Here is a 144,179-nt window from a genome sequence, read left to right on the forward strand (position 1 = left end):
CGTTCTGCTCCATTCAGTGTCCGACTGGCGAACGCTAGCACTTCTTCAGTGCCAAGTCCAGTCTGCTGGACTAGGACAGCACCAAGTCCAACATCACTTGCATCAGTGTAAACAACAAAAGGGCAATCAAAGTTGGGATGACCCAAAATGGGAGGTGTGACGAGGTGTCATTCATTTCAGGGTTTCAAAGGAGGTCTGGCACTCTGCCGTCCATTGGAATTTTGCTCCTTTTCGCTTCAACGCGTTGAGGAGTTCTGCCACCTGGGAGAAGTTTCACACAAACCGATGGTACCATCCAACCATCCGATGGAACCGTTGAAAGGCCTTGAGTGTGGTTGGCACAGGGAAGTCTTGTACAGCCTTGGTCTTTTCAGGATCCACATGAATGCCGTCAAAAGACACAATATGGCCCAGGAACTTCAGGGAGGTTTGGCAGAAGTTGCTCTTCTTCATATTCAATGTCAGACCAGCTTCTCTTAGCTTGAATATCTTGAAAGTGTTGTTCTCTGTTCTGGGAGTAGATAATTATATCGTCCAGGTAGACGAAACAGATCTTCCCTTGAGCTCACCTAATGCAATCTCCATGAGTCTTTGGAAAGTGGCAGGTGCATTCTTTAATCCAAAAGGCATCACCTTAAAGGAAAACAAGCCCTCAGCACAGACAAAATCAGTCTTGTCCTTGCTTTCCTGGTCCATCTCAACCTGCCAATAGCCACTATTGAGGTCAAGGGTAGTGAACACAACAGCGCCAGACAATGACTCCAGGATCTCGTGGATCGGCATCAGTCTGGGAAACATAGTCCACACAAAATCTAAGACCACCAGTCTTTTTTAGGATGAGGACAACAGGAGCAGCCCAGGGAGAGGAGGAATGTTCAATTATATCTTGTGTCAACATATCATTAATTAGTCCCTTTTGGATGATTAGCTTCGCAAGGGGACAAACTATATGGCTTTTGCTTGATCGGCATTTCTTGTGTAAGGAATATTTTGTACTTCAGGAGCCCAGTGGTTCCTAGCTTTGAAGTACATACATCAGCATTATTCTGCAGCTGTTCCAACAGCCTTAACTCCTCTGGCTGTTCCAGCTGAGCTCTTCTCACAGCCTGTAAAAGGAGATCATCAGAAGGATTACCCAGGGTTAGTGGTAGCAATGGTAGAGAAGACTGCCACATTTGAACCCCAATCATGTAATTTCGTAGCTTCTGATTAGAAGAAATGCTTCTCGCTCGGATTGTATGGAAACCAGTAGCAATTGTGTGCAATATCAATCTGAACACCACTGAAGTACATGAAATCAATTCCCAACATGACAGGAAAAGCAAGGTTCTTGGTTTGTAGGATAACATCTATCCATCATATAGGAGCGGTTACACAGGCGGAACTCTACCTCACTCCATCCAAGTGGTCGTTTGGCCTCACCATCAGCCAGGTAGAGTGGACCTTCTGTCCATGGCTTCAAGTTATTTTGTGGACCTTTAACCTCCTTCCACAGTTTCTCATTGAGCAGTGAAGGATGAATCCAGGATGGTTCTTCCTGTCCACGGGCCTATGGACAGGGGTAACACCAGTTGGTGCGGTATTAACTGAAAGGAAGGAAATGTCGATGGGGGGGGCGTAGGCAGTGACTCTTGGGTTTCAGCTCTGGTTAACCTCTCTAGGATAGGGGGACAGTCGCGTCTCACTTGGCCAAAAGCCAGGGAAAATGCAGAGCGCCAGATTCAAATAAAATTACATAAAAATCAAACTTTCATTAAATCACACATGTAAGATACTAAATTTAAAGCTACACTCATTGTGAATCCAGCCAACATGTCAGATTTTAAAAAGGCTTTTCGGCGAAAGCATAAGATGCTACTATCTGATGATAGCACAACAGTAAACAGAGTAGCATATTTCAACCCTGCAGGCGCTACACAAAATGCAGAAATAAAATATAATTCATGCCTTACCTTTGACAAGCTTCTTTTGTTGGCACTCTAATATGTCCCATAAACATCACAAATGGTCCTTTTGTTCGATTAATTCCATCCATATATATCCAAAATGTCCATTTATTTGGCGTGTTTGATCCAGAAAAAAACAGCTTCCAATTTGCACAAAGTTACTACAAAATATCTCAAAAGTTACCTGAAAACTTTGCCAAAACATTTCAAAATACTTTTGTAATACAACTTTAGGTATTTTTAAACGTTAATAATCGATCAAATTGAAGACGGGTCTATATGTTTTCAATAGAGGACGAGAGGAAACTAACCCTACTTTTCAAGTCTTGCACAACTCTCAACAGCGTTACCCTTTTGCAAGATGGCCATACTCTTCATTGCACAAAGGAATAACCTCAACCAAATTCCAAAGACTGGTGACATCCAGTGGAAGCGGTAGGCACCTGCAAACAAGTGCCTAAGAAATATCGTTTCCCCATGAGAACCCAATGAACAGACAGTGACCTCAAAAATAAATTATTCTGAATGGTTAGTCCTCTGGGTTTTGCCTGCTACATAAGTTCTGTTATACTCACAGACATGATTGAAACAGTTTTAGAAACTTCACTGTTTTCTATCCATATCTACTAATAATATGCATATCTTATATTCTTGGCATGAGTAGCAGGAAGTTGAAATTGGGCACGCTATTTATCCAAAAGTGAAGATACTGCCCCTATCCCAATTAAAGCACCCAGAGTAGGATGGTCAATCCTGCGAAGAGGGTTAGGTGTGTCGGCCTGTTGTGATTTGTGGTATCTGGAAGGGTTTACTTGATACGGTCTTGGCCATGTGGCTGAAGAATGTCCCTTTTGGCTACATCTCCAACAGAACATGGGAGGGTTCTGGGCTGGAGGCTCTGGCTGTTGTTGATGGTCTGGCTTGGGTAACTGTTTGGGTGTCTGTTTCTTTCTCTGTTCATATTGCTGTTGGCATTCTCTGTTCTTTTCAAACTGCTGTCCCAGGCGAACCAGTCCATCGACAATGGTGACTTTCACTGAGTTGATTGGCTAGTAGAGGGTTGATGTTCGTCAAGATCAACTTAATGACCTCTTCATCCTCAATGCCAGGCTTCCACCTTCTGCACAAGGAGTGGTAACTGTATGCAAAGTCACAGATACTCTCGTTCTCTCTTTGTACTCGATTCCTGACTCTTTCTGCCAGCTCATCTGTGTAGTCCTCAGAGGAAACTTGGCCTCAAAGTCAGCCCAGGAGGTAGTGGTGAGACGTGCCACATCCCACCAGTCTTGAGCTGTCCCATGCAACACATTCCTCAATGTGGTAAGGAGTTATTTGTCAGCCAGGGGATTGAGGGCAAGAAAGTCACAACATATTTCCAGATACATTAGCGGATCAGGACTGTCATCTTTTTTTCCCAAAGGTGGGAAATTACAATTTAATGGGCATCGCCCCCACATACTCAAATCACCATGAACAAAATAGCTAGGAGGAAGTAGAGGGTGAGGGCCTTATCGGACCATAAAAATGAACACCAGGATGCATGGTGGATTGCATCATGCAAGTGGTGGCTGCAGCATTGCCTCATCTTGGCGGGTCTGAGGTGCCAGCTTGGCCCTCACTGGTCTGAACAGAAGTGGACACCGGAGAAGCTCTGTGCAAGGAGTTGTGCCTAATGGAGGCCATGTCAGGCACATCATCCAACATTTTAACACAATTAAAGAGCTCTGTCTGCAAGTGGTCTACAGTGTTAACCAGGGGAGAAAAACAGAATTAACATCCTAGTCTATTGCATAGCTACAATGTGTAATCATTGATGTCCCAGGTGCAGGAGTTTGTATAGTGTATAATTGTAATACATACATGCAGACACAGCATCATTAAAATAATGGAGTTTGATACACCTGGTATTGGATATGACTGAGAAAAAAAAACGTTGCTAAATAGCGATTTTTGTGAATTAACTTGATAACGAAAAAAATATTCACAATTGTTTGTACCTACATTAACTAGCATATTCCTCTCAATTGTCATTTTTTTTGCTTGACTCGTTATAACGTTATAACTACATACATTTGATTCCCCCGGAGTGTTTTGTCAGCCATCTTTGCTGAAGAAAGTCACCAGTGGCTCCCGTCAAATTCGTCATTGAAACCACTTGATAGGATTAGTCATAGAAAAACCTTGGGACCCAAATGCATAATGAGTGCTCTAACTCCCCCTTGTGGTGGTCTGGAGCAATGAAGTCGTGAAGCTGGGTGCCTCTAAGTCCTGCGGTGTAAACTCACAAATTTTAAAGGAGGAACAACTGTAGCTACAACATATGCTCTCTTGTGTAAATAAATTAAACAAGCTCCAGTAGGCTAATCTTTTTGAGGGTGAACTATATTACAATACTGTATTATATGGAGTGGTCTTCACGCATATCATTCAAACGATAATGAAGTAGGGAGAGAAGATGTGATTCTGGTGAAGCACATGCAGCCTACAAATTGACAAGAATAGGCTAGCGAACTAGATTTTAAATTTTGAAATATATTAGGGCCTATTTGTATAATTAGTAGGCTGACGCATATATGCCTTTCATAATAGGTCCCCTAATATTATTAGCCTACCTCCTCTTTATCTCTCTATTGTTGCTTCATTCTTTCTCGATTTCAACAATTTAAATTCAATAAGTTATCCTTATCTTCATCTTTGAAATGATATCCTTGAATAATATAGGACTAGAATTGATGCAGAAGGCTTAAACTTCTCTTCATGAACAGTTATGGGTCTGAATAAATAACTGCTAGCCTCGCACATTCGCTCTTCTTTCAAACTACCCTTGAGGCGATTGGCTGCTGTATTTAACATTCAGCCCCTCCTCGAATAGTCTATTGGTATAAGAATTTGTAAAAATAATTATGTCATGCAATCTATTCTAGTCTAGCTTTTCCTGCATGGGACGCGTGTGTATTGCACAAGAATCAGAGGCTATAAATTAGCAGATTATTATGCATAACCCATCATTAATTCGCTAAATATAAGGCTAATACTGCATTGACTGCATTACCTGAAAGAGGTAAGGTAGGACATCTATATATAGGGCTATATATCAATCTAGAACAGGATTATACTGTATATTTTGTACTGTACTCTACTCTACTGTACTGTAATCTACAGTGCTCTACTGTGATGTCCAAACTTTTGAAACAGATGTCTATGACTGGTTCAGATTTGGTCCGGACCAACTAAATGTGGTCTTGTTTGGTGGCGGAGCTCATTAGAATAATAGCCAGTGTGTAGAATAATACGCAAATATGCAAAGGAGGATATTGCATATTTTTACCTTTGTGTACCTTTTCAGGATACATCATCATGAAGATATTGTATTCATATCGATAATTATGCATTTCTGTAAAGTACAGATCAGGGACCCATGAGGTAAATCCGTTACCATAATTCTGTTACCGGATGTAACTCCACTACACTTACTGTAGTTCAATAACCAAAATAGATGTTTTCAAAGTCAAGGTCTCATGTCATAGATGACACCCCATTCTATCTGCAGACATCTTTAAATCTTAATCAGAGCAGATTTTTAAGAGTTTTTGAAAAATGTGGTCACTTAAAAAATAACATCTGCACAGTTCTTCCAATAAATGTGTTTTTGTACCCTGTTCGGTAACACTTTACTCTAAGGGAACGTACTAAACCATTTATAAATGGTGTAGTTTACCATTTATTAATCATTACTCCCACATTTATAAACTATTTACTAATTATTAGTCAAATAGTTTTACAGTCCCTTATCTAAAGTGACCGCTACTTATATTTCTCACAAAAAGATGGGTATGCCATTGGTAGTCATTCCTGCAGTACCTGGTAAAAGAATAAGCACACAACACAGGATGTTTAAGGATATATCTCTAAGTAACCCCTAACTTTTGAACGGTAGTGGGTGTATATATGCACACATACCGTTCAAAAGTTTGGATTCGCTTAGAGATGTCCTTGTTTTTGAAAGAAAAGCTAATTTTGTCCATTAAATTACATAAAATTGATCAGAAATACAGTGTAAACATTGTTCATGTTGAAAATGAATATTGTAGCTGGAAACGTTTCTTTATGGAATATCTACATAGGCATACAGAGGCCCATTATCAGCAACCATCACTCCTGTGTTCCAATGGCACGTTTTGTTAGCTAATCCAAGTTCATCATTTTAAAAGGCCAATTGATCATTATAAATCCATGTTGCAGTTATGTTAGCACAGTGGAAAACTGTTGTTCTGATTAAAGAAGTAATAAAACTGTTTCACGCCCTGACCTTAGAGAGCCTTTTAATGTCTCTATTTGGTTTGGTCAGGGTGTGATTTGGGGTGGGCATTCCATGTTTTTTTTCTATGATTTTGTATTTCTGTGTTTTGGCCCGGGTATGGTTCTCAATCAGGGACAGCTGTCTATCGTTGTCTCTGATTGGGAACCATACTTAGTTAGCCCTTTTTCTTCATTTCAGTGTGGGAAGTTGCCTTTGTTTGTGGCACTATAGTCCTTAAGCTTCACTGTCGTTTTGTATGGTTTATTGTTTTGTTAGCGTCATTTTTAAATAAAGGAAAAATGTACGCTCACCACGCTGTGCTTGGTCCAGTTCTTTCGACGGCCGTGACAAACTCGCATTTTCTAGACTAGTTCAGTATCTGGAGCATCAGCATTTGTGGGTTTGATTACAGACTCAAAAAGGCCAGAAACAAATCACTTTCTTCTGAAACTCCTCAGGCTATTCCATGCGAGAAACTGCCAAGAAACTGAAGATCTCGTACAACAATGTGTACTACTACCTTCACAGAACAGTGCAAACTAGCTATAACCAGAATAGAAAGAGAAGTGGGAGGCCCCGGTGCAACACTGAGCAAGAGGACAAGTACATTAGTGTCTAGTTTGAGAAACAGATGCCTCACAAGTCCTCAACTGGAAGCTTCCTAGAAAAACACCAGTCACAACGTCAGCGGGGAAGAGGCGACTCCGGGATGCTGGCCTTCTAGGCAGAGTTTCTCTGTCCAGAGTCTGTGTTCTTTTTCTCATCTTAAAAGCATATTTTTATTGGCCAGTCTGAGATATGGCTTTTTCTTTGCAACTCTGCCTAGAAGGCCAGCATACCGGAGTCACCTCTTCACTGTTGACGTTGAGACTGCTGTTTTGCGGGTACTGTTTAATGAAGCTTCCAGTTGAGGACTTGTGAGGTGTCTGTTTTCCTCTTGCTCAGTTGTGCACCGGAGCCACCCGGCCCACTTGAAGGGGCGGGACTGAGACAAGTAATGGCGGACTGAACGTAGTTATGTAGAGCACCTCAAGATAAAAACGTAATATTCAATATCAGCAAGTTAGACTAAATATTAGCACTACACAATCTGGTGGGTGATAACCTTCAATCTGGATAATAACACAACAAATCTTAAGACTAGAGAAATTTATCAACAAATATTACGAGAACAAGCAACACCCAAACATGACGGAGAGTAAGACAGGGTAACTGATTTCTAAACAAAAATGTGACTCTTCTACAGACACAGACGATTTAATATTTTCACCACCGGGAATGGTAAAGGTCGAAACCGATCTGTTAAAATCAATAAATGACAAACTAGGTATACTTGAATTAGTCAGTAATAATATAAAAGATTTGAAGGCAAGCCTCGAGATGAGTGATGAAAAAGCTGCGACATTGGAGAAGGAAACAAGCAAGCTAAAAGTGACAGTCAATTAGATTGAAACCGAAGTGAACACCGTTCTGAGAGAATCCTTACTTGACATACAGACTAGATCCATGAGAGAGAATCTGGTACTTGCAGGTATCCAAAAGAAAGAAGGAAAAGTTCCTCAGTCCGTAGTTAGAGAGTTCCTTCTTACAACGCAGCAGCTTCCACTCGAAGCTGTCGACAAAATCCAACTCAAACGTGTACACCGCTTCGGACAGAGAGGGCAGAGGTATGAACGCCCAATCATTGCCAAATGTGCTACATTAAAATATAAAATAATGGTTAAAAGCCTGGGTAAAGGACTTGCTGGGACCAAAATTGGCATGAATGACCAGTTCCCGCAGGGAATTGCAGAACAGCGTAAAGTTCTGTATCCAATTGTCAAGGAAAATAGATTAAAAGGGAAACAAGTAGCTCTCGTTGTCGTTAAACTATATATTGATAACCAGTTGTTCAGAGACAAAGACTTCTCCATGGCTATTTAAAAAATTACAATGTTCTTATAGACGAGGAAAATAATTAAACACAATTCTAGCCCAGTTATGGATTATAATAATACAATACAAAATATAGTTTTTCTATATATCTTCAAATATAACTAATTGGAACACAAAAGCACTAATTCAACATGGTGAAGATAAAAACTCAGTAAACAGAAGGCACAGAATATGTGGATGGTGTGGTTTGTTTTTTTTATGTTTTGGAAAGTGTGTTGTTGAGTGAGAAAGGAAATGGTTGCATATCCCAGAACCAATGTATTGCTGTGAGCGGGGGTGTGAGAGAGCTTTCAATGTTGTTCAGATGATGGATTTCCTTTTTATAATGAATTATACATCTTATTTATTTATTGTCCTATCATGGTGGAACAGTATTTTAAAATAAATTATACATTTGATTTATTTATTGTCCTATCATGGGAAACTGCATTTTTAAAATAAATTAAATATCCAATGTATTTATTTATGATCCTCTATTGATGGAACAGTCCACAACCCTATACCCTAGACACCCACCTGAATAAGCCAAATACAAAGGAGAAGTCCCTAACTGTTTAATGGGCTTGCTGTAAGCGATCTGTATGCAGCCAAAAAGCAGTCAGAGACCTAGAGCAGCACTGTCCACTCAAGATTCTGAGCCTGCTTGGCAGGGTTGGTCGTGCAAAGCCAAAGCCCCATAAAGGGAGTGCATACTATGCAAGGACATTCTCAAAGCTGCTAATGAGAACCTTGTACCTAGCCGATGGGGTGCCCCCACCCAGGCAGTGGCAGTGCTGGCAACACTACCTGCAGTAACCCATGGGGAGTGGGGTCACACTCAGACTTTCAGAGAGGGGGTATATTATTGTGGCCCTGGTGGAACAAAATCAAAATTCTGGCTGCATGGAGATGCTTGGGCATATGGTCAATAAGGGGGACAGTGTTGTGGGTGTTTCAGGGAAAAGGTGTACATTTGACCTCCATCTAGGACGTGACAATGGTTAATAAAATCTCTCCATTTATACCCTATTTTTCTTTGCACAGTCTTGCAGGCCTTCTCATATAGCTGCAACTGTATATGCATTTGGAAATCAAGACCTTTCTTGAGTTGGGCTCTGGGATGGTGCAACTGTTGGGAATGTGAGCCTATGGTTGTGTGGGGGAAAGGGTTGAGTGTGTTGGTGTATGTGCGTATCTCACAACTGTTGCGAAGGAGTAAAAGATGTCAGGGACAATATAGGATGATTCACAAGAATTGTTTGCTAATATAATAATTGCTTGCAATAATGTCATTTTGGTAATGGCGAGACTGGTGATAGGTAAAATCCTTTGCATAAATTGCCTACATTACCAAAAATATTAATAGCTAATTATGGAAATTATGAAACAGGATTTAAAAAATATGTATACAGTGCTGTGAAAAAGTTTTTGCCCCCTTCCTGTTTTCTTATTTTTTTGAACATTTGTCACACTTAAATGTTTCAGATCGTCTAACAAATTGAAATATTACACAAAGATAACCCAAGTAAACACAAAATGCAGTTAAGTGATGCTTTTATTTATTAAGGGAAAAAAAGCTATCCGAACCTTTGTGGCCCTATGTAAAAAAGTAATTGCCCCCTAAACCGAATAACTGGTTGTGCTACCTTCAGCAGCAACAACTGCAATCAAGCATTTGCGAAAACTGGCAATGAGTCTTTCATGTCGCTGTGGAGGAATTTTGGCCCACTCTTCTTTGCAGAATTGTTTTAATTCAGCCACATTGGAGGGTTGTTGAGCATGAACCGCCTTTTTAAGGTCACACCACAGCATCTCAATCGGATTCAAGTCCGGACTTTGACTAGGCCACTCCAAAACATTCTTTTTTTTTTGGCCATTCAGCGGTGGACTTGCTGGTGTGTTTTGGATCATTGTCCTACTGCAGAACCCAAGTGCGCTTCAGCTTGAGGTCACGAACTCATGGCCGGACATTCTCCTTCAGGATCTTTTGGTACTGAGCAGAATTCATGGTTCCATCAATCACAGCAAGTGGTCCAGGTCCTGAAGCAGCAAAGCAGCCCCAGACCATCACACTACCACCACCATATTTGACTGTTGGTATGATGTTCTTTTTCTGAAATGCTGTGTTACTTTTATGCCAGATGTAACGGGACGCACACCTTCCAAAAGTTCAACTTTGTCTCGTCAGTCAACAGAATATTTTCCCAATATTTTATTTTTGGTCAGCACTGGTTTCGCCTTGGAACTCTGCCATAGATGCCATTTTTGCCCAGTCTCTTTCTTATGGTTGAGTCATGAACACTGACCTTAATAACTGAGGCAAGTGAGGCCTGCAGTTCTTTAGATGTTGTTGTGTGTTCTTTTGTGTCCTCTTGGATGAGTCGTCACTGCGCTCTTGGGGTAATTTTGGTAGAGCGGCCACTCCTGGGAAGGTTCAGTACAGTTAGATAGCAATAAAAACTGTACCATAGAGGCACAGAATAAGTTAGAGGAAAAACAAAAAGAAATGGAGGAACTTGTTCAAGAAAGATCCAGTGTAATATATTATAAAAATAAAGTGAATAGGATGGATTATGGGGAAAAAGTCACCAAAATCTTTTTCAATCTTCAATATAGATTTAAAAAAAAATTGAAACTTGTTACAAATGATAGAGTCACGCATGATTCACCGATTTTCTTCCTAATAATAACGTAAAAATAACATCTGTACAGAAAGACTCATGTGAAGGCCAAATTACAGAGGAGGAACTTCTTGATGCAATTAAAGCCTTTAAGGCTGGGAAAACTCCAGGGCTGGATGGCATACCAGTAGAAGTTTACAAAACTTTTTTTGATATACTCAGACGACCATTATTAGCATGTTTTAACCACTCCTATATAAATGATAGATTATCGGACACGCAGTCTGATATCATTATTATTGAAACAGGACCCAAGTGGTGTATATAAAGATCCAGTCCATTTAAAAAAATTGGACACCTTTTACACATCACTGTTGTGATGCAAAAATCCTAGCAAAATGCTTGGCGCATAGAATTTTAAAAGTATTGGCAGATATTATTCATCCTAATCAGACAGGTGTTTTACATGGATGATACATTGGAGATAATATAAGACAAGTACTGGAAACAATGGAATACTATGAAATATCGGGGACATCAGGCCTGGTTTTCATAGCTGATTTTGAAAAGGCTTTTGATAAAGTACGACTGGAGTTTATATATAAATGCCTAGAATATTTCAATTTTGGGGAATCTCTTAATGAATGGGTTAAAGTTATGTATGGTAACACTATGAGTAAAATAGTAAATAATGGCTACATCTCAGAAAGTTTTAAACTATGTAGATGTGTAAAACAAGGTTGTCCACTATCGTCATATCAATTTATTATTGCCATCGAAATGTTAGCTGTTAAAATTAGATCAAACAATAAAATGAAGGGAGTAGAAATCCATGGTTTAAAAACTAAGGTGTCATTGTACGCTGATGATTCATGTTTTCTTTTAAAACCACAGTTAGAATCTCCCCATGGCCCCAGAGGTTATAGATACTTTTGCTATCCTCTCTGGATTAAAACCAAATTATGATACGTATTGGATCACAAAAATATGTACATTTTACATTACCAATTAGTTAGTAGTTTACCAATTAAATGGCCTGACGGAGATGTGGACATACTCGGTATACAAATCCCAAAAGAAAGAAATGATCTCACTCCAATACATTTTTACAGAAAGTTAGCAAAAATAGATAAGATCTTGCAACCATGGATAGGAAAATACCTGTCTATTTGTTGAAAAATCACCCTGATTAACACCTTAGTCATATCGCAGTTTACCTATTTTCTTATGGTTTTGCCTAAACCTAGTGACCTGCTTTTGAAATTATATGAACAATTTTTTGGAATGGCAAGCCACACCAAATTAAAAGGACCTTTTTATATAATTAATATGAATTCGGAGGGCAGAAATTATTAAATATTAAGGCATTAGACCTCTCAATAAAGGCATCAGTCATGCAAAAGTTATGCTTAAATCCAAACTGGTTTTCTAGTAAATTGGTAGGAATGTCTCATTCTATGTTCAAGAATGGCTTTAATGATACATGCATTTGATTTGCTTGTGTCGAAACAGACTGCACACAAGTGCATGTGTTTCATTAGCATGCAATATAACCTACTTATATTATATTTTATATTATATAGCGATATAACAAAACTTTCCCATGGAGTAAAATTGAAGGTCGACCATATCCCGAGTAGCTTAGATATAGGGTTTAACAATCATCCAAAGATACCTGCAATTTAACACATAGTCAGAGCGCCTCGTTCATTCTTAGCCAGACATAATGTTTGGGAGGATTTCAGAAATAACATGGGGGGGATATATGTAGCACGCTTGTGTTGTAAACCGACACCTGTTTGGAAAAGTGCAATAACATAGGTCTGTCTAAGATACTATAAGCCTGTCAGACGTTGCACAAGTGAATAGCATCACAAGAATGAGACAATTTGGTGCATTTTAATGTTTGGAAAATACACAGCAGAAGCCAATACAGTGTTTGTGAACACTGTAAATTGACAAAGAGTTGCATCAGTTCTCATACTCAAGTGAATGGCATCACATGAAGAGATTTGGTGCATTTTAATGTTTGGAAAACAACAAGGAAAATGAACATTGGATACATTGGGAGCCAACAGCGTGTTGCTGTAGTCCAGATGGGAGATGCCTGGATTAGGACCTGAGCTACTTCCTGAGCTACATCTACGGATGTTGTAGAGCATGAACCTGCAGGAGCGAGTCACTGCTTTGATGTTTGCAGAGAACAATAGGGTGTAGTCCAGGGTCACGCCAAGGTTCTTTGCACTCTGGGAGTGCAACACTGTGGAGTTGTCAACTGTGATGGAGAGGTATTTGAGCTTGCAGGCCTTCCCCGGGAGGAAGAGCAGCTCCGTCTTGTTGAGCTTGAGGTGGTGGGTTGACATCCAAGCTGAGATATCTGCCAGGAACTCTGAGATGCGTGTCACCACCTCGGTGTCAGAAGGCATAGCAATGATAAGAGAGACCATGTGAGGATATGATGAACCCAAGTGACTTGATGTATAGAGAGAAGAGGATAGGGCCTAAATGCAATCCAAGAGTGTGCAGAGCCTGAGACGGCCAGCCCTGAGAGCCTAGAGAGGAGGATGTGATGGTTCACAGTGTTGAAGGCAGTGGATAGATGTAGGAGGATGAGAACAGAGGAGAGAGAGAGTCAGCTTTGGCAGTGCGGAGAGCCTCTGTGACACAGATAAGAGCATTCTCAGTTGAGTGACCCTTCTTGAAGCCTGACTGGTTAGGGTCAACATTATTGTTTTGAGAGATAACAAGAGAGTTTATCAGAAACAGCACACTCAATTGTTTTGGATAGAAAAGAAAGAAAGATCATGCAGGTCTATAGTTTTGGATGTCAGATGAGGTGTGTTGGTTTCTTGAGGAGGGGACTGACTCGGGCCATTTTGAAGTAAGAGGGGACGCAGCCGGTGGTCAGGGATGAGTTGATGAGGGAAGCGAGACATGGGAGGTCTCCAGAGATGGTCTCGAAAAAGGAGGAGAGGATGGGATCAAGCGGGCTGGTTGTCGGGCGGCCAGACATCACTAGTGGCATGATTTCTTCTGGAGAGAGAGGGGAGAAAGAGGTCAAGGCGTAGGTCAGTTCTTTAACAATCTGATATTTTGTTTATTAGGTTTATAATACTTTGCTGTTGTGTCGGTATTCTAAGCCAAACTGCTATTCAGTATTTTTTGTTGCATGCATGAATAACTAAGCTACGCCTTTCAGCATTTAGTCTGCATTATTTTGATAAGATAGCTGTGTGTATGGCGGGATTCACATAGGCTGTTTGTAATAGGTGAATTGGCCTATCTATATTGTAGTTTTTTTCATCACTGTCCATTGTGCTGATACAGAGCAGCAGAGATCAAAATCTCTCAATGATGTCAGATTCTCTGCATTTAACCGTTATGTTTATTGTAGTTTACCTTGATTATACAGTGGGGCAAAAAATATTTAGTCAGCCACCAATTGTGCAAGTTCTCCCACTTCAAAAAGATGAGAGAGGCCTGTAATTTTCAACATAGGTACACTTCAACTATGACAGACAAAATGAAAAAAAAGGAAATCACATTGTAGGATTTTTAATGAATTTATTTGCAAATTATGGTGGAAAATAAGTATTTGGTCAATAACAAAGTTTATCTCAATACTTTGTTATATACCCTTTGTTGGCAATGACAGAGGTCAAACGTTTTCTGTAAGTCTTCACAAGGTTTTCACACACTGTTGCTGGTATTTGGGCCCATTCCTCCATGCAGATCTCCTCTAGAGCAGTGATGTTTTGGGGCTGTTGCTGGGCAACATGGACTTTCAACTTCCTCCAAAGATTTTCTATGGGGTTGAGATCTGGAGACTGGCTAGGCCACTCCAGGACCTTGAAATGCTTCTTACGAAGCCACTCCTTCGTTGCCTGGGCGATGTGTTTGGGATCATTGTCATGCTGAAAGACCCAGCCACGTTTCATCTTCAATGCCCTGGCTGATGGAAGGAGGTTTTCACTCAAAATCTCACGATACATGGCCCCATTCATTCTTTCCTTTACACAGATCAGTCGTCCTGGTCCCATTGCAGAAAAACAGGCCCAAAGCATGATGTTTCCACCCCCATGCTTCACAGTAGGTATGGTGTTCTGTTAATGTAATTTAATCTAATTATGTCAATGTGTTTTCATTAATTGAAAAGCCTTAATCTATTTTATGAGAATTTGTAAGATTCTTGTTTGCATAAAATAGATGGAGACCAGCCATTTCAATAATAGGTAACATAATTTATTCTCGGAGCGCACTGCCACTTCACCATGAGCAACAGTTTATATACAAAACATGACGTCATTTCATTGTTTAGCAGAAACCCCTCCTCTCGACAGGGACAAAGTGAGGTGAAAAGTTCCTTCTAACTTACTAACACACTCCCAGGTAACTTTTAACCCCTCAACATTATCGATCACCCCTTAGCTGACAGTTCTAATTAACAAAAAACCTAGGAATGCACTCACTGTCTTATCTTAAACACCCCAGAGCTAAGTTGCGTCAGTTCAACCATAGGTTAACGACCTTATCTGTTTACACAGTCCACTTCTTTCTTCCCAGTTGGAATGGTGTTCATTAACTTTAATTACTCCTTGTCTGTGTCTCACAATCACATCTTATGAACTCATATTGTTAATCAGATATACTAAAACAGAGTATAAGTTTACTTAGTTACAGTTCCATTTAAAATGATTTGTTCAGTCATTTAATCATAATTTTACCAACATGTTCTTTGGATGCAACTCAGCATTCTTTGTCCTCCAAACACGACGAGTTGAGTTTTTACCAAAACGTTCTATTTTGGTTTCATCTGACCATTCTCCCAATCTTCTTCTGGATCATCCAAATGCTCTCTAGCAAACTTCAGACGGGCCTGGACATGTACTGGCTTAAGCAGGGGGACACGTCTGGCACTGCAGGATTTGAGTCCCTGGCGGCGTAGTGTGTTACTGATGGTAGGCTTTGTTACTTTGGTCCCAGCTCTCTGCAGGTCATTCACTAGGTCCCCCCGTGTGGTTCTGGGATTTTTGCTCACCGCTCTTGTGATCATTTTGAAACCACGGGGTGAGATCTTGCATGGAGCCCCAGATCGAGGGAGATTATCAGTGGTCTTGTATGTCTTCCATTTCCTAATAATTGCTCCCACAGTTGATTTCTTCAAACCAAGCTGCTTACCTATTGCAGATTCAGTCTTCCCAGCCTCGTGCAGGTCTACAATTTTTTTTCTGGTGTCTTTTGACAGCTCTTTGGTCTTGGCCATAGTGGAGTGTGACTGTTCGAGGTTGTGGACAGGTGTCTTTTATACTGATAACAAGTTCAAACAGGTGCCATTAATATAGGTAACGAGTGGAGGACAGAGGAGCCTTTTAAAGAAGAAGTTACAGGTCTGTGAGAGCCAGAAATCATACTTGTTTGTAGGTGACGAAAATACTTATTTTCCACCATAATTTGCAAATAAATTCATTACATATGGAAGGACCCCAGAAAATGTTGCACCCTGACAATTTCAACTGCCCCCTTCGTTAATTTATCCTGGTGCCGGTGTGGTGATATAACTCGATCCCTTGGAATTAGGCCATAGGAGCACTTATTTCAAAGAGTGCTCCGTAAGCCACGCCCCAGTGGGCAGAGCTTGGCATAATGGACTGGGACACGTTTTAATATGAAGAAAAGCCTCTAATTGTACAATGGGTCCGCCGTGGTTCAGTGTATACTAATTATGCCAATATATTGGAATAGATTGAGTGAGTTGACAAAACAGACCACTGGATGCCTTTTCACACATATATTTATTTGTTAAAGGTCCACAGTGGATCTGTGTAAACTATGCGATTATATTGGAGACGGGTTTATAGCAGTGAATGTCATCTATTAATTTACTGTTATAATATTTCTAAGTAGCAGCATACCAGCAAGGGAAACTAATTGTTCTCACTTTATGATAGAACATTAAGATTTTTCTGCCTGATTGTGGCGCTCTTTACCAGAATTGGTAGGATTTCCTTGTGACCATAACAAAACTACTTATTTTGTTCAAATAAACCAGGTTTCCATTCATTGTTTTTATGCGAATAAGGGACAGATCATGGTTTACTGGGTGGAGGGGTTGTCCAAAATAGGGGAGGTTTGTCAAAACCTTTTTTTGCTTTGTGGAGGTTTGTGTGTTTTTTTACCCCCTGGTTTACATGTTTTACTGTATAATTTCTTCCATCCTAGCCAAATTTCCTCATCTGCTTGCACGCACTTCCCCTATATCAAGGTGTTTTTGTACCTCCATTATGCACTGCACTTTTCCGTGTTCTTACTTTTACTATAACGGTCCCTCCTGCTAACGGTCCCTCCTGCCCTCTTTGCACTATTCATAGTGACAATAGTGCTAGGTGGATAATTTTTCTAGATCTGCAATAGGCTAACTAGCAATCATACCACACATAAAAGCATTCAAAGCTTCATCAATTTTAAATATGAATCCACAAGAACAAATAGGAAAAGCTGATAGGCAGTGGTGAGGCCAGGTGCATCATTTCGCATTAAATAAAAGTGAAGACATGACACACAGCTCAAAAAATCTCCCCTATTGATCTTGTTTAGGGACAATAAAATGATCCTACCTAGACTAGACTAGCCTAATTAATGCATAATATCAGTGTTGTTTTCAAGCAAGTACAAAATTATATTCTAGTCTGCAGTGAAAATGTCATTTCAATAACGACAAAATCCCTGTGATTTGAAGGTTTCGTTCAATTTGGATCAGTTGTGGATCTACTCTCGACAGTTGATAAGGTCTAGAAAGCCACAAAAGCAAGCCAGTCTGGCTGTATTCTTACTTCTGATACTGAATGCGATGTCGGTTGCAGATCATCACCCTCGCAAGTTGTTCCATGATAATGTGGCCACATACAGTGCATTCGGAAAGTATTCAGACCCGTTGATCTTTTCCACATTTTGTTACATTACAGCCTTATTCAAAAATGTATTCAAGATTCCCCCCCCCCATCAATCTACACACAATAACCCATAATGAAAAAGCAAAAACTATTTTTTAGAAATGTTTGCACATTTATAAACAATAAAAAGTGGAAACATTACATTTACATAAGTATTCAGACCCTTTATTTAGTACTTTGTTGAAGTACCTTTCGCAGCAATTACAGCCTCGAGTTTTCTTGGAAAGGTATTGAGCGATACCTAGTGGGTATGACGCTACAAGCTTGGCACACCTGTACTTGGGCAGTTTCTCCCATTCTTCTCTGCAGGTCCTCTCAAGCTCTGTCAGGTTGGATGGGGAGCGATACTAAATCGCTATTTTCAGGTCTCTCCAGAGATTTTCGATCGGGTTCAGGTCCGGGCTCTGGCTGGGCCATTCAAGGACATTCAGAGACTTTTCCCAAAGACACTCCTGCGTTGTCTTGGCTGTGTGCTTAGGGTCATTGTCCTGTTTGAAGGTGAACTTTCTCCCCCAGTCTGAGGTTCTGAGCGCACCGGAGCAGGTTTTCATCAAGGGTCTCTCTGTACTTTGGTCAGTTCATCTTTACCTCGATCCTGACTAGTCTCCCAGAGCATAATGCTGCCACCACCATGTTTCACCATAGGGATGGTGCCAGGTTTCCTCCAGACGTGACGCTTGGCATTTAGGCCAAAGAGTTCAATCTTGGTTTCATCAGACCAGAGAATCTTGTTTCTCATGGTCTGAGAGTCTTTGATGCCTTTTGACAAACTCCAAGTGTGCTGTCATGTGCCTTTTTACTGAGGAGTGGCTTCCACCTGGTCATTCTACCATAAAGGCCTGATTCTCCTATCTCTCATCTCCACAGAGGAACCATCTGGTTCTAGGTCACCTCCCTGACCAAGGCCCTTCTCCGATTGCTCAGTTTGGCCGGGCGGCCAGCTCTAGGAGAGTCTTGGTGGTTCCAAACATCTTCCATTCAAAAATGGAGGCCACTGTGTTCTTGGGGACATTCAATGCGGCAGACATTTTTTGTTACCCTTCCCCAGATCTGCGCCTTAACACAATCCTGTCTCGGAGCTCTAGGGACAATTCCTTCAACCTTATGGCTTGATTTTTGCTCTGACTTGCACTGTCAACTGTGGGACCTTATGTGTAGATTGCTGAGGGGAAAAATATATTTAATATTACATTTTAGAATAAGGCTGTAACGTAACAAAGTGGAAAAAGTCCAAGTGTCTGAATACTTTCCGAAAGCACTGTATATCATAAAGTGGACACCTAAGCCTTTAGCCTATTCATGCAATGCCCTGATGCATTTAGTGCTCAAATCTCCGACAGCTGAACCGTAAGATGGACAATTATTGTTTTAGGAAAGTAGCCTAACCCCCCCCCCCAAAAAAGGCTATTAAAAAATTGCACATGCTACACATCGAAACCCAATGAATAATGTTTTTGTAAGTTGTTATAGGCTGTTTGGAAATGTAAATATGGCTCATTTGGCCAATATCCCTCATTTATTGATGGCGCTTGCTGCACCAGGTCGGATCTGAATGCATATAGATGTCTGGTAAATTTCTCAAATGTCCAGTTATTTAAAATCTTTATCTTTACATTGTCCAGCGGAAAATGCTCCTGAAGGAAACTCTAAAGTGCACATATTGTTTTTATGCAGATATTAGAATGTTCACATGAAAATCTGTCACCAATTTGATGGAAAACTAGCTATAGCCACCCTTTGGGAGAAGGACAATGGATATGCAGCCAAAGTTAATGGTCACACACCTTTGAGTCATTAGTAATAAAGGGTATTCTATAAAAGATAAAATAATTGACCCAAGTTGTTGTAGTAGTAAAGTTAGGTAAGACGATGGATCCAGAGCTGTATAGGTTAACTATGGACTTTAAAGTAGCAGACAGGTAGCAGTTAGAGGGGGCCCAGGTGGGCTTGGGCCAGGTACGTCCAGGTGTCAGGCCAGGGTGTCCTCAGTCGTGGTCCAAGAGCCTCAGGCCCCCGGAAAGAGAGACAGCGAAAGATAAAACAAATAATGGTTAGTGAGAGCATGGCTAAGACCAAAGTACACCACATGCACTGGGAGTAGAGAGTAATCAATAGTGTTGTTGTGGACATTGGATAATCTGACTAACACACACACACACACTTGTTTGACCTGGCTGTGATACTGTAGGCCTACCTATTTAACTTTTCTGAGTCAATTCAGGTAGCATTCAATATCCTACTTTTCAAAGAAATACCATTTATTATTTCAAGGATTTTGTTTTCCTTTCTTGTTACCTGTTAAATAACAAACAACCATGGATAACCACAAGGAAAGTAAGGTGGAGAAACACCCATGTCAGGCAGGCCCATCTTTTAAATAAAGAAACACCATTTTTTTCAATCTCTAGTTTATTGACATAAATCGTTTTGTTCTGGTCATAAGATCATTCAGAAAATTACGGTAAATAGCGCCACACTCAGGCAGAAAACTGAATGTTCTATTCTCAGCCAGGCCCGTGTTTTAAAAGAAAACACAATCAAATTATATATCTATTTGAGGAAAAATAAGTTGTTTTGTTTGATCATAAGAAAATCCTAACAATTCAGTTAAAAGACCAACAAAGTCAGGCAGAAAAATCTGAATGGTCTATCAAAGTGAGAACAAATAGTTTCCCTGGCTGATATGTGATAGGAGAATTATGTTCTCCTGTTCATTAACCACTTCAATTGTAATTACTCAGTCTGCTATATCAGGATTTGTAAGACACTGATAGAAATGAAAACAGACAGAGGCCCAGTCTACCACAGTCAAATGTTTATTCACGGGAACGTTCTGACTTGCACAGTACAAAGACCTTCATTTTATAGCGACACACATACTTCCACACAAAACATCAGGTATCTACCCAGCCGACAGAGATTGGGGTCCGTGAGAATAGCTTCTCCCCTCCTTCCTCCAAGATAGGGAGAGACATGGGAAGTTCTCAGTGTCCCAGTCAAGGTCGGCACAGAATCTGACTCAGATAGTCTGTTATCCCCAAAACATTAATTCTGACTAAGAACTACACTACAGGGTATAATATTATTCTACTGACTATAACCACACACAGGAATATAATAACCTAACGATTCAAATCACTTTCATACATGCATTATAATAATCTAAAGATTCGAATCAGTTTTGATTCAAATCAATTTCATAAAATCATACGGTTTCGAAGTTATGGTTTCAGAGTGTAATATTCAAATCATTTATTAAACACAAGTAAAACATATTCCCTTAACAATATGGCTGCTACTTTGAAATACTATAACAGTAGATGACATTCACTGCTATAAACCTGCCTCCAATATAATTGCATAGTTTACACAGACCCACTGTGGACTTTGACAAATAAATCTCTGTGTGAAAAGGGGTCCCTGGACAGTTTTGTCACCTCAATCAATATATTCCAAACACTGGTGGTAACCAGATGATCCCAATAATTGATTTAGCCTGGTAAACGATGCCCCCCTTTGGTATGTTCTATTGCGAACTGTCTGGGACTCGTTGTTGTTTCCATTTTTACTACCCAAAGATATTTTACTTATTAAGTCAAAGAAGAAATGAACACAGCAATACAATGGTCTCAAATATATTAGCATAATTAGGCTACACAGAATCACGGCGGACCCATTGTAAAATAAGAGTTTTTTTCTTTGTATGAAAACGTGCCCCAGTCCAACATGCCTAGCTCTGCCCACTGGTCTGTGGATTATGGAGTGCTCTTTGAAATAAATGCTTAAATCTCCTTATTCCAACTGATCGAGTTCTCACCACACCGGGTCTGCCTGTGATACGTAGCCTACATAAATAAAGTGTATGTGCCCGTGTGTGATAAACGTTTTTATCATAAAACCTCCATCATCATGTGACTGTACAGCTCTGTTTTCCTACATACAAACTTTCACATTGCTATTAACTATTAAAGTGTGTAGGCTACACGTTATGCCCCACACTGAAAACAATGTGTTGGTTGTTTTGCAACGTGTGTATAAACTAATGTTTGGTTGATTACATATTGCTCAGTTCTCTACTCTCTACTCGTTTGAGCAGATTGTGATTTGGCAACATCATGTCTCAGCCATATCCTTTCTAGCCAGTTGCTACCCGTCATTCAAGGCAGGTGGGGCTTTGAGGCCCACATGTTTGGGGGGCTTTCCTGTTTTGCATGCTATTTTGGTAATAATACATGTCACATATCAGTTTGCAAACAATGTCAAAAATATATAATTGAGTTAATAAAGCTACATACAAACATGGTCTCTTTTTTTGTTTTCTTCAGTAAGACAGCTCCAAAATGCAGCTGTTTCAGCCTAGCTCTGGCTTTCTGTGGTGGTGGTGGTGGGGCAAGTCAGCAGAAAATACTGAGCGTTGCACTGTGATTGGCTCAATGTTCTGTCACTCATGGGGACACTACGTCAAATCACATTATATCTACAGTAGCTTTGATTGGACTGATCATGTCAACATCATACTTTCAAAATCTTAGTTCGCAGTCATAATCATGAATCGAGTCGACAATCTACTGGCAAATCCTTTTTAATCCTTGTCATATGAAGATAAATACTAAGTATAAATTATAGATAAAACGTATTGGTGCTCATCGTCCCCATTGGACATAAACATTACATTACATTACATTAAATGTACAAACAAATTGTCAATAATGTATGTAAATACTTTTTGTATCATTTTATCCAAACTCTGTCAACCACACCTACCATAAATGTCGTTCTTGATAGCATGTTTCATGTAGGACTTCAACCGCTGTCACGACTTCCACCGAAGTTGGTCACCCTCCTTGCTCGGGTGGCGTTCGGCGGTCGAAGTCACCGACATTCTAGCCATCACTAATCCACTTTTCATTTTCCATTGGTTTTGTTTTGTCTTCCATCACACCTGGTTCCAATTCCATCAATTACATGTTGTGTATTTGTCCTCAAAGCGAGCAAAAAAGTTGCTTAGTCTGTCTGGGAGCAAGACATCGTGGTCCGCGACGGGGCTGGTTTTTCTTTTGTAGTCCGTGATTGACTGTAGACCCTGCCACATACCTCTCATGTCTGAGCCGTTGAATTGCGACTCTACTTTGTCTCTATACTGACGTTTAGCTTGTTTGATTGCCTTGCGGAGGGAATAGCTACACTGTTTTTATTCGGTCATGTTTCCAGTAAGCTTGCCCTGATTAAAAGCAATGGTTCGGGCTTTCAGTTTTGCGCGAATGCTGCCATCAAGCCACGGATTCTGGTTGGGGAATGTTTTAATAGACGCTGTGGGTACAACATCACCGATGCACTTGCTAATAAACTTGCTCACTGAATCAGCATATTCGTCAATGTTGTTGTTCGCCACAATGCGGAACATATCCCAGTCCACGTGATCGAAGCAATCTTGAAGCGTGGAACCCGATTGGTCGGACCAGCGTTGAACAGACCTGAGCACGGGAGCTTCCTGTTTTAGTTTCTGTCTATCGGCTGGGAGCAACAAAATGGAGTTGTGATCAGCTTTTCCAAAGGGAGGGTAGCGAGGGCCGTATATGCATCACTGAAGTTAGAATAACAATGGTCTAGGATTTTGCCAGCCCTGGTAGCACAATCGATATGCTGATAGAATTTGGGGAGCCTTGTTTTCAGATTAGCCTTGTTAAAATCCCCAGCTACAATAAATGCAGCCTCAGGATATGTGGTTTCCAGTTTACATAGAGTCGAATCAAGTTCTTTCAGGGCCATCGATGTGTCTGCTTGGGGGGGAATATACATGACTGTGATTATGATCGAAGAGAATTCTCTTGGTAGATAATGCAGTCGGCATTTGATTGTGAGGAATTCTAAGTCAGTTGAACAAAAGGACTTGAGTTCCTGTATGTTGTTATGATCACACCACGTCTCGTTAACCATAAGGCATACACTCCGCCCTTCTTCTTACCAGAGAGATGCTTGATTCTGTCGGCGCGATGTGTGAAGAAACCAGGTGGCTGTACCAACTCCGATAGCGTGTCTCGAGTGAGCCATGTTTCCGTGAAGCAAAGAACGTTACAGTCTCTGATATCTCATTGGAATGCTACCCTTGCTCGGATTTCATCTACCTTGTTGTCAAGAGACTAGACATTGGCGAGTAGTATGCTCAGGAGCGGTGCGCATGTGCCCGTCTACGGAGCCTGACCAGAAGACCGCTCCGTCTGCCCCTTCTACGGCGCCGTTGTTTTGGGTCGCCAGCTGGGATCTGATCCATTGTGCTGGGTGGTAGGCCAAACAGAGAATCTACTTCGGGAAAGTCGTATTCCTGGTCGTAATGTTGGTGAGTTGACGTTGCTCTTATATCCAATAGTTCCTCCCGACTGTATGTAATAAAACCTAAGATTTTCTGGGGTAACATTATAAGAAATAATATATAAAAAAACTAAATACTGCATAGTTTCCTAGGAACGAGAAGCGAGGTGGCCATCTCTGTCTGCGTCGAAACACTGGACTGAAAATGACCATAGACCCCACCAACCAGGGATTCTGTGAGTTGAGAGAGCTGATGCTGCTTCAATGTACGTAGCGTGCCAAGTGTAGGCCCAGGTCCCTTGACATGGTCAAGAAAGTAAAGCGGCACCAGAAACTCAAAGAGGGCCTTACATATGGGGCAGGAATTGCTGATTAATATTCTGCACATTTCAACAGCCATACAAAGTCCTTGTATGTGACAAATTGAGCAAAGTGATATGATAATTTGCCCAAAACTGCATATTTGTCCAACAGACCAGTCCTCAAAGCATATGCTTTAAGGCTTGAAACAAATGCATTACATGTGAAAATGTATTTGTAAAATGTATATTTTATGTTTATTTGTCAGTTTAGAAGTGATATATGAATAAGAGTTGAATTAATGTGACATAAATTGTCATATTTATGGAAAGTACACTTGCATTAGCTTATCTTTATCTGCTATTTTCTCAAAATTGACATGTTCCCCGTGCGCCAATGTATTTTTCTCAGTCTTCAAAGGACGTAGACGTACATTCATATTTTTCCACACACAGGTTCTTAGGTATAATTGTCAGACTTTACAGAGGCTTTTGCAGTCCGCGACAGGATGTTTTTGTGCTGGTCGAGGGCAGTCAGGTCTGGAGTGAACCAAGGGCTATATCTGTTCTTAGTTCTGCATTTTTTGAACGGAGCATGCTTATCTAAGATGGTGAGGAAGTTACTTTTAAAGAATGACCAGGCATCCTCAACTGACGGGATGAGGTCAATTTCCTTCCAGGATACCCAGGCCAGGTCGATTAGAAAGGCCTTCTCGCAGAAGTGTTTTAGGGAGCGTTTGATAGTGATGAGGGGTGGTCGTTTGACCGCGGACCTGTAGCGGATACAGGCAATGAGGCAGTGATCGCTGAGATCCTGATTGAAGACAGCAGAGGTGTATTTGGAGGGCAAGTTGGTCAGGATAATGTCAATTAGGGTGCCCATGTTTACGAATTTAGGGTTGTACCTGGTGGGTTCCTTGATGATTTGTGTGAGATTGAGGGCATCTAGCTTAGATTGTAGGACTGCCGGGGTGTTAAGCATATCCCAGTTTAGGTCACCTAACAGAACAAACTCTGAAGCTAGATGGAGGGCGATCAATTCACAGATGGTGTCCAGGGCACAGCTGGGAGCTGAGGGGGGTCGGTAGCAGGCGGCAACAGTGAGAGACTTATTTCTGGAGAGATACATTTTTTTTAATTAGAAGTTCGAACTGTTTGGGCATAGACCTGGAAAGTATGACAGAACTTTGCAGGCTATCTCTGCAGTAGATTGCAACTCCTCCCCCTTTGGCAGTTCTATATTGACGGAAAGTGTTATAGTTGGGTATGGAAATCTCAGAATTTTTGGTGGCCTTCCTAAGCCAGGATTCAGACACGGCAAGAACATCAGGGTTGGCAGAGCGTGCTAAAGCAGTGAGTAAAACAAACTTAGGGAGGAGGCTTCTGATGTTGACATGCATGAAACCAAGGCTTTTTCGATCACAGAAGTCAACAAATGAGGGTGCCTGGGGACATGCAGGGCCTGGGTTTACCTCCACATGACCCAAGGAACAGAGGAGGAGTAGGATGAGGGTCCGGCTAAAGACTATCAAAACTGGTCGCCTAGAGCGTTGGGGACAAGGAATAAAAGGAGCAGATTTATGGGCGTGTTAGAATATATTCAGGGCATAATGTGCAGATTGGAGTATGGTGGGGTGCGGGTACAGCGGAGGTAAGCCCAGGTACTGGGTGATGATAAGAGAGGTTGTATATCTGGACATGCTGGTTATAATGGGTGAGGTCACCGCATGTGTGGGAGGTGGGACAAAGGAGGTATCAGAGGTGTGGAACTAGGGGCTCCATTGTAAACTAAAACAATGATAACTAACCTGAAAAACAGTATACAAGGCATATTGATATTTGAGAGAGACATACAGCAAGGCATAAATTAATTGCAGATCTTGAATGGGAGAGTTTGCTAAAACAACAGGTGAAACAACAAAAGCTAGTCAGCTAACACAACAACAGCAGGTAAAATGGCGATGACTAGGCAGAGAGGGTCGGATTAACTACACACATAGCCTGAGTTCGCGGCTGGGGCCGTCAGATAAAACATAAATAAACAGAATGGAGTACCGTGATTAATGGACAGTCCAGCAGGCATCAGCTATGTAGCCAAGTGATCATAGTGTCCAGGGGACAGCAGTAGATGGAACAGGAAAGCCACCACGATGCTAGCACGCGGGCGGCACAGCGTTTAAAGTTAGTAGCCCGGGGGTGGTAGGGGGGATCTGCTCAGACGGAGGCCGGTTGCAGGCACAGCGGATGGAGTATTCGTTGGCAGACCAGTCGTGCAGGTGCGGCGGGGGGCCGTGTCGACAGAGACGTTGTTCGAACTGGCGCGAGCTATTCGAGCTGAAGGTTAGCTGATGACCGCTGGCAATGGTTTGCTGGCTGATAGCTGGTAGTTAGCTGGCTAGATTCAGTTGAGGGATTCCAGATCCGAAGTAAATATAGATAATTTAGAAAAAAAAGCAGATCCACGCTACATTGGGTGAGGTGGGTTGCAGGAGAGTATTTAGATGTTGAGGTTTAGCGAATTATTTTAAAAGATATGCGAAGAAAATTCATTCTGACTGTCTGCTCAGACTAACACAGCCTCACCTGTTGTTCCTGTCAATCAGACACGCAGTGTCAACCAATGAACCAAAGATGCGTGAGGGAGGGTCGAGCCAACTCACTCACAGTCACACACTTAGCAGCCGAGGAGAGAGGAAGGACAGCTGTGAAAACAACAGCTGGAAAATGAGTCGGATGCACAGTAGCATTTGGATACATTTTCATAATGTAGACAATATTAGAGCACAGTGTAGAATTTGCCAAAACAAAATCTCATATAAAGCCAGTTCTATGCACAACCTACACCGGTATATGCAAACTGTGCACCCAACTATGAAGCTAGCTGTAGCTTCGATAAACTAGTGGGCCTGCTAGTGATAGTGGTGGAGCTAGCATATCCACTCGGTCAGGTAGACCTACTCCGCGACCCACAGCAACGCAGCCTTCTACGGACGAGTGTATGCCAAAGTCTATATCTGTAGCAAAACAAGGCCAAATTGATATTGCATTGGCTAAAACGATTGCCACCATTTTCCAGCCATTTTCGATCGTGGAGGACAGAGGTTTTAGAAATTATGGCAATAGTCTAAATCCAATGTACACAATTCCAAGCAGGAATAACCTTTCAAAATCACTTATTCCACAACTGTATCAGACCACAAAGGCTTCAGTGCGGGAAAGAGTCCAAAACGCTACTGCAGTTTTCCTTACCACTGACTGCTGGTCATCAAGAGTAACCACTTCTTACATGTCGGTTACATGTCACTTCATTGAAGATTTTTCGATGTCTAACTGTCTTCTAGACTGCTTTGAGTTTAGTGACAAACACACCTCAGAGAACATGGCAGAGGAACTGTTGAGAGTGGCCAGAGAATGGCAAGTAGATGGAAAAGTGGTCTGTTGTGTTAGCGACAATGCAGCTAACATAACCAAAGCCATACATGTTTAAATGGACCTATCATCCATGTCTTGCCCACACAATCAACCTGATTGTATGAGATGCTCTGAAGGTGATGAAGCCCACTGTGGACAAAGTGAAAGCAGCTGTGGAAAACTTCCACAGGAGCACAGAAGGTGCTGAAAAACTAAAGTCTACACAATGCCAGACGGGGATGCCTGAGCTGAGGCCTAAACAAGACTGCACTACAAGGTGGAATTCAACATGTTATATGTTGAAGCGGTTTCTTGAGTCAAAGGATGCCATCATCTCTACCCTGGCCATTGTCAATGCACCTGATGATGCTCTGACCCAAGAGCAATGGGAGGTGGTGGAGGAGGTATGCAGAGTTATGGAACCCTTTGAGCAGGTCACTGTGTAGATCAGTGGAGAGAAGTACAGTAAGCAGTTATTACTACATCACTATTTAATCCAGTATTATATATGTATATGAGCAGTAGATGAGAATGTAGTATCAGTAGACAAGAACTAACCTGAACTAATAAGTTACTGTTCTCTATTTTCAGCTATGTGACAGACTCAAAAATGGTACTCCTGGAAGGGACTGCAGCAAATCACAGCTAGCCACCAGAGAGAAGCAAATGTAACCACAGGACATGTGACAGAGTTGATGGAGACCCTATGTTCATCAATAGACAGAAAGTTCCACAGAATGGAACATAATCACGTGCTATCAGAAACCGCTGCACTTGACCCCAGGTTTAAGAAGTTAGCCTTCAGTGTTGCCAGAGCGATTGATGAGGCTCTTCAAAGAATAACCTCAGCAGCAGGCAGCAGGGAGGGACAGCCCCAGCGGTCAGCTGGCTCAGGCACCAGGAAGAAGAGAGATCAGATGGAGCAGATGCTGTTTGACGAGAGAGTAACTGGGGATGCAGCACGAAGGAATCCCTCAGCAGGATCTGAGCTAGTGGAAGAACAAGGCCTCTGTCTACCCACGGCTTACTAAAGTCATGACAGGGAGACTCTGCATAGTGGCCACATCTGTTCCCTCTGAGAGGGTCTTCTCAAAAATGGAATAAATAATTACTGGGAGAAGAAACCGCATCAGCCCCTCGAAAGTGAGGCAGCTTGCATTTCTGAATGCAAATCTCTCATAAAAGCTCAATCTGGTCAGCATTGCTGTGTGCTGCTGGTTATAACATGGCAATAAAGAAGAGAGAGAAAAGAGGGACCAGTTTAATGGGGATGCTGCAGTTTTGCAACTTGTTTTCTTTTTCTATTATGCTGTTCAGATTGTATTCGTTTTGAATGGTTAGATTTATATGCACTTTGTTTATATACATTCAAAAGTTATACTCTAAATGCAAATGTTTAATAGCATTCTTTTTCATAACAAACCAATGCATTTTTAAATACATTGTGGTTAAGTATGATTTAATATAATAATTGAATTAGAATTGTTTTAACACCAATCATAGTCAAACTATCGCAAACTGACTTGAAACAATACAAAACATATTTTATTTTATAGAGCCGTTTTGGAGCCAAAAGAGCCGGAATACCCATCACTATTCACCTCCCTAGGCCCGAGACACTGTTGGATATCCATTGTTTGTGTGTGTTGTAGGCTGTTTGCTCTCTCTTACCAACAGATGGCTCTGTTGATAGCCTACCGTAATTATTGTGTGAATCTCGAACAAAACGTGAATCAACCTTTCAATAAAACGGTGTAGACTAATAATTAAGTGGGTAGCCTATGTTCAGGAATTAGTCGTTGTAGGCTAAACACCTTAGAAAGGCCTAAACATAAAACAAAAACGACATATTTAGGCTACCGGGAAATCATCTGACTTTAATTCTCTTCACTTTATGTGCCAAGTGCCTGTTTATTATATACATATTAGGCCTATTACACTTATGCTAGTATCCTACTTGTGCGATGTCACTTTAATTTCAATACGTAGGCGTGTTTACAGGAAAAACAGAGGATCATAGAGACAATTATTATCATGGAACGTCCAGCAGCTATCATCATTACGAATTGAGGGGTGTAGATGATGCGCCGCTCTCCAGTGATGCTCACTCCTACCTGCCTGATGTAGATTCATGTAGACTATGCGCCCCTTGGGACGGACCAGGCCTACTTCGCTCATAGCGACTTTTGTACAACGGCATCATTGGCAGGGCAGCAAGATTAATATTTTCGTAAGAGGTTTGCGGCATGGAAGATAGTCTTCGTTTTCATATCCACTTCTCATTAACACCAGCGAATAAAAAAACACTGAGCTTTTTTTCTCAGCCAATAAACCATATCATTCATCAAGACGCTGCGAGATCACATTTCCTACATCTCTACGGTAAGAATGTATCTGCTTTGATGATGCCACTTCTATTCAAATGGTAGCCTGAGCCTAGTGAACAAACAAAAAATCAGTTCTGAGATAGCTCTCTAATGTAGACCGAACCGATATAGCCTACCCAACCAATCATGTTTTACAATTCAATCCGTGTCAACGAGACCTGTGAATAGGCCGAGCGCATTTCTATATGGCAGATATCAAAACATCTATTCTCATATTGTCCATGCAGCAGGCATATTGTGTGCTAGCTTTGAATGCAAGATGAATAATTCGAGTTCCTTAAATTGGCATGATACGAGGTTGGCGACGTCTACACTACAGTACGTAGAGCAAACCCGTTCCTCTTGCGACCGACCACCAAGAATGTTCACGAATGCATTCATTGATAACGTTTGATCACCGTGGATCTAAACCTGTTTAAATGGCACTTTTCTGAGCCTTCAGAAGCTCATATTCACCCGCAGTATCTTACACCGTCACGAAGGACAGGGTGTTGAGGTTAGCCCACCCGGTTTAGACGGAATTAGGCAGGGGCGAGGAGCAGATACACATTGGATATTTATTTGTAGGCTCCCCAATACAGCAGCAGGTTGCCTAATGTCACAACTGTGGTTCACCCTTGACCACCTTCAATGATAGATGCTGTATGAGACATGTGCATCTTTTAAAAGTAGATATTCTAGCTGTGTATCTAAGAAATTGCTCGATATTGTAATTGGTAGGGATGCAGTAGATATGTTATCTATTGACATGGGTTTCTACAAGGGCTGGCAAACCATGCCAATATATCCTCCAAACACCACCTTCGAGACCATTATCACTTTTATACAACGGGTTATATTAACATAATGATTGACATATTTTCATTAAAAAACGTTATTTTGATGAATTTATTCATGCCATTTCATCCTTCCACAAGATATATCCCCGACACAAATCTAGGGTTGCTACCCAAGCCAGGCTGGTCGTTAAGTATTTTTGTTCTATAGCTATGGACGTGACCCAAACGTTTCGTAATAAATGTTATATTGCAATGGTTATTTGGAGACATTTATTTCTAGTGACATTTATTTGGAGACATTCATAATTAGCTAATGATGCGATATTTCACCTGGCATAGAAAATGTGCTCTCATCAGGATACTGTTCTTCAGAGGAGCTAGCCAACAACACAGCTAATTTACTCACGTCAAACCGAAGCTGGGTAGACTGCAAACTAGCTGCATTTCGTTTCGTTTTACCTGTTTTCTATTGACATTTATTTGTATATAGCCATAAAAACTATGCTGATTCGTGATTTCGACTGGCTGATAAAAGCTGCCTGCCTGTATTTCTCGTGCCGACTCCCAACCCCTACATCTTCTTTACTATGGGACAGCTGGAGGTTGAATTTCAATATTGAAACAATGTTGCAAATGTCAGAGCAACAGACAGCAAGGTTTATACAAATCTCTGCTATTGAAAACAAATGGCTAGTCTAAAAGAAATGGGAGATAATGGATAGATGCTTTTTACAGTGGAGCTCAACTTTATAAATTGTCTTGCTGGATTGATAGACAGTGGATTTCGCAGTCAGATGGAACAGAGTAAATAGGCATTTCAGTAATAGCTTTAGCCAGTGGAAATTTGTGGAATAGGCACCGGCTAGAATGTGGTTTTAACCAATTAACGTTCAGGATTAGACCCACCCATTGTATACATAAGTGATAACGCCTGAGAAGCCAGTGTTTGGAAGATATATTGGCATGGGTGTTCATCTCAGGCCTGCAAACCAGTGCCAATATATCCTCCAAACATCGGCCTCTCGGGAATTATCACTTTTATATAATGGGTTACCAACATGTTAAAATAATGATTGACATATTTTAATTAAAAACTTTATTTTGCTGAATTTATTCATACTATTTCATCCTTCACACAAGATATAGTCCCGACACAAATGTAGGGTTGCTACCCAATCCGTCTGGTCGTTCATTCCATTGGTTCGGTTGCCAGAAACCGACCCAGTCGTTCAGTCTTTTTGTTCTGTGTATATGAACATGACTCAGTCGTTCATTCTAAATGTTCCATTGCCATACTGGCTGGCAACGTTCTTATCCCTTGCTTGCTATTGCTATAGTGCCTTGCAAAAGTATTCATCCCCCTTGGCGTTTTTCCTACTTTGTTCTATTACAACCTGTAATTTAAATTGATTTTTATTTGGATTTCAAGTAATGGACATACACAAAATAGTCCAAATTGGTGATGTGAAATGGGGAAAAAATAACTTGTTTAAAATATTATTTTTCTAACAGAAAAGTGGTGCGTGCATATGTATTCACCCCCTTTGTAATGAAGCTCCCAAATAAGATCTGGTGCAACCAATTTCCTTCAGAAGTCACATAATTAGTTCAATAAAGTCCACCTGTGTCCAATCTAAGTGTCACATGATCTGTCACATGATCTCAGTATATATACACCTGTTCTGAAAGGCCCCAGAGTCTGCAACACCACTAAGCAAGAGGAACCACCAAGCATGTGGCACCATGAAGACCAAGAAGCCCTCCAAACAGGTCAGGGACAAACTTGTGGAGAAGCACAGATAAGGGTTGAGTTATAAAAAAAATAAGAGAAATTTTGAACATCCCATGGAGCACCATTAAATCCATTATTAAGAAAAGGAAAGAATATGGCACCACAACAAACCTACCAAGAGAGGGCCAGGCAAAGAGGGCATTAATCAGAGAGGCAACAAAGAGACCAAAGATAACCCTGAGGGAGCTGCAAAGCTCCACAGCGGAGATTGGAGTATCTATCCATAGGACCACTTTAAGCCGTACACTCCACAGAGCTGGGCTTTAGGATTCTGGGGGACTGGATTGATTGAATGTGTGCTGTGATTTGTTTACATACCTTTCTAAAATCAGATAATCTTAACAAAGGCACACCATTGAATGGATACAGTGGCTCAAAAAAGTATTTAGTCAGCCACCAATTGTGCAAGTTCTCCCACTTAAAAAAGATGAGAGAGGCCTGTAATTTATCATAGGTACACTTCAACTATGACAGACAAAATTAGAAATAAAATCCAGAAAATCTCATTATAGGATTTTTAATGAATTTATTTCCAAATTATGGTGGAAAATAAGTATTTGGTCAATAACAAAAGTTTCTCAATACTTTGTTATATACCCTTTGTTGGCAATGACAGAGGTCAAACGTTTTCTGTAATTCTTCACAAGGTTTTCACACACTGTTGCTGTTATTTTGGCCCATTCCTCCATGCAGATCTCCTCTAGAGCAGTGATGTTTTGGGGCTGATACTAGGCAACACGGACTTTCAACTCCCTCCAAATATTTTCTATGGGGTTGAGATCTGGAGACTGGCTAAGCCACTCCAGGACCTTGAAATGCTTCTTACGAAGCCACTCCTTCGTTGCCCGGGCAGTGTGTTTGGGATCATTGTCATGCTGAAAGACCCAGACACGTTTCATCTTCAATGCCCTTATGGATGGAAGGAGGTTTTCACTCAAAATCTCACGATACATGGCCCCATTCATTCTTTCCTTTACACGGATCAGTCGTCCTGGTCCCTTTGCAGAAAAACAGCCCCAAAGCATGATGTTTCCACCCCCATGCTTCACAGTAGGTATGGTGTTCTTTGGATGCAACTCAGCAATCTTTGTCCTCCAAACACGACGAGTTGAGTTCTTACCAAAACATTCTATTTTGGTTTCATCTGACTATATGACATTCTCCCAATCTTCTTCTGGATCATCCAAATGCTTTCTAGCAAACTTCAGACGGGCCTGGACATGTACTGGCTTAAGCAGAGGGACACGTCTGGCACCACAGGTTCTGAGCCGTTGGCGGTGTAGTGTGTTACTGATGGTAGGCTTTGTTGCTTTGGGCCCAGCTCTCTGCAGGTCATTCACTAGATCCCCCCCGTGTGGTTTTGGGATTTTTGCTCACCGTTCTTGTGATAATTTTGACCCCACAGGGTGAGATCTTGCGTGGAGCCCCAGATCGAGGGAGATTATCAGTGGTCTTGTATGTCTTCTATTTCCTAATAATTGCTCCCACAGTTGATTTCTTCAAACCGAGCTGCTTACCTATTGCAGATTCAGTCTTCCCAGCCTGGTGCAGGTCTACAATTGTGTTTCTGGTGTCCTTTGACAGCTCTTTGGTCTTGGCCATAGTGGAGTTTGGAGTGTGACTGTTTGAGGTTGTGGACAGGTGTCTTTTATACTGATAACAAGTTCAAACAGGTGCCATTAATAGAGGTAACGAGTGGAGGACAGAGGAGCCTCTTAAAGAAGCAGTTGCAGGTCTGTGAGAGCCAGAAATCTTGCTTGTTTGTAGGTGACCAAATACTTATTTTCCACCATAATTTGCAAATAAATTCATAAAAAAATCCTACAATGTGATTTTCTGGATTTTTTTCCTCATTTTGTCTGTCATAGTTGAAGTGTACGTCTGATGAATATTACAGGCCTCTCTTATCTTTTTAAGTGGGAGAACTTGCAACAATTGGTGGCTGACAAAATTATTTTTTCCCCCACTTTCTCTGTTTAATGTGACAACCCTATTAGCCTGTATAACAGCAAATAGACTCTGAGGTACATTTGGCAGTAATTGGTGAAATATGTGACATAGGGCGAGCATTGCAATTAATCAGTATTCTCACGCATTAATTATAGATGTTATTCATTCACAATATTAGTGCTGTAATGTCCTTCAGTTCTATCCCTGATCAAATGACGAAAATAAAGCTAGATCATTTTAGACTGATAAACAGATGCTTCATCCAGAAGTCGATGAATAATATATTGGGTTTTTTCCACACCTGGAGGTATGTGGGATGGGATTAGATACGTGTTGCTCAAATGTAGATGATTAATTTCATGATTACTTTTTTCCATGTTCTGATTCACATTCCGGGTAGTAGGTAATCACTTCAATAACAGTGTTTTGCAGGTTTGGCTTTTGCTTAATTGCAATTTAGTTAAAGACAGACATTTCAAAGAAATGGCATAGTTTATACTGTATGTGTATTTTGTGTGTAACGTGGACCTTTACAAATGTGTACTATTCCCCTGGAGTAACAACATTACTCTTTATGCTTTTGATTGGACAAAACATTTTACCAAACGGTTTGGTATCTCCACAGCAGTCAATATACTGTGTCTACTCTTACAAGGAAGAGGAAGGAAGGGCTAATTTAAATAATTTAGCAGAAGTCCTAGTTTAGATTATTAGAATCTTGAGTTACTATTGGTTTAAGTTCACTCAAAATGGTTTAGCATTGACTGAACCTATGTACTAAGCTTATGTACTTCCTCATCTTGACTCAAGTAACCAGTGACCACATTCAGTAAGGCTGACCCATTGGCTAAATCCATGCATGAGTATCTCTTCATCTCCTTTTCTTTATCAGCACCAATTTGACACCACAGAGTATGTTAAATAAATGTGTAGTTGAATGAATCACTTGTTTTTATTATCTTGAGAGTAATGGTATCACTGCTGTTTCTGTTCACTAGGTTCATACACTTGAACACATACAGAACACGCCCATGGTTGCCCAGGGTTGTTATATGAATGATCCACTTCCGTGCTCTGACATTGTTTGCTGAAAAGATTCAGATTGCCATCTGCCTGAGGAATAATTCAATGGTTGCCATAGAAGCACAATTATATTACAGCTGTGAAATCTAATCCTGCAGCCTTTACAGTCCCATCAGGTATGCAGTTGGACATGGGATGGATGAAAAGGGGAGGGAGGAGAATGAGTCTAGATAGAGGTCAATTTAGCCATTTTCCTGCTAATCTGAAGTGGGAATTGGCTGTGAACTATTTACCATTCCATCAATAGGGAGGACACTGGGAAGCCGTGTTCACTTCACTTTGTTTGCAAATCGTAAGAAATAAACACAAAGGCTACATTGTCCATCTTTCATTATTCCTATTCTGCTTGGAGTATGCTGCAAGATTTTGGGTTTCGTTCATTAAATCTAAAAGGATTGAGTTGCATAGTGTCCACCCTGTCTGGACAAGAGGAATACCTATGTGAGAGTGCTGTTCATCGACTAGAGCTCAGCATTTAACACCATAGTACCCTCCAAACTCGTCATCAAGCTCGAGACCCTGGGTCTCGACCCCGCCCTGTGCAACTGGGTACTGGACTTCCTGACGGGCCGCCCCCAGGTGGTGAGGGTAGGTAACAACATCTCCACCCCGCTGATCCTCAACACTGGGGCCCCACAAGGGTGTGTTCTGAGCCCTCTCCTGTACTCCCTGTTCACCCACGACTGCGTGGCCACGCACGCCTCCAACTCAATCATCAAGTTTGCGGACGACACAACAGTGGTAGGCTTTGATTACCAACTACGACGAGACGGCCTACAGGGAGGAGGTGAGGGCCCTCGGAGTGTGGTGTCAGGAAAGTAACTTCACACTCAATGTCAACAAAACTAAGGAGATGATTGTGGACTTCAGGAAACAGCAGAGGGAACACCCCTCTATCCACATCGATGGAACAGTAGTGGAGAGGGTAGTAAGTTTTAAGTTCCTCGGCGTACACATCACAGACAAACTGAATTGGTCCACCCACACAGACAGCATCGTGAAGAAGGCGCAGCAGCAAATTCGGCTTGTCACCAAAAGCACTCACAAACTTCTACAGATGCACAATCGAGAGCATCCTGTCGGGCTGTATCACCGCCTGGTACGGCAACTGCTCCGCCCACAACCGTAAGGCTCTCCAGAGGGTAGTGAGGTCTGCACAACGCATCACCGGGGGCAAACTACCTGCCCTCCAGGACACCTACACCACCCAATGTCACAGGAAGGCCATAAAGATCATCAAGGACAACAACCACCCGAGCCGCTGCCTGTTCACCCCGCTATCATCCAGAAGGCGAGGTAAGTACAGGTGCATCAAAGCTGGGACCGAGAGACTGAAAAACAGCTTCTATCTCAAGGCCATCAGACTGTTAAACAGCCACCACTAACATTGAGTGGCTGCTGCCAACACACTGACTCAACTCCAGCCACTTTAATAATGGGAATTGATGGGAATTGATGTAAAATATATCACTAGCCACTTTAAACAATGCTACTTAATATAATGTTTACATACCCTACATTATTAATCTCATATGTATACGTATATACTGTACTCTATATCATCTACTGCATCTTTATGTAATACATGTATCACTAGCCACTTTAAACTATGCCACTTTGTTTACATACTAATCTCATATGTATATACTGTACTCGATACCATCTACTGCATATATCTTTATGTACATATTCTTTATCCCTTTACACTTATGTGTATAAGGTAGTAGTTTTGGAATTGTTAGCTAGATTACTCGTTGGTTATTACTGCATTGTCGGAACTAGAAGCACAAGCATTTCGCTACACTCGCATTAACATCTGCTAACCATGTTTATGTGACAAATAAAATTTGATTTGATTTATTGTGTTAAAGTGTCTGGCTTATATAAAAATATATGAAATCTCATAGAAAATGTAGACTTTATTTTGAACTGCCCTGTATACCCATATGTGCTGATACAATCCACATGGTTTATGTTTCATCCCCTGGTAGCATGCTCCTACTTGGCTCATTTGGCATATATTGCAGACCATAATTGCAAACCACCCTGACTGACAATTGCAAACCACCCTGGTGTGTGTTCTACTAAAGCTAAGATTGAAGGGTGCATCTGAGCTTATTGCTACTAAACATCTGTTTGTGAGCAGCTGGGTAATTACAATTGGGATGAAGTTAAGAGGCTCTAGAATGCTGTTACATATTTTATTTAGTCTGCCTTGTGTCCTTGAAGTAGGATGCTTAAGAAGTCTTCTGTTGCTAAGAGGCCTGTTGGGGTGAGAGAAAGTAAAATGGAGAGAGAGAAGAGGCAGAGAGACCTTGTATGCACTTGTGTGCATGTGCATAGGCTAAATCTGTCCCTGGAGGAGAGGAAACATGACACATTGAAGTATCAACCTGAGTTTGCATGTTACAATGCATTAGTCACACTGGAGCAAACCAAGTTGATGAGTTATGCCTGGTCTTTCACATCCCTGTAGGGAAAGCTGTGGGAGGAGGTTGGCTTTCCAAAAAAATACACAACAATGTTTCCGTGTAATCATAATGATGAACTGTGTGGGAATGGAATTGCCCATGCTCCTTATATGGATTGTGGGATGTGGGACTGGGATGTGTCAGTTAGTGCACTGCCTTGCAAAACCTCTGTCTCTGTTATCATCATTGGGGCTTGCCATAAGATTACTGTAATAGACCGTTTATAGCAGCATCACAAAGCGCAAGGTCATCAAAAGGATGACCACATCGACAAGTTGTGATTGACTGTTGTGTGTCGTACATCAGATATCATTAAAGAACTTGATGTGTCCTGATCTGACTCAGTGGAGAGGATGTTCATTTATAGGGAATACCAGTGGTTACAGTGAGTAAATGTTGAGGGAGAAGAAGGAAGTGTCTTTTCACTTTACTGTGCCCGTCTGCAAGCTAACACAAAGAGCTGTTTCTTTAAAACTTAACTTAAGCAGTTCATGAAACCCAGCTGTGAGAAGCTAATTTGAAACATTTGAAAAGATGACGGTGCTGCGTAGTTCTTGAATGGCATCCTAGAAACTGATACTGTAAAGTACAGTATGTTTTATGATTCCTGTGTGGCCCAGTTGGTAGAGCATGGCACTTACAATGCCAGAGTTGTTTGAATCGCACGCGGGGCCAGTACGAGAAATGTATGCACTCACTACTGTCGCTCTGGGTAAATGCGTATGCAAAATTACTAAATTGTAAAATAATTATGACACTAGTTACCATGTATTTCCCATCATTGTGGAATAACTGTAATGTTTATTTTTCAGCATGATGAACACGTGAAGAGTTCTGATAAAGTTGGACCCCACGTTGTAGGAGGATACATTGAGTTGTAATTGTAATGATTATGTTTGCCGGTTCATGGTCCTGCCTTGGCTGTGGCCTAGAAGTGTAATTTTTGGTCCCCTAAAACTCAAGGGTGGGGATCTCTGGAGTCATTGGTTGAGGTTTTCTTTGCTCTTCCATCCACACTCTATATCGATCATAGTCGTTTATGACATGAAATGCAATATCTGTGATGAATATGTATCTAGCATTAGCATTTCAAAGGCACATCTCCACACATCCACTTGGCGAAACCTCCTCAAACGTCCCCACACATCCGTGTTCAGTATGTCTAGCAACCACAACTACAGATGTTAGTGACAAGGAATGTTAAACACCTTACCATAAGATCAGCTGTTCTCTGTGAACCTATAGCTTGATTTCCTATCCTGCATCCCAGAAATCTATCTACATGCACGTGGAATAGCCCTTTTATTAACTCGTTCTGCTTAAAGACGCCACGTAGTGGAGCAACTAGCAAGACACTTCCCTTAAAATACAACATCATCTTATGTCATTAACTAAAAAGCCTACAATGCATTTGTAATCCAACACCGGCGTTTAAAATGTCACATTATTTTGAAATATTTTCCAACTAATGTTTTGACTGCTATGTGTAGACTATGTATGGCTTATGCACTACTTGATGATGGGTGTTTGTAAGTAAGTATGAATGAATGATCAAGTCACAGAGGAGTACTACACGATGACTTCACACATACAATCTTAATGACTGGCATATGTCCTCTCTCTTAGTCAATGGGCAAATTGAGTAATTATTCTGGCCTATAGCATGTGTCTACTTTACACTGTAAAACCTTTCCCTGTAATATACAGCATTATATTGACAGCAGAGTTGCCAATTAAAAACTGTATGTTTTCTTTACAGCAGGGATGCTGTGAAATTATTTACAGTAAGAAAAACAGTGGAATTATACAATACAGCATTATACAGTAGCATACTGTAATCACTACAGCCACACAGCTGTATTATATAATTCCAGTTGTTTGCTGGCAACTCTGCTGCCAGTATAACGCTGTAAATGTATAGTACATAATGTTATCATAATCAGGTTCATGGTACCAATGCTCTTACTGTAATATTTTTCCGATATTGTAATGAATGAACGAATGAATGGTAGAATTAATTAAATTCATTGAGGCAAGATGGTGTTTGTATTTTACAGTAATTGCGTGGTTTTGGTGCAAGCAGGTTGGCTGCTTGGTAATGTGCTCATATAAGGCATATCAAATATATATGTGGTTGTACCACCTGGCTATCTTAAGATGAATGCACTAATAAGTCACTCTGGATAAGAGCATATGCTAAATAACTCAAATAAAAAATATATATTTAAAACAATTATAGATATATGTACCAGTCAAAAGTTTGGACAAACCTACTCATTCAAGGGTTTTTCTTCAATTGTACTGTTTTCTACATTGTTTAATAATAGTGAAGACATCAAAATGATGAAATAACACATGGAATCATGTAGTAACCAAAAAAAGTGTTAATACAAATCAAAATATATTTGAGATTCTTCAAAGTAGCCACCCTTTGCCTTGATGACAGCTTTGCACACTCTTGGCATTCTCTCAACAAGCTTCATGAGGTAGTCAGCTGGAATGTGTTTCAATTAACAGGTGTGCCTTGTTAAAAGTACATTTGTGGAATTTCTTTCCTTAATGCGTTTGAGCCAATCAGTTAGTTATGTTGTGACAAAGTAGGGGTGGTATACAGAATATTTGGTAAAAGACCAAGTCCATATTATGGCAATAACAGCTCAAATAAGCAAAGAGAAATGACAGTCCATCATTTGAACGGGCATTTGAACTTGCAACCTTTCAGTTATAAGTCCACCACTCTAACAACTAGGCTACCCTGCCGCCCCAGGGTACTAAAGGACTCCAATAATAGGAAGCGACTTGCTTGGGCCAAGAAACATTAGACGGGTGGAAATCTGTCCTTTGGTCTGATGAATGCACATTTGGGATTATTGGTTCCAACCGCCGTGTCTTTGTGAGATGCAGAGTCGGTGAAGTGATGATCATCATGTGTGGTTTTCACTGTGAAGCATTGAGGAGGTGTGATGGTGTGGGGGTGCTTTGCTGATGACACTGTTTGTGATTTATTTAGAATTCAAGGCACACTTAACCAGCATGGCTACCACAGCATTCTGCAGTGATACGCCATCACATCTGGTTTGCACATAGTGGGACTATCATTTGTTTTTAAACAGGACAATGACCCAACACACCTCCGGGCTGTGTAAGGGCTTTTTGAATTAAGGAGAGTGATGGAGTCCTGCATCAGGTTGTATACACACACACACACAACTGAATGATGCTTTCATCCCATGAAGAGTGTGCATTTGAATTTCTAATTCCTAGTTACCAAAATATCCACTCTGACATGTGGATAAAGAAAAACGTTACGGTATACAACCTGACAAGAACCCAGATGAACCCAGCTAAAGGGCACACAGTAATGAATGGATAAAAAAATGTATGGTTCATACATTGTTAAAACCTATCTCACGGGTTCCAATGTCAGAGGACAATGTATACTGTATCCGCGAGCATTGAAATATGTTTTGTGTATGTTCTTGACCAATGGACATGGTGCAAACATACATGGACTGCAAAATTGTATCCAAGCGTAAAAAAGGCATCGAAAATACAGCAATCCATTACAGCCCTTGAAATCTTTCCTCGTCAGATTGGCTAGACTAGTGGCTCCCGAGTGGCGCAGAGGTCTAAGACACTGCATCTCAGTGGAAGAGGCGTCACTGCAGTACCTGGTTTTAATCCAGGCTGCATCACATCCGGCCGTGATTGGGAGACCTATAGGGCAGTGCACAATTGGCCCGGGCTAGGCAGTCATTGTAAATAAGAATTTGTTCATTCCTGACTTGCCTTTGTCTTATGAAACAACGATAAAACATTCATCTGCATGTGGCAACCCAATCCACATCCATTTAACTTCAGATTTCTCCATGAATCAATAAAACCTAAAAGCATTTTTTTTTTACAAGGAGAGAAAAAAGAAAGACAGTGGAAAGCAACACCCAAGCACATTCAGCAGCATGGTTGTCTGGCTGGAGCAGTCAGTGGAAGTGGAAAAACAAATACATGTCAGAAGAGCATGTCCTCAATCTACACACAATACCCCATAATGACAAAGGAAAAACAGGTTTTAATTATTTTTTGCAAACTTATATCACATGTACATAAGTATTCTGACTCTTTAACCTGTACTTTGTTGAAGCACCGTTGGCAGCGATTACAGCCTCTAGTTTTCTTGGGTATGACTCTACAATCCTAACACAACTGTATTTGGGTAGTTTCTCCAATTCGTCTCTGCAGATTCTCTCAAGCTCTGTCAGGTTGGATGAGGAGCTTTGCTGCACAGCTATTTTCATGTCTCTACAGACATGTTTGCTGGACTCTTGCAGGTTACTGTGCACAACATGGTGATCAAGGATTGAGGGCAATGTTTTATCATGTTTAGCCTTGCTTGTTATTGTGCAATTGTTCATCTACAATTTCGTTTTTCACATTCTTGGATTACAAGTACGGAGTGCAATTGGATTAACTTTACTATATTTTGTGACGTTCAGTGCTGTTGTACTTGACAAATCACTCATTTGTCATTAGGCAATGCTCTTTAGGTCATTGTGTTGCCATCACAAAAACAACTCCCAAAAAGTAAACTCACACCCATCTTTCTCCATGGGGGGTCCAGGAAGATTATGTATGCTCTCGCTGTCCTTGGCTGAGCCATACCAATAGACATTTTTTTCATGGTTTGTCATGGTATAGAAACAAACGGACACAATAGACACAAAATGTTGTACTGTGTACTGTGTCTACTAAATCATCAGGGAATAGATTATGACCTCCTTGTGATTTGTGATAGTGTCGCTTTTTTTCTCTCAGACATGTATGTTGTAGCCTCATCAGTAAACTGGTCTAGCTAAAATATGGGTTTAATGGACACTGCTTCAATTAGTGAAATGTATATTTCGGGCCAAAAATGTTATTACATTAGGAACATGTGGATTTATTAGTTTGTATATTTTTGTTGCTGCGAAACAGTGCACCTAGATGCATTCAGGGTCAATCCACTTAAAACCCTTTTGATAATATAAAGTAATTTGTATGTTGGCATACACTAATAGATGGTAAACAGCTTCCGTATGTTGCGTGGGTAAATATGTGCTTAATTTTACTCAATCAAATCAAGTAAACTAGGGATGCACCGATATGACATTTTTGTCCAATACCGATATCCAATATTTTCCTTGCCCCCCAAAAAATGATTACGATAACCGATATTTAACATTTTTGTGGCCTTTTAAGCATTCTAGTACAGTTAAATAGTTAACATACACACACATCTCAGTGCAAGAGGCATCACTAAAGTCCCTGGTTCAAATCCGGGCTGTACCACATCCGGCCCTGATTGGGAGTCCCGTAGGGCAGTGCACAATTGGCCCAGCGTCGTCCGAGTTTGGCCATCATTGTAAATAATAATTTGTTCTTAACTCTCTTGCCTTGTTAAATAAAGGTTACACACACCACATACACACCGAACCACACTGACCAAAAAGTTATTTTGTTGGCATTTACGTATGTCCCCATTACCAGTAAAACATAATCAAAACCTATTTCTTTCACTTACTTCATTGTTCATTTGTTGTAATCGTCACGTTATTCAGTCTCATATTCTTGCGGTGCCGACAGAGATGGCCGCCTCGCTTCGTGTTCCTAGGAAACTATGCAGTATTTAGTTTTTTTTACGTGTTATTTCTTACATTGGTACCCCAGGTAAACTTAGGTTTTATTACATACGGTCGGGAGAAACTACTGGATATAAGAGCAACGTCAACTCACCATCATTACGACCAGGAATACGACTTTCCCTAAGCGGATCGTCTGTTTTGCCCACCACCCAGGACAATGGATCGGATCCCAGCCAGCGAAACAAAACAACGACGCCTTAAAAGGGGCAGACGAAGTGGTCTTCTGGTCAGGCTCCGGAGACGGGCACATCGCGCACCGCTCCCGAGCATACTACTCGCTAATGTCCAGTCTCTTGACAACAAGGTTGATGAAATCCGAGCAAGGGTAGCATTCCAGAGAGACATAAGAGACTGTAATGTTCTTTGCTTCACGGAAACATGGCTCACTTGAGACACACTATCGGAGTCGGTACAGCCAGCTGGTTTCTTCATGCATCGCACCGACAGAAACTAGCATATTTCTGGTAAGAAGAGGGGGCGGGTATGCCTAATGATTAACGAGACGTGGTGTGATCATAACAACATACAGGAACTCAAGTCCTTTTGTTCACCTGACTTAGAATTCCTCACAATCAAATGTCGACCACATTATCTACCAAGAAAATGATCTTCGATTATAATCACAGCCACATATATTCCCCCCCAAGCCGACACATCGATGGCCCTAAACAAAATGTATTTGACTCTATGTAAACTGGAAACCACAGATCCTGAGGCTGCATTCATTGTAGCTGAAAACAAGACTCCCTATATTCTATCAGCATATCGATTGTGCTACCAGGGCTGGTAAAACCCTGGATCATTGTTATTCTAACTTCCGCAACGCATATAAGGCCCTCCCCCGCCATCCTTTCGGAAAAGCTGACCACGACTCCATTTTGTTGCTTCCAGCCTATAGACAGAGACTAAAACAGGATTCCACGCTTCAATATTGCTTCGATCACGTGGATTGGGATATGTTCCGCATTGCGTATAACAACAACATTGACGAATATGCTGATTCGGTGAGCGTGTTTATTAGCAAGTGCATCGGTGATGTCGTACCCACAGCAACTATTAAAACCTACCCAAACCAGAAACCGTGGATTGATGGCAGAATTCGCGCCAAACTGAAGGCGCGAACCACTGCTTTTAATCAGGGCAAGGTGACCGGAAACATGACCGAATACAAACAGTGTAGCTATTCCCTCCGCAAGGCAATCAAACAAACTAAGCGTCAGTAGAGAGACAAAGTAGAGTCGCAATTCAACAGCTCAAACACAAGAGGTATGTAGCAGGTTCTACAGTCAATCATGGATTACAAAAAGAAAACCAGCCCCGTCGTGAACCAGGATGTCTTGCTCCCAGACAGACTAAACAACTTCTTTGTTCGCATTGATGACAATACAGTGCCACTGACACGGCCCGCTACCAAAACCTGCGGACTCTCCTTCACTGCAGTCGACGTGAGTAAAACATTTAAACGTGTTAACCCTCGCAAGGCTGCAGGCCCAGGCGGCATCCCCTGCCGTGTCCTCAGAGCATGCGCAGACCAGCTGGCTGGTGTGTTTACGGACATATTCAATCAATCCTTATCCCAGTCTGCTGTTCCCACATGCTTCAACAGGGCCAACATTGTTCCTGTTCCCAAGAAAGCTAAGGTAACTGAGCTAAACGACTACCACCCCGTAGCACTCACTTCCATCATCATGAAATGCTTTAAGAGACTAGTCAAAGACCATATCACCTCCACCCTACCTGACACCCTAGACCCATTCCAATTTGCCTACCGCCCCAATAGGTCCACAGACGACGCAATCGCAACCACACTGCCCTAACCCATCTGGACAAGAGGAATACCTATGTGAGAATGCTGTTCATCGACTACAGCTTAGCATTTAACACCATAGTACCCTCCAAACTCGTCATCAAGCTCGAGACCCTGGGTCTCGACCCCGCCCTGTGCAACTGGGTACTGGACTTCCTGACGGGCCGCCCCCAGGTGGTGAGGGTAGGTAACAACATCTCCACCCCGCTGATCCTCAACACTGGGGCCCCACAAGGGTGTGTCCTGAGCCCTCTCCTGTACTCCCTGTTCACCCCCGACTGCATGGTAATGCACGCCACCAACTCAATCATCAAGTTTGCAGACGACACTACAGGGGTAGGCTTGATTACCAACAACGATGAGACGGCCTACAGGGAGGAGGTGAGGGCCCTCGGAGTGTGGTGTCAGGAAAATAACCTCACACTTAACGTCAACAAAACAAAGGAGCTGATCGTGGACTTCAGGAAACAGCAGAGGGAGCACCCCATCTATCCACATTGACAGGACAGTAGTGGAGAGGGTAGTAAGTTTTAAGTTCCTCGGCGTACACATCACGGACAAACTGAATTGGTCCACCCACACAGACAGCGTGGTGAAGAAGGCGCAGCAGGGCCTCTTCAACCTCAGGAGGCCGAAGAAATCTGTCTTGTCACCAAATTCACTCACAAACTTCTACAGATGCACAATTGAGAGCATCCTGTCGGGCTGTATCACCGCCTGGTACGGCAACTGCTCCGCCCACCACCGTAAGGCTCTCCAGAGGGTAGTGAGGTCTGCACAACGCATCACCGGGGGCAAACTACCTGCCCTCCAGGACACCTACACCACCCGATGTCACAGGAAGGCCATAAAGATCATCAAGAACATCAACCACCCGAGCCACTGCCTTTTCACCCCGCTATCATCCAGAAGGCGAGGTCAGTACAGGTGCATCAAAGCAGGGACCGAGAGACTGAAAAACAGCTTCTATCTCAAGGCCATCAGACTGTAAAACAGCCACCACTAACATTGAGTGGCTGCTGCCAACATACTGCCTCAACTCCAGCCACTTTAAAAATGGAAAAATTGATGTAAAAATTGTATCTCTAGCCACTTAAACAATGCCACTTAATATAATGTATACATACCCTACATTACTCATCTCATATGTATATACTGTACTCTATACCATCTACTGGATCTTGCCATCTTTATGTAATACAAGTATCACTAGCCACTTTAAACAATGCCACTTGTATATGTTTACATACCCTACATTACTCATCTCATATGAATATACTGTACTGGATACCATCTACTGCATCTTGCCTATGCCGTTCTGTACCATCACTCATTCATATGCAGTTATCTGCACGAACCCTAGCTAATAAGTTGAATCATCAATACACAAATTGGCTGAATTACATATATACACAGGAAAGATCATACATCGATTACTAATCACTTCATGAAAATCCCCTAGTGCTAACCCGATATGACGGCTGGTTACACAAAGGAAGGGGGTTGGGTTTGAATGAAAGAGTGGGAAGACTGAGGGACAAAGGGATTGGGTCTCTATCGGACCTTGAGAAGCTATGCTACCGTAAATACAGAATCTTATGCCTTCTAATATCCACCCATTCAGAAAACGAAAATGCAAGATATATTTACACTGAGCTGCGCTTCGATAGATGGGTCGAAGATGGAAGACTGGTTACCCAGCAGAGATTGCCATTGTCCTGTGAAGAATCTTTCTGAAGAATCTTTCTGATCATAGTGTTATAGAGTGGATATGTTAAAGTACCTTGTCTTTATTAGGAGATTGTCTGTTCTTTCCTAGGCCATGTACGTTTTCAGCTGCAGCTGATAGTTCAACGTCTAGGAGGTATCACTTCTTATTTAGTGAATAATCGTTCAAAGTTCATACCAAGTTGCCACAATCAGCTCACACTGCATTCTGGCTTTTCTAGTCGAAAGTCCTAACGTTCGATGACTAATGACTATATCGACATAACTTGAAACGCATCTCAGCAAGGAAGAAGCAACTGCTCCAAAACCGCCATAAAAAATCCAGACTACGGTTTGCAACTGCACATGGGGACAAAGAGCGTACTTTTTGGAGAAATGTCCTCTGGTCTGATGAAACAAAATTAGAACTGTTTGGCCATAATGACCATCATTATGTTTGGAGGAAAAAGGGGGAGGCTTGCAAGCCGAAGAACACCATCCCATCCGTGAAGCATGGTGGTGGCAGCATCATGTTGTGGGGGTGCTTGCTGCAGGAGGGACTGGTGCGCTTCACAAAATAGATGGCATCATGAGGTAGGAAAATTATGTAGATATATTGAAGCAAGTTCTCAAGACATCAGTCAGAAAGTTAATGCTTGGTCGCAAATGGGTCTTCCAAATGGACAATGACCCCAAGCATACTTCCAAAGTTTTGGCAAAATGGCTTAAGGAAAACAAAGTCAAGGTATTGGACATTGGCATCACAAAGCCCTGACCTCAATCCTATAGAAAATATGTGGGCGGAACTGAAAAAGCGTGTGCGAGCAAGGAGGCCTACAAACCTGACTCAGTTACACCAGCTCTGTCAGGAGGAATGGGCCAAAATTCACCCAACTTATTGTGGGAAGCTTGTGGAAGGCTATCCGAAACGTTTGAGCCAAAATAAACAATTTAAAGGCAATGCTACCAAGTACTAATTGAGTGTATGTAAACTTCTGACCCACTGGGAATGTGATGAAAGAAATAAAGGTGAAATAAATCATTCTCTCTACTATTATTCTGACATTTCACATTCTTAAAATAAAGTGGTAATCCTAATTGACCTAAGACAGGGAATTTTTACTTTGATTAAATGTCAGGAATTGTGAAACTGAGTTTAAATGTATTTGGCTAAGGTGTATTTTTTACCTTCCGACTTCAACTGTAGGTATGCACGTCAGCTTTGACATCGGTTTTGCACATCGGCTTTAAACTAGACATCGTGCCGATGCCGATGTTGGAATTTTAGTTAATATCGTCCGTTTCCGATATGCTGACCGATATATTGTGCATCGCTAAAGTAAGCCAATGAACAGTGAAAGTCATGTACTTTCAACAGGGATAAGTAACTGTTTGTATAATCTGTGTCAGCAGTTTTAGAATGGGATCATTATCATGTAACCCAATACTGTAACCGAACCTGTCCCAGGTTCTCGTCTACTGATTCAAAATAATGGACAACTGACATTGCGCAATAGTTCTTCCCTTTTTCCTAGATACCCTATTTTCCCATCACAGCTCTGTATGAGACGGGTTCTCCAGCTAAGCTCACTGACTCACCTCTGCTCTGTCTCAGTGGCCGGGTGCTAACAATCTGGCTTTGTGTTTCCACTTGTGGGTAGAGGAACTCTGGGGCTGGGAGAGCGAGAGGGAGTGAGTAGGCACTCAGAGCCATGCTTTTTCCTTCGTACACTGCTAGAGCCATAGAGTAAAGCCACAGTCAATGCTTTGTTTTGGGCGCTCAGATTCCAAAATGCAACAATGTGTAGCAATACTTAGTCGTTTAGAGCACATTGGAATGAAATACTGTCAATCCCAAATATGTACAGGCCTGGGTGTGTTTCATGTAGATGCCATAATAAAAACAGCATTGTATGTGTGTTTGGCTTAGCTGTCATGTAAAACATTTTAAGTATTCAATGTTTCTATTGTTGAGAGATAGCATAACTGATTGTCTATTCCTCACTCTGTTCTGAAATTCTGCCGTGGGTGGGATTAGATTGCATGCTTAGCGATTTAATAGCTCTTGAAATGTTCATATTTTGCTTTGCCACACTGTGTGGGCTAGAACAAAGGGGTTTGTCTCAGTGCAGACAAAGGAACAGAATAACACACACACGCACGCACACACACACACACACACACACACACACACGCACGCACGCACACACTCACTTGTGACTGTGAACACTACACCCCTTCTCTTTCTTTCTCTCTCTTTTCCTCTCTCTATCCTCGACCCTCCCTCCTCTCACCCACACAGTCTAGCATAGTACAATCTCTCCCTACGGTACAGTTCACTCAATCAGACACCCACTCCTGGTGTACACAGGAAGTAGCTTTATTAGTTTGTTCATCTCTTTTATGAAGACTTTTCCTCTGAGTCAGGCCCAAACAATGAGCAAGAGAAACATGTATTTTGACTAACAAGCAAACAGTGGAGTCCAGTGGAGTCCAGGTCATGACTGTATTCATTGAATTCCCTGGTCTTTTTTAAAGATATTTTGAATGTACTATATCTGGGCGTGTCACCATAGTAAGGAGGCAATAAGGTTTTCTATAGCCACTTTAATAGCAGCAACCATGGTCCAACCTTTTCTCTTGTCTTCTCTTTCTTCAGGTGGTATGTGTTTATGGAGATCACTGAGCTCGAGACGATTTTTAAACCGTGTAATGACTTGAAACTTGGAAGTCCCCTGAAACCCAGCCCACTGGACCTTAGCTACAGGAAAAAACTGTGTCCTGATCACAACCAATACTTCCCCAGCCAGTCCCACCAGACCCTGTTCCTCTGAGACTATGTGAATGTGGACTGTGTTATGGGTACAGAACCCCAAGGGCCAAGTCAGGAAGAGAATCAGACTTTCAGGTTGCTATGGACTATTGGATCAACTCCTGAATCCTGTCAGCTCTGCTTGGAACTGTGAGTAAACCCTGAGTCAATTTCATTTAAACTCAATCAATTTAGGGAATCAATCTAAATGCCATATATTAAAGCAAAGGGCTCCTTGTTTTCAATTAGAATTTCATATCAATTCTTGAATTTACTTTGTTGACCCTTACCATTCTTCCGACACAGTGATATAGGAGATTACAAAAACAAGATTATGGTACAGCTTCAATGTCAGTGCATATGGTACTGTGATGACTTGTGTGTATGGTTAAGCTTAGTGCATGTTGGCTGAAAGCAAATCCCAGAACAGAGGCTCAATACAGTATCATGCTTTTGAACAGGCAAATATTCAACCTTCCATCATCCCACAACAAAGGAAACATCAGTTTGTGTAAACTAGCAATTCCTTTGACAATTGATGCCATAAAGCATATAGTGGTGATTGTGATATTTATCTGTAGCATGGCCTGCTTCTTACCAGTGAAGCCATCCTTCCCTCTAGTACTGATGCTGTTTGTCTGATAGGGAAGTTTCCCATTATGGCTGCTAATGCTTTACCCAGGGCCCAGGCATGTATCTATTCCAGCCTCTCATCTCTTCGCATCCTCTCCTCCTCTGTTCACACGCTCTTCTGACATGTATTTGTTTTGCACTTCCACTGACTGCTCCAGCCAGACAACCATGCTGCTGAATGTGTTTGGGTGTTGCTTTCCACTGTCTTTATTTTTTCTCTCCTTGTAAAAAAAAAAATGCTTTTAGGTTTTATTGATTCATGGAGAAATCTGAAGTTAAATGGATGTGGATTGGGTTGCCACATGCAGATGAATGTTTTATCGTTGTTTCATAAGACAAAGGATACACTATTTTAAATGTTTTTATTTAACTAGGCAAGTCAGGAATGAACAAATTCTTATTTACAATGACTGCCTAGCCCGGCCCAATTTTGCACCACCCCTATGGCACTCCCAATCACGGCCGGATGTGATGCAGCCTGGATTAAAACCAGGTACTGCAGTGACGCTTCTTCCACTGAGATGCAGTGTCTTAGACCTCTGCGCCACTCGGGAGCCACTAGTCTAGCCAATCTGATGAAATCTCTTTGAAATTGGAGACAAGGAAAGATTTCAAGGGCTGTAATGGATTGCTGTATTTTCGATACCTTTTTTATGCTTGGATACAATTGTGCAGTCCATGTATGTTTGCACCATGTCCATTGGTCAAGAACATACACAAAACATATTTCAATGCTCGCGGATACAGTATACATTGTCCTCTGACATTGGAACCCGCTAGATAGGTTTTAACAATGTATAAACCATACATTTTTTAATCCATTCATTACTGTGTGGCCTTTAGCTGGGTTCATCTGGGTTCTTGTCAGGTTGTATAACGTAACATTTTTCTTTATCCACATGTCAGAGTGGATATTTTGGTAACTAGGAATTAGGAATTCAAATGCATACTCTTCATCGGATGAAAGCGTCATTCAGTTGTGTGTGTGTGTGTGTGTGTGTGTGTGTGTGCATACATAAAATAGCTTTCAGGGCTTACTGAAGTAAAGTAACAATGAACATTAGGATTTTCCACTCAGGGTTATTGCTGGGATTAATATTTACCCACCTATCAGTGTTGCTGACGGTCAAACTAGATCAGAGGGGATTCATCACATTTAAACAGTTACTTTCACTTCATTTGACACACATACAGTACCAGTCAAACGTTTGGATGCACCTGCTCATTCAAGGGTTTTTCTTTATTTTTACTATTTTCTAAACTGTAGACTAATAAAAGTGAAGACATCAACTATGAAATAACACATAAGGAATCAGGAAGTAACCAAAAAAGTGTTAAACAAATCAAAATATATTTTATATTTTATATTCTTCAAAGTAGCCACCCTTTGCCTTGATGACAGCTTTGCACACTCTTGGCATTCTCTCAACCAGCTTCATGAGTTATTCACCTGGAATACATTTCAATTAACAGCTGTGCCTTGTTAAAAGTTCATTTGTGGAATTTCTTTCCTTCTTAATGTGTTTGAGCCAATCGTGTTGTGAGGGGTGGTATTCAGAAGATAGCCCTATTTGTTAAAAAACCAAGTCCATATTATGGTAAGAACAGCTCAAATAAGCAAAGAGAAAAGACAGTCCATCATTACTTTAAAACATGAATGTCAGTCAATCCGGAACATTTCAAGAACTTTGAAAGTTTCTTCAGGTGCAGTCGTAAAAACCATCATGCGCTATGATGAAACGGGCTCTCATGAGGACTGCCACAGGAAAGGAAGACCCAGAGTTACCTCTGCTGTAGAGGATACGTTCAGTAGAGTTACCAGCCTCAGAAATTGCAGCCCACATACAGTGGGGCAAAAAAGTATTTAGTCAGCCACCAATTGTGCAAGTTCTCCCACTTAAAAAGATGAGAGAGGCCTGTAATTTTCATCATAGGTACACTTCAACTATGACAGACAAAATGAGAGAAAAAAAATCCAGAAAATCACATTGTAGGACTTTTAATGAATTTATTTGCAAATTATGGTGGAAAATAAGTAAGCAGAGACCAGATGGGATGGTGTATTGCTGCAGAATGCTGTAGTAGGCGTGCTGGTTAAGTGTCCTTTGAATTCTAAACAAATCACATACAGTGTCACCAGCAAAGCACCCCCACACTATCACACCTCCTCCTCCATGCTTCACTGTGAGAACCACACATATATAAATCATCCGTTCACCTACTCTGCGTCTCACAAACAGATGGCGATTGGAACCAAAAATCAAAAGGACAGGTTTCCACTGGTCTAATGTCCATTGCTCGTGTTTCTTGGCCCAAGCAAGTCTCTTCTTATTATTGGTGTCCTTTTGTAGTGGTTTCTTTGCAGCACTTTGACCATGAAGGCCTGATTCACGGTGTCTCCTCTGAACAGTTGATGTTTAGATGTGTCTCTTACTCTGTGATGCATTTACAGTCGCAAGAAAAAGTATGTGAACGCTTTGGAATTACCAGGATTTCTGCATAAATTTGACATAAAATTTCACAACAATAAATTAACTAAAACTAATAACACACAAATTATTGTATTTTTCTTGTCTATTCTGAATACATAATTTAAACATTCACACTGTAGGTTGGGAAAAGTATGTGAACCCCTAGGCTAATGACTTCTCTAAAGCTAATTGGAGTCAGGAGTCAACTAACCGGAATTCAAAACAATGAGACGAGTTTGGAGATGTTGGTTAGAGCTTCCCTGCCCCATAAAAAAAACACTCACAAATTTTGAGTTTGCTATTCACAAGAAGCATTGCCTGATGAATCATGCCTCGAACAAAAGAGAAGACCTAAGATTAAGAATTGTTGCCTTGCATAAAGCTGGGAAGGGTTACAAAAGTATCTCTAAAAGTCAGTCCATGGTAAGACAAATTGTCTATAAATTGAGAAATTTCAGCACTGTTGCTAATCTCCCTAGGAGTGGCCGTCCTGCAAAGATGACTGCAAGAGCACAACACAGAAGGCTCAATGAGTTTAAGAAGAATCCTAGAGTGTCAGCTAAAGACTTACAGAAATCCCTGGAAGATGCTAGCATCTCTGTTGACGAGTCTACAATCCGTAAAACACAAAACAAGAATGATGTTCATGGGAGGATTCAATGGAAAAAGCCATGGCTGTCCAAAAAAACAGTACTGCAAGTTCGCAAAATAAGTTCGCCACAGCGCTACTGGCAAAATATTCTTTGGACAAATTAAACTAAAGTTGTGTTGTTTGTAAGGAACACACAACACTGTGTGTGGAGAAAAAAAGGCACAGCACACCAAAATCAAAACCTCATCTCAACTGTAAACTATGGTGGAGAGAGCATCATGGTTTGGGGCTGCTTTGCTGCCCCAGGGCCGGGACAGCTTGCTATCATCGATGGAAAAATGTATTCCCAAGTTTATCAAGACATTTTGCAGGAGAATGTAAGGCTATCTGTCTGCCAATTGAAGCTCTACAGAAGTTAGGTGATGCAACAGGACAACAACCCAAAAGACAGAAGTAAATCAACAACGGAATGGCTTGAACAGAAGAAAATACGCCTTCTGGAGTGGCCCAGTCAGTCCTGACCTTCTGGAGTGGCCCAGTCCTGACCTCAACCCGATTGAGATGCTGTGGCATGACCTCAAGAGAGAGGTTCACATCAGACATCCCAAGAATATTGTGGAACTGAAACAGTTTTGTAAAGAAGAATGGGTCAAATTCCTCCTGACCATTGTGAAGGTCTGATCCGCAACTACAGAAAACGTTTGGTTGAGGTTATTGCTGCCAAAGGAGGGTCAACCTGTTATTAAATTCAGGGGTTCACATACTTTTCCCGACCTGCACTTTACACAGTGTGTTCAATAAAGACATGAAAAAGTATAATTGTTTGTTTGTTATTAGTTTAAGCAGGATGTGTTTGTATATTGTTGTGACTTAGCCTTAATTTATGCAGAAATCCAAGTAATTCTAAAGGGTTCACATACTTTTTCTTGCCACTGTATTTGGGCTGCAATTTCTGAGGCTGGTAAATCTAGCGAACTTATCCTCTGCACAGAGGTAACTCTGGGTCTTCCTTTCCTGTGGCGGTCCTCAAAAGAGCCAGTTTCATTATAGCGCTTGATGGTTTTTACGACTGCAATTGAAGAAACTTGAAAAATTATTGACATTTTCCGCATTGACTGCCCTTCATGTCTTAAAGTAATGATGGATTGTTGTTTCTCTTTGCTTATTTGAGCTGTTCTTGCCATAATATGGACTTGGTCTTGTACCAAATAGGGCTATCTTGTGGCAAATTGTGGCTACTTTGAAGAATCTCAAATATACAATATATTTTTCATACTTTCTTCGTTACTACATGATTCCATTTCATAGTTTTGATTCCTTCACTATTATTCTACAATGTAGAAAATAATACAAATTGAATGAGTAGGTGTGTCCAAACTTTTGACTGGTACAGAGAGAGAGAGAGAGAGAGAGAGAGAGAGAGATGTGAATGAACTGAGAGAAAGCATGCAGGGAATTCTACACCATTAAAAATATAATTCTAATTGAAATACCTATTCAAATTTGGCTAAAACTAATTGAATGTGTTATTGAACTAATTGCACTTTATGGCAGTGATGTGTGGGGTCCACTTGCAAAACAATATTTCACCCAATGGGACAAACACCCTATTGAAACCCTGCATGCAGTTCTGTAAGATTCTCTTACATGTCCAGAGGAAAACTACAAACAATGCATGCGGGGCAGAATTAGGCCAAAATCCACTAATAATAAAAGCTCAAAATAGAGCAATTAAGTTTTGGAAACATCTCAAATACAGTGAACCCCTCTCATACCGGACAATTTACATTGACCCTCCCTTGTACACTGCTGCTACTCGCTGTTTGTTTGTTACCTATGCATAGTCATACTTTTTATTATCACTTTTTATTTTAGTCTACTTGGTAAATATTTTCTCCTTCTTGAACTGCACAGTTGGTTAAGGGCTTGTAAGTAAGCATTTCACGGTAAAGTCTAAACTTGTTATATTCGGCGCATATGGCAAATAAAGTTTTATTTGATGTCATTACCAAGCCCTGCAATGCCAAGAGCTGAGCAAAGAAAAGAGTCCCCACATCCAGCTGGTCCTGGGGCTGAGTTGACAAACCTGTTCTACTAACACACTGAAGCCTCAGGACCAGAACATCCAATCCATCAGATCAAAACAAATTATAACAGTCAAAACAAAACTACAGTACTTATTGGGAAACACAAGCACAAAGCTAAATCCAGTGCTATCTAGCCCTAAATCGACAGTACACCGTGGCAAACTATTTGACCATAAAAACCTTGACAAAGTACAGGCTCAGTGATCACAGCCTAGACACTGTTGGGGGAGGATGCAGAGAGCTGTGGGTTGGCAGCGCACTACATTTCTGCCTGTCATAAAATGAGGGACAGTGTCTGACAGACCAACCAACCTGAACATGTCCTCTATGCTTATTGTTATTGTTGAATGTATGGTTATTTTGACCCTTGGTTATTGTTGTTACTGTTGTCCCTTTGACAACATTGATTATTATTATTAATTATGTTAATATTGTAAATCTCCAAAGTAAGCTTTGGCAATATGTACATTGTTACATCATGCCAATAAAGCAAATATAATTCGAGAGAGAGAGAGAGAGAGAGAGAGAGAGAAAATTATTAACAATGGCAGTATTAATGATTATATATATATGCCATACAGCTTTGACTAAAACAGAGAATAAAGCGGTGCTCTCAAGTCTGCACATGGATAAAACTCTTAACAATAACTGTACTCTGGTTTAATACAGCCTATGCATCCTTGTAGTGCCTTCAGGCTACATAGAGTGACTCAATGGTAACAGGGGATTCCTCTTCCTTCAAAGTGATTGTTCTGAGAAAAGGATATTTCTCATTCGGTTTTCACTGTTTCTCACTCCCTCCTATCCAAGCGCTGCTCATTGCTATGTGAGATGTACATCTCTTGAGCTTATGTTTAGCTTTGCTCCAGTCTGTCTAGGACTACAGGGGATCTGGTTTCTGTTGTCTATGAGATAATGCTGCCTGTTTGGACATTGATATGTGTATTTTAGGGATATGAGGTCAGAGGAGATGCACCATGCTGCTATGTGGATATGCTCGGACAGGACAGGAAACTGATAGGCTATAAGGAGTTACAGAATCAGACAGACAGAGGGCATCATCCTCTTATTTACACTGACAACACTGACATCATCAGGCCAGAATTTGTTTGTATCGTGGGCGCCCTCTAGTGGAATTTAGTTAGTGTATTATTTTATTTTTTTACAGCATTATGTATTCACTCATGTTCTGTTTTATCTCCACAGTCACAATGGTGTTGTTTCTGACTGCAACTATAATAACCTTGAATAACTCCTCTCATGAGAACCAGACTACAGGTAAGTAACTTTCATAAGAATAGGGAATCAAACAGGGCCTTGTTTCCCAGTTGCGATGTAACTTAAGCATTTCAATGATCTTACCAGATGCATCGTAATTCACGAGTCAACTTTTTAAGAGTGTTTCCCAAACAAGCATGTAGAGAGAACGTTCGTTAAGTGCAATGTTAGAACATCTGACGATACTGATAGGATCGAAAGAAAAGCAGAGCTGCTCTCGGATCAGCTTTCTCCATTCAAATCGTACCTTAGCATTATAATTATCCCAAAATACTAACGACAGATCAGCTCCTAGAGATATATTACCACTTATGGCTGCAGATATAGATGCAGCTTATTCTAAATGCTGAACCTATCATTTCAGTATTCATTAGGATCTCCATTAGCTGCTGCCAAGGCTTTGTGCGTGTGTCTGCATTGTGCTGTGAGGTGTTGTTTTGTCTGTTTTCTTATTTTACTGCTCGCTTGAGAGTTACTTGATGTGGAAGAGAGTTACATGTAGTCATGGCTCTATGTTGTACTGTGCATTTCTCAGAGTCTGTTCTGGACTTGGGGACTGTGACCCAAAAGGGTTCTACCTGGAACTAAAAAGGGTTCCACCTGGAACCAAAAAGGGTTCTCATATGGGGACAGCCTAAGAACCCTTTTGGTACCCTTCTTTATAAGAATGTGGGTGTCTGAGCTATGTGTTCCCAGTTCGTACAGACATTTCAGTGCTTTCAACACATCAATACCTCTCACAAAGACAAGTAGTGATACAGTCAATCTCTCCTCTACTTTGAGCCAAAATATTGACATGCATGTTATTGATATTAGCCCTCCGAGTACATCTAGCCCTTCCTGCAGTCATTTGACCAAATCGCCATCTATTGGCCTCATTGGTGGAATACAATTAATATTTGTCATAATTTAATAAACATAAGTTCAAAAACCTTCCGAAAACCCGGTCTTTCTATATCAAACACATTTGTAGGGTTGAATATTAACTATAATGAACTTATCCACTGCAGCAGAGGTAACTCTGGGTCTTCCTTTCCTGTGGTGGTCATCATGAGAGGCAGTTTCATTATAGCGCTTGATGTTTTTTGCGACTGCACTTGACGAAACATTCAAAGTTCTTGATTTTTTTTCATTGACTGATTTCCATGTCTTAAAGTAATGATCGATTGTCGTTTCTCTTTGCTTATTTGAGCTCTTCTTGCCATAATATGGACTTGGTCTTTAACCAAATAGGGCTATCTTCTGTATACCACCCCTACCTTGTCACAACACAACGGATTGGCTCAAACACATTAAGAAGGAAAGAAATTCCACAAATGAACTTTTAACAAGGTACACCTGTTAATTGAAATGCATTCCAGTTGACTACCTCATTAAGCTGATTGAACAAATGCCAATAGTGTTTAAAGCTGTCATCAAGGCAAAGGGTGGAATCTCAAATATAAATTATGTTTTGATTTGTTTCACACTTCTTTGGTTACGACATGGTTCCATATGTGTTATTTCATAGTTTTGATAGTTTCATAGTTTTGTCTTCACTATTGTTCTGCAATGTAGAAAATATAAACAATAAAGTTCAAACTTGGAATGAGTAGGTGTGTCCAAATATTTGACTGGTACTGAACATCGAATCTTCGTTATCATTTACAAGCAAAATATCCTGTTGACGGCAGCAATACAAGTAACGTTAATAGTAGCAATAGAGGACATCTTTGGCAAGCTAGAAGAGTGTGCGCGCTGGAGGCCTATGGACAAGTCGACGAGCAGTGAGCTAACACTGTGGAGGTCAAAGGCTTGGGATATTATTTGGATAGGATCAGACGACTCAACGTATGAGTTACCCTCGAGCCATCGTCGTTACAAAAATACACAAGCTGTATGAAAGCGAGAGGGCTACGAAAGCGGAGGAGTTGAAACATGCAATGGCTGTTGCTCTCACAGGAGACCACTGGACTTCTGTCTGTATACACAACTACCTTGGGGTTACTGCGCACCGCATCAATAAAAACTGGAAACTGCATTCACATGCTATGGCCATAATGAAGACAGAAGACAGTCACTATGCTGAAACGTGCGCTCGGCATTTCATGGATCTAGCAAAGCAGTGGAACATTGAAAACAAAGTTACCACAGTTTGCACAGACAGTGCACGGAACATAATTGCAGCTTCGAGACATATGCCTTTTGAACACCTGCCCTGCATCGCACACAGTCTCCAAATGTCCATCACAGTGTCCCTACAGAACAGCGGTGTCACGTTCTGACCTTAGTTCCTTTGTTTTGTCTTTGTTTTTGTATGGTCAGGGCGTGAGTTGGGGTGGGCAGTCTATGTTTGTTTTTCTATGTTGGTTTTTGTGTTCGACCTAGTATGGTTCTCAATCAGAGGCAGGTGTCGTTAGTTGTCTCTGATTGAGAATCATACTTAGGTAGCCTTTTTCCACCTGGGTTTTGTGGGTGTTTATTGTGTCTTTGTGTTACATGTGTATGTCACCAGATAGGACTGGTTTGTTTTGTTCATTTTGTTTTGATTCAGTGTTCAGTGTTTCCTTTAATTAAAATGATGAACACTTACCACGCTGCGCTTTGGTCCTCCTCTCTTTCTCCCGAAGACGATCATTACATGCCCTAGCCAAGTGCCGAACAGCCCACCAAACGCTGCATTGCTATGACCGCAGCAAGTTGCAAATGGGCTAAAGAAGGAGTTATTCACACAAGATGTCACCACAAGATGGACCTCCACTCTGGAAATGATAAAGCCTCTGGCCCAACAGAAAACGAACATCACCATGCCAATCACAGCTGAACTGGAGAAACTGTAGAAGCTGGAGGCACTATGGGAGCCCTGCAGGTAATATTCTTTATCTCTATATTAGTGTTACAATAAGATGTGGTGTGTGTGTCTGTGTGAGAGAGTCTGTGTGTAACAAGCCTCTCACAATTGACTGAAGTAATTTTGAATTATCTTTCACTGCAGGTACTTGACTGAACTTCTGATATGGAGAGAAGTACATTTCCTGCTCTGTGGTGTTGCCTGCTTTGTGTCATCTCCTTCGGGTGATGGAGAGTTCTGATGATGACCCTGCCTACATGGAAAGATTCAAGCTGACATTCACAACAGACCTGGAGAAACGCAAGGAAAACACCAACCTCACATGGCTGAAGATCGCCATAGCTCTCAACCCAAGGTTTAAAGACCTGAAGTGCCTTCCCAGATCTGAGAAGGGTGAGGTGTGGGCTTTGTTCAGCAACTTTCTGAAGGAAGAGAGGCCTGCCCAGCAACCTGATAAAGCAACAGAGTCAGAGCCACCAAAAAAGAAAGCTGCCCTTTTGTTGAATTCTTCTGAGTCGGACTCTGATGAAGAGGAGGAGTTCATTGAGAAATGTGTAGAGCGTTACAAGGCAGAGCCCAGCATCAACATGGAGGATTGTCCACTACAGTGGTGGTCAGGGCATGCAGGGGCACACACCAGGCTGGCCTGCATTGCACGGAGGTCCCTGGCAACGCCTGCTACATCAGTACCTTGTGAGAGGTTGTTTTCACTCTCTGGGCATATTGTGCAAAAGTAAAGAGCAGCTTTATCATCTGAAAATGTCAACAGTCTCGTTTGTCTTTGGAACTGGCTCAGTGAAAAGAAACAGGAGGACGACTGTGTGCTTGTTTAACTATTCTTGTGGGGACATATGGTCTCCACAATAATAGTAAACAAATAAAAAAATTGACCAACTGGGGACATCAGAACTAGGGTTGGGTTTAGGATTCGGTGCTAGGTTAGGGTTTTGTGTTAAGGTTAGGGAAAATAGGATTTTGAATGGGACTGAATTGTGTCCCCCCCCAAGGTTACCTGTACAAGAATGTGTGTTTGAGAGAGCGTAAGTTACAGGACTTTTCCATCTATTTCTCCCCAATTTTGTGATATCCAATTGCAGCGATGAGACAAGATCGCAACTCCCCAACGGACTCGGGAGAGGCGAAGGTCAAGTCATGAGTCCACATGAACTGCTGAACCGCACTCCTTAACACCTGCCCGCTTAACTTGGAAGCCAGCCGCACAAATGTGTCGGAGGAATCACTGTTCAACTGACGAAAAAGTCAGCCTGCAGGCACACGGCCTGCCACAAGGAGTCGCTAGAGCACGATGAGCCCCCCCCCCCAACCAAACCCTCCCCTAACCCTGACGACACTGGGAAAACTGTGCACTGCCCTATGGTATTTATGTTCACTGCTGGTTGTGACACAGCCTGGGGTGATGCAGTGCCTTAGACAGCTGCAATTAATTATTTTAATTGTTTGACAGCCATAATATATATTTATTTTCAAGTTTCAAAAAAGTTCCTGACCTCTAGTTACACATGAAATATATTGAGGAAAATATTACAGACAGCAGCCTAGGATTAGCTAAATAGAATTCAATGGAATGAACATAAAATGTATGTTAATGTGATTGAAATATATAGGCCTACCTGCCCTATAATGTATTTATCTTTTGCAGTAATCTACATTTTCATTTGAAGCATAATTTTATTATTTGCTTGTATTTGTAGTCAACTTCGTTAGAGACAGATATAGCTCTTGTTTCTGTGTTTAGCGTATATCTTCTGTGTATGAAGTGATGCGTAAGGGGGAAAAAAAGCATCTGACGACGCACTTAGCTGTTCTACGGGTGGTCTGAATCGCATCTCTGCATGTCTGGCAGACATATCAGTGTGGATGACGGATCACCACCTCAAGCTGAACCTCGGCAAGACGGAGCTGCTCTTCCTCCCGGGGAAGGACTGCCCATTCCATGATCTCGCCATCACGGTTGACAACTCCATTGTGTCCTCCTCCCAGAGCGCTAAGAACCTTGGCGTGATCCTGGACAACACCCTGTCGTTCTCAACTAACATCAAGGCGGTGGCCCGTTCTTGTAGGTTCATGCTCTACAACATCCGCAGAGTACGACCCTGCCTCACACAGGAAGCAGCGCAGGTCCTAATCCAGGCACTTGTCATCTCCCGTCTGGATTACTGCAACTCGCTGTTGGCTGGGCTCCCTGCCTGTGCCATTAAACCCCTACAACTCATCCAGAACGCCGCAGCCCGTCTGGTGTTCAACCTTCCCAAGTTCTCTCACGTCACCCCGCTCCTCCGCTCTCTCCACTGGCTTCCAGTTGAAGCTCGCATCTGCTACAAGACCATGGTGCTTGCCTACGGAGCTGTGAGGGGAACGGCACCTCAGTACCTCCAGGCTCTGATCAGGCCCTACACCCAAACAAGGGCACTGCGTTCATCCACCTCTGGCCTGCTCGCCTCCCTACCACTGAGGAAGTACAGTTCCTGCGCAGCCCAGTCAAAACTGTTCGCTGCTCTAGCCCCCCAATGGTGGAACAAACTCCCTCACGACGCCAGGACAGCGGAGTCAATCACCACCTTCCGGAGACACCTGAAACCCCACCTCTTTCAGGAATACCTAGGATAGGATAAAGTAATCCTTCTCACCCCCCTTAAAAGATTTAGATGCACTATTGTAAAGTGGCTGTTCCACTGGATGTCTTAAGGTGAACGCACCAATTTGTAAGTCGCTCTGGATAAGAGCGTCTGCTAAATGACTTAAATGTAAATGTAAATGTCTGAGGCAGTCGGTAAATAGAAAGTGTTTAAGTGCATTTTTAGTAACTATGGTTTTGGGAAACAACTCGGCTACTAAAGATGGTTCTAGCGATGAGCTTAACGCTAGGAAGGCTCTGGGAAACGAGGCCCAGAACAATCAGCATACATTAACTCGATCCTAAATGTTAAGAATTGCACTGGGCATGTCTAACAATTATCTATTTAAATGGGTGCATATAGATGTGAAAATATTGACAACACTTGTATGTGTAGTATACAAAATAATATATTTATCTTTGTTTCCCAGAAAACCCCACCTCCCAGGGTGCCCATGTACTTTCCTATATGCTGGTCGTCTCTCTTCTTCTCATCATCATCGTTCTCCCGACAGTATACTTCCTAAGGTAACAAACACTGGGTGGCTTCACCTCACCCCCATCCTTTCCTTTATCATCAGCCCAGCCCACCCCCACTGTGTGTGTGGGTGGAAAGTGTTCCAACAACTGCTCTTCCAGTAAAACAGAAAACAAATGCCTAGCTAGGTCATATTATACCATGCTCTCTCTGTCACTCACTCACTCCTCTCTCAGAGGTGAGGATACTCTGTGCTTCTCATGAGAAAGAACAGCTTTCAGTACAGATGGTGGGTTTTTATTTCTTCTGACTTGTTGAGCTGAAATATTCTCTTTCATCGGTTATGGTCGGATAACATTTTAGTTCTTTCCTCTTTTGTTTCCTTTTCCTCTTCTCTGTCACAATCTCTGGTTAGGTTTAGAAACCACAGGAAGGCTATTGTCACCTCAGTTGATAAGAAGATTCCAAATGGCTTCTTGGAAGATCAAGGTACGTCTCACAACTTCACTTTTCCTCATACAGTACATCTTATGTATAGGACTGTTGCGGTAACTATTACCACCACACCGGCAGTCATGAGTCTTGACCACAGTAAAATTCCACTTGACCGTTGACTCACAATAATCTCCTCTTATGCACTCTAGCCATGCGTTAGTAGTACCCAACTCGCGAACGATCATCCGTTTCTAATGGCCTGGTACTCAGGGCTCAGGGTTGTATTGTCATCTGACATCAACGTGAAAGCAATTGAAAATCACATCATATACTTATCATCAAAAGAGTATGTGCTTTTAAAATTCACCTCACTAATGATCAATTTGAAGAAAGAAGTTCAACAACCGGTTGAAACTGATTGTAAAACATGGTTGATGTTTCAAAGCCTAACACAACAAAATGGACAGCGCTTTCGAAAGTGATTGATGATTAATTCAAAACATCCATATGTGACCTGTTTTAGGAAACTAGGCGTATGTCGCGGGTCACAACTTCACAGGAGAGCCGTTTAAACGTAAACTTTTTTATTTGTCAAAATGTGTTTTTTGGCAGAAATGCCTTCTCGAACATGTGAACTTTCATGTGCCTTATTAACAAACTTGTATGCCATCTGTAATTACAAATTAAATTGTTAAATTACGAGCCTAGTTGGTTTAGCCATAGAAAAAGCCAGCAACCTTCCCACTAGCTATGATTGGCTGAGATGATGAGTGGGCTGGACATGCCGAGAGAAGTTTGGATTGGTCTGCTATATAGCACGCTTCTGTCTATTTGAGCTGGTCAGTATGTCTAGGTAATCCTGTCTAACGCTGCTTTTAAAAATGTATTTTGTATTAAAACTGCTTAAGTGTTGCTCTCTACTTTCTGGAGGACTGAGTTTTGAAATCAATGGACTTTGAGTATGATAGCTAAGGAGATGGAGAAAACACATGTTTCCGAATTACATCTTCAAACTAAGGGCAACCATGGCATCCGACAGGAGACTCGTCCAACCATGAATGATGTTTATGGGTAAGATAGTCTAGCTAGCCACTGTTGACTAACCCCATTCCGTACAAATGTGTGCAACCGCGGCAATCAAACGAGGCTGCAATGAAAACTAATGGGACTGTAGCAGCTGGCATCAAAATCTGGGGTGTGAACTACGTTTCTATTCAAGCATTGGTTGACATGGTAATGGTCCGGTAGTATTGGAGAAAACCCCTCTGACACAGTACGTTAAATTGTGACGTGTCATGACGTAACATACAGCACGCATAATGCAACTAATTCTGTGTCAACTGAATGCATAATTTTTTTTGCTTTATCACAGCAAGCCACCATGACTCTCAAAAGCCGCGACTGCCTCTGTTTACTTCTGAAGATAACTTTAGCACCGCCCTAAACCCAATCCAATTTCGACACAAACCTTCAAATAGCTATGCAATTACACATTATATATACTCTTTATAATGTTTTATTTACATTTTAGAGGTGATTTGGACAGATCGGATGAAAAAGCTGTTTCCCCACATGGCTCATCTCCCCTTTCCCTGTCACAAAGTAGGTTTCGCTTCCCCACCCACCATTTTTTTAAAGACCCGACGGAACTCATTGCCTTCTTCAGTTATGCAGAGACGAGCAGCATGAAGGTCTCATCATTGATTTTGCTGGAAAGGGGAGACATTGTGCTTTACAATGGTATTCATATTACAGTTGACCTGAAAATATTACATTTTTGGGCTCTAAAATAAGGTCAATTGTACTTTACAGTGAATTAGCTAACTATACATTTTCAGATATTACACGTTTTAAATTGACAACCATTTGCTTGGCTAGCTATAGCATGATGTTAGCTAGCTAACATTGAACCTGGTTGGTTAGCCAACTGCAGATTCATGCAGGGTAGTAATGTCATGAGTTGTGATTATGGTTCATTGTTTACCTAGCTAGCTACATGTCTTAACCAAAGACTCCACTATCCAAGTAACCATTTCGGGTGCGTTCGTAAATTCAGTCTCGCCATCTACTCCGATTTTAGAGCACTCTTGTCTGAGTGTGCCAGAGAGAGCAGAATAGCAATCAATTTACTCAACACCCGTTGAATATGGCCGGTGTCAGTAAACGTCTGCAGAAAAGCGCAGTTCAATTGTTGCTAGCAGCATAGTTACAGTCACCAACGCTCTGGATAACATGAAAACAGCCTCACCAGCTCTGCCAGGGTGAGTAAAATGGTCAGGGTGGGGTGTTCTCTCATTATGTGTTTGGAATTAGTCAATTTTAGTCAGTTAGCTTGGTTGCTTGACTGCTGTTGTTAGTACATTCGGATCAACCCTTAAAGAGATGGGTGGGGATAAAGCTTAATAGGGTGTGAACGATGCTGAATGGGTGTAGACAAAGGGCTCTCCAATAGTAGTACCGAAACATTCAAAGGCCATTTTCTCAAAAGTGAGTATACAAGTTTATAAACTTTCAAAGCAAAATGACTTTCCCATTGTTTATCCACTGTAGTGTATGATATACCATTGGGTAGAGAGTCTCTACTTTTATCCAATGTAAAAGACTACATTTCAAATTTTGCTGCATAAGACCGATTATGAGCCGGTCGGCACCTATGCATATGCATTGGCCTATATATGCAAATATGACATGAACATAAGAATTCAGACACCTTAGTCATTACTCTGTTGAAGCACCTTTGGCAGTGATTACAGCCTCAAGGCTTCTTGTGTATGATGCTACTACATTGGCACACCTGTATTTGGAGAGTTTCTCCCATTCTTCTCTACAAATCCTCTCAAGCTCTGTCAGGTTGAATGGGGAGCTTCGCTACACAGCTATTTTCAGGTCTCCAGAGATGTTCGATTGGGTTCAAGTCTGGGCTCAAGATGGGCCACTCAAGGACATTCAGATACTTGTCCCAAAGCCAGTCCTGCATTGTCTTAGCTGTGTGCTATGGGTCATTGTCCTGTTGGAAGGTGAAACTTTGCCCCAGTCTGAGGTCCTGAGCCCTCTGGAGCAGCTTTTCATCAAATATCTCTCTGTACTTTGCGCCGTTCATCTTTCCCTCGATCCTGACTAGTCTCCCAGTGCTGCTGAAAAACATCCCCACAGCATGATGCTGCCACCACCATGCTTTACCTTAGGGATGGTGCCAGGTTTCCTGGAGATGTGAAGCTTGGTATTCGAGCCAAAGAGTTCAATCTTGGTTTCATCAGACCAGAGAATCTGGTTTCTCATGGTCTGAGAGTCCTTTAGAGTCCTTTAGAAGCCTGTAGACAAACTCCAAGCAGGCTGTCATGAGGAAAAAATACAGTTTAATACATTTTTTAATAAGGCTGTAACGTGACAAAATGTGGAAAAAGTCAGGGTCTAAATACTTTCAGAATGCACTGTATATAGACAGGTGTGTGCCTTTCCAAATCAGGTCCAATCAATTGGATTTACCACAGGTGGACTCCAATCAAGTTGTAGAAACATCTCAAGGATGATCAATAAAAACAGGATGCACCTGAGCTCAATTTCGAGTCTCATAGCAAAGGGTCTGAATACATATGTACATTTTAATACATTTGCAACAAAAAAAACTGTTCGTTGTAGATTGATGAGGGGAAAAAATTATTAAATCAATTTTAGAACAAGGCTGTAACGTAACAAAATGTGGAAAGGTCAAGGAGTCTGAATACAGTGCATTTGGAAAGAATATGTTCCAAAGGCACGCATCAGCGGCTTCTATGCTGGTGGCCTGGAGATGCTTAACGTGTTTGTTAATTAACGGCCAATTACCATGAGACCGGCAGGCTTTTGCATGACAATAACCGGCTGACATAATTTCATGACCGCCACAGCCCTAATTATGTATACAATATTTAATTTGAACCATTGAGTATGTGTTGTGGGATATGATGCAAGCCTTAGGTTGTGTGTACATAGTTCTTCTTGAATCTGTTCTCTAGATAAGTCGTCACAATCAAAACACAAAGTCACGTCTATTCTGTAGCGATATCCTACTGAAGGCATATTCTGCTATTGAGATCTGTCAAGATGAATTAACACGTCTAAAATGGTAGAAAATAATAAAATAATTCACTGTCTACCTTACCACATGCAGTTGAAGCAAAATTCATTGTAACTTTCTAACTTTGTAACTTTCTTTTTTAAAATTTTGTAATTAATCATTATAATTTATTACATTTGTGAAGCACTTTTCATTGTACACACTCTCAAAGTGCATAAAATACAATATTAAAGAAACCAAATAGCAAATAATGAACAACTAAACAGGTCAACTGACACAAAGAACACAGCTGATGCTACAAGGGACAACAAGTACACTAAGGAGCACAGCTCTCTCGCTCTTCTCTTCTCTCTCTCTCTCTATTGTCAAATTGTTTTATTTAATGTGTTTATTGTTTGTTTATCTTTTTTATGTATTTGTCAACAAGTTTATATATGTTTACAACAAGCAAGGGGAAGATATCAAAATTGGGGAATAATAACATATTGTACGGAATACTTTTGAAATGTGCTGAAGCCGTCTCTATAGTAATGCAAGGTCTCTTTCATGATCATGTGAAATGTCAATTCCTATGGAAATGATGGGATGTGTTCTTCAATTATGTTAAAGGTAATTATGATGCAACTATGAATGTGATACGATATGGATTACAATGATTAATATTAAGGCTATACGCACTACATAACACACAGACACTCAAACATGCAAATTGGCAGAGTTATTGTTTATTTGGAAGTAACACATAGTCTTACTCGTATACAGACTCATTATATCATAGCCAATATCATACACATCAACCTACTCAGATTTGTTACGCACAATTTGTCTTAATTTTCTAACATCTGTGGCATTGGCTCACAGGCAAACAGGCAAGGGAATAAAACAAATATCGCTAGAACCTTTTTCTTGAATCTTAAATATCAGACATTTGAAAGCTCTAGTTTTGACCTTCACAATACCTCTGATGTCAGTAACTTTACAAGCACTAATTATGGTCAATTTAGCCTGAATATTATCTAGTTATGCTAAGGGGTGAAATAAGTATAGCTAGTTATAATTGTAATGATTTGGCAGATTATAAAAAAATATCAGTCTTTACATGGCTATAAGAAAAGGAATATAACATACTGTTTACAGGAAACTCACTCTTCATCCTTAGATGAAGTTGAGTGGAAAAGGGATTGGGGTGGTGAGAGAATTTTCTGTCATGGACAAAGGAACTCAAAGGGTGTGATGATATTAATTAACAAACGTTTAGATCTGAATGTCCAAATAATCAGGAATGATTCGTAAGGAAGGTGGATCCCTTTGAATATGAAAGTGGACAAAAAAGCGATTTGGCTCATTATTCTATATGGTCCAAATCCGGATGATCCACACTTCTTCGAAAACATTTATTGAACTTACAGGCAACTATAACAGTGTTAAGTACCTCAATGAACCGTAAAGGTAATCACTCTACAAACTATCATCACATAAGGAAATCACAAATATTATGGACACATTAGAAATAGTGGATATTTGGAGACTAATAAACCCTGACCTAGTGAGGTCTACATGGAGGAGACTTAATCAAGCTAGTCGTCTTGACCACTTTCCTGTCTCTTTCTCTCTTGCATCAAAGATTTAAAACGTTTTAATAGGAGACAGAATGCGATCGGATCATCATCTAATTGGCATTCACACAACTCTTATAGATTTTCCACGTGAACAGGGATATTGGAAATGTAATCAAAGTTTACTGGAGGACAACTTATTTTTAACTGAGACAAAATCATTTATAACTGAATTTTTCCAGTATAATATAGGTTCAGAAAATCCTCTTATTGTTTGGGATACCTTTAAATGTAACTTCAGGGGTCATTCAATATTCATCAATAATAAAAGCAGTTTCTGGCTAAAGAAACGAGACTAACAAGGGAAATCCATAAACTAATAGTACAGGTACATAGCAATAAAAACGATACTACAGAGATACAAAATAAGTTAAGACAAAGACTTGAGGAACTTATTCAAGAACGATCTAATGTAATCTATTACAAGAATATAGCAAACTGGATGGAATGTGGAGAGAGATTATTAAAATTCTTCCTGAATCTCCAATACAGGAACGCTAACAAAAATAATTTGCAGAAACTCGTTACTGAAGACTGAGTCATCTATGATTCTCCAAATTATATTTTAAGAGGAAGCTAATTATTTTAGGTAGATGTTCTCTTTTCCGTCTCATCGTCTCCCACTGAATGAGGATTACGGTAAGGAATTATTTCCAAATAATATGGAAAATGAACAAATGTATCGAAAGATCAGTGTGAAGGCCAAATTACAGAGGAATAACTTTTTGAGGCTATAAAATCCTTTCAGTCTGGAAAAACCCCAGGGCTTGATGGCATACCAGTAGAGGTATATCAAGTATTTTTGTATATACTAAAAGCTCCATTGTTAGATTGCTTTAACTACTCCTATAGAAATGGTAGTCTGTCAGGTAGGTCTGATTTCTCTATTATTAAAACAAGACCCAGATGGCATATAAACACCCGGTCTATCTAAAAAAAACTGAAGGCCCCTTACACTTCAATGTTGTGATGCAAAAATACTATTAAATGTATAGCACTCAGAATTAAAAGGGTTTTACAAGGTATTGTTCATCCTGATCAGACAGTTATTTTACATGGGCGATACATTGGAGATAATATACGACAACTACTAGAAATAATAGAACATCGTGAAACATATAAGAAGCCAGGAATGGTATTTATAGCGGATTTTGAAATGGCATTTGATAAAGTAAGACTGAATTTTATTTAATAATGCCTGGATTTTTAAAAATTTTGGTGATTCTCTTATAAAATGGGTAAAAGTAATGTATAGCAACCAGAGGTGTAAAATAGTAAACAACAGCTACTTCTCAGAGTTTTGAATTGTCAAGAGGAGTTAAACAAGGGTGTCCGCTGTCACCATATCATTATGGCCATCGAAATGCTAGCTATAATAATCAGATCCAATAACGACATTAGAGGATTAAAAATCCAAGGCTTAAAAACGAAGGTGTCCATGTATGCCGATGACTCACGTTTTATGTTAAGTCCGCAAGCTAGATCCCTGCAATGTCTCGTTAACCTCTAGCGACGAGCAATCCCGTATCCGGGAGCATAATCATAGCCTCAAGTGCATTACCATAACGCAACGTTTCCTATTCATGAAAATCGTAAATGAAATGAAATAAATATATTGAAACATAAGCTTAGCCTTTTGTTAACAACACTGTCATATCAGATTTTCAAAATATGCGTTACAGCCAACGCTAGACAAGCATTTGTGTAAGTTTAGCATGGCATAATGCTATGCTAGGCTGTGCTGGCAGCAGGCAACATTTTCACAAAAATAAGAAAAGCAACCAAATTAAATCATTTACCTTTGAAGAACTTCAGATGCTTTCACTCAGGAGACTCCCAGTTAGATAGCAAATGTTCCTTTTTTCCAAAAATAATATTTTTGTAGGCGAAAAACGTCACGTTTGTTCATCCTGCTTGGCTGAGAAATTGACCGAAAATACTTCAACTATAACGCCAAACTTTTTTCAAAATTTGCTCCATAATATCGACAGAAACACGGCAAACGTTGTTTAGGATCCATCCTCAAGGTTTTTTTAACATATGTATTCGATAATATATCCGTGGAGGCAGTTGGTTTCTCATAAGAAATTATTGGAAAAATGGCTACCTCAGTATTTTACGCAAGGTATTCTCCGGGAGACACCATGCGTCCACTCGCCCTATATGGTCTCTTACAGCCATTCTCCAATGGAAATGCCTAAAAAGACGTCACAATGCTGCAGACACCTTGGGGAAAACGTAAGCTGACTCCTAGCTCCTTCACAGCCATATAAGGAGTCATTGGCATGAGCCGGTTTAACCTCTTAGTCCGTCCCATCCCGCATGCGGTATCGTTACTACAGCCTCAAGCTCATTAGCATAACGCAACGTTAGCGATTTTTTTTTTAAAATCGCAAATGAAACGAAATAAATATGCCTGTTCTCAAGCTTATCCTTTTCTTAACAATCCTGTCGTCTCAGATTTTCAAAATATGCTTTAGAACCAGAGAAAATCACTAATTTGTGTAAGAGTGGTGATAGCTAGCTTAGCGTTAGTATTAGCATTTAGCACGCAACATATTCACAAAAACCAGCCAAGGAATCAAATAAAATAATTTACCTTTGAAGAACTTCAGATGTTTCAATGAGGAGACTCTCAGTTACATAGCAGATGTCCAGTTTTTCCTGAAAGATTCTTGTGTAGGACACATCGTTCCCTTTTGTTACTATGCATATGGCTACCGAAACTAACCGAAAATTCAGTCACCTACATGTCGAACTTTTTTCCGAATTAACTCCATAATATCGACTGAAACATGGAAAACGTTGTTTGAATCAATCCTGAAGGTGGTTTGTCATATTTCTCTCCATTGAAAGCACTGTCCTTGTAGCCTGGTTTGTTCTGAGATTTGAATGGAAAAATACCGGGACCTGACTTTTGCGCACCAATTGCCACGCAGACACCTAGCGGGACACCTGGTAAATGTAGTCTCTTATGGTCAATCTTCCAATGATATGCCTACAAATACGTCACAATGCTGCAGAGACCTTGGGGAAACAAGAGAAAGAGTCCATTCATTCCTGTCGCATTCACAGCCATATAAGGCGATCATGGAAAACGTAGCCTCAGAAATCCTGTGCATTTCCTGGTCGGTCATACATCTTGGTTTTGCCCGAAACATTTGTTCTAAGGGACTCACAGTGAAAATCTTTGCATTTCTGGAAACGTAAGACTGTCTTCTTTCCAAAGCTATCAATTCCAAGCATATTCGAGCATCTTTTCGTGACAAAATATTGCGCTTAAAACGGGCACGTCTTTTTATCCAAAAATGAAATACTGCCCCTATAGGACTAACAGGTTAAAAAAATGCGGCACTTCCTGATTGGATTTTTATCTGGGTTTCGCCTGTAACATCAGTTCTGTGGCACTCACAGACAATATCTTTGCAGTTTTGGAAACGTCAGTGTTTTCTTTCCAAAGCTGTCAATTATATGCATAGTCGAGCATCTTTTCGTGACAAAATATCTTGTTTAAAACGGGAACGTTTTTCATCCAAAAATTAAAATAGCGCCCCCTATATCCAACTGGTTAAAGATCTAAACTTTTCTGTACTCTTTGGACGAAAACCTAATTATGATTAGTGTACAATATTACGTATTGGATCCTTAAAAAATACAACTTTTACATTACCTTGCAGCTTACCTATAAAATGGACTGATGGTGAAGTAAACATACTCGGGATTCATATCACAAAATATATAAATAAGCTCTCCACAATGAATTTCAATAGAAAAAAAATAGACAAGATCCTGCAACCATGGAGAGGTAAATACCTGTCTATTTATGGAAAAATTCCCCAGATTAACTCCTTAGTCATATCTCAGTTTATTCACTTACTTATGGCACTGCCTACTCCTGTTGATTCGTATTTCAAATCATATGAGCAAAAAATATTTAGCTTTATCTGGGACGCTAAACCAGACAAAATAAAATGAGCCTATCTATATAATGAATATGAATTGGGTGGGTTGAGATTATTAAATATAAAAGCACTAAACCTCTATCTAAAAGCTTCTCATTCAAAAGTTTTATTTGGTTCTCAAGTAGATTAATAAGAAAAGCTCAATCATTGTTTAAAAATGGCCTTTGTGCAGATTGTCATGTCTCATTTTCGATTAATTGAAAATTATACTTTTTTCAAAGTACCGTAATTTCCGGACTATAAGCCGCTACTTTTTTCCCACGCGTTGAACCTCGCAGTTTATACAATGACGTGGCTAATTTATGGATTTTTCCCGCTTTCACAAGATTCATGCCGCCAAAAAACTGAGCACCATCACATAATGTGACGTAAATCGAGCGCGCTCAAACTTCCCATCATTCTGATTACGGTAGTCATTTTGTCACCCTCATCATGGCAAAGACACTGAGAAATGCATATGATGCAGCTTTCAAGTTGAAGGCGATCGCTCTGGCTGTTGGAAAAGGAAATAGAGCTGCTGATAGCGTGGAGCATTGTCAAAAAATCCACTATCATCAACGGGTTTCAAAAGGCTGGACTGCTGCTTGTTGAAGAGGGCAGCGATCCAACATCGGATGAAACAATTCTGAGGCTATTCAACTCAGACACCGAAGGAGATGACTTCAGTGGTTTCAGTGCACAGGAGGAGGAAGATAGTGACCATTTACTTTCTCGGTAGGCTACTGTTTAATTTTTGTTACAAGCCGTGTTTCGTTAAAGCCTATTTATTTTTGTTACAAGCCGTGTTTCGTTTAAAGGCTGTGTAAAGTTAATTTGTTTCAATGTACCGGTAGGCACCTGCGGCTTATAGACATGTGCGGCTTATTTATGTACAAAATACTTAAAAAAAATAATAATTCAGTGGGTGCGGTTTATATTCAGGTGCGCTTAATAGTCCAGCAATTACTGTATCGGTCTTTTTTTCAAACAAGCATTGCAGATCTGGCTACAATTTCAATTTCATCCCCCTGAAAAGATAGAACAAATATTATGGCTGAACTCCAATGTGCTCGTTGATAAAATACCTCTATTTATTGGAAAGATGTTTGAAAAGGGTATTTTGTTAACTCTACCATTACAATATAATGTATGTCCTTCATGGAGTTATCAGAACCCTATGGGAAGGTCTGCTCAATCCAAGAGTACAACCAATTGATTACAGCTTTGCCCCAATAATGGAGGCGGGAGGAGGTAGGGAGCTGGTCTGTCTGCCCAATATAAAGGATCAAAACTGGTGGAGGAATAAAAATAGCATAAATAGGAAAGTACACCAGTTTCATTTGAGGACCAGGATGTTGACAACTGTGCCATACAGATTGCAAAATAGTTGGGAAGAGATTTTTGATGTACCGATTCCATGCTACAGGGTGTACGAGTTGATGATATATAAAACAACTCAAGATTAAAGACGTCGTGCTTTTAAGCTAAAATTATTATAGAAGTCTTACAACCAACAAAATGTTGACTATTTGAGGCATAAAATCATTGAAGCTCTGCAGATTTTGTTGTGAGGATACAGAATCAATAGACCATTTTTTTTAGTAATGCCCTCGGGTAGCCTGTTTCTGGTCTCAGGTTCAGGAATGGCTGAAAATGCATAGCATTGATCTAAAATTGACCCTAGAAATAGTACTGTTAGGAGAACGGGTCAGTCAATTACTAATATACTAATACTATTAGTAAAAGTATTTATCTTCAACATGCAATTTGTAGATTGTATTCGATTAGACGGATTGAAATTGTACGTTATACATCATAGCATAGTTGAAAGATGTGTGTTGAGTAGAAACACGAAATGGGTGGCCAGCAGAGATAGATGGGATGGGCTGGGGAGGCTGAGGGTTGGTATGTGGAATTGGAGACAAGTGGGAGTGGAGTTGCTGTGTGAGAGAGGGAATGATGGTCAAAGGATAAAGGGGAAAAAGGTCCATATAAAACATAATAACAGTACATTTGAATGACACTAAGTGGCAATGTTTTTACAATTAATGCTGGTTTGCCTGAGGCTGATGCCATGCAGGTGTTTGTACACATGCATAGACACACACTCTCATTCAAATAAACACATACAAGAACACACACACATACATGTAAAAGTGCCAGACATGCACACAAACATATAAAGTAGGCACTGCTGTTATGATTTCAGTTGTCCTTGATGTTCTTTGTTTTAAATGTATTGTTATTATAGTTGTTGTTTTTCGTATTGTTTTCTGTTTCCTTCTGTCTTTTCCTTTTTTCTCGTTACTTCATTTAGTAATTTATGGATTTTTTTTCTTCCGGGGGGGAGGACTGCGGGAGGAGTCTCGAATGGTTGAGGGACAGCTATTGGAGAACTGTGGGGGGGCCTTGGAGGGTTCGGGTTTCACAAGATTGTGATCACGAAAAAGGAAACTATGACATATTTTATATCACTACCACGCACCCTCACACACAAGGAAGGTTCTGTTGCGGAAAGACTGATACATGTTTGATAGTGTCTTGATGCTGTATTGTTTGTCCTTCAAGTTCTAAAACTTTGATGTTACCCCTACCTTGTGTTTTATGTAATATATATATATATATAAAAGCAAGCTATCAGCAGAAAGTCTTCCTAAAGAGAAAGGTATTTACGCCCATTTTAATGGAGCCCAGAGTCTGTGGTGCCTTCAGGTGGCCCGGAAGGGCATTCCAGAGGCTGGGGCAGTCTAGCTGAGGGTGCGGGTGGGGTTAAGGGACTGCAGTTATTTGAGATAAGGAGGGGCATTGCCATGAATACACTGGAAAATCTGCAGGAGGGTTTTTGAATTCAATCTGGAATGAGACTGGGAGCCATTGCAGAGATGCCAGGATGGGGATGATGTGGTGGCGTTTCCACACTCTGGCAGCTCTGTTCAGGATGTATTGGAGCTTCTGGAGACTCCTGCCTGCGATCCCGATGAAGAGTGTGTTGCAGTAAACCAGCCTCAAGGAGATAAAGGCATAGACAAGCTTTTCTGTATCAGACTGAGTGAGGGTGGGACAGAGTTTGGCAATGTGCTTGAGGTGATCGAATTATGCTTTAAAAAAGGTGTCTGATGTGGCGGGTCAAAGGTCAGGGAGGAATCTAGCTTTACACCCAGATTGGAAACTGACATGCTGACTACACCGCTCGCGTCGCGTGGGCGAGCGTTGCAAAATATATATTTTTTATCTATATTATTCAATTATTCAATTATTGCACCCACACTGCTCGCGCGTGCCAACGAGCGTCTGAGTTACCACGAGCTAAAATAGATGTCAGTTCTATTTCTGACGCAGATCGCGCTGCAAGTCCTGTCTTTCCCCTGTCCTTATTGGTTTATAGAAGCAGGTACCCACGTGCCATCTCCTCATTGGTTATACCCACGTGGGGGATTGAAAGACAAAATAGGTCGGTGGCGGTAATGCATGTAATTTATGAAAGTTGTCAATCGTAATATAAAGTCAAGAGAAGAAAAAGCCTGGAAGGAGGAGAGATGACTAGAAACGACTCGGTTTGCCATTCTATGTGTGGATGAATTGGAGGAGTAGAGGACCTTGTGCATTTCAGATAAAATAACAACTCAATATTTATATCCCAGGACAAATTAACTAGCAACAGCAAGCTAGCTAAATTGGACAAATTAGCTAGCAAGTGCAAGCTAGCTAGCTAAATTGCCATACATGTTTAATGCTTTTCGACCTAACCACAAATTCATATAATTGGTTCAGAGTTTGTTTTGATATTTGAACCTGTGTGTCGTGATCGCGTTTGACAATACAATTATGCACGATGGCGCACACACGCAGCCGGTTTGGGTTCCGTGTAAGGGGGAGGGAGGGATGTTCTGTCCTGCGATGGTGAGGTGTGTTATTGTAAGTTATAATGTAACTTTCACATGTAAAGTACAATGTTTAGCGAGTGAGGGTTGAAGACCCAGTCAGTTGTTTTTATGAATCCCTGTATGATGTCACCCTCCTTATGTTCACCTCATCACATTTATTAGGTCATCTACTTTTTCCCCTTTTACAAAGGAGAATTGCAGAACTATTATTTCAGTTATATCACAATTATTGTACTGAATGTAAAAACATTGATGTTTACATGTATTTTATTTTTTTACACAGGAGAGCAGACAGTGGTCCTCCTCCCACGATCCCCATCTCCATCCAAGCGTTACTTCCCCATCCCCCTGGACTCGCTAGAAGACCAGTTCCGGATATGCTCGGCAGACGACTGCAAGCTTTTCAGAGAGGAGTTCAATGTGGGTTCCTTTTCATACAACACATAGTAGTCACAGTAGTGTGATACCTTCATTTGTTAATGCTAATAATGTCATGTAGAGTTTATAGTTGTTACATACTATGCTGCATGTATGAAGGTTACATTAATGACCCCCTGTGTTTGTGTTGTGTCTGTGTAGTCACTGCCCTGTGGCTACCAGCACAGCTCCTTTGAGGAGGCTAGCAGGGTGATCAACAGGGACAAGAACAGATATCCAAACATCCTACCATGTGAGTGATGGAATTGTTATAGGAATATATTTTGTAACCATTAAACCCACTTATTAAGAGATACAAATAAAAGTATAACATGTAATGAAATAATTTAAACAGGATACCTATTTTCCTAGTACAATTTTGTCTCTTTTGACATTTTCAACAGATGACCATTCCAGAGTGTTGTTAACTCAAATCGATGGTTATTCTTGTACGGACTACATAAATGCCTCGTACATAGATGTGAGTTATATTTACTATGTATTTCATTCCATCCTATTATAAATAATTTCAATGCATCCAGTGTTACTTCCTTTCTCATTACGGTCTAATAACTACTGTAATTTGCCAAAACACATTTTCTTTTTCACCAGGGTTATAAAGAGAAGAACAAATTCATTGCAGCTCAAGGTAAATAAGCTATGTGCAACATTATTGTAAAATAATGTTTATTGCAAAAATACTGTACTACTAGTGGATTCCTTTTTTTCAATGAACTCTTTTATGTAAGTATATGCCATTTTCCAGAACACTAGGCCTACTGTATATCAACAGTATGTCTTCTTACGTCTGTGGTAAGCGTGTCATTCTCTCTTTTCCATAGGCCCAATGCATGACACTGTGGCAGACTTTTGGCGGATGGTTTGGGAACAGAAGACTGCTACTATAGTGATGCTCACTAACCTGAAAGAGAGAAAAGAGGTCTCTCACTTTGACTGATCCCTTATATTCTTTACTGGTTGTATAAGCAGGTCTTCAGATTTGCTAATGGGATCTCTTGTGGAATGATTTGACAGTTCAACATCCTTAGATGTTCTAAAGGGCCTTTGCTAGGCCCCTTCTTGTCTTCTCACACCTCAAGGTTATGGGTTTGACCCTTTCCTAACATTCCCAATCCATACAATATGTCACCCCAAATGACTTGGCATCACATTCCATTGAACCTCAAGGGGCTGATCAATAAATAACAAAACAAAGGGTTTAGCGGCACTAAACAATTTGTTGATAATGTCATCCCAAGGCTTGATTATAATTAGTCTGAGAGTCTCATTAATAGTCTACAACATCAGTGATTAACTTATTGACAGACAGACTATCACTTCTGTCAACTCTATCACCTGGTCAGTAATATTAATCCCCATGAAAGTCTCTGCCATTCACATTGGTGAAACTATTCAAATGGTGTCTATTTTGTAATTTTTGCTTTGCTGAATGTCCATTTCACCTCTCTTCAGGACAAATGTTACCAGTACTGGCCAGACCAGGGCTGTTGGATGTATGGGAATGTGAGGGTGGCAGCAGAGGACTTTACTGTACTGGTGGACTACACCATGCGCAAGTTCTGTGTACAATATGTAAGTGTCATTGTATGTGCCTACATGACAACCCTGCGTATGATCCCTCACTTATAAAACATGATGCTGTGTGAGACTGTGACCAGGTATTTACTATCAGGACTCAGGATAAGACCCAGATGCAGACAGTTCGATTCATAGATGTTTATTACAAAAGAGGGTGCTGGCAAACGACAGGTCAAGGGCAAGCAGAGGTCAGTAATCCAGGGCAGAGTCGGTAATGTACAGAATGGCAGGCAGGGTCAGGGCAGGTAGAATGGTCAAAACCGGAAGATCTAGAAAACAGGGACTAGAGAGAACAGGAGTACGGGAAAAACCACGCTGGTAGGCTTGACGAGATGAACTGGCAACAGACAGAGATCACAGGTATAAATGCACAGGGGATAATGGGGAAAATGAGCGAGACCTGGAGGGTGGTGGAGACAAGCACCAGACAGGTGAAATAGATCAGAGTGTGACAATTTGCAGTTTATTATCTAAATGATTGATGTGTTTTCCTGTTGTAAACAGCAGGGGAGTGATGGCCCCAGGGCCCCCTGCCTGGTCACCCAGCTCCACTTCACCAACTGGCCAGACTTTGGGGTGCCCTTCTCCCCCATTGGCATGCTCAAGTTCCTCAAGAAGGTGAAGACGGTCAACCCGTCTTATGCAGGACCCATCGTGGTGCACTGCAGGTACTGAACCAGGGGAGGAGACTGGGGATTGTAACTGGAAATTCATATCTACAGGTTGTACTAAATGAAGGCTATAGTGGTTAATATAAATGGTATGAGTCGTATAAGTTAACAAGATTACAATGTAAAATCGTTTACTAAAAAAGTATGCCAATCATCTTCAATTTATTTAGTACTGGTATGGCTGGAATTTCAATGCCTGTGTCATGTCATATGAAACTACTTTACAAAAGGGCATCATGACTGATCTAAGGGGGCACACGGTACGTGAGGATGGCGGGGGGTCAGTATTTAAACACCAGAAACAGCATTTTCCTGCAATCTAGAGCCATAATCATTTTGCTTGATTCTATGTATATTTTTTATTAACTCTGGGTAAAAGATTGAAATGAATGTGATTATTATACAGTACATTTAGATTTGCTTGTTTTTTTAAGGTCTACCCACATTGCCAGCAGGCATGCCAGCTAAGATAGTTAGAGAAGCTAGCTACTCTAACTTGATAGCCTGAAATGACTTATTGGTAGCTACTTATGCAGTTGGTGGATTGGGAACCTATCTGAGCTAGATAAAGCCAACTTCATAAAATTGCTGGTTGGCTGGTAATATTACTATCTAAATTTGAAGTCAGAAGTTTACATACACCTTAGCAAAATACATTTAAACTCAGTTTTTCACAATTCCTGACATTTAAACCTAGTAAAAATGCCCTGTCTTAGGTCAGTTAGGATCACCACTTTATTTTAAGAATATGAAATGTCAGAATAATAGTGATGATTTATTTCAGCTTTTATTTATTTCATCACATTCCCAGTGGTTCAGAAGTTTACATACACTCAGTTAGTATTTGGAAGCATTGCCTTGAAATTGTTTAACTTGGGTCAAACCTTCCGGGTAGCCTTCCACAAGCTTCCCACATTAAGGTGGGTGAATTTTGGCCCATTCCTCCTGACGGAGCTGGTGTAACTTAGTCAGGTTTGTTGGCCTCCTTGCTCGCACAAAATATTTACAGTTCTGCCCACATATTTTCTATGGGATTGAGGTCAGGGCTTTGTGATGGCCACTCCAATACCTTGACATTGTTGTCCTTAAGCCATTTTTCCACAACTTTGGAAGTGTGCTTGGGGTCATTGTCCATTTGGAAGACCCATTTGTGACCAAGCATTAACTTCCTGACTGATGTCTTGATGTTGCTTCAATATATCCACATAATCTTCTTTCCTCATGATGCCATCTATTTTGTGAAATGCACCAGTCCCTCCTGCAGCAAATCACCCCACAACATGATGCTGTCACCCCCGTGCTGCACGGTTGGGATAGTGTTCTTTGGCTTGCAAGCCTCCCCCTTTTTCCTCCCAACATAACGATGGTCATCATGGCCAAACAGTTCTATTTTTGTTTCATCAGACCAGAGGACATTTCTCCCAAAAAATACGATCTTTGTACCCATGTGCAGTTGCAAACCGTAGTCTGGGTTTTTTATGGCGGTTTTGGAGCAGTGGCTTCTTCCTTGCTGAGCGGCCTTTCAGGTTATGTCGATTATAGGACTCGTTTTACTGTGGATATGGATATTTTTGTACCTGTTTCCTCCAGCATTTTCACAAGGTCCTTTGCTGTTGCTCTGGGATTGGTTTGCACTTTTCGCACCAAAATACGTTAATCTCTAGGAGACAGAAGGCGTCTCCTTCCTGAGCAGTATGACGGCTGTGTGGTCCCATGGTGTTTATACTTGCGTACTATTGTTTGTGCAGATGAACATGGTACCTTCATGTGTTTGGAAATTGCTCCCAAGGATATACCAGACTGAGGTCTTGGCTGATTTCTTTAGATTTTCCCATGATGCCAAGCAAAGAGGAATTGAGTTTGAAGGTAGGTAGGCCTTGAAATACATCCCCGGACACACCTCCAACTTACTCAAATGATGTCAATTAGCCTATCAGAAGCTTCTAAAGCCATGACTTCATTTTCTGGAATTTTCCAAGCTGTTAAAAGGCATAATCAACTTAGTGTATGTAAACTTCTCACCCACTGGAATTGTGATACAGTGAAATAATCTAGTCTTAGTCTTTAAACAATTGTTGGAAAAATGACTTGTGTCATGCGTAAAGTAGATATCCTAACCAACTTGCCAAAACTATAGTTTGTTAACATGAAAATTGTGGAGTGGTTGAAAAATGAGTTTTAATTATTCCAACCTATGTAAACTTCCAACTTCCAATTTTTTTTGGGGGGGGGCGGCTAAAATTGTACATGGCCAAAAATATGTTTACACCACTTTAAATTAGCGGATTCTGCTATTACAGCCACACTTGTTGCTTACAGGTGTATATTGGTTTTTTAGAGTGAAGTACATCGAAAAAATCAAGAGAAAACTGCAAGACTCAATAGAAGACAAAACAAGGAACAAACCAAAAAGACAGGCTTTTGAAGAAGTAACTATTTTTCATAAAATTGTACAGTTATCTTAGCTAGCTGAATTGCTAGCTGAATTGTTTACTTGTTGCTAAGCAGTTGCTAGGGACTCTCCTGGAAGAAGCTAGCTAGCTTACAAAGAATAACAACAAAAAATATCTAGTTAACAGAAGAAAGGAAGACAAAATAAGGACAGAAGAAAAAGGAAAAGAAAAGGACAACAAAGTGAAACCTCTAAAGAAACAAGAGACCATAATACAAGAAACAGCACTATAGAGAGATAGAACAACAACAACGCAGCCACTGCCAGCTAGCCTACTTCAGCAGTACTGTATCATTTGAATTATTTTAGTCAATAAGATTCCTGCTACGTAAGCTTAACTTTCTGAACATTCGAGACGTGTAGTCCATTTGTCATTCCAATCTCCTTTGCATTAGCGTAGCCTCTTCTGTAGCCTGTCAACTATGTGTCTGTCTATCCCTGTTCTCTCCTCTCTGCACAGACCATACAAACGCTCCACACCGCGTGGCCGCGCCACTCTAATCTGGTGGTCCCAGCGCGCACGACCCACGTGGAGTTCCAGGTCTCCGGTAGCCTCTGGAACTGCCGATCTGCGGCCAACAAGGCAGAGTTCATCTCAGCCTATGCCTCCCTCCAGTCCCTCGACTTCTTGGCACTGACGGAAACATGGATCACCACAGATAACACTGCTACTCCTACTGCTCTCTCTTCGTCCGCCCACGTGTTCTCGCACACCCGAGAGCTTCTGGTCAGCGGGGTGGTGGCACCGGGATCCTCATCTCTCCCAAGTGGTCATTCTCTCTTTCTCCCCTTACCCATCTGTCTATCGCCTCCTTTGAATTCCATGCTGTCACAGTTATCAGCCCTTTCAAGCTTAACATCCTTATCATTTATCGCCCTCCAGGTTCCCTCGGACAGTTCATCAATGAGCTTGATGCCTTGATAAGCTCCTTTCCTGAGGATGGCTCACCTCTCACAGTTCTGGGCGACTTTAACCTCCCCACGTCTACCTTTGACTCATTCCTCTCTGCCTCCTTCTTTCCACTCCTCTCCTCTTTTGACCTCACCCTCTCACCTTCCCCCTCTACTCACAAGGCAGGCAATACGCTCGACCTCATCTTTACTAGATGCTGTTCTTCCACTAACCTCACTGCAACTCCCCTCCAAGTCTCCGACCACTACCTTGTATCCTTTTCCCTCTTGCTCTCATCCAACACTTCCCACACTGCCCCTACTCGGATGGTATCGCGCCGTCCCAATCTTCGCTCTCTCTCCCCCGCTACTCTCTCCTCTTCCATCCTATCATCTCTTCCCTCTGCTCAAACCTTCTCCAACCTATCTCCTGATTCTGCCTCCTCAACCCTCCTCTCCTCCCTTTCTGCATCCCTTGATTCTCTATGTCCCTATCCTCCAGGCCGGCTCGGTCCTCCCCTCCTGCTCCGTGGCTCGACGACTCATTGCGAGCTCACAGAACAGGGCTCCGGGCAGCCGAGCGGAAATGGAGGAAAACTCGCCTCCCTGTGGACCTGGCATCCTTTCACTCCCTCCTCTCTACATTTTCCTCTTCTGTCTCTGCTGCTAAAGCCACTTTCTACCACTCTAAAGTCCAAGCATCTGCCTCTAACCCTAGGAAGCTCTTTGCCACCTTCTCCTCCCTCCTGAATCCTCCCCCTCCTCCCTCTCTACAGATGACTTCGTCAACCATTTTGAAAAGAAGGTCGACGACATCCGATCCTCGTTTGCTAAGTCAAACGACACCGCTGGTTCTGCTCACACTGCCCTACCCTGTGCTCTGACCTCTTTCTCCCCTCTCTCTCCAGATGAAATCTCGCATCTTGTGACGGCCGGCCGCCCAACAACCTGTCCGCTTGACCCTATTCCCTCCTCTCTTCTCCAGACCATTTCCGGAGACCTTCTCCCTTACCTCACCTCGCTCATCAACTCATCCCTGACCGCTGGCTACGTCCCTTCTGTCTTCAAGAGAGCGAGAGTTGCACCCCTTCTGAAAAAACCTACACTCGATCCCTCCGATGTCAACAACTACAGACCAGTATCCCTTCTTTCTTTTCTCTCCAAAACTCTTGAACGTGCCGTCCTTGGCCAGCTCTCCCGCTATCTCTCTCAGAATGACCTTCTTGATCCAAATCAGTCAGGTTTCAAGACTAGTCATTCAACTGAGACTGCTCTTCTCTGTATCACGGAGGCCCTCCGCACTGCTAAAGCTAACTCTCTCTCCTCTGCTCTCATCCTTCTAGACCTATCGGCTGCCTTCGATACTGTGAACCATCAGATCCTCCTCTCCACCCTCTCCGAGTTGGGCATCTCCGGCGCGGCCCACGCTTGGATTGCGTCCTACCTGACAGGTCGCTCCTACCAGGTGGCGTGGCGAGAATCTGTCTCCTCACCACGCGCTCTCACCACTGGCGTCCCCCAGGGCTCTGTTCTAGGCCCTCTCCTATTCTCGCTATACACCAAGTCACTTGGCTCTGTCATAACCTCACATGGTCTCTCATATCATTGCTATGCAGACGACACACAATTAATCTTCTCCTTTCCCCCTTCTGATGACCAGGTGGCGAATCGCATCTCTGCATGTCTGGCAGACATATCAGTGTGGATGACGGATCACCACCTCAAGCTGAACCTCGGCAAGACGGAGCTGCTCTTCCTCCCGGGGAAGGACTGCCCGTTCCATGATCTTGCCATCACGGTTGACAACTCCATTGTGTCCTCCTCCCAGAGCGCTAAGAACCTTGGCGTGATCCTGGACAACACCCTGTCGTTCTCAACTAACATCAAGGCGGTGGCCCGTTCTTGTAGGTTCATGCTCTACAACATCCGCAGAGTACGACCCTGCCTCACACAGGAAGCAGCGCAGGTCCTAATCCAGGCACTTGTCATCTCCCGTCTGGATTACTGCAACTCGCTGTTGGCTGGGCTCCCTGCCTGTGCCATTAAACCCCTACAACTCATCCAGAACGCCGCAGCCCGTCTGGTGTTCAACCTTCCCAAGTTCTCTCACGTCACCCCGCTCCTCCGCTCTCTCCACTGGCTTCCAGTTGAAGCTCGCATCCGCTACAAGACCATGGTGCTTGCCTACGGAGCTGTGAGGGGAACGGCACCTCAGTACCTCAGGCTCTGATCAGGCCCTACACCCAAACAAGGGCACTGCGTTCATCCACCTCTGGCCTGCTCGCCTCCCTACCACTGAGGAAGTACAGTTCCCGCGCAGCCCAGTCAAAACTGTTCGCTGCTCTGGCCCCCCAATGGTGGAACAAACTCCCTCACGACGCCAGGACAGCGGAGTCAATCACCACCTTCCGGAGACACCTGAAACCCCACCTCTTTCAGGAATACCTAGGATAGGATAAAGTAATCCTTCTCACCCCCCCCCCTGTTAAAAGATTTAGATGCACTATTGTAAAGTGGCTGTTCCACTGGATGTCTTAAGGTGAACGCACCAATTTGTAAGTCGCTCTGGATAAGAGCGTCTGCTAAATGACTTAAATGTAAATGTAAATGTAAATAAAAACTAGCACACCGCCATACAGACATTGGATGTAGAATGGTCCGTACTGAAGAGCTCTGACTTTCAACATGGCACCATCATAGTTCGTCAAATTTCTGCCCTGCTACAGCTGCCCCGGTCAACTGTAAGTGCTGTTATTGTGAAGTGGAAATATCTAGACGCAACAATGACTCAGCCATGGAGTGTTAGGCCACACAAGCTCACAGAACGGGACCGCTGAGTGCTGAACCGCTCAGGATGTGCCTGCAGGAAGGGTACCACAGTAAGGAGGAGGATGTCTTCCCTGTAATTCACAGCGTTGAGATTACCTGCAAATACAACAAGCTCAGTCCGATGATGCCGTGACACACCGCCCCATACCATGACGGGCCCTCCACCTCCAAATGCCCATAGGCGACGTTGTTGCCGGTGATGTCTGGTGAGGACCTGCCTTACAACAGGCCTACAAGCCCTCAGTCCAGCCTCTCTCATCCTATTGCGGACAGTCTGAGCGCTGATGGAAGGATTGTGCGTTCCTGGTGTAACTCGGACAGTTGTTGTTGCCATCCTGTACCTGTCCGGGAGGTGTGATTTTCGGATGTACCGATGCTGTGCAGGTGTTACACATGGTCTGCCACTGTGAGGATTATCAACTGTCCGTCCTGTCTCCCAGTACCGCTGTCTTAGGTGTCTCACAGTATTGACATTGCAATTTATTGCCCTGGCCACATCTGCAGTCCTCATGCCTCCTTGCAGCATATCTAAGGCTTGTTCACGCAGATGAGCAGGGACCCTGGGCATCTTTCTTTTGGTGTTTTTCCGAGTAAGTAGAAAGGCCTCTTTAGTGCCCTAAGTTTTCATAACTGTGACCTACTGTCTGTAAGCTGTTAATGTCTTAATGACCGTTCCACAGGTGCATGTTCATTAATTGTTTATGGTTCGTTGAACAAGCATGGGAAACAGTGTTTAAACCCTTTACAATGAAGATCTGTGAAGTTATTTGGACTTTTACGAATTATCTTTGAAAGATTTTCTACTTTGTCGAATAATAGTGAAGACTTAAACTATGAAATACCACACATGGAATAATGCAGTAACCAAAAAAGTGTTAAACATATTAAAATATGTGTTATATTTGAGATTCTTCGAAGTAGCCACCCTTTACCTTGATGACAGGTTTGCACACTCTTGGCATTCTCTCAACCAGCTTCATGAGGAATGCTTTTCCAACAGCCTTGAAGGAGTTTGCACATATGCTGAGCACTTGTTGGCTGCTTTTCCTTCACTCTGCTGTCCAAAGCATCCCAAGCAATCTCAATTGGGTTGAGGTCAGGTGATTGTGGAGGCCAGGTTATCTGATGCAGCACTCCATCGCTCTCCTTTTTGGTCAAATAGCCCTTACTCAGCCTGGAGGTGTGTTTGGTCATTGTCCTGTTGAAAAACAAATGATTCTACAATGTAGAAAATAGTACAAATAGATGTGTAGATGTGTCCAACATTTTGAATGGTACTGTATACATAAGTATTTTGACTACACCACCGAAGTTAGACACTAGCAGGAACAACTGTTGAAGCAGGTGTTGGCCCTGGGGCTTTGCTTCCTGAATGGGCTTCATTGATTGGTTTCATTCACCGTATGCTGGTATCCCAGACTGCTCTCTGTGTGACTGGCCCTTCAAACCCTGTGGATGTTGTTGGCTTGTAGACATGTGGCTTTTTAGAATATTTTTTATGGACATGTTGCAATTTAGCACATTTTAGGCCATACCACAATCAAGATTCCTGTTGCTAACTGAGCCATGGAAATACAGTGCATTATCTTTCAATTGAATCATCTAACTTACCTCAGAGCTCTATGACAATGTAAGGTTCAATATTCTGTCCTGTCTCTTGTCTTTCCTCAGTGCTGGTGTAGGAAGGACTGGAACATTTATCGTCATAGATGCCATGATTGACATGATGCATGTAGAGCAGAGGCTGGATGTCTTTGGGTTTGTGACCAGAATACGGGAGCAGCGCTCTCAACTCGTCCAGACTGATGTAAGTGTTTCCTGACATTTCAATGTCTTCCTGCAGTACAAACATGCAAAGATGACTCTTTCACATCCATCTTTCACCACTGTCTGTATTTCAGATGCAGTACTCATTCATCTATCAGGCGCTGTTGGAGTATTATCTATATGGTGACACAGAGCTGGATGTGTCCTCTCTGGAAGGCCATCTGCAGAAGCTCCACAATACCAGAGCACCCCTCGAAAGGCTGGGCCTAGAAGAAGAGTTCAGGGTAAGGGCCAGTCAAACACTTACTGTATATCTGCTTTCCTAAATTGTCTCACATTTATAGCCACATTCAAATGAGGGTAGCCATCTCTCTTAAGTAGTCCTAATTTCACTCCATGTCCTCTCCTCAGAAACTGACCAATGTACGCATAATGAAGGAGAACATGAGGACCGGAAACCTTCCTGCCAACATGAAGAAGAACCGTGTGCTTCAGATCATTCCATGTAAGGAATACTCTGACACTCTTAACTGTTCCATATTACATTACAACGCTACCACCATCAAACTCTTAGTGCTGTATTGATGCTTGATATGAATTCATTTTAGGCCTAAAAACTTTGCCAAGCTAATCCTTTGAAGTTGTCTTAGTTTTTGGAATTAATATACTGTAGTTAAACGACACAAGTAGTTGAACTATTGTTGGAAATAAATGAAGTTAATGTTTTTGCTTTACCACAGATGACTTCAACCGGGTTATATTGTCAATGAAAAGGGGCCAAGAGTTCACGGACTACATCAATGCATCATTTATTGATGTAAGTATTTAGAAGCTTATTTAACTTTCTCCAGAGCCGTTTATGTCTTTACATATATGATGCCCTGAACAGTGTTTTTTTTTCCAGGGCTACAGACAGAAGGACTACTTCATCGCTACCCAAGGTCCTCTGTCCCACACGGTGGAGGACTTCTGGAGGATGGTGTGGGAGTACAGGTGTCACTCTATTGTCATGCTCACTGAACTCAAGGAGAGGGAACAGGTACGGATCCCACTGTGGCAAGCGCTAATTACAGCCTAATCAGTAAATAACAGCGGTTATTTTAGCAGCAGTCGACAAAATGCTTAAGGTTTAAAATACAATTCTGATGAATGCTGCAGTTGGACAATGGATGACGATCCTCTGAACTTCTTGCGTTTTTAAAATATTATATTAATGGAATTATAGCACATAACACATTGTACTGGCACGGACATAATGAATGGAGTTCACTCATTGTAAATTGTCACCTTTTTTTCCTAATGTACATTTTCTTAGTATATCGGGTATTTTTTAAATTAATTATATGTGCCTCATTTGTATATACTGGGTGTATTTGCATACATTATATAACAGGGCTGCAACCACCAAAGACTTCCTCTGTTTAGGCCTACTGCAGTGCTAACCTGCACTGTCTATGCTGCCTCATTAATTATGAATTACTGTTGTTGTCACATTCCCTTGCATAATTTAATAAGTGTGTAGAGAAGGATTTAAAAACAAAATGCTTGGCTGTAGATTACACCTATCTATGCATACTTTACATCAGGGGTCTCCAACATGTCGATGTGTTTTAAGAATTGACATGGACTCAGAACATCCAATTTTGTTGTTTCTCTATGAACAATTGTAATTTTAAGAGTGAAAAATAAAATGGAGACATAATTTGGGAAAATATATTTTTAAATTATTTTATAGCCCCCCCCCTTACAGTTGTTTATAAAATATAGTGCACTACTTTCTTTTGTGCGTTAAGGACCAGGGAAGAGTCGCAGGGGAGAGGAGAAGAGAATAATGTGCCTATTTAAAAGCTAGAATTATATTTTTTGTAGCATATATATCTTTTTTGAAGTAGCTCTCATGCTAGAAAAGGTTGGAGACCCCTGCTTTACATTGTTTGAGAGATCAGTATCACTATAATCAGAGTGTTCATGTTCGGTAATTGCTTTAATTTCAGCACATCTAATTTGTAAAAATATCAACTTCATTAAATGTTTACTTTTTCATTGTATTCCAACACCATTGTATTCCATTGAGCCCATTTCAGCCATTACTAGAATGTGTTTAACAGGTCATTTCAAATGTTTCCAAGGTCTTAAAGTTAATGGGGGAAAAAATGGCACAAGCAAGAGTGGGAAAGAGCTAACAGTGTAAAATGAAAGCAATCAATCCAACGAAAGATAAGTGACAAGTCGATTTTGCACCCCTCATATACAGGAAATAGAGATCCTCAGGTGGGCTGGGCATGCACGTTGCTAGTTAGCTGCCTCTAATAGTGATACACAACATATTTATTTATCTTTGAATTTTTGGGAGGTTAAAATGTTCTATAGTCTTCTACAGAAATGTCCATGTAGAATTGCCTTACATCAGGGTGTCAAATACATTTTGCCCCGTGGGACCGCTTTAGTGGTCTGTAAGTCCGCTCAAACATTCCTTGTCGTCAAAATTAGCAAAGACATTTCTATCCATCGTTTTTCTGTATTTTCAATGTGGCCTGACTCTAGCTTTAATTTCGGGAATTTTTATTATATTTTATTTTCAACCATTATAATTTCTACACAGTTTCGATTTATTATGAGTAATTTCAATATAGATGTAGGTTGTTTTTCCCACCTGTGGGCTTTATGTTTGACACCCCTGCCTGATATTTATCTGTCACTTTCTCCAGGACAAATGTTTCCAGTACTGGCCAGCAGAGGGCACTGCGACATTTGAAGACTACACTTTGGAGCTGAAGGGGGATGCCCTATGTGACACTTTCACTCTGAAGGACATGGTGCTCACATATGGACCAGTAAGTTTCCTTTACATAAACAAGCACGCGAGCTATCCGATATGGATGTATTTTAAATATATTCTTTGATCTTTATTTTTGTCCTTGAGGATCACTGGGTTTGGTCCTCTAATCAATGGCATTCTGCTATCTAAATGTGTGTCTTATCTTGAAGTGAATTAGTTTAAGTACATGTTAGGTTTACCTTTATTGTTACCAGGTATACGAATGTATGTAATGATGAATCACCTATGTTTCCTATCACCAGGAAAAACAGTCAAGGCACGTCCGACACTTTCATTTCCACGGCTGGCCTGAGATCGGAATACCGACAGAGGGAAAGGGAATGATCGACATCATTGCTTCAGTGCAGAGACAGCAACAACAGTCTGGAAACCACCCCATCATAGTACATTGCAGGTAAGGTACATGTACTGTGCACACACACCAAATCTGGTAGCCTCATTACTACTGCCCTTTTAATTCTGTAGAGCGCAAGACATTGAGGGGTGTGGGGGGCTGGGGGGTGCAAAGCTGACATGTTGTTTTTTCAGATTGTTATTCTATGGATCATTTAGCTATTGGATTTAAAATTTTAGGACCCCTTTACGTGTAAAAAAAATATCTCAAAATTCTTTGAGAAAATATTGATCTTGGCCTTTACTACTAAAGCCCATAGAAACGCATTAAATAACGCAGTCATAAATAGCAAGGACAGTAAAAAAATAAATCCTTTAAAACCTTGTTTATTCATTATCTGTCCTACAGTATATCTAGGAGATATAAAAAAAAACTTGTGAAATAAATGTATTTCTTTTTTTACACATATTTAACCCCTTTTTGGGGTAGACACAAAACTACCATCATATTTCATTTGTTTTTTCAAACTTGTACAGGTTACCTTCAGGGGTCGTAGAGCATAGAGTGGTCATAATAGTTTGTAGGTCAAACCATTTGGATGTTACAGACGTTTTTGTGCTAGCTCTACTACTTTTCACCAAAGATGTGAAGTGCACTGGCAGATGCAGTGGATTGAGACAATGCAAAAAAAAAAAAAGATATCTCTAGCTTAAACTGACAGATTTTGATGGGGATATATATATATATATATATTTTATGTAACTTCAATTTTTTTGGTATGTACTGCGTCAATCGAATCTAGGGGGTAAAAAACACATTAGGATCATACCAAACACAAAATAATGTTTTAAAGAATATAGATTACTTTTTTTCCATTTTGGTCATGTCAGTTTCAATAAATGGTACATTTAGCCTTTTTAGACTGTTCTACAGGCCAACTCTTTATTACTACTTGTGTGAAAGACTGCTGTGAAAGCTCTGATCAGAACATACGTAGCTCCAGGTGAAGTACTTATCATGTAGCACGGCCCACTGGGATTGATCCAATCCACTGATTCACAGTCAATTAAAACCTCTCAAAGTGAAATCTCCTACGACTCGTGCTTTGATTAATCTGATAGAATGAGCTAACGGCAGGAAATGGTGTCATCACTCTCTCGTATTCCTTCATCAGGGCCTGTCTAAAGAGGGGCTTTTTAAAGCTTTTTCTCATCCGTTGGGAATGGGTGCTTGCCCATTACAATCGCCCTCTCTCGCTCTCACCAGCATTGTAAGCACTGACTCAATCCAAAGATTGTGAGAGATAGCAGATGTATTAGTGCTACCGTTTGGATTAGTGTCTCTTTAAGGGAGGCTGATTATTAGTACTATTAGTCAAAGGTCACCTTTTCTCCAACTAATTGTTTTCAATACAAATGGGAAAGGACGTCACTGTAAGCTGTTAGGTTTGCAGTATAGCCCTATGGCTAGGGAAATGGGAGACTAGGAAGGTGTAGATCTAGGAGCTCTACTGTTAGAGATATCTCTTATCAACCTCTAACAAGATACACTATATATACAAAAGTATCTCTTTCAATTTGTGGATTTGGCTATTGCAACCACACCCGTTATTGACAGGTGTATAAAATCAAGCATCCCGCCATGTAAGCTCCATAGACACACATTGGCAGCAGAATGTTTCACTGAAGAGCTCAGTGACTTTCAACGTGCCACCATCACAGGATGCCACCTGTCCAACTGTAAAGTTTAGTGGAGGAGGAATAATGGTCTGGGGCTGTTTTTCATGGTTCGGACTTGGCCCCTTCGGCCTTGGCAACAGTTTGGGGAAGGCCATTTCCTGTTTCAGCATGCCATTGTCCCCATGCATAAAGTGAGGTCCATGCAGAAATGGTTTGTCGCTCGCTGTGGAAGAACTTGAATGATCCTGCAATGTGCCCTGACCTCAACCCCATGGAACACCTTTGAGTTGTATTGGAACTCCGACTGCGAGCCAGGCTTAATCACCCAACATCAGTGCCCGACCTCACTAATGCTCTTGTGGCTGAATGGGAAGCAAGTCCCCGCAGCAATGTTCCAACATCTAGTGGAAAGCCTTCCCAGAAGAGTTGAGACTGTTATAGCAGCAATGGGGTGACCAATTCCATATTAATGCCCATGATTTTGGAATGTGATCTTCGGCGAAGAGGTGTCCACATACTTTTAGTCGTGTAGTGTAACTTACCTGAATGTTGTGAAATCAGTGCACTGCTTTGGCGCTCAATGCAGCCCAAACAGCACGACAGTGAACTGGTAGAACCCTGAGGGTGTATGTAATGTAGTATACTCCTTTGATTCACATTCAGTTATAAGCACATCATTTCAATACCCTCTAATGGTAGTTAGTCGATGCTGTAGATAATGACGATTCTGTCCTGGGTTTATTTCTCAGTGCTGGTGCGGGCCGGACTGGGACATTCATCGCCCTGAGTAATATTCTGGAGAGGGTGAAAGCCGAGGGCCTACTGGACGTGTTTCAGACAGTCAAGAGTTTACGCATGAAGAGACCACACATGGTTCAGACTGTGGTAGGTATTACATATCGTAGCATCAACACATTGTTTGCAATGTTTGGATACAATTTCTATCATAGAGATTTAATGCATAGTCTAAATTCATTAAAAGATACAGTATAAAGGTGACATATTCAAATGATCTTCAATAGAATGACAATGATGTATTTCAGTGATTTATGTTTGTGTTGTGTGTTTTGTTTGTTGTTTCAGGAACAATATGACTTCTGCTACAGAGTCGTTCAAGATTTTGTTGACATTTTCTCAGACTATGCCAATTTCAAATGACAGTATCTGCTACATATACCCATGAATTTTTCCAACAGGCATATACCATTTTGTTAGATCGCTCTTTTTACGCTTTGCACTTAAACACAGTACTTAAACTTATTGTTCCATATTGTAATATATTTGTTTGTATCTCTGTCTGTTTTTTTTTGTTAGCTTGTTCAAAACAGCCCAAAAGAAAATGTAATATTATGTCTATTTAGTCATGGACTTTTCAACTAGCTTTGTGTCCTCAGTATTTGGATGTCAAACGTTTTGAATTGAACCTAAGACCATTTGATCAAACATGGGAATGAAGGGTTTATTATGTTAACATTATGTATATACGCTGAGTGTATAAAACATTAAGGACAGCTTCCTGATATTGAGGTGCACCTGGTCAGTCTGTCATGGAAAGAGCAGGTGTCCTTAATGTTTTGTACACTCAGTGTATATTGATTAACTTATGCATATAATCTTTATCTATTTATATAATGTAGAATTTAATGTACATTTTGAGTATGTTAAAAACATTACCACGAGATTGCCTTTCGTTGCCTGTGATCTGTACCATAGCTATGGAACATACTGTGGAAGTCCACAGATTGGGCAAAAAAAACTGCTGTTGTGAAGATACACAACCTGCCATAAGAGTTTGTCATTGTATTACTGACCTTACAAGTGACTTAAGTGCCATTTAATATTTGCTGTGTATGATTTGTTTTAATCAACAGTATTGTTTTTTTCTTTATTTATGCTATTTTCTACATTGTAGAATAATAGTGAAGACATCAAAACTATGAAATAACACATATGGAATCGTGTTAATCAAATCAAAATATATTTGAGATTCTACAACCACCCTTTGCCTTGATGACAGCTTTGCACACTCTTGGAAATCTCAAATATAAAATATATTTTGATTTGTTTTTTTAACACTTTTTTTTGGTTACTACATGATTCTATATGTGTTATTTAATAGTGTTGATGTCTTCACTATTATTCTACAATGTAGAAAATAGTACAAATAAAGAAACACCCTGGAATGAGTAGGTGTCTCCAAACTTTTGACTGGTACTGTACATACAGTTGTAATAACTTTTTAAAGGTAGAATATATATATATATATATATATATATATATATATATAGCATTTGTATGCTTTTCAAAATAACAGTATATTGGACCTAACATTTCAGCGTTTGCATGAAGCAGTGCCATACAAAGATTGGAAAACCTTTCTGATCAAGAAAGAATTGTCAACAAGTGACTTCAACTTCAAGTAGACATAGATAGCTAAGCCAGCAGACTGTTTTTATGTTTTTCAAGACTAAATTAAGAAGTTAGATTTCAACAAAATATACATTTTACTGTTTCCATATAGTTAATAAAACAGCCTTCATCTCTGTACATGATGTACATGAACATGATTGGTGTTAAGGGAAATTATTATAATAACCAAAAATATATTATTTATTCTGTTTAGAGTTCTCAACTTGAAAAGTATAATTTAGAAACAGGCATCAATTTCCTCTTGATAAGGAGTGTTCAGTCATAGTGCCCTCATATCAATCACTAATTAACTTGATTATTAGTATCATTTAGCAGACACTCTTATACAGAGCAACTTACGGTGCAATTATGGTGAAGTGTGTTGCTCAAGGGCACTTTAACAGTTTTGTCACCTAGTTGCCTCAGGGATTTCGAGCCAGTGGTTATTCAGTTACTAGCCCAACCGCTAGGCAACACGTTTGGCTACCTGCCACCTGGTTATTGACAATAGCAAATTTCAGGATGCTAGTTTCTGGAATTTCAATGTACTGTGAAATATATACACAGTATATGATCATAAATGTAATTTAATACAAAATTGAATTACTTGGTTACCTTGTGTGTTGTGAGGCTATCCTTTTCATACCAAAGGTACATTTATGCATTCATAACCTCTAAGGAGTGGTTATCTGTAGCTCTGTTGGTAGAAGTTGGCACTTGCAACGCCAGTATAGTAGTGGGTTCGATTCTCAGGACCACCTGTATGTACTAATAACTGTAAGCTAAATGGCAAACTGTATTAGGTAAAGATATAAGGATTGTGTCTTCATTTAGAATCAGTCTTATGTACTGAGTATGAAATTAAGGCTAGTGGTTGCTGTAGTGCACAAGCATCTTGTTCCTGTACAGCCTCTTATATTATTTTTTTTACCTTAATTTAACTAGGCAAGTCAGTTAAGAATACATTCTTATTTTCAATGACAGCCTAGGAACAGTGGGTTAACTGCCTTGTTCAGGGGAAGAACAACACATTTTTTACCTTGTCAGCTTAGGGATTTGATCTTGCAACCTTTCGGTTACTAGTCCAAAGCTCTAACCACTAGGTTACCTGCCGCCCCAATCATAAGTCTGTATAAAGTTTACAATTTTCTATTCTGAGTGCAATAAATGCAATGAAAATAAACTAATTTGCCATTCATTTCTGAATATTTGTAAAAAAAAAATACAAAACATGTGTATCAAACAGTGGAGGCTGGTGGGTGGAGCTATATGTGGACGAGCTCATTTTAATGGTTGAAATGGAACTAATGGAACGGTATCAAACATATGGAAAACACACGTTTGACTCCGTTCCTTTTATTCCATTTCAGCCATTACATTTTTTTTATTATTATTTTTTGAGCCTGTCATCCTATAGCGCCTCCCACCAGCTGCCACTTGTATCAAAGTAAGTTTTTTTTATTGAGACAAATATATTATTTAATTTACAAACATTACATATTTATAATATCTACACTGACGTCACCTCTTAACACATTACGAATTTGTTTGTTTCCATTAAATTCAGTTTGAAGCTTATGCACTAAGCAGGTCCCGTTGGTGACGGTTAGTGTCCATTAGGCACTTAGTGTGTCACACCTGTGGAGAAGGGATTCTAATCCTAATGACACAGACTGTTCCATTTCTAACGACCCTTATAAAAAGGACCCATGATTATTCCCACCACACTGTAAGAAGGAATACACCGAACGGACAGTATGTGATTCATTCATATGCTTTCAAGTACATTTCAAATTGTTAACTGATGTATGTGTTGATAATATCTACTAAGTGCATGTTCAATAGGTAATCATTGCAAGACAATCCCAAATTACATTTGATTTACGATAAAATATTTTGGACTATCAAATGTAGCTTGTATTTTACTGCCTTTTTTTTCCAGCTTCCATGGATCTTAGCAGCAAAACGGTTGTGCAGGTGGTGATGTTGGCGTTGATAGCTCAGGTCACTTTCTCTCAGCATTGGTCGTATGGGTGGCTACCTGGAGGAAAGAGAAGTGTTGGGGAGCTGGAGGCCACCATCAGGGCAAGTACTATTTACCCCATGTTTACCTGTATGTAAGTAACTATGTCTACCTGAACATACATGTAATTGTCCTTTAAGTAGATCTACTGTGCCTTAACCTGTGAAGATATATATATACATACACTCATGGGTCAGTTCCCCGTTCACAAAAATGTATCGCTCCAACAGACATTGAGTCATGTGGCCGTGGTTTGCTAGTCATGTGGCCGTGGTTTGCTAGTCATGTGGCCGTGGTTTGCTAGTCATGTGGCCGTGGCTTGCTAGTCATGTGGCCGTGGCTTGCTAGTCATGTGGCCGTGGCTTGCTAGTCATGTGGCCGTGGCTTGCTAGTCATGTGGCCGTGGTTTGCTAGTCATGTGGCCGTGGCTTGCTAGTCATGTGGCCGTGGCTTGCTAGTCATGTGGCCGTGGCTTGCTAGTCATGTGGCCGTGGCTTGCTAGTCATGTGGCCGTGGCTTGCTAGTCATGTGGCCGTGGCTTGCTAGTCATGTGGCCGTGGTTTGCTAGTCATGTGGCCGTGGCTTGCTAGTCATGTGGCCGTGGTTTGCTATATAATGCAGGCAGACAAGCAACAAGGTATTCCGTTACTGTTCGATTGAACATCAGAATGGGCAAAACGAGTGACCAAATCGACTTTGAGCATGGTATGATTGTCGTGCCAGGCTTGCCAGATCCAGTATCTCAGAAATGGCCGTCATTTTTGGAGTGGGATAATTGTTCAAGAAGCAGTCTTATCAAGAGTACGTAGGCAAAGTTTAAGAAGCTCTTTGAGGGTGATGCATATCGAGTATATGGGTAATAACATTACAAATTCCTCTTACATATTGCTATCAAGATGATGGACACAGGTGGTGTAATGGCTCTTCCTGAGGAGACAGATGCCCATATCCCAGAGAGACTGAGACCATATGATGTAGTAAGTATTCATATTTTTTTAGGTTAGATAATGTATTCATTGTATTTCTAATGGTAATGTCCTTGTTTCGTCTAAAAAATATTGAATTGATGTCTCCTTGTAATATGTTGTAAAAAGATATGCCAAAATATCTAAAAGAAATGTTAAGATGAGAGTATTGGCTGACAAACGGAAAGCTTTCCTGAAGTGGTACTTATAAATGTATGGAGACAATGTTGCTCATTTCTGATACATCATTGTAATATACTGTAGACACAGTATTATACAACATAAAGTAGACTTCTGACATTGACACTGTTTCCCTAGAAACGGATGCCACATAAATAAAGAACTGTGAGATAATTCTTCACAAAAAGCAAGAAGACAGCGATGATGGAGCATTCAAGAACAGTTCTGTGCATTTCCAACTAAGATCACATTTAGATTGATGTAATTTACTTGAAGTATGAAACATTAACCTCCTGTAAAATTGTAATAAAGAGTGATTGAAAGATATGTCTCTTTGTATGTCCTTACAATACAGTATCTGCAGTGTCCTATCCCATTTTGGATTCATCAATTAGTGACCAGTCATAAGATTGAGGTGGAGTTGATAAACCATCAATTGAATATTATCGTATATTTGTTTTCCATGACCGACAAGCATGATCAACTTGTAATTCAACAACCTTAGCATGACAGCAGCTGGTGATTAAGTAAATGTATTCAAATTCAATGGTGTCATTAGATTTGAAACAGTGGTCTATGTCGCTTTTATAACGAGATCGTATTGCTTGTCAGTCGTTTCATCCATAAAAACCACAAGGAACATTTGCATTTTGAAACAGGACATTTATTTTTACCTCAAATGTATGTGAGTATGCCACCTGTTGAATACTTGCATTTTATTTAGTTAAAAATAATTCTGAAATGTCAAGAGGGTTGACATTTTTCGAATAGTTTTGCCAGGATCATAGACATCACTAAAAGACTGTGTAAAACTTTAATGTCGTTCAATAAATTGGTTATACACATTTTCATTTCATATCAGGCAAGGAAAGGAATCTGCAGGGGGCATTTGTTTCAAATAGAACTCATAATCTGGCAAAGCCCAACAGACATGGTACCTCACTAATCGCGTAGTGCATTAGGGGCCCATGATTCATGAACTGTGCCAACACGAGGGAGACCCTTCATTGTTAGCGTGTGGTTGTAAATGCCCACCAATGAACCCAAACCCGCCGGTACTTTAGGGAAAAGGTGAACATTTTTAAAGCACATAGAATTAGAAAGAAATTAAACCACTTTCCATTGCACTTTCAGAACAATGGTTCTTCATTTGTGATACCTAACATCGTTCGTTTAATATTCATGGTTACAATTTGCATAATGCAATCATTTTCTTGGATAAGGAAAAACTTAACTATTTTACTTCAAAAAATTATTTTTTATTTTTTTTACTTGAGAACTTGCTCCAACTATTGCAACAAAGATATACAGTACCAGTCAAAAGTTTGGACACACCTAATCAGTCAAGGGTTTTTCTTTATTCAGAGACAGCAGGGGTTCAAACATACATTTCCTACATTTGAATATAAAATTTGATTTTATCAAACAAAACTATGCTACAATACCTTTTATCTCTGGGACCGTCAAGATGACAAATCAGAGCAAGATTACTGAATGTAAGTATATTATTTACCTTCAGAGGTGAATGTATCAAACCAGTTGCCGTGATAAAAGTGTTTTGTTGTTGTGCACTCTCAAACAATAGCATGGTATTTTTTCACTGTAATAGCTACTGTAAATTGGACAGTGTAGTTAGATTAACAAGAATGTAAGATTTATGCCCATGAAAGACATGTCTATGTCCTGGAAAGTTACTTACAATGTCATTCTAGTCACATTAGCAACAACCGTCCCGGTTTAGCGACACCGATCCCGTAGAGGTTCAAATCAAATGCAAGTTGGAACCAAATATGGTTCTTGAAAGCGATGCCATAGGGAACCATTCAGCGTCTCTGAAGAACCATAAATGGGATGGTTCTATGAAGAACTATACAAAAATTTTAAAAACAAAAATGTATTGGCCCTCCAGGACCGGAATTGAATAGCCCTGCAGTAGGATTTTAATCTTATTTGCATATTTATCCGTGTCCCCTTAGAGTGAATTGTATACTTACCAGTACCAATCATGACTGTGCTTGCTAGTGACAGATACATGGTTGTTGCATTCATTCATTTTCACTCCTGTGGCCTTCACCAAGTGAGATCCTAAGTGAATATGTTGTCATTAAAATGTAATTTTTTAAGACAATACAATACATATTTTGGTCCTGCTTTAAATTATGTGCAGTTAATGAAGGCTTCATAAAGCCTTCATGAACACAATCTGTCACATGAACACATCTGTCACAAATCATCTATAACCATATGTCATGCTCAATAAAGAGTTCATAAATGTGGCATAACTGTGTGACATAACCACCAATGTCAAATAATCTACTATGGCATAAACCTGTGCATTATAAAGGGTGGTATAAGCAACGCTTAATAAAAGCTTTATAAAATAATATTAAATTGAGGCTTCACAAAGCATTTATAACCGTATCATGCATCTTGGTAGAGTATTGTAATTCCAGGATAGTGGGTTAGATTCCCAGGACCACCAATACGTCAAAATTAATCCACACATGTCTATAAGTCTCTTTGGATAAAAGTGTACATATTATATGGCATATATTATATTACTCAAAAACAGTTATTGGATGGCCCATCCTCTTTCCCTCTAGGGTGTATAGTCAGTATTGGACCTGACCTCAACTTGCTGTGCTGCAGGATGGCATACGCTAGTAGGGCCTTTTTAAAATCTGTTTGTATTTTTTTTTAGCTAATTCTGTAACATTTTCCCAAATTCAGTTCTCTGGGTTATGTTTTCCCAGGTTTCGGATTTCTCAGTTTTTTTCTGGCTTCCCCAAGTTATTTTTACCACCTTCCGGAGATACCTGAAACCCCACCTCTTTCAGGAATACCTAGGATAGGATAAAGTAATCCTTCTCACCCCCCTTAAAAGATTTAGATGCACTATTGTAAAGTGGCTGTTCCACTGGATGTCTTAAGGTGAACGCACCAATTTGTAAGTCGCTCTGGATAAGAGCGTCTGCTAAATGACTTAAATGTAAATGTAAATGTTATTTTCACACTTTTTTAATAGAAAACTGCACAATGTGATTTTTTTGTCTTCACAACAATGCTTAAACCGAGTCAGGGGACCACTTTTGAGGTATGGAAAAAAATCTAAGAAACTTAGATTTTTGAGTGTAGTTACCGTTTAATTCAGTGAGCATGCACTGTTTGGTTAGAAGTCTTTCTGTATCACAGCAACCACACATGTAATGGAATTAGCAAATCAAATGGATACTTGTGGTAATACTGGACAGCGAATGAGTAAGATAACCTTTATTTATTATAATTTAAATGAGTTTGCAGTAGTTAAGCATTGAGGTAGATTACATAACTACCTCAATTGTTATTTCAAATAATTTCGGTGACTTCACAGTAATTGCTAGCAAGATAACGTTAGATAGCTAGCTAATATTAGCAGCATGAGCTAGCTAGCTATACCAATACAACATGTAGCTAGCTAGCAGTCTCAATTAAATAAAAATCCCCTTAGATATAGCCACATCTCATAGTCACGTCATGAGATTTGTAAATGAAAGTGGATGAAAATAATATTGACCCGTTTCAGGAAAGTAGGGGTATGTCGCAAGTCAGCACTTCACAGGAGAAACATTTATATATTTATTTTTTGGAACATGTGAACTTTCATGTGCCTTAATAACAAACTTGTATGCCATCTGTGAATACTTATACAATTGTTAACATACAAGCCTTGTTAGTTAAGCCACAGAAAAAGTAAGCAACCTTCCCACTAGCCATGATTGGCTGACATAATGAGTGGGCTGGATATGCAGAGTGAGGAGTTTGGATCGGTCTGCCATATAGAGGGCTTCTGTCAATTTGAGCAGGTCAGTCTGTGTTGTAATCGTGTCAAACGTGACTTTAAAAAAAATGTAAAATGTAGTGGAGCTGCATATGTGTTGCTCTCCATTTCCTGGAGGATTGAGTTTTGAAATCAGCGGAATTAGAGTATGATAGCTAAAGAGATGAAGAAAACACCTGTCTCCAGATTACTAGCTAACATTAAACCTTGTTGGTTAGCTCCCAGAAGATTCATGCAGGGTAGTAATGACATGATTTGGCACTATGTTCATTGTTGTTAAACTAGCTAACGTAAGCTGGCTGGCTTGTTAGCTAACGTTACGTGACGTGTGTGATCTTACATGTTGTTTACCTAGCTAGGTTCATTGTTTACTGATCTAGCTAGCTACATGTCTTAAGCTAAAGTGTACAACACCCATTAAATATGGCCAGTGTTGGTAAACATTGGCAAAAAAACATAATGTAATTTTTGGCAGCAGAGCTGGTTAGGCTGTTTTCATGTTATCCAGAGGTAAACAAATCATTGACCAGAGCATCAAGTCTGCGCACTGAACTCTCTGAGAGCGAAACGAGATGGGTGGGGCTAAAGCTTGAGAGGGTGTGAACGATGCTGAATGGGTGTTGACAAATAATAGCTATTCACTAGATACCAAAACATTCAAATGCCATTTTCTCAAAAGTGTGTGTACTGATTTATCAGCTTTCAAAAACTAATTTATTTCCCATTGTTCCTCAGAAATTCAATGTATGATATACCATTTTGTAGCTCTGAGTCTTTACTTTTATCCAATGTAAAAAACATAATTTAAAATGTTGCAAGTTGGTGAGTCACATATGAATCGAGAGTATTTCTGGTGCAGCACAGAAATACCCTTATCCAGAAGGTTTGACAATTGTATTTTCTAACAACTTGCTAACTTTCTTTGTTGTTACTTTTAAGGCTGGAACCAATGATTGATTTATACTACCGGTCTAATGTTTTAGCTACCGGTCGAATGTTTTAGAACACATACTCATTCAAGGGTTTTTCTTTACGTTGTAGAATAATAGTGAAGACATCAAAACTAAGAAATAACACATATGGATTCATGTAATAACCAAAAAGTTTTAAACAAATCAAAATATACTTGATATTTCTGAATATATGGAGTTTGGTACTCTAATGTCCTGTGTTGGATTTGCCCCAAACATAACACTTTGTAATCAGGACAAAAAGTTAATTGCTTTGTCACATTTTTTTTTTGCAGTATTGCTTTCGTGCCTTGTTGCAAACACAATTCATGTTTTGGAATATTTGTATTTTGTACAGGCTTCCTTCTTTTCACTCTGCCAATTAGGTTAGTATTTTGGAGTAACTACAATGTTGTTGTAGTTTTCTCCTATCACAGACATTAAACTCTGTAACTGTTTTAAAGTCACTATTGGCAGTTTCCCTCCTCTCCGGTAACTGAGTTAGAAAGGACGCCTATATCTTTGTAGTGTCTGGGTTTATTGATACACCATCCAAAGTGAAATTAATATCTTCACCATGCTCAAAGGGACATTCAATGTCACATTTTGTTTTACCCATCTACCAATATGTGCCCTTCTTTGCGGGGCATTGGAAAACCTCCCTATTCTTTTGTATTTGAACCTGTGTTTGAAATTCACTGCTCGACTGAGGGACCTTACAGATAATTGTATGTTTGGTGTACAGAGATGAGGTAGTCTTTCAACAATGACGTTAAACATTATTATTACACACAAGGTGAGTTCATGCAACATATTATGAGACTTGTTAAGCAAATCTTTACTCTTTCATTTATTTAGGTTTGCCAAAACAAAAGGTTTGAATAGTTATTGACTCAAGACATTTCCGCTTTTCATGTTTTATTAATTTGTATACCTTTTGAAAAAACATAATTCTAATTTGACAATATGGGGTATAGTGTTTATGCAGTGACAAAACAATCTCAAAATAATCCATGTTATATTCAGGCTGAGTATTACAGGACACTACATAATGTGTCAATACATAATTTATAAACGTTCTGTTCATTTATTAAGGTTCTCTCATAATCCATAGGTTACTCTAGGGTGTTTAGATGGGTTGATGGACATGCAAAGTTTGCATTGGTTTGTGTGTATATGTGTCAGAGCCAAGATGATTTGGAGTAGTCCTACCTGAGACTACCGCACCAGATATTCCTCTTCTGTTGCCATGCTGGAGACCAGGGCTTGATTACAACCTGTTACAATGATCCAACATTTTGTTGCTGATCTTTCAGTGGGGGAGTGGGTGAATGTGACAAAGACCTGACTGGGCCCAGCACCGCACGCTATGGTTTGTTACATTGTTGTGTGTGTGTTTGTGTACTGAAGAACCTGTAACTTGGTTCCAGAAGAATGCCACATTCAATGTCCTTATGTTGGAGGCTTTCATCAAGCTAAATGTTTCTTGGTGCAACATTGTCCCCAGGCTATTGTGCACACAGCACATATGTATAAGCCTGGGATATAAACCATTCAAAGTTTGCCTTAGTAGGAGTGACCATAGCATTCTATTGGAGTGACCTTACTGAGTAAAGTATTTGTCATCAGGCTATGTCCTTTGCTAGAAAAACATTCCCCCCTGGTTGTCACTAGTTAACACAGTCACAAAGTCCTAATCATGCCAAAACCCCACCCATTTCTAAAATCTATCTTCTTAAAATTAGATTTGAAACTTAACCTTACCCCTAACCTTAACCACACTGTTAACCTTATGCCTAACCCTAACCTTAAATTAAGACCAAAAAGCACATTTTTGTTTTCAGGATTTTTTATTATTATTATTTTTTATGAATTAGGCAATTTTGAATTTGTGACTGTGCTATATAGTAGAAATGATTCCCCCTGGCCTCAAGGAAGAGAAAAAAACGACATGCCCTATCTTCCAGCTAGCTAATTACGTAGCAAAGGACATATCTAGCTAGCTAACTAGCTAGCTAATGGCTTCACCGAGAATAAGAAAGACTACACCCTTACATTCTGCAGTCAATGTGTGTGGCGCTTGCAAAAAAAACAATCCAAATAAGAGCTACAAACACCATCTCTTTATTGCCAAGATGTCGGACCAATATGACAGAGGTGCACACGACATGTGTGAGAAGTTGTTGTGGAAGATGATTGGTTGGTAGATCAAGCTGCAATATAGCATAGTGGGAAATATGATAATGATGGGTGTGGTTTTGTTTCAACTCTGGTTATTAACACCAACAATGGGATTATTTTACACCACTGGGTGCTAATTTAACTTTTTACAGTGTTACTTTAACTCTTGCATCAACACTAGAAATGTAATACTGAAAAATGAACACTAGGTAATATTGTCCCATTTGCTGTTTGATATGAAAGGGACACATCTGCAGGCTTCCATACTGTAGATCTAAGAATGTTAATTAAGAATGTTAAGAACTCAAAAGTTGTTTGTTGGGCATACGTTGTCCAAGGAGCCTTAAGAGCTGAGGAAGAACCATTTAAGAAACAACATTTTTCTCAGTATAGAATTGTTTTGACAGGGAGACAACATACTTTTAGCTAATATATATTTTTTTTATTCAATCAGTACAGTTTTTCATACTTTTTCATCCAAGTAACACATAATTGGTTCATGAGACAGGATGAGGGTATATATTTGGTTAAAATATGTTTAGGTCTACCCACACATTCATTTAATGTTGTTCCAATTGTACACCTTCTTAAATCCCCCCTTTCTTTTCCAGATGGCCTCACCAAGGACCTAGTTAATTGCACATCTTTTAATACAAAACAAAAATTGCCGGTATCTATGTTTCCAAATTTGATTTAACCTCACTCTCTCCTTTCCAGACCCCCTGGTGGATATTCACTTTGTTTACCTGAAATTAAACCTCATCTTGTTTACAGCCTCTTAGTCCCTGAACATTTTATAGCATTTTGCAATTATTTATTTATTTATTTTTGGTAACGATTGTAGTGTTGGGATTCATTTCAATGTTGCCCTCATCTGCATGAACATTTTATAATTAACTTTTGATTAACCAGCTCTGTTGCATTCTCTCCCCCATGCACACGGGTGAATAGTACCCACTGCATTCTAATGACTGTTTTCCAATTGAGTGGTGACCTTTTCATCCAAGACCTGCAACTGGAGCTTAACAACAGTGGCAAACAATCATGGTGGAGACAATAGTAGAGGCCGGCAGGCTAGGATGTCATCTTTAAATATAACAACAGAGATAAAAAGCAACCTTATAGGGCCTTAGTGGTGGTGGCAGAAAGCCAAGTGCTTGTGTTATTGGTTGGCTATTGTTAAAGATGGAGGTCACATCCATTGGCACATTGAGAGGGAAAGGACAGGAAGGTAGAATAGCCCATTGTTACTTGTCCTCGCTCGGAGGGAATACTATTATGAAGAGCAATACATTTTGATTCTTTGTCCCATTGAGTAATCTTCAAAACAATACTTATTTTGATAATAGCTTCAGGAAAAATATATTTTGATAATAGCTTCAAAACCCATCCATCCAAGGGCAAAGCATTTCATTTTATATCTGTCAAAAGAGTACATCCAACAAGCATCCTACTTTGTTTTCATAATTTCAGTATCAGTTTAGAGATTATTATCAATTGGTCTGGATACTTGCATTGAAGAGAAATTTTAAAAAATGCTCGTTTCAAACATTCATCAGTTAGACCAGTTAAGATTGAGTGTATGATGAAGTTGTATGACCTAGTAGGTGACTTATTATTGTGTCTCTTATTATTAACAGCTTGGTGAATATCCCATGAGGTAACCGTGAGATGGAATATCAATTGAAGTTTCATGTGGGTAGTACAATGTTCCCGCAGGCTATAGAGAGAAGCAAAGTTAGTCTTCAGAGAGAGTTTAAATGCAAGGGAGGCCATCAAATACTTCAGAGGGAACTTAAAGCGATTTGAGTGTCTCATAGTAAGTGCATCCATCAAGGAACTTGGGATGACAAGGTTATGTGGTGGTCTAAGGCAATCATTAGCCTATTTGATCTATATTATTTGACATATCAAATCATTTTTATATGTTTTGTAGTGATTATGTTATTGTTAAACTTTGGACTGTGAGCAACAAAGCACCAAAAACTAAAATTGCCTAATGGATGATGCTGGTCTCATAATACATCACATATTACATTTGAATGTTTTGCCATATCCATATTTCCCCACATGGTGACACTCTTGAGCTGTCTGCTTATGAATCTAGTCCATACCTCATCAAGCATTTCAATCATATAAATTTAACATTTCTCAAAATCAAACTAAGAATTCAATCAACCAGCTGTCACTTCAACCTAAAACATGCATGTCACATGTTGGTGAAAACATTTAAGAATAACATATTTTAATTGCCGAGGCTGGGTTACACTGGTCTTAAAATCCAGGTGAGTGGCACATGCTGCTGTTTTCACAAAAATATTTGCTAGGATGAACAAAAGTACATAGTGAAAGTGTAAGCATGTCTATCTCATTATTAACACATACTGTAAATCATACAAATTTAGCATTTCTCAAAATCAAAGAAAGAAGTGAATCAAACAGCTGTCACTTCAACCTAAGCATGTCTATCTCATTAAGGTATTTGCTATAGGAGGAATTTTCTACAGTATACGTTATCTACTGTATGCTGGCAGGGAACCTTCCTGTTGAGAACCAAGTTATATCCTTTGATCAAAGAATAGTGTTAAAGCACTGTGAGAAGAGGTAAGTATGAAATATTAATGAATACAGCTGTGCTTTGATGGATATGTGTGTCGTTCCATGAAATTAGTCCTTTTTGGGTATAGTATAACTTGGTGAAATGTTTTATTTCACCTAATTTTAACATTCTGTCATGAAGAGCACATGTTCAACTTAATAAAGAAACATGTTTTCCAATCTCAAGAGGTTAAATAAAAAATGACTATATTAAGTGCCTGTTAAGTGACAAATAAAGTTACAGGGTTGACCGTAACAGGGGTGATGATTTAATCTTAAATTAGCCATAAATCCCCCAATGGAAAGGGTAAATGAAGCTTGTTGTGTACGACATGGTGGTGTAATCAGATGCAAGCTTCACCAAACATTTTAATTGTTAAAAAGAAAACGTTTTTCCTGTCTATAAGTAAAAGGGTTAACGAGTTATGCTCGACCCACTCAGTTTTCCACCCAGAATCAGATTTGACTATTATATGTTCAATGTTTCTTAAAGCATATTTTTCACCATATTACATTTTTCAGTTCACATAACAGTGTTGAGCTTCAAGGATTGTACCCTTTTAAAAAAAAAATAGTCTAAAATTACATACCTAAATCTAACTGCTTGTAGCTCAGGACCTGAAGTAAGGATATGCATATTCTTGATTCCATTTGAAAGGAAACGTGTTGAATTTTGTGGAAATGTGAAATTAATGTAGGAGAATATAACACATTAGACCTGGTAAAAGATAATACATATATTTATTTTATATATTTTTTTTACCATCTTTGAAATGCAGGAGATGGGCCATATTTTCAGATAGGAGTCTAGGTGTAATTTAGATTTTGGCCACCAGATGGCAGCAGTGTGTGTGCAAAGTTTCAGACTGATCTAGTGAAGAATTACATTACTGCACAATATTTTGTTTCAAGTCTGCCAGGAGTTTGGCCAAATGTGACGAATTGGTCTATTGATACATTTTAAAGAACATAACTATAGAGAACATACAAAATGCTATGGTAATAAAAAATGAAAGTTTACATACTCTCAGGAATGTCATACATGATGAATCATTAGCTTATACACTACATTTCATACATCTAGTTGGCCGGGCGGGGTGGGTGTGGAACCAAATACAGCAGTGGGGTCAAACTGTAGAGCCCAGTTGCTACATTTGCACATAAAAATGGATTTTATCAAACAAACCTATGCTGCATTTTATCTCCGGGGCCCTAAGGATGACACATCATAGTAAGATTACTGAATGTAAGTATATTATTTAACTTCAGAGGTGAATGTATCAAACCAGTTGCTGTGATAAAAGTGTTTTGTTGTGCACTCTCTTCAAACAATAGCATGGCATTTTTTCACTGCAATAGCTACTGTTAATTGGACACTGCAGTTAGATTAACAAGAAATGTATTTTTCCCAGAAAGTTGTCTGTTGTATACAATGTGATTCTAGTCACATTAGCGCACGTTAGCAGCAATTGTCCTTGTTTAGGGACACCCATCCCGTAGAGTTAAAATGAGGGCCAGGTTTTTTTATACTTAAAATGAAGGGGGATAGCATCATTCATATGAACTCATCATTGGCAAAGATATGTTTTTTTTAAATGAAATAAACAATAATCTTCAGAAATGATTTTGTTAAAGCAACCAAATAACTAGGGCTTTATTTAATGTTCCATGTGGTCTATAATAAAGGGAAAGTAATTTAACATAACAGGCTTTTAACATTCAATATTTGGTGGACATTATTTACTTACAATATCAAAGGGATGCAAAAGAGATTCATTTTGTGGAATGACCCATGTCTCAAAGTACCCCAGTAAGACACTGCTAAAGGCCAGTGTTCGCATTTTGGAAATGTTATCTTAGCAGCTTGTTTCTTATAACAGTTAGCGCTGAATGTTAGCTCTGTTTCGTTTGCACATAGATCAATCAAGAATCATACAGAATGTGTAAATCATTTATCCAAGAGGATTGTGATGTATAAATAATAATATCATACATTTTTTTTTTTTTAAATCTCTTTTGGACAAATAGAATAATGAGTTTTAAGAAACCAGTTCTACTGTCGAGCCAGAGTTCCTACAGATGGTATGAGATCACAACAGCAGACGAGGTGGTTGAGGCTTTGTCACCACTGTGCAGCTTTTCATTTCCTGTTCCTAATGCCCATTGGGAGCTGTGACTCATCGGAGGTTATAAGTTAATAATGTACTATAGAACTGTTCTCATCTGAATTAAGGGGATAGCATCATTTACACGAACTCATCAATAGCAAAGATATGTTTTCTGAATGAAACATTTTTATTTTCTTGTGACCTCATACTTCTGAGAGATATCCTTCTTCTGTTGCCCTCTCTTTAAACCTTTCTGATTTAAATTTGAGTCTTTGGACCAGAGTTGAGATAAAGTCGCTGTACTGTTAGAGGCGGTTCATAACAGTAAAAGTACTTACATGATCATTTGGGTACACCACTCCCCATGACCCCCAACATCTAACACTGGACCCATACCATAAGCCTTCCTCCCTAGACTTTTCTATGCCATGTCCACTTAGTAGGTTTTAGCCCATCGCCACACAGCAATTAGCAGTATATGGCAAGCTGTGAGGGAGGACAGGATCCATGTCCACGTTTCAACCCCAGATCACGAGTCTCCAACCCGACTTCAAGGCAAGCCATGCAATTAGCCACAATAATGATAATGTGTTATAGGTGAACAGTGCTGGGGTGAGATGCGAATGGGAGGCTAATGGGGGGGGGGGTTATATGTTGTGGGATATGGAGAAAATCAAACATACAATGCAGTGATGATTTAAATTCTAGCCTCTAATTATCCATTCCCTTATGTGTGGACCAACAGCATGTTTTTTGCATACTAGCCATCTCTGGCCAGTGGCCTTCAGATATCACACTGGGGTTCTAGCTTTTATTTCTTGTAAGAAAGGAGTGCCAGATGTAACTCATGCAGCTAGGCTGCTGAGAAGAAAGGGGAGATCCACTGGCACATTTCTTAGTTAGACTTTGCACAGCTAATGAAATACATTTGAATATATTTTATATTAGTACAGAAAGATGTGAGATGTGAGCTATTGCATATTTGACCATTAGAGATGTTCTATGTTGATTCTGTCCCAACATGTTTGAATTTTTTTTTTTTTTTTTTTTCCACCTTTATTTAACCAGGTAAGCAAGTTGAGAACAAGTTCTCATTTACAATTGCGACCTGGCCAAGATAAAGCAAAGCAGTTCGACACATACAACGACACAGAGTTACACATGGAGTAAAACAAACATACAGTCAATAATACAGTAAAAAAAACAAGTCTATATACAATGTGAGCAAATTAGGTGAGAAGGGAGGTAAAGGCAAAAAAGGCCATGGTGGCAAAGTAAATACAATATAGCAAGTAAAACACTGGAATGGTAGTTTTGCAATGGAAGAATGTGCAAAGTAGAAATAAAAATAATGGGGTGCAAAGGAGCAAAATAAATAAATAAATTAAATACAGTTGGGAAAGAGGTAGTTGTTTGGGCTAAATTATAGGTGGGCTATGTACAGGTGCAGTAATCTGTAAGATGCTCTGACAGTTGGTGCTTAAAGCTAGTGAGGGAGATAAGTGTTTCCAATTTAAGAGATTTTTGTAGTTCGTTCCAGTCATTGGCAGCAGAGAACTGGAAGGAGAGGCGGCCAAAGAAAGAATTGGTTTTGGGGGTGACTAGAGAGATATACCTGCTGGAGCGTGTGCTACAGGTGGGAGATGCTATGGTGACCAGCGAGCTGAGATAAGGGGGGACTTTACCTAGCAGGGTCTTGTAGATGACATGGAGCCAGTGGGTTTGGCGACGAGTATGAAGCGAGGGCCAGCCAACGAGAGCGTACAGGTCGCAATGGTGGGTAGTATATGGGGTTTTGGTGACAAAACGGATTGCACTGTGATAGACTGCATCCAATTTGTTGAGTAGGGTATTGGAGGCTATTTTGTAAATGACATCGCCAAAGTCGAGGATTGGTAGGATGGTCAATTTTACAAGGGTATGTTTGGCAGCATGAGTGAAGGATGCTTTGTTGCGAAATAGGAAGCCAATTCTAGATTTAACTTTGGATTGGAGATGTTTGATATGGGTCTGGAAGGAGAGTTTACAGTCTAACCAGACACCTAAGTATTTGTAGTTGTCCACGTATTCTAAGTCAGAGCCGTCCAGAGTAGTGATGTTGGACAGGCGGGTAGGTGCAGGTAGCGATCGGTTGAAGAGCATGCATTTAGTTTTACTTGTATTTAAGAGCAATTGGAGGCCACGGAAGGAGAGTTGTATGGCATTGAAGCTTGCCTGGAGGGTTGTTAACACAGTGTCCAAAGAAGGGCCGGAAGTATACAGAATGGTGTCGTCTGCGTAGAGGTGGATCAGAGACTCACCAGCAGCAAGAGCGACCTCATTGATGTATACAGAGAAGAGAGTCGGTCCAAGAATTGAACCCTGTGGCACCCCCATAGAGACTGCCAGAGGTCCGGACAGCAGACCCTCCGATTTGACACACTGAACTCTATCAGAGAAGTAGTTGGTGAACCAGGCGAGGCAATCATTTGAGAAACCAAGGCTGTCGAGTCTGCCGATGAGGATGCGGTGGTTGACAGAGTCGAAAGCCTTGGCCAGATCAATGAATACGGCTGCACAGTAATGTTTCTTATCGATGGCGGTTAAGATATCGTTTAGGACCTTGAGCGTGGCTGAGGTGCACCCATGACCAGCTCTGAAACCAGATTGCATAGCAGAGAAGGTATGGTGAGATTCGAAATGGTCGGTAATCTGTTTGTTGACTTGGCTTTCGAAGACCTTAGAAAGGCATGGTAGGATAGATATAGGTCTGTAGCAGTTTGGGTCAAGAGTGTCCCCCTTTGAAGAGGGGGATGACCGCAGCTGCTTTCCAATCTTTGGGAATCTCAGATGACACGAAAGAGAGGTTGAACAGGCTAGTAATAGGGGTGGCAACAATTTCGGCAGATAATTTTAGAAAGAAAGGGTCCAGATTGTCTAGCCCGGCTGATTTGTAGGGGTCCAGATTTTTCAGCTCTTTCAGAACTTCAGCTGAATGGATTTGGGAGAAGGAGAAATGGGGAAGGCTTGGGCGAGTTGCTGTTGGGGTTGCAGTGCTGTTGACCGGGGTAGGAGTTGCCAGGTGGAAAGCATGGCCAGCCGTAGAAAAATGCTTATTGAAATTCTCAATTATGGTGGATTTATCAGTGGTGACAGTGTTTCCTATCTTCAGTGCAGTGGGCAGCTGGGAGGAGGTGTTCTTATTCTCCATGGACTTTACAGTGTCCCAGAAATGACCCATTCCTTTACCACTGTACTAGAGGATAGAACTTCAGCTTACCAATAGATAGAAAAACAGACTGCCCTGCTCAGAGCACTAAACATAACTCTGTTCTCTGTGCTCTGGGAACAAGGCCGTTCCTCCAGTCTACCATTGGGCTTTATGGAGGATATTTCACTGGGTGTTGTGCAAAACGAACCAGTTCCCCAGTGTGGCAGCAACTTCACCTTGGTGGGGTAATGCTGTGATATTCTGTTTATTCTTCACTCACTTCATTTTACTCAGAGCAAAGCCCCTGGAGATGGCTTATCTTGGAGCTGGAACAGGTGCACTCTAATTTACTCCTATTGCTTGGGGAGCCCAGGGCCCCTGTAGAGAAGAAAGTAGCAATGTAGCGCACTCCACTGTATGCCACAAACAGCCAGACAAAGAGCATTTCATGGAAAACTAAAAAGCTACTGTTTTGAGAGCAGCTCTATCATTATAAAGTAGCGGTCCTTTCCTTGACTTTTGGATTTTTTTTTTTTTTTGTCACATAATTTGAGGGAGTTCCAGTCATACAACACACAGTCTGATTGTGCCCACGTTCACTCAGTATTAAATGAACATCAACTCCCAGCACAATGTAGAGAAAGTTCCGATGAAATCATGCTAGTCTCAAAACATGGACATTTATATTTTATCAGTTTTATTTAGCATTTAATCACCCATGAAAACATATAGTCTCATTAAGACAAAGTGGTTGCCTTTGTTCCCCAAAAATAAAACTATTCCCAATATTTTGATCACCTTAATTCTTTTGATTGTGACATTAGGAAGATGAGCTAGTAGTGGAGCATTTTGTCCCACTGGCACGGTGTTTGATGCCATCAGGAAAAAAGGTTGTATCCCCTCTCATCGTCATTCTCCAGGTGCCTTTAGAATAAGCTAAGGTTTCAAGTAAGACATTTATTTTCCAATTCCTTCTCTTTAGGAACCGTGGATATGAAGAGTAGATGTGGTTTGTTATTTGTTCGGTATATTATAGGTCTGCATTCAGTCAGTATTTTTGTTTTGTGTTGTTCTTCTCTGGAGAATTATGCAATCAAAAGCAGATGCCTCAAGCAGTCTGGAAAGTGCCTCTTGTGAATAAGAGAAAATCTTGTACACAGCATTTGGGGAAGGGGGGACGGGTAAGGCATGAAAACATGGCAACAAAGCTAACATATATGGTATTGTTCCATGTAAAATATAGGCTTACCTGCATGCTGCTCGTTTTTCAAAGAGATACAGTATGCCAACCATCTACATTATGGTTCAATCCATAACTGAGCACAAAATTAATACACATTCATCAAAACAAAAAACACCATTTCCTTCTGAAGCATTTGCATTAGAGTGATTTTTCCTCAAGGCTCTCACAGACGAAAAATGTAAGTTCTTCAATGATGGTAGGTCACCTAGGATGTCAGTGTTAAAAAGTAGAGGTCATTCACTCTAAACAAGGCAAATTAATTGAGGATAGAGAGAGTGTGTGTGCATGCGTGTGTTTTTTTATGTGTGCGTGTGAGAGATGAAAGATTATATGCACTTTTAATGAGTGTATCTACTCTAAGCGCGCGTTTTTAATTACCTTGCTGGGTGACAAAATGTGCTGGGAGTTTATATATGCCTGAAAGGTTTTCACTTTTTGCTGTTGTCAACTCGAGAGCATTTGAACCAATCAATACCTGTCTGTCCTGTGGCACACTCATAGTTGGCCATTAGGAGAGAGCTGCTTATAGTAAGCTCAGCCAATACCATTAGCCCTAGCCTAAGGGCAGTTCCATGCCTTAGTCAGGGTAGGCACCTGCCCCCGTCATCCCCACCTCACCCCCTTCACCCCCCTTCACCCCTCCCCCACCATTAAGCAGCTCCCACTGGACATCATTTGGACACATCGGCCAAAGAGCACTTCTTTATTCCCTCTCTTTTCTTTCCCTGGCTCCACCAAAAATCAATACATCTCCCCTTTTTCTTAGTTTCACATTTTGCCTCGATATGATTCACCTCTCAGCTGAATACACATGCAGGATCAGCTTCTTTTATCTTCTATTTCCTGTGAGTTATAGGTCCACAACTCTCATTTAAAGCAAAGAAATAGAGAAATGAATGGCAAGTTATTTCGCTCTTTTGATACAAAACAGATCCTATAATCACTATTTTATAAAGCAACTAGGTAGTTCTTCTTTTTTTTTTTACACGTTGTGATCTGGTCTCTCAGAGAATTTGATGTTACCATCGTAGGTTCACAAATGACTGCCATTGTAACAATAATATTGACATCATGAAAAACACATTTCCAATGTCAATTTTACAAACACTTTGTCCATGGTATATGAGGTTCATCAACCCTAAAATATCTTCTCTGTGATTGTTAGACTCTACCCTACCTCTCACTAGGGCCGTGATTCAATCCGTATACCTTTGTCAACAATGGTGCTTTTAAAAGCAATGTTCCCGCGTTTGCCGAGACCTCATGCAAGGTAAAGACTGGATATGCCGGCTCAATCGAAAACTACCTTTAAATGACGCATTTTCCACAAAGTGCGATGTGATTAAATCCCAGCCTAGGTTTCTCTTTTCTTAGCGATGTGTCATACCAACCCCATAAAGAAGACAGGAGACCAGAACACCCACTTATTACTTCAATTTTTATTGAAGACAATACTCTTTTGCAGACTAAAGTAGTATATGTTATAATTAAGGTAGCTACAGTCATTCACTTACTCAGGCCAACCTTCCCCATTTACAGCCATAAGGAGAGGAAGACAGCCCTAAATCTCAGACACTCCTGTTTATAATAATAACTCTGAAGAGTGATATAGCTGGTTGGTGGTTCTGCAGCGCTGGCGATCTCGGTGGTCACCTCTTATCGACCGGGGTCCTAATGAGCAGCAGTAGGGTTGTGGCTAATAGTGTTGTGTCTGGCGTCCGTTGTAAACGCCCACACTGAGATTATCATTCCCAGGGGGCTGTGGGAAAGGTTGGGCCGAGCCAAGCCCTCAGGGTGGTGGCAACACACTTCAGAGGTCAAGGATCACAATGAACAGAGTCAGGGTTTCCCTCGTTGTCTCGAGATAAAACAGATCTAGTACTGTGTAAACTGTTGTCTATCCCAATCCTAACGTCCATATTCACAGATTGCAACCACGCCTATTTGGTATTACAGTAATAACAACAATGTTTGGATTTTAGATGAATTCCCTCTCAAATAAAATGATGACAATCACTTTTATCACCCATCAAATCACCCTTTTATCAAACCACCAAACACGATTTATCCAAAGTTGCATTCCAGTTGTTGAAACTATTACTGCACCAAAGTCAGTGGGTCTCCACTAAACCTCCTACTGTAACTGGTATTAAGAGACCATGAAAGAGACCTGGCTTGACAGACTGGTTATTGACTTATATGACTTCAGAGATTTTTCTGGCACAAACACACCCATCCCCTTCAGATAGCAGGGGAGTCATTGTTGTTTTCGATGCATGGACATTCTATCTTTGTTGTGAGACAGCCAAAAACGTTCAGCACAATCAGTAATAAGTACACATGAGATACTTGTTATCGTTGAACCAGTAACCTGTGGGGAAAGAAATGCACTTTTTTTTTTTCAATCAAATCAAATCATAAGTAAATCAAGAATTGTAATCATAATCCAAATGTTTTTTTTTTTAATTAAACCTGCAGGCACTTCATGACTAAAAAAAGAATTGTAATCGTAATTGTAATCGTAATCATTACTCTTCCTAAGAGTGTGCTTTTACACCGCGGTAACAACAATATTTTACCAGTGCAAGTTTGATTGAATTCAGCCCCATAGAGTATTAGTAGGCCTCCATTGTAATGAAGTCAGCCAACCCAGTGCCCTGGTGGAGTCATGCCCCATTCGGAGTCACAATGCCATGTCCTAGCAAATGCTGAGCATGTAAAACAGATCTGTCAATTATTCAACATGAACAGGAGGATGTGAGGAGTGACATGGGGGATGGACAGGGGGCTGACTGTGCCTCGGGCAGATGGGGTACCGCTTTGATGTGAGTGTGTGGGCCCTGCAGAGTGGTGCAAGGTGTGCTGGGTAATCTGGCTGCACCCTATGTTTCTCCAACTCTCTTGCCCACTCTTCATATTCTATCACCTCTTCTCTCGGTCACATCTCTCTCTTGCCTACTTTCTCTCACCCCTGCCGCCTTCCCCTTTACCTAATGTTCTTGCTAGTCTTATATAGAAATTTGACAGAAATATTGTCAACAGTCACAAGAAACCGACTCATCGGAAGTTGACGTCTTTTTACCTACATTAGAGTTGACTTGGAAGCGAAGCTAGGTGATTGCCATTGATCCGTGAACAGTATAGTGCCAGAGACTGTTGCAGTATATCGTAGAAGACTTGGTGTAATATTGTTACTGTAGTGTTATAGAATTGGTATTACTCATTGATAGAGTGAATACTGAAAGTTGTCCTCTCTAGAGTCTCCACTGGCAGTCTTACAATAGCAGGCTTAATTACGCTTAGTTCCTAGCAGAGAAAAAGTTAATGGTTGACATTTATCTCCACCAGGAGTGCTCCTTGCAATAACAATAGAAAACCAAATAAGACCTCGTTAATATGCATAACGGCACCCATGAACTTAATTGTCAAGTTGCTTTTATCAACCTGTCAAAGGATTGACAATTAAAACAGCCTCCTTTAAAACTTTAATGAGAAGCAAGTAGGAGAGATGGAGGATGGGGGAACAAAAAGACACAAGCTTCATCCGTCATGAAAGACACTACAAGACAACTATACCCATTATTATTTCCTATCTGGAAAAAAAAACTATGCAAATGACATTATGCATTTTTAAATAATGAGTCAATGAGTAATAACTAATTTATTACCTATACTCTTAGAATGAATATTTAAAGCTGTTTTCAAGCTGATGAATTCATTAGATCATTTTGTGTTTCTTGTTTTGCCTCAAGGTCCTGAATGTCTGCCCTTCTAGGGGAAATCCAGTTGAAGTGGATACTCAAGTTAAACTGGCAAACTTCTGAACTCTATAGCACAGAGGAAGAATATCTCCTGTCGACACATACTGAAAGCTAGAACAATGGTTAAGTTATCTTATGCCCTACGAAGGGAGACCGATGCACCATTTTCCACATTGACACCAGTATGCCTATTTTCCAGTGGGGAGTTGAAAGTGCTGACTCAGTCCCAGTGTGCTGGATGTTGTGCTCCCTTACAGATGTGACCGTTAATATGCTTGCATCCATAATCATTAGTGTGTCTCAGTGCACAGGTAGCGGATGGGGCCCAGTGCTTCTGCCATTTTGTCTCGGTTCACTGTGCTCCCCTGCAGATGTGAACGAGACACACCTGCTTAGGGGCTCTCAAATGGACCGGCGCCATCCGTCACAGCTCACGCAAAGTTTGCTTTGTCAGAACAAGGCCCTGGTTCCAGTCCAACAGCCCTAAGACTGTAGGTCAGTGGACGTCTCTGGTGGTAAGCCCACCCCACATAATATTCTACACCCCCACACCTCTTTTTCCCCAGGTAAGCTCTCTCAGATAAAGCAAGTAAGACAGAATATAAACAAATGAATTCACAGAGACAAGGATGTACAACTCCTTGCATGAGTAACTCAAACTTCTTTCATGGACATGCATTACTTGCATTCACATTTGTTTACACACACATAGGCATGCAGCATATCTCAAACCTGCATTGGTTCCCATGGTCTGATCAGGCCAGCTGGCTCAGAACCCTAACCAAACCAAACTGGTGAAAAAGTACCCAATCGTCATACTTGAGTAAAAGTAAAGATATTTTAATAGTAAATGACTCAAGTAAAAGTTGAAAGACACCAGTAAAATTCTACTTGAGTAAAAGTCTAAAAGTATTTGATTTGAAATATTCTTAAGTATCAAAAGTAAATTTAAATATAAATCATTTAAAATTCCTTATATTAAGTCAACCAGACAGCACCATTTTCTTGTTTTTTTATTTATGGATAGCCAGGGGCACTCTCCAACATTCAAACATAATTAACAAACAAAGCATGTGTGCTATGAGTCCGCCAGATCAGAAGCAATAGGGTTAACCAGGGACGTTCTATTGATAAGTGAGAGAATTGGACCATTTTCCTGTCCTGCTAAGCACTCAAAATGTAAAGAGTGCTTTTGGGTGTCAGGGAAAATTGATGGAGTAAAAAGTACATTACTTTATTTAGGAATGTAGTGAAGTAAAAGTAAAAGTAGACAAAATTATAAATAGTAAAGTAAAGTACAGACACCACAAAAATCGACTTAAGTAGTACTTTAAAGTATTTTTACTTAAGTACTTTACACCACTGGTGACAGCATGGGAGTCACCTGCTCCACACTTCCAGATATCTTAGTGAACCACGGACCACTGAACAAATTGCAGATTTGGAAATAGCCAGTGTTTGTCTTCAGCTTTCACAGCTAGCCAGCTATATAGGAATATCTAGATAGACATAATATACTTCCCTGCCCATAGGTTGGGGGCGGCAGCGTAGCTTAGTGGTTAGAGCGTTGGACTAGCAACCGAAAGGTTGCAAGATCTAATGTCCGAGCTGACAAGGTACAAATCTGTCATTCTGCCCCTGAACAAGGCAGTTAACCCACTGTTCCTAGGCCGTCATTGAAAATAAGAATTAGTTCTTAACTGGCTTGCCTAGTTAAATAAATAAAACATTTAAAAAAAGGTTACTGCATCTCCAGTAGCAGCTCATCAGGGTGGAAAGTGTTGTTGAACAGCAACAAGAGGAGAAAAACCCTTAGGTGAAGCCAAGAGAAAAGCTGTCTGTGGACTGACAGAAACACATCAATGGATGCTACTGTACTGTGCTTAGACCAACAAACAGAATTCAGTCACTGATGTGCCATACTTTATTATAAACACATTCATATTATCTTGATAAAGGCATCAATGTTGTCACATTTCTAAATCCAACCCTTTTTATTTCCTTATAATGTTTTTTAATATAATTGAATCAACAATATGAGACATTAACAGATAGAGTATAGAATCTGTGAATGTAATCATCATTGTTAGCTTCAATATACTGTATCTTTCCATTTGGTCCAACAGTAGGTCTATGTGAGTTATATTCTACCTTCATAGTTTGGTTCTTGTGGATTCTTGACAACAAACTCGTCCCTCTCAGTGTGATGAGAGAGCCCTCCCCAACCTCACATCCTATGCCACCGCCTTCTCCCCTCCAACCCTTTCCTCTGTCCCCTTCATCTCATCAACATCCTGGTCTTATTCAACACGCGCTGGAGACAACTGACAACATGTGAGATTCTTGACCAGGATGAGAGACCAGACCAGGCGATCACCATAACAGGTAGCCTTGGGGTGCTGACTCGGGCTGGGGAAGCCGGGGGAGAGAGGCTGTACCACTGTACCACAACCCTGACTGTGTTTGTCTGTGCGTCACTATGTCTGTCCAGTGATTATGAACAGGTCCCAGACGGGTGCCTTCAGGAACCCCCCAGGCTACTCACAGCCTTCCTATCCTCTGCTATGCTATCTGTCACTCGGGATTTTACTGAAGTATGGAAAGCAGAGAAGTGTATCTGGAAGATACATTCTAAATATGTACAGTGCCAGTCAAAAGTTTGGACATACCTACTCATTCAAATAATTATTTTATTTATTTAGACTATTTTCTACATTTTATAATAATAGAGAAGATATCCAAACTATAAAATAACACATATGGAACCATGTATAACACAAAAAGTGTTTAAAAAATAAAAACATTTTTATATTTGATATTTTATATTTGTGATTCTTCCAAGTAGCTACCTTTTGCCTTGATGACAGCTTTGCACACTCTTGGCATTCTCTCAACCAGCTTCATAAGGTAGTCACCTGGAATGCATTTCAATTAACAGGTGTGCCTTGTTAAAAGTAAGATTGTGGAATTTGAGACAAGCAGTTGTGTTGTGACAAGGTAGGGGTAGTATACAGAAGATGGCCCTTGTTGGTAAAATACCAAGTCCATATTATGGCAGTAACAGCCAAAATAAGCAAAAAATAAAGAAAAACCCTTGAATGAGTAGGTGTGTCCAAATTTTTTCTTATTTTCTTTTGCATATTTTCTTTTGCATAAGTTCTTGATTCAATAATTTAAGTTTGTTTGAATTATATCACTATCTCCAATTGAATACATTTAACATTTACATTTAAGTTGAATAAATGTACCTTAAGACATCCAGTGGAACAGCCACTTTACAATAGTATCTAAATCTTTTAAGTGAGAATAAATGTACTATTTTGTAATGTTCAGATTTGAAACAACAGTTGGACGTCAATAACCCTTCACAGATTGATAACGTCTCTGGATTTACAGTAACATGCTCTGTTATGGAGTGTGAAACTCTCTACTAACTCAAAAAAATCATAACTAATGAGTCCATTTAGCGCCCAGCACCGGACTCTGGCCAGCAATCTGCATGGGAATTCATAGGCAATTTGCCACCAACTTAAGGGCTCTGCTCCCAAACGTTATCAATGAGCTTGTCAGGTAAAGGCCTAACCTCCTTTTGTTCCCTCCACCTCCCACCTTTCTTCTCCAGTCACTGTGCCTGTTCCCCTGGCCCCAAAGAGGAACCAGTGGCATGATGTCACACACCTGTTTGGCTGGAGGCAGGGGCCTGGAGACTCTAGGAGCTGTGGGGTGTCAAGTTGGCACCCCTGCTACGCCCTGTGGATGTGTCAAAATGGCAGATGATGGTTGGGGTGTGTGCAGCTGCTAGGGATGAAGAGTGCCAAGAGCGCACGTTTCCTGCGGTGAGTTTTAATTTGCTCTACCCATCTTCTGAAGAGCCCTCCCTCTCACACACACACACACACACACACACACACACACACACACACACACACACACACACACACACACGCTCACATCCACCTTGCTAATACCACTGCAGCTGTAGCGGGGGCCACCCAAGGGCGCAGTGGTTCCATATGAACACATATAGCGGAAGGGATTGGATGGGATAGCTAGGGAAAAGTTGTGAGGGGGCTCAGAGAATAACTTACCATTCTAAGATGAATCAAACTCAAAACAAAGTTACTGGCCCAAATCCATGTTCTTGTTTGTAAAATACTTTTTGTGGCATTCAGTTGGTAAAAACTAAGAAAAAAACATCCCAAAACTTGCTCATGGAATTTGTGGCTGCTGTTGCTGTTATGCCAGGGGTGCATCTTTCCTGACTCCACTTATGCATTTGTCACTGGTAACTTAAATCCCCATTGATCAGACAGCGAGTGTGAATTTCCCACTTTGCGAACAAACCCATTTTCACACGGGACACACACAGATACCTGACAGTTACACCCAAACAAGCCATGCTGTTTACTTCAGAACAAACACATAGATGCCAACCAACAAATCTATTCTCAATACACACATCACCCTAGACGTAAAGAGATTCAATTTTCGCCTACCGGGAGGGTTTCCTCTTTTTTTTGTTATAATTTTTTTTTCCCCTCTTGTGTCAAGACAGCTGCCTTTGATGTTGGCATCTAATATACAGGGCTAAAAAACTATAGTTTTCTGTGAGCTGACAGATAAAACAGAGCAAGACGCCATTACCCTGCAAAGCTGAATAATGAGGAGACCTGAACACACAGAAGACAGGAGCCCAGTTGAATTACCGCGGTCTCTCATCCAAGGTGGGAGCTTTTTGACAGCTTTCCAGGCAGCACAACACATTTCCATACTGACTTTGCTCTGAAGTGCCAAAGAAAAGCTTTGATGAAAACATAACTGGGAAACTGGGAAATCTCTTTTTCTTCCATCGAACAACAAAGACCAAACGACAATGGAAAACCAAGCAGTGTCAAGCTGCAGCTTTCTGTTCTTTAATTACAGTGTCGATATGCACTTGAATGTTGTCCTAGTCTTGCACTCACCCACATAGTATACCGTTTAGCAATGTTTTTCTCTTTGAATTACCATCGGAGTAGACACACACCTAACAAGCCATAGTTTAAATCATTGATTTAGTTCCAAAAGGAGACAGATATTAAACACCATGATACAATGTAGTTAGATCCTATATTCTGTCTACTGTACACTATAAAACCAAGTGACTAGGACCTGAACTCATAACTAAACACTTTTCTGTAACCCTTTCTAAAGGTGTTCATTTACGGAAACCTGTCACAGTGTTTAGATTGCAAACACCAGAACATGTTTATTCGCTGTAACACTTTCTAAACACATGAACATGTTTTAAACACGAAACACTGGAGGTGTTGTTTTAACATTAAAGGGTGTAAAGCCATATTTGCATATTTCCCAGCATGCCTTTCCGGTGAAGATGAGAGACACCCAGACATGACTGTGTTTGTTAGTGACAGAGACTTAATTGTTGCTTTCAATAACTTGCATTCCTGAAGCCTTCACCAAGTGACTGCTTGAGTGAATGTGTTTCAATTCAAACTAAACCCTTCATGACCACATATTAAAACATTCATATGACATTTAGTTATGGCCTAGTTGTCCTCAACATTGTGGTCTGAAATTCCTGGCTCATGGGCCACATCAGACCAGCAAGTCACAATACATTGGTTTGTGAATTGATTAGTAATTCCCATCGGAATTCAGCCAGAGGGAGGATATCCAACAACTGGAATATCTTATCACCCACAACCTGCACTCAGAATGAGTGCTATGTTAAAATACTAAATAAATAAGAAACTGGAACAACCATCTCAGTATCAGGTGCAATATATCCAACCCCTTACAGATTGGATTAGTTTAGAAAAATGTACGTTATTTCTTTTTGTATAAACTCAGCAAAAAAAGCAACTTCCCTTTTCAGGACCCTGTCTTTCAAAGATAATTCATTCAAATCTAAATAACTTCACAGATCTTCATTGTAAAGGGTTTAAACACTGTTTCCCATGCTTGTTCAATGAACCAAAACAACTAATGAACATGCACCTGTGGAACGTTCGTTAAGACACTAACAGCTTACAGACGGTAGGGAATTAAGGTCACAGTTATGAAAACTTAGGACACTAAAGAGGCCTTTCTACTGACTCTGAAAAACACCAAAAGAAAGATGCCCAGGGTCCCTGCTCATCTGTGTGAACATGCCTTAGGTATGCTGCAAGGAGGCATGAAGACTGCAGATGTGGCCAGGGCAATAAATTGCAATGTTCATACTATGAGACACCTAAGACAGCGGGACTGGGAGACAGGACCGACAGCTGATCGTCCTCGCAGTTGCAGACCATGTGTAACAACACCTGCACAGGATCGGTACATCCGAACATCCCACCTGTGGGACAGGTACAGTATGGCAACAACAACTGCCCGAGTTACACCAGGAATGCACAATTCCTCCATCAGGGTTCCGACTGTCCACAATAGGCTGAGAGAGGCTGGACTGAGAGCTTGTAGGCCTGTTGTAGGCAGGTCCTCACCAGACATCACCGGCAACATCGTCGCCTATGGGCACAAGCCAACCGTGCTCTTCACTGACGAGTCAAGGTGTTGTCTCACCAGGGGTGATGGTCGGATTCGCGTTTATCGTCGAAGGAATGAGCGCTACACCGAGGCCTGTACTCTGGAGCGGGATCGATTTGGAGGTGGACATGACCCTCCAGTATGACAATGCCACCAGCCATACTGCTCGTTCTGTGCATGATTTCTTGCAAGACAGGAATGTAAGTGTTCTGCCATGGCCAGCGAAGAGCCCGGATCTCAATCCCATTGAGCAGGTCTGGGCTGTGTTGGATCTGAGGGTGAAGGCTAGGGCCATTCCCCCCCAGAAATGTCTGGGAACTTGCAAGTGCCTTGGTGGATGAGTAGGGTAACATCTCACAGAAACATCTGGCAAATCTGGTACAGTCCATGAGGAGGAGATGCACTGCAGTACCTAATGCAGCTGGTGACCTCACCAGACACTGACTGTTACTTTTGATTTTGAACCCCCCCCTTTGTTCAGGGACACATTATTCGATTTCTGTTAGTCACATGTCTGTGGAACTTGTTCAGTTTATGTCTCATTTGTTGAATCTTGTTATGTTCATACAAATATTTACACATGTTCAGTTTGCTGAAAATAAACGCAGCTGACAGTGAGAGGACATTTATTTTTTTGCCGAGTTTAGTATACGATCAAATAACCAATCAATGTGCATGAGGAAACATAGATTTTAAAACAAACTATTCTAAAAGTCAACCAGCAACAACGTATGCTGGAAGAAATGATAATGAGGCCCACCGCACATATTCTTCACTCAGAGAGTTAATAACAGAAATGAACTCAACACAGTTGAGTAATAACAACACTATGAGATTGAAAATATTTCTTGAATCAAATGTCATGTTCAGTTGTGCTTAAACGTAAGTAAAGTGACAGACATTCCTAACACCAGGGGCAGAGCCAAAGGGGTGTCCGGGGTGGCACTGGCATCTGTTTGGCCATCCCAAAATTGAATTTGTTACTGGCAGTTTGATGCTGATTGACATCTCATTTCACCTCTTGTTGAAAGAAGAATTCATTTTGATGTTTGGCGGCGCATTTTTCCAATTGAGGACGAGGAAGAGAGAAGATTAACATTGGTTGCAAGATACAGAAGAATAGGATTGAGAAGAACATACAGAAGAAGAGAGAATATTTCCACAGCTCCACAAGCTCTTTTTGGGATCGGCGAAAGCATCATATTTGAAGTAAGTTTTAAGGTTTAGGATCGGGTTTAGGTTTCCTGAACAACTTTTACAACAGTAGAGTCGCTGTGTAAGTTAACGTTAGACCTTTGGCTCTATTAACAGACAGTTACTCAGATAAGAGAGATTGGTTCCAATTTAACCTAACATTATGTTTACATCTGTGCTAGTAATAAACAAATATGCCGTGCGGTGTCTTAAGTTACAGTATACGAATGTTTAGCTAATGTGGGGTAACCAGTAGGCTACAGCTGTCAGTGTTCAGCAAGCTAACATTCAGCAATTTAAAATCCATTAACTTCAAATCCATTAACTCAGTTAGATTTTCATACTTGAACTCAAAACAAACAATTGTTATTATCAATCTGTTAACGTTACTCAAACGATTACCACAATTTGCAGAATGCCTGTTTCCTATCGTACATGTGTAAGGAATTATAGTTAGCTAAGTTACTTACTGCAGAGTAGGGCTAGCCATGATCTAACTAGTAATGTAGGCTGGGAGATGATCTTAAGCTACTGTCATGATAATGGGGATTTGTAATTAAGATTGAGATTGGTCTAAAATGTGGGTAATTGGATGCTTAGATGTAACCATAGACGGTCTTCTTTTTGCATAGGGTCAAATAAACATGAAAAGAAAGGGAGAGATATCAGACTTATTTTTAAGGAAGCACAAACAGGCAGATCAGGTGCAAACAGACCCCAGAGCAGCTCCCTACCTGAGGCTAGTCAGAGTCAGCGTGGTCAGACTTCACAAGGACCCAGTCTACCAACACCAGGTCAGAGCATCTACCAGGCAGCCAGTCACATGCCCAGTTCAGAATTTAAGTTTTGCTTCAGCTTGTAATAGATGATTTTGTCAGATTGAGCCTCACTTTAAAATGTTGGTTGTTGATTCATGTGTGTTCTTGTTTTGATGGCTGTGGCATTTTTACTGTGATTATACACTAATGATTATTGTGTTATTTTGATGTAATAGATGTATCAAGGGATGACACAGAGACCTCTGACTCTGAGCAGGACAGTGAGCCAGAGCTGCCAGGAGGTGTCATCGAGCCCCTCCCAACTGCATCAAGCGCCAGATGTGCTGTTCCAAAAGGACCCGATGGTAGGCCAGGCCTATACTTTAAACTACACCCGATGGTAGGCCAGGCCTATACTTTAAACTACACCCGATGGTAGGCCAGGCCTATACTTTAAACTACACCCGATGGTAGGCCAGGCCTTTACTTTAAACTACACCCGATGGTAGGCCAGGCCTATACTTTAAACTACACATTTTAGCTAGCTGCTGTTAGTATCTAATATTGTGGATCCCTTAATTAATTATACATTTACATAGAGATATGACACATTATTATAAAGTGTATTTCAGACATTTCAAGATTCAGAGAAGAGGGTCCCTCCTGTACAGTCGTGTTTGAAAACATTTCCCAGAACTCAGCATGGTACTGGGAAAAGGGCTTTAACAGCTCCTAGTATAAGGACAATTCTTGGCTGCATGAATATTCTGTAAATCAAGATTCGACTTATTGTTTCGCCTGTAGGCATTTTTCTCTGCTCAATACACCTTAATCTGCCTTCACATCACAGTCAGGGTTTTGTAACTGGAAAAGGCGCTGTTAAAAGATCCTGGGTTTAAGCTCCATTTGAAGGCAGAGCATCATATCAATGCTAGGTGTGCTTGGAATCAGCATAAAAGGGCTATTGACAGCAACTCATCAATGTTAGATGTCATAAATGAAGACCGGAACAAGAAAGTGGAGGAAAACTGTACTTACATTAAAACAATTGCAGATGTGCTCATATTAACTGCCACTCAAAATATAGCGCAGAGATGTCATCGAGAGTCTGATGACTCTCACAACAAGGGTAATGTTTTGACAATCTTAGAAGAAATAGCAAAGCACCCTCTCATAGAGAAAAGGATGCATGCATGTGACAATGCTAAGTACACAAGCCATCAAATACAGAACAAAGTTCTTCAGGGCTTAGCTGAGATGGTACAAAGTGAAATAATAAGAGAAGTAAAAGAAAGTGAAGTTTGTAGTGTAATTGCAGATGAAACCAAAGATTTAAAGAAAAATAACAAATGTATTCAGTTGTGAGGTACTATTGCATATGGGGCCATCCACAAAAGCTTTTTACACTTTCAGTCAGCTGAAAGATTAGATGCAGCAGGTTTCACAAAAATGATAATTGATTGCCTTGAAAAACATGGTCTGGACTACAGAAATAATTTTCTGGGACAAGGCTATGACGGTGCATCCGTCATGAGCGCAAAGCATTCTGGTGTGTCTGCACGGATTAAAAACAGTGCAAGATGTCACGACTTCCGCCGAAGTCGGCTCCTCTCCTTGTTCGGGCGGCGTTCGGCGGTCGATGTCACCGGCTTTCTAACCATCGCCGCTCCATTTTTTTTAATCCATTTGTTTTGTCTTGTTCCCTGCACACCTGGTTTTCATTCCCAATCACACATCGTGTATTTATTCCTCTGTTCCCCCTCATGTCTTTGTGTGAATTTGTTTGTTTGTTACGTGTAGCCCGTATTTGGCTGGTTAGCACCGGGTCTGTGTTTGGCCAGTGTGTGTTGGTTTTTGTACCATTTCGTGTACTTTGGGCGTATGTTGTTATTTTCATTGGATATGAATAAAGTGCGCCTATTATCGCCCATCTCTGCTCTCCTGCACCTGACTTACCTTCAACCAGTAGTGCACACCGTGACACAAGATTTGCATTTTATGTGCACTGTAATGCACATTGTTTGACTTTGGTTCTTGTCGATGCTGTAAAATCGGTGCCTGAGTCAGTTAACTTTTTTGCTCTCCTGCAGAAGAAGCTTTATAACTTTGTATCTGGCTCGTACGTTCATCTCAAGTGGCTTGCAGTTCAGAAAGAGCTGTGTCCCCAGCAGTAGCCCAGGGAACAACAGAGACTTACGGATGTATGGTGGGCATGCAGATACATGGCATGCCGTAATCTGAGGGACATGCTTCCAGCAGTTCTGAGACTGCTACAGGATATCACGCTTGAAAATAGTGGTGATAGATCAGTGGAGGCAAGGGGCCTTCTTTCTCAGATAGATGTACATTTCATAGGGCTTTTGGTTACCTTTTGTAAAGTGTTTGGTGATGCCAAATGTCTTTCTGACATGCTCTAATCAAGCTCTCTTGACCTAGCAAGGGCTGTGGATCTAGAAGGTGCCCTTACAGACACATTACAGGACTATAGAAGTGAGGGTTACTTTGGAGAACTATGGAAAGAGGTTGAAGAGATTGCAAAGCACTGCAAAATAAGTGTACAAACAGTGTGTAAAAGACACCCTAAAACAAGCTTAAGATTTCACGACTCATTGTTGATGCACACTGTAGGACAGAACAATTGTGACCAAAGTGATGGTGAGAGCTTCCAAAGAGCTATCTTTTACCAAGTGCTTTGTGCTTGACAGTCTCATAGCTGAGCTGCAGAGGCATTATTCAAAGAAGAATTGTGAGATAATGCAAGGGGTCCAGTCTCTCAACCCAAAGAGTACAACATTCTTGAATGAGGAGCCTCTGTTTGCCTTTGCTCAGATCTTTGAGTCAGATTTAGAGGACCTCAAACATGAGGTTCACCAAACCAAGCGGCTTGTTGATAGGAGAATGAAAAGTGGAAGGGACAGACTGTCTACTCTCCTTGACTGTGTTGTGTTTCTAGAACCTTATAAAGAGGTCTTCCATGAGCTATTTCGACTTTGTAAGATTTACGTTGTTACACCAGTCAAAATCAAATCAAATCAAATGTTATTAGTCACATGTGCCGAATACAACAGGTACAACAGCATTTGACCTTACAGTAAAATGCTTACTTACGAGCCCCTAAGCGACAATGCAGTTTCAAAAAATACGGATAAGAATAAGAGATAAAAGTAACAAGTAATTAAAGAGCAGCAGTAAAAAAATAACAATATATACTGAAGGGTGCCGGTACAGAGACAATGTGCGGGGGCACCGGTTATTTGAGGTAGTATGTAGATGTAGGTAGAGTTAATTAAGTGACTATGCATAGATGATAACAGAGAGTGGCAGTGGTGTGGAGAGGGGAGAGGGGGGCAAAGTGAATAGTCTGGGTAGCCATTTGACTAGATGTTCAGGAGTCTTATGGCTTGGGGGTCAAAGCTGTTTTGAAACCTCTTGGACCTAGACTTGGTGCTCCGGTACCGCTTGCCGTGTGGTAGCAGGGAGAACAGTCTATGACTAGGGAGGCTGGAGTCTTTGACAATTTTTAAGGCCTTCCTCTGACACTGCCTGGTATAGAGGTCCTGGATGGCATGAAGCTTGGTTCCAGTCAGCAGTGCTTCTTGCGAGAGAAGCTTCTCAGCTTTAAAACTGATTAAATCCCACCTTAGGACAACAGTGGTTGATGACAGGTTAAGTCACCTCGGGAATTCTCAGTGTTGAGTCAAGGAGGGCACGCTCCCGCAACATGGATGAGTTTGTAAAACATTTTGCCAGTTCTCACCAGAACCGCAGAATTATGCTGTTTTAAATCTACCTAGGATAGTTTGTCACTTAGGCAGTCCCTCTGGTAAATATTAAAAACCTGCACTGTGTACTAGCTAGTACATTATAAAATTATAAATCCAAAGGGTATCATGTCACACAGATTTAATTTGGTCTTGATTAGGTCAATTCCCAAACTGTACTTTGCTATTAGTTAACATGATATATATGAGCATAAATATCAAACTGTAAGTTTTGTAATATTGATGGGCACCAAAATTATTTTTATTTTTCAAGTCCATTTCTGCTCGATACCTGGTATGTCAAATTGCGTTTTTTTGTTTGTAAATTTCAATTTTTTTGTAAATAACCTATGCAATTTATGGTGCGTGAGCTTTATGTTCTGAAAATATTTAGGATGTTCAACATTTATAGACCCAGATGATATATTAATGAAAACAGAGTGACTCAGGTCTCAGACGAGAGAGAGAGAGAGAGAGAGAGAGAGAGAGAGAGAGAGAGAGAGAGAGAGAGAGAGAGAGAGAGAGAAATTGAGATGCAGTTCCGAGGTAGAGACACTGTATATTAAAGAATTCTAGTGAAGTAATCCTTTTGGACCACACTGTCTGCCACATTGAAGAACTCCGGTTAAGTGAATTATCACTTCTACCTCTATTCAGCAATCATAGGATTCATGCTCCTTAGATGCCAGGTTAGGGTTACACACTAATTTTCTGTCATGGTCTATGGACCCCCTGAAGTAGCCTTGGCCACCCCCTGGCCACCCCATGTAGAAAACCCTAGTTCTGCCGCTGCCTAACACTGATCTGAATAAAAGAAATGGAAAGTCACTTCCATTATTAATGACTAAATGCACTCTAAACAGGATGATGGGAAGTAAACACTAGTGTTTAAAATTTGAACACTTAGGAGATATAGGTGTTCTCCTGATTGGAAATGGACTGACTATCATGTTTACATGACTATCATGACTACATGGAACTCTGTTCCACATCAGGTAACTGATGCAAGCAGTAGAATCAGATTTAAGAAACAGATACAAATGTATCTTGTGGAACAGCGGGGACTGTGAAGAGACACACACAAAGATACAGAAACACGCATACGCACACAAGCGCTAGCACACACACACGTACATTGTAATATTGTTGTATGGTGGTATTATACATTTTGTATTGTAGATATGTAGTGGTGTACTAATTGTTTATGATGTACTGTTCTATATTTAGTTTTTTAATGTAATGTAAGTGCAGTTTGTATACAAATACAAGTAATCGTACATTCTAAATGCCTGTGATTAAGATGAGAACACTTATTGGCAAATCTAAATGCCTAATGTTTATGTGTTAAACGTTGTAAAGTTGTAAACATGTTTCATGGTTTTACAGTGTAACAGAATAGGTTTGGATGTTAGATGTTTGGGAGAGACGCGGTGTGCTGTCTTGTTGGCAGGGCCCTGTGCCTCAGTATGTTGGTGACTCTGGGTCTTAACGACAGGCTAAACGAAGCGGGCGCTACTGCCCCCTGGATAGGTCATTACCCAACCGTGGCCAAGAGCTAAACTGGAGCAGGGCTCTTTAAAGAGGGGAGCAGGTGTGTTTCACCATAGGGGCTGGACCCAGCCCAAGACCAAACAGCCTTAACAGTCTTTATCTCCTTCATAATGAGGCCATGCTCTCCAGTCTCCACAAACCCACCCTAACTCAGCCCAGACGGGCTAAGGAAGGAGGTGTGGACAGGCCAACCCTCTCTCCGGTTAAATGGTGACAGCATCAAATGACCTGCCTCCCATGCAACTAAATTACAATAGAATGCCATGAATACTATTATGCATGGTTACAAAGACTTACAGTCAGAGCTGTTCCCATCTAAGCAATTTTTCAAGGACGTTTTCGGGAAAAATGTCTATGGAGCATAACATCTCCACATGTTGTTATTAGAAGGTACAATTAAGAAACCAAGATCCAATTTTAAATAACCTGTTTCTCTGGTTTACCTGAAAATTGTATTGCATTAGGGAATGTGTGTGTGTGTGTGTGTGTGTGTGTGTGTGTGTGTGTGTGTGTGTGTGTGTGTGTGTGTGTGTGTGTGTGTGTGTGTGTGTGTGTGTGTGTGTGTGTGTGTGTGTGTGTGTGCGTGTGTGTGTTATTGTCCCTCTCTTCTTTCACCTGTCTGAGTGTGCTCTCTGGTATGGTCCCCAAAGTCTTCTCAGCCCTGTCAAGCAAGTTGAACTTGATCAACATCAAACAGCATAGCATTCAAAAGTATTAGTGTTCCCTGTTGATGAGCGCTCTTGCTATCACAAATCAGTCCCTGAGCTACTTCATAATTTATGTCTAATTCATCAGTGCTGTCTACTTGCACGCACGCAGGAACTAACACATGTACACACAGCCACACGCACACACACCCACCAACGCACCACAAGCAAGCACCCCTGCAATCTATGTCTTAGCCTTTGTTTATATGTAATGCAAGCTTCCTGCCATCCAGGACCTCTATGCCAGGTGGTGTCAGAGGAAGGCCCCCAAAAAATGTCAGACTCCAGCCACCCTAGTCATAGACTGTTCTCCCTGCTACCACACAGCAAGCGGTACCGGAGAGCCAAATCTAGGTCCAAGAGGCTTCTAAACAGCTTCTACCCCCAAGCCATAAGACTCCTGAACCTCTAGTCAAATGGCTACCCAGACTATTTGCATTGTCCCCCCCTCCCCTCTCCACACCACTGCCACTCTCTGTTGTCATCTATGCATAGTCACTTTAATTAACTCTACCTACATATACATATTACCTCAATTTACTGGTGCCCCCAAACATTGACTCTGTACTGGCACCCACCTGTATATATTGTTATGTTTTACTGCTGCTCTTTAATTACTTGTTACTTTTCTCTTATTCTTATCTGTATTTTTTAAACTGTACTGTTGGTTAGGGGCTCATAAGTAAGGATTTCACTGTAAGGTGAATACCTGTTTTATTCGGCGCATGTGACTATTAGAATTTGTTTACCATTAGTTTTCTTTTAGCATGATTTTATCACAAATTTGTCAACATGTTTAATCTACTAAAACATAACTTGATTTCTGAATGCATGAGGTCTGTACAAAGAATAATATATTGAGGACAATTGGGCCTGAACACAGTGGATCTAGATTATTGCATAGATCCAGCAGCTCTTGTGTTTTCTGAGCATCCTGAGGTGTGAGTCCTTGGATGTGAGTCCTGGGGTAGCCCCGTGGTGCCTTGACCCCTGACCTAGCGTGGGCGATCCCACCAGATGTGGAGTGTGTGCTGGGACGGAGTAGAGGGACGTCTCAGTCTCATGCAGGGAGGCCATGTCTCCCCATTCTGCCACAGAGAGCATGGCCAGAGGGGCTCTGTCAGCACCATTATCAATCATACCCTCTCTCCTTCTTTTGCTTTCACTCGCTCACTTTCTCTCTGTCCTTCTCTGTTTCTCTCTCTCTTTCTTGCTTTCTCTCTGTCCCTATAATGCTCTCACTCACTTACACTTTCACTCTCTCTCTCTCTCTCTCTCTCTGTCTCTCTCTCTGTCCCTCTCTCTCTCTCTCTCTCTCTCTCTCTCTCTCTTTCTCTCACACACACTCTCCTTTTTTCTTTAACTCTCATTATTGTACTAATATATTTTAAAGAGTGTCATAGTATGTGCTGATGAAGCAGACAATGATCAGACTCATTAGATATCTTATAGAAAATCAGAATAAAAGTTTATCACCTGTATCAAGATACAGTGTGCCTGTCAGTCTGTTGTAGTGTTTTCTCGAAGGCCCCGGGCCCCTCCTCATGACAAAGTCTCACATCTGCAATAAGGGCAAATGCGTTACAGCCAGCGGAACAGACAACAACAAAATAAACAACATACCTGGGGTGGATCTCCTCCAATTCCGGCCTGCCAGTCTGGCTTTGGTGCATTTTTAAAACATCACTAGGTAATTGAAGCCGAACGTTCCGACTGACACATTTGCATGGGGTTGTAGGCTGCGGAGCAGCTGGTATGCACCAGTACGACTCCGGCTCAACCAGTCCCTCCAACTTCATGTGTAGCACTTAATTGGTTCCCAAGGCAAGAATGAAATATTTAGCTTGCACGTGCTTTAGTGCGATTGATTTTGATCTGACAGCTGTGCCTGTCCCATGCGAGGGGAGAAAGAGAGAAGGCAAGGGGCTGTCTAGGCTCTTTGCTCCTCTGTACCACAACGTTGTCACGTGCTCAACCACACACAAACAACGCCATGGTCGTAGTGTAAAGGATCATTCATAGGTGCCATATCATATGCTATCAACTCAAACTTTTATCTAACGTGTAGGCAGGACCAGTAACCATAGCTTAATGCAAAGTAAAGGTTGCAATCACGCTATGTTAATCGAAACATACATTTATGCTTTCTCCAGACAAACAGTATGCACAATTTTGTGACTGCGTTAAATGTGTGCACTGCACACTGACCTATCCCACCTGGACAAGAGAAATACCCACAGTATGTAAGAATGCTGTTCATTGACTCCAGCTCAGCCTTCAACACCACAGTGCCCTCCAAGCTCATCACTAAGCTCAGGGCCCTGGGTCTGAACCCTTCCCTGTGCTACTGGTTCCTGGACTTCCTGGCAAGTCGACACCAAGTGGTGAAAGTAGGCAACAACACCTCCTCCAGGCTGATCCTCAACAGGGGGACCCACCATGGTGCATGCTCAGCCCCCTCCTGTACTCCCTGTTCACCCATGACTGCATGGCCACGCACGTCTCTAACCCAATCATCAAGTTTGCTGACAACACAACAGTGGTAGGGCTGATTACCAACGACGATGATACAACTTACAGGGAGGAGGTGAGAGCCCTGGTGGAGTGGTGCCAAATAGATAACCTCTCCCACAACGTCAACAAAACGATTGAGTTGATCGTGGACTACAGGAGACAGCAGAGAGAGCACGCCCCCGTCCATATCGATGGGTCCACAGTGGAGAGGGTCAAGGACTCTGCTCTGAAAAAGCCTGGGATTTTATTGACAATTTCAATCCATTTTGGGAGTGACCACAGTTCATAAAAAGGGGCGGCCTACACCCAAACAGGAGAGGAGTTTGGATGCTGAGTGCTAGCATTGAAAAGGTACTAAAAAAGTGAACGGAGATCAGTCCTCACCCGAAACCGGTAACCCTCATTGAGTATTGTATTAATCTACGTCCTTGTTCGAGGCATTGGCCAAACGGCACAGTTCTAAGACGTCTTGTAGCAATTGCATTTCAAGCCAACCCAATGGCTATTTCATATAGAGGGTTACCTACTGAACATAGCATGTTTGTTTTAGAGCCTTGGACTGATTCATGTAAATGTCAGAAGTTTGATTTCGAAAATGGATCTTAATGTAATTCTGGACATTTTGATAATTACTGAGACTTGATTAATAATTATCAAAATGTCCAGAATTACATTAAAAAAAGTTTGTGCCAGAATCTGATGTGTCTCTAAATGTATATATATATTTTTTTTAATTTTTCTATTTATTTAGATCTGACAGATCTGGCAGAGGTGAGGGTGTCGCCATATTCATAAAGAACAACTTGAATGTTGCTGTGTGTATTACCACTGCTGTCCACATGCAATTTGAATGTCTTGTCCTAAATTTGGGCCTTGGTAATAATGCCCAACTAACGTTAGTGGGGGTTTATTGCCTTCCCTCGGCCCTCCCAAATGCTCTTAGCATATTGTCTGTCTTGCTGTCTAACTATGCTAAATTTTAAATATTAATATTGGGTGATCTTAACCTGGATTGGTTGATGCCAGAATCAGATAGACTGAAACATACTTATAGTGAGAAAACTCAACTAAACCAACCCGCCCCAACTTAAAACACCCTGAAAAATCTACTATTTTGGATATAATTCTGACAAACGCACCTCAAAAGTATACAGCCAATGGAATCTTTGCTTACGAGCTCAGTGACGATTGTCCCATTGTCCGAAATTAGAGATACTAAGCTACCAAAATCGGATAAATGCATTATCACAAATAAAGAAATTTCAGAACATTCAATGAGCAACATTTGCTGTATGACCTGGGATTGTATGATTGGGAGGATGTGTCCTCAGTCTCTGATTTGAACCAGGACCTTAAATGTTTTACCTCTGTTTAATTGTCTTGCAGATAAGCAGGATACAATATAGATCTAACCCATGGTTCATATATGGATTGTCTGAAAGATTTCATTAAAGAATATTATATGGGCTAAGGCTAGATTAAAAATAAAAAACGTAAAAATCACGTTTACGTAAGAATTCAGACACTTTACTCAGTACTTTGTTGAAGCACCTTTGGCAGCAATTACAGAATTGAGTCTTCTTGTGTAATACACTACAACCTCGGCACACCTGTATTTGGGGAGTTTCTCCCATTCATCTCTGCAGATCCACTCAAGCTCTGCCAGGTTGGATGGAGAGCGTTGCTGCACAGCTATTTTCAGGTCTCTTCAGAGATGTTCCATTGGGTTCAAGTCCGGGTTCTGGCGCTGCCACTCAAGGACATTCAGAGACTTGTCCCAAAGCCACTCCTGCGTTGTCTTGGCTGTGTGCTTAGGGTCATTGTCCTGTTGGAAGGTGAACCTTCGTCCCAGTCAGAGGTCCTGAGCGCTCTGGACCAGGTTTTCATCTAGGATCTCTCTGAACTTTGTTCCGTTCATCTTTCCCTTGATCCTGACCAGTCTCCCAGTCCCTGCCCCTGAAAAACATCCCCACAGCATGATGCAACCATCATGCTTCACCATAGGGATGGTGCTAGGTTTCCTCCTGACGTGATGCTTGGCATTCAGGCCAAAGAGTTCAATCTTGGTTTCATCAGACCAGAGAATTGTGTTTCTCATGGTCTGAGAGTCTTTGGTTGCCTTTTGGCAAACTCCAAGCGGGTTGTCATGTGTCTTTTACTGAAGATTGGCTGCCGCCTGGCCACTCTACCATAAATGCCTGTTTGGTGGACTGCTGCAGAGATAGTTGCCTTCTGGAAGGTTTTCCCATCTCCACAGAGGAACTCTGGAGCTCTGTCAGAGTGACCATCGGGTTCTTGGTCACCTCCCTGTCCAAGGCCCATCTCCCCCGAGTGCTCAGTTTGGCTGTGGGGCCAGCTCTAGATTAGTCTTTGTGGTTCCAAACTTCTTCCATTGAATAATGATGGAGGCCACTGTGTTCTTGGGGACCTTCAATGCTGCAGAAATGTTTTGGTACCCTTCTCCAGAATCTGTGCCTCGACACAATCGTGTTTCGGAGCTCTGCGGACAATTCCTTCGACCACATGGCTTGGTTTTGGCTCCGATATGCATTGTCAACTGTGGGACCTTACATAGACAGGTGTGTGCCTTTCCAAATCATGTCCAATCATTTGAATGTACCACAGGTGAACTCCAATCAAGTTGAAGAAACATCTCAAGGATGAAAATTGTGCCGTAGTAGAAGGCAGACGGTTTACGTGCCCCCACCCGATTGTGTTTTTTTTTGTTTATTTGCATTGTTTGTAACTGATTTGTTAACTTATTTTGTACATAATGTTGCTGACAGAATCCCTTTTTTCCTTTAGCAGGTCTGACAAGCCCAACTCGAACGATATACTGCTTTCTCAGGAACAGGCGGAGAAAAAGGGGCCGGAGGCGGGCCTTCTGAGAATTCGTTGGTGATCGAATAAACTCCCACTTCCTTCCATTCTGACCTACGTTGAAGATTAAACTACCAACGGGTCATTCAGAAGTGTAATATCTTATGCTTCACAGTGTCGTGGCTGGATGACGACACTATCAACATACAGCTTGCTGGTTATACGCTGCACCGGCAGGATAGAACAGCGGCGTCTGGTAAGACAAGGGGCGGCAGGCTATGTATTTTTGTAAATAATGGCTCTTTCACGATATCTAAGCAAGTCTCGAGCTATTGCTCGCCTGAGGTAGAGTATCTCATGTTAAGCTGTAGACCACACTATCTACCTACCTCCACAGTTAAAGGCTGGCACTAAGACAGCATTGAATGAGCTGTATTCCACCATAAGCAAACAAGAAAACGCTCACCCAGAGGCGACGCTCCTAGTTGCCGGGGAGTTTAATTAAGGGGAACTTAAATCCGTTTTACCAAATTTCTATCAGCATGTTAAATGTGCAACCAGAGGGGAAAAAAACCTATGGACCACCTTTACTCCACACACAGAGATGCATACAAAGCTCTCCATCGCCCGCCATTTGGCAAATCTGACCATAATTCTATCTTCCTGACTCCTGCTTACAAGCTAAAATGAAAGCAGGAAGCACCAGTGACTAGATCACTAAAATATGTTTGCTAGTACAGACTGGATTCTTCCTATGTCATGGAGGAGGACACCACATCAGTCACAGACACATCAGTCGAGAGCTGTCCAGTGACACAAGCCTACCAGACGAGCTAAACTACTACTATGCTCGCTTCGAGGCAAATAACACTGAAACATGCATGAGACCACCAGCTGCTCTGGAAGACTGTGTGATCACGCTCTCCGCAGCCGATGTAAGACCTTGAAACAGGTTAACATTCACAAGGCCGCAGGGCCAGACGGATTACCAGGACGTGTGTTGTGAGCATGCGCTGACCAACTGGCAAGTGTCTTCACTGACATTTTCAACATCTCCCTGTCCGAGTCTGTAAAACCAACATGTTTTAAGCAAATCACCATAGTGCCTGTGCCCAAGAACACCAAGGTAACCTGCCTAAATGACTACTGACCCATAGCACTCACGTCGGTAGTCATGAAGTGCTTTGAAAGGCTGGTCATGGCTCATATCAACAACATTATCCCAGAAACCCTAGACCCACTCCAATTTGAATACTGCCCCAACAGATCCACAGATGATGCAATCTCTATTGCACTCCATGCTGCCTTTCCCACTTGGACAAAAGGAACACCTATGTAAGAATGCTATTCATTGACTACAGCTCAGCGTTTAACACCATAGTGCCCTCAAAGCTCATCAATAAGCTAAGGACCCTGGGACTAAACACCTCCCTCTGCAACTGGATGCTGGACTTCCTGATGGGCCGCCCCCAGGTGGTAAGGGTAGGTAACAACACATCCTCCATGTTGATCCTCAACAGAGGGGCCCCTCAGGGGTGCGTGCTCAGTCCCCTCCTGTACTCCCTGTTCACACATGACTGCACGGCCAGGCACGACTCCAACACCATCATTAAGTCTGCAGATGACACAACAGTGGTAGGCCTGATCATGACAATGATGAGACAGCCTAACGGGAGGAGGTCAGACACCTGGCCTTGTGGTGCCAGGACAACAAACACTCCCTCAGTGTGATCCAGACAAAATAGATGGTTGTGGACTACAGGAAAAAGAGGACCAAGCACGACTTTACATTAGCTGACCCCAACACCACCTATCTTTTACACCGCTGCATCTCTCTGTTGTTATCATCTATGCATAGTCACTTTAATAACTCTACCTTCATGTACATATTACCTCAACTAACCGGTGCCCCTGCACATTGACTCTGTACCTGTACCCCCTGTATATAGTCTCACTATTGTTATTTTACTGCTGCTTCTTTAATTATTTGTTACTTTTATTTCTTGTTCTCATCCGTATTTGTTTAAACTGCATTGTTGGTTAGGGGCTTGTCAGTAAGCATTTCACTGTAAAGTCTACACCTGGTGTATTTGGCGCATGTGACTAATACAATTTGATTTGATTTGATCAATGTAAACAGGATGCCCCTGAGCTCAGTTTCAAGTCTCATAGCAAATGGTCTGAATACTTATGTAAATAAGTTTTTTAAATTTATTACAAAAATGTCTTTAAACCTGTTTTTGCTTTGTCATTATGGGGTAACGTGTGTAGATTGTTGAGGAATGTTTTTTATTTAATACATTTTAGAATAAGACTGGAATGTAACAAAATGTGGAAAAGTCAAGGGGTCAGACTACTTTTCCGAATGCACTGTATATACGCAGGTCTTTGGCATTGCTCTTTTGATATATATATATTTTTTTGTTAAAAAAAATGGATTATGTGTGTGTTTTTTTTATGTGTATAGCTAGGTATTTCTGAATTGTTGGAGCTGGAAACACAAGCATTTTGCTTTACCTGTGATATCATCTGCAAATCTGTGTACGTGACCAATAAACTGCAAATTGATTTTAGAAAGTAATATGTCACGTGAACTGAACATCACTTTAACAGCACTTATCCAATGTGCACTCATCATGAATCCGCTATGCTCACATAATATAGTGTTTACAGTGAACCAAACATCCAGTCAAATTGGATTAGTCTAATTCATACTAGAAATGAGCTACGCAAAGCAATGGCATGGGGATGGCATCACATGATAGAAACGCATTAAACAGGATACCATGCACGGAATCCAAACCTGAGCCCCTCCCCCCTGTCAAATGTACTAAGCTGCAAATGACTTATAAATGGATATATCCTTAGTTTAACCGCAGCCATTTCCTCCACTTTATCCCAACTGTCAAGCTCCCAACGTCACAGGCTAATTCTTTATTTTGTGAAAGGGCATTAGGGGGTGAATTATCTAATTTAAGTACATTGGGCAGAATAAAAGACTAATTAAACCCCATATTTTTACATTATTCATTTTGGAGCTTCACTTTTAATGAATGTGAAATGACAGGCCTTCCATTTATACTCACACTCTTCCAAAAAGGGAATAGAGGCCAGGGTAAAAAAGATTTTCAAAAGAACAGTTATGAGAAACTACATTATGTTTTGGCGAGTAATTGTTTATTTATTACTGTGAATTGAATTATGCCCTAAATGAATTTGAGGGGATCGCCAGAATGAAGTGATTGTGAGACAAATGAATCAGGACGCGTATAGCCGCGAATGCGACCTTGTTATCGCCATTCATTCTACCTGGAAAGGCACCTGCATAGTTTAATTATGTGCCCCATTTCCACTCACCTCTGTATAAACCCTCTATGCTATTTTAGCAGCGTCATCCTTAATGGTCCACCCTGTCCTCTAATCTGATCATTAGGAACATGACCTAATTTTAATGTTCCGCTTAATTATCTGGCTGGCGAGTAATGGAAAATCTGCAATAGATTTCAGCAAGATTTAGTGTAATTCCTGTAAAGTTTACTGTATGGTACAGTAAGTTAAAGTTGGGTGAAAGTACGTAGGAATATGCTCACTGTAGTCGTTCAACGCCTTCAGCGTTAGTACTTATTGTATAATGTCTAGACATGAAGCTGGAGGTAAAATAGTGAGCCACAGTTGATTTGAATGTCGACTGAAATATGCCAAAGATTATTTCTGAATTGTATTGAAAAGGAGGTGGGTGGATATTGTAAACGCCCAATGAAGGAATAGTTATTTTTGTGCAGCTATGGTCCCTAAGGTTTCTGCATCCTTGTATCTACAAATAGGAACGAGTCAGAGCATAGTACAGTACAGCGTACATTTGTAACGTAAGTAAAACAAATACAAAAAGTACAATTTTATGGTGTTGTTTTTTTACATTAGCTGACCCCTGCATGGAAACAGATCTATTTTTCTCGGGTTTCAGGAAACTCTTGGAAGGCAAAAGCAACATCCTGAGTTGGTGAGGAGACAGGAGAGGTGCTGACACGCCGACAGGCAGGGGATCCTGGGAAAAGCCACAGACAGGAAGGGGCTGACTGACATTGACCCCTGGGGTCAAGGCTGGGGGTTCAGCAAATGAAAGATCTTTCCAAGCCACACTAACTATCGTATAGTTTCACAGGAGAGAGGCTGGGAATTTGCTGGGAAATGTGGGAGATCTTTTATTGCTTGTTTCTTTTGTTTTGCTCTGTGTTATCAGAACGTCTTAACATCAGAGTTATATTTAATATAACTGCGTATTGAATGTCCTTCAAATTGCATTATAGTTAATTGCACTTCTATCCATTCACTAATATAAATACTGCAATACCTGATTATGCAAACTTTGAAAAGACAGAGACAATGTCAAAAGAAACTGTAAGGCAAACTATACCTTGCACTAGGTAATTAGATAGACAAAAGCACGTTATGTTACTCTCTTGCTCTGTGTTTTGAATGGGGGTGGAGTAAAGTAAAGTTTCTTTACTTTTTCAGGGCTGTTGGATAATTCTCTATAGGCCTTTTACAATGAAACCAAATTGGGTGGGAGCTTGTCCTCTCCCCAGTCAGGCAGAAGGACACATAAATCAAGGCGTCTATCGTTTGTCACCCCCCCGTTTCTCAGCTGAGGCCAACCACGATCCAACCCAGAGTTTTTTGGGTCCAAACTTATCCATCAAAACCAGTGAGTGGCCGCCAGCCGGCTACAGCCCCAGCGATCGATGGGTGTGATGTTCGCTCCCTCTTGGCCTGTGTGTGTGTATGTGTGTGTGCCTCCCTCCACGTGGGATGGGGAAGAGGAACCTCATTTTTGCTGGTTTTAGCCCCGGGGCACTACTGTGATTTTACCCTGTGCTCCTGGCCTGACGTCATTAAAGATGCATGATGATGGATGCAATGAAGTCAAGCACACGGAGGTGGTTGGAGGTGGGGAAAAACCTGTTTTTTTCCATCTTTTTGTTTCTAGGATCACACAAATCATATATCAAGACTGTTTAAATGTAGAAATGACAATGGGATACATGTGAGTAATCGTTTAGTGAATCTCATAAGAAGAAAAAGTCAGCTCGTAATGGTGAGACGTAATTTGGCCAGTTGGTGGTGCTGCAGTTACAGTGATTGCCTGTGTTGTGTGCACAGAATCAGTGGAAGATTGGCTGTAGCAAACTGGCCTGACAAAATGTGGAGTAACCATGCACGTTTAGATTTTAATATGAAGGATCAATATTTTCTCTCTCAAAACATTTCCAATCATTACATAGAATATGTGTTAACATCACCAACACAGGACGTTTATGCTATGGCTCTATTCAATGCAGGTAGCGAATATTCTGCGTTACAGCGTGATTGAAATTTAAAGGCAAAGTTCCCTCATTAGCAGAGACTGCATTCATGGTAAAAGCTGCAGATGTTGGCTAAATAGGACATTTTCTTAAAAATGTTAGCTCGCTATCTGTAACGCCTCCTCTCTTTGTTCTCCTCCTCCAACTTTACGGGTTGTGGGGTTATTCATGAAACTACATCCACTGTTCTCTACCAAAGTGGATCAATGTATGTCTCTTACGTAACATACATGTTAACAAACCACAAGAATGAGTAATGGCTAAAAATTCTGTGTTTTGTCATATAGTTTGGAGACAGTGTGGGTGCGTGTGTGTGTGTGTGTGGGGGGGGTGGGGGGGTGGGGTGGGGGGGGGGTGGGGGGTTGGGCTTAGTGCCTGTGAGGGATCAGTGAAAGGAAAGACGGGGGACCAATTTGACAGCTGTGCTCCTCTGGTTCAAAGTTCATGTCAGATCCTCGATGAGCCCAAGGTAAAATGTTTCACAGGGGCAGAACTGTGAGTATCAGTCGCCGCAATAACTAACAGGGTGGCAGTAATAGGACCTCAATCATGTGTCAGAACCTAAAAGAAAAATCTAGCAACATACCCCTCCAAAACAAGAAGAAAAGTAAATCAATCTAAGGTGTGATATGCATTGCAAACTCTCTCTCTGACCCCCCCACCCTCTCTTCCCTTTCTCCAGTTTCTAGTGACAGCCTGTCTTAATGTCTGTCCTGTGTCCCTTGTGGGGAGTGGGATCCGGCCTGACTAGAAGGCCTTGCAATAAGCCTTTATCAGCCAAGCTCACACAGTACCAGGGGGCCCCGGTCTCCTCCAACAACTCATGATGTGGAGGGGAGATGGACAGAGCTCCGTGGTCCTCTGGTCGAGCATCAGAACAGGATTCAGCCCATTGTGCCATTCAAATTAAGCAGGAATCAAAAGGGA

General features: G+C 41.0%; 1 protein-coding gene across 2 annotated transcripts; it reads left to right on the plus strand.

The window, feature by feature from the left end:
- Positions 1-29,802: 29,802 nt before the first annotated feature.
- Positions 29,803-94,312, plus strand: LOC115113209 (receptor-type tyrosine-protein phosphatase epsilon-like). Of its 2 annotated transcripts, XM_029640587.2 has the most exons (21): positions 30,046-30,132; positions 50,064-50,366; positions 57,206-57,277; positions 63,174-63,270; positions 63,636-63,709; positions 77,437-77,573; positions 77,733-77,823; positions 77,975-78,051; positions 78,183-78,219; positions 78,413-78,510; positions 79,044-79,163; positions 79,674-79,837; positions 87,684-87,819; positions 87,914-88,063; positions 88,191-88,284; positions 88,520-88,596; positions 88,684-88,818; positions 90,488-90,613; positions 90,861-91,012; positions 93,381-93,516; positions 93,715-94,312. In XM_029640587.2, exons 2-21 carry the CDS (start codon positions 50,249-50,251, stop codon positions 93,787-93,789), a joined length of 2,166 nt encoding a protein of 721 aa, XP_029496447.1. In that variant the 5' UTR covers positions 30,046-30,132; positions 50,064-50,248; the 3' UTR covers positions 93,790-94,312. The 2 variants fall into 2 exon arrangements, with proteins under 2 accessions (XP_029496449.2, XP_029496447.1); XM_029640589.2 differs by lacking the exon at positions 50,064-50,366 and having other exon boundaries at positions 29,803-30,132.
- The last annotated feature ends 49,867 nt before the right edge of the window (positions 94,313-144,179 follow it).

This window comes from Oncorhynchus nerka, linkage group LG28 (assembly GCF_034236695.1).
Source record: "Oncorhynchus nerka isolate Pitt River linkage group LG28, Oner_Uvic_2.0, whole genome shotgun sequence".
NCBI lineage: Eukaryota > Metazoa > Chordata > Actinopteri > Salmoniformes > Salmonidae > Oncorhynchus > Oncorhynchus nerka.

Excerpts from the sequence above, each read along its gene's own strand:
- LOC115113209 (XM_029640589.2), top strand. The coding sequence starts at position 29,997 with ATGGAAGATAGTCTTCGTTTTCATATCCACTTCTCATTAACACCAGCG. Across the intron at positions 88,285-88,519 it reads TGTGCTTCAGATCATTCCAT|ATGACTTCAACCGGGTTATA; the intron begins GTAAGGAATACT and ends GCTTTACCACAG. Across the intron at positions 93,517-93,714 it reads CACACATGGTTCAGACTGTG|GAACAATATGACTTCTGCTA; the intron begins GTAGGTATTACA and ends TTGTTGTTTCAG.